Source organism: Delphinus delphis, chromosome 8 (assembly GCF_949987515.2).
Source record: "Delphinus delphis chromosome 8, mDelDel1.2, whole genome shotgun sequence".
In the NCBI taxonomy this organism is placed as follows: domain Eukaryota; kingdom Metazoa; phylum Chordata; class Mammalia; order Artiodactyla; family Delphinidae; genus Delphinus; species Delphinus delphis.
The window spans coordinates 50,489,977-50,634,155 of record NC_082690.1 but is presented as its reverse complement, the minus strand read 5'-3'; the positions used below and the strand labels follow the sequence as shown (position 1 = coordinate 50,634,155).

At 39.9% G+C, this 144,179-nt stretch overlaps 1 protein-coding gene across 7 annotated transcripts; it reads right to left on the bottom strand.

The window, feature by feature from the left end:
* Positions 1-70,507: 70,507 nt before the first annotated feature.
* PRCP (prolylcarboxypeptidase) lies at positions 70,508-143,836 on the bottom strand. Of its 7 annotated transcripts, none has more exons than XM_069540927.1 (11): positions 143,794-143,836; positions 142,108-142,290; positions 104,251-104,391; positions 101,036-101,137; positions 97,771-97,952; positions 97,378-97,535; positions 96,524-96,696; positions 81,138-81,302; positions 80,004-80,191; positions 71,161-71,382; positions 70,510-71,064 (listed from the first exon to the last, which is right to left on the bottom strand). In XM_069540927.1, the coding sequence occupies exons 2-10, from the start codon at positions 142,273-142,275 to the stop codon at positions 71,166-71,168; spliced, it is 1,494 nt and encodes a 497-aa protein (XP_069397028.1). In that variant the 5' UTR covers positions 142,276-142,290; positions 143,794-143,836; the 3' UTR covers positions 70,510-71,064; positions 71,161-71,165. The 7 variants fall into 7 exon arrangements, with proteins under 7 accessions (XP_059874181.1, XP_069397028.1, XP_069397027.1 ...); XM_069540926.1 differs by having other exon boundaries at positions 70,511-71,064; positions 71,166-71,382; XM_060018198.1 differs by lacking the exon at positions 143,794-143,836 and adding an exon at positions 135,560-135,603 and having other exon boundaries at positions 70,508-71,382; positions 142,108-142,450.
* Positions 143,837-144,179: the final 343 nt, after the last annotated feature.

The following is a 144,179-nucleotide window of genomic DNA, read 5'->3' as shown; positions in this document are numbered from 1 at the left end:
AGTAGTAAAAAACATTATAAATATATATAGTAAACAAGACAAATGAAAATATAAAATATACATGCTGGCATAAACACATCTGTAAGTAAAATAATTTGTATAAGCATGGCAAAAAAAGAAATTTGGAAACTAACTGATTTGAGCGACAGAACCCAGGAAAGCCTCAGTACTTGAGAAAGTAAGCGTGAGGAGAGGGAAAATAGAATTGGTTGAAAGCCTGTATAAGAAGCAATTAGAATTCAAGATCCCCTCCGCCATCCCATATAGCCCCTTGGTTGAAAACAAGAATTTTATTTTCTACGGGATTGAACCAGAATGGTTCTAGCGTAGGGGATTCCATGTACAATGTAGAGTGAGCAATGATACACCATACTGAAAACAAAGGGATTAAATGAAATTCTACATTATAAATAATGAATAATGACCCTCAGCCTCATTTTCCAGTCAGTTTCTAGAATGTTTGCAGCAGGTCACATACTCCCCAGTCAGGAAATTGGAGTAGTCTTCTCTGAAGGGTTACTAGCAGAAGAGAAAGACTGGGTGGATTTTCAATAAGATTTTTATAATAGCTATCCAATCTTAAATATAAATTCACATCCAGCGTTCATCAAATATTTTGGCAATGCCTCCAACATGGATAATAGAGAGCCCCCCCCCCCGAAAAATTAGGGGGAATAATCCCACAGGAAACTAACAATGCAAAGAGCAAAAGTTCCATATAAATTATAATTCAGAGATAAAATAAGATTAATGATTAAAGAGATAAGAGAAAATATTGCAACCATGAAACAAGAATTAGATGCTACAAAAAAAAAGGAAGGGAGTAAATCAAAAATAAGAAAGCACTCTTGGAAATTTGTGGTAATATATTTTTAAAAGTCAATAAAGGGATCGGAAGATAAAGTTAAGGAAATCTCCTAGGATGAATAAGAAGTCCAAGAAACGTTCAAAATTAAGCCTAGAGGAATTTCAGGGGGGAAAAAATAGATAAAATGGAGTAGAAAATATTATCAAAGAAATAAAACATGTAAATATTGTAGGACTGAAGGATATGTATTTCCAGATTAAAAGAATTTATTAAACGCCTAGTAAACAACGATAAGATCCACACCAAAGCACATTATTATACATTTTCAGAATATTAAAGGACTCTAAAGAGAGATAAATGTGATGTACAAAAAATAAAAATAAGATAATAACATCAGACCTCTGATTAACACCACCAGAACTTGAAAAAAAAATGGAGCAATGCCCTTAAAAATCTGAGAAGGAATTATTTCCTAGTTAGAATTCTATACCGAATCCAATGATTCATCAAGCATAAGGATAGGATAACATTTTCAGACATACAATATCTTATGAAATTGCCTTTCAAGAAACTTTTCTCAAGGGACCACTAAATAATGTGCTCCATGAAAAACACAGAAGAAAATGGTATCCAGAAAACAGGGGATGCATCACAGGATAGAGTCAAAGAGAATTACCTGGATAGTGACAGAGAGAAGTATTACCACAGCCATATAGCAGGCTGGATGGTGACGATCAGTTAAATTAGAACAGGAAAATGGAGAATTCCTGGAGAAGGAGGGGATGTTGCAAAGAAAAATCAATGGAAGTGATCAATTTTCTTATTTATTTGACAGTGATGATAGGAGATGACAGATACTCTTGCTACTTTTTTAAAATGTACTTATTTAATTTATTTATTTTTGGCTATGTTGGGTCTCTGTTGCTGTGCGCAGGCTTTCTCTAGTTGCGGTGAGCTGGGGCTACTCTTCTTTGCGGTGCGCGGGCTTCTCATGGCGGTGGCTTCTCTTGTTGCAGAGCATGGGCTCTAGGCACACGGGCTTCAGTAGTTGTGGCTCGCAGGCTCTAAAGCACAAGCTCAGTAGTTGTGGCGCACGGGCTTAGTTGCTCTGCGGCATGTGGGATCATCTTGGACCAGGGCTCGAACCCATGTCCCCTGCATTGGCAGGTGGATTCTTAACCACTGCACCACCAGGGAAGTCTCACTCTTGCTGCTTTGAATATCCTAACCTTATTCTTTTTTTTTTTTGCGGTACGCGGGCCTCTCACTGTTGTGGCCTCTCCCGTTGCGGAGCACAGGCTCCAGACGCGCAGGCTCAGCGGCCATGGCTCACGGGCCCAGCCGCTCCGCGGCATGTGGGATCTTCCCGGACCGGGGCACGAACCCGCGTCCCCTGCATCGGCAGGCGGACTCTCAACCACTGCGCCACCAGGGAAGCCCCCTTATTCTTATTCTTACCTGACAGAGCGCACCTCTCTCTGTGGAGGCTGAAAATGACAGACAGTTGCATCTCCCCTTTAACTACAGCAGGGACATGAGAGCCAATCTCAGCCAATGAGACATTAAGAGAAATCTACTCTTGGAATTCTAGGAAAGTCCCTCCTCATGTACATATTTTAAAAAGAGATAAAAGGAGAAAAAAGAAAGAGAGAGGAAGGAATGCCCTCCTTCCTGCCTTTGTTATATATGTGATACTTGGAGCTGCAGCAGCCATCTTACAACCATGAGGATTCAAGCCTCAAAATAAAAAAATCAACATGCTAAGGTTGGCAGAGCAGAAATATGAAAAGCACCTGAATCCTCAATGATATCATAATGTCACTGAGTTAACCAACCCCAGAACTCCCTAACTCCAGACTTCTTTAAGAGTAAGATAATAAACCTATTTTTTTAGGCTACTTTTAGTTGGGTATGGTGTTACTTTGCAATCAAAAGCATTCTAAATTCTATAAGAAGGTGTTCTCCTTCTGTTAATGTGTTTAGGGAAACACAAAGTGAAATATACATAGAAAAATAAATCCCCCCAAAAATAAGGCAATTATTAACTTCAGGCAAAACAAAAAGCTGTACAAGAAATTTTAGTAAAATGTAGAGGAACTGTGAACAATATTCACATAATAATAGAATAATCATTGAAAATTTAACCAAACTGTGTTATCACTGTACTGAGATGACTGGGAAAGGGAAGAGGGGGAGTACCACACGGGTGGAAAAGATGTAAGTGTTCTATAAGTAATAGAGTTTTCAGGGCAAGCAGTTTTTTGAGGGGTAACACTTATGAAAGGTAAGAGGGAAAGAAAGTGGAATTGGACAAGGAAAGCTTACAGACTGCAATGCAGATCTGAGATCTGTAAAAGGAAAGGAAAGAGGAAGCTGAATCCCGCTGGGAGGGCCTCAGACAGTTCCATGGACCTGACAAAATTCTCTGCAAGCCCGGAGGGGATGTTTGGAGTAAAGATGACTCAGTAAAGGAGTAATACACCAGTCAGAAATGGCTAGGCCTGTGCATCACCACTTTGCCCAGTCATCGGATGGAGTCACCTCCAGAAGAGCGTGGTGGCCTCAGCTTAGAAGAGCAAGAAGCCTGAACACGTTAACACCTGAAGGCTGTCAGCTCAGTGTACTTGCAGCAGCTGGGCAATGAATACTTTCTTGAAGAGGAATCTGAGCAGTGCATCTCCATGCCTGCCACATGAGATTATTTTGAAACGTGTAGGTAAAAATAGAAAGAAAAAAAAAAGTTGTAAAATATTTAAAGTAAGAGTCAGAAATAGGGATAATGTGGGAGAAAATTCTAATACTTTTCTTTCTAAACCATGCACATATTTATTTTAATAACAAATTAAAATTTTAAACTTAAAAAGTCATTCTATAGGAGCTTTTCCACAATTACTCTATTCCAAGTAGAAACAATTACACTATGATAACACTTAACAATTACACTATGATACTAATAAGGGCATTTGTAGCAATGTCAAGAGTATTTCTCAAGTGCCTTATCTTAGCAACATATTCAGTATCCTGAGTAGCCAGGACTAATCACGTTAGAGCTGAAATATCAAGACTGCTTTATGTTGAGGATAAGGTAACAGGATTTTTAGGAATAAAACTGTGGAGAAAGCAACTTGATTATCTAAGGATTGATTTTTTTTTTTCTTTTTAGGTGATGGTTTTCTTCACTTATCCAAGAAAGTAATTAAGGCACATTATTGAAAAATATTTCAAAATTATATCAACATAATCCAATGGAGCATAAAAAAGTACTTTCTAGAGCCATATGCAGCCAGTAGTGGAGTTGGAAGTCCATTCATCTCCACCTCCCAAATTAAAATGTTCAAGCATGTTATGCTTATTAAAAGTAACATCTCATGGGATGTTAAGTTAGAAATCTCTTTATAATTTCTTGGTCTTTATAATCGGACTGGTGTTCATAGAAACCAGATAGATAGATAAAGAATGAGATCTTTATCTATCTATCTAAAGAATGAGATACTAATGTGAGCAAATCCTGACATTGGTTCAGCTGCACATTGGTACCACCATGAGCCCAAACTCTTTTATCTGCTCTGTCTTCCTTAATGTGTTTGTTTTCATCCTTATGTGGGTGCCTCATGGTTGCAAAATGGCTGATCCACTTCCAGCCATCACACCCCTATTCCAAAAGGGCAAAGGGACTTTTCCTCAGGGCCTTTATGATTTTATACAGAAAGGGAATCCCTTCCCAGAAAAACATCTCATTACCCCAAACCGGATTACATGCTTACTCTTATACGACTCAGTGACCATGGGAAGAAAATTACGATTTGTTTAGGACAATCATAATTTACCCATGGATCATGTAGGCATCTACACTTACTGAGATGGAGGGCTCTTTGCCCAATACCTAAACAGATCACTGTTCTGCTAGCAGAAAAAGGAGGAAACATGGTTTTGGGTGTAGAATGAACAAGATGTCTCATTTGATCCAAATATCCAGAACTGTCTAAGAAAACCACCAAACATTTGCTGTCATTCCCAACAACCTACGATTGTGTGTGTAACCGAGAAGGACCCTAAGAGACCTTCCCAAAATAGACCCCACCCATGTCCTCCACCTGCCTTTTGTCTGTAGAAAAACTTTAGTCAAAGAATAAATTTGGGCTTCCCTGGTGGCGCAGTGTTTGAGAGTCCGCCTGCCGATGCAGGGGACATGGGTTCGTGCCGCGGTCCGAGAAGATCCCACATGCCGCGGAGCGCCTGGGTCCGTGAGCCATGGCCGCTGAGCCTGCGCGTCCGGAGCCTGGGCTCCGCAACGGGAGAGGCCACAAAAGTGAGAGGCCCGCGTACCGCAAAAAAAAAAAAAAGAATAAATTTAATCAGAGAAGTGAGAAAATGCAGAAAGAAAGGAAAACAGTCAAGCATGACAAAATAATAATACTTTAGCCATTAAACAAAGTCAAGGACCTTTAGTTCCTCCTCAAGGGCTAAAGATAATATTCTGAGCCACATCCTTTGAGCTGTTTCGCAGATACTGAAAGCCGCACCAGGTGGGAGAAGTTAACTGTATGCTGCCCACAAGCACGTAGACCCCAGACGGGTTGGAATCAGGAGGTTGATGATGCTGACTCCACATTACCTAACCACCAGCCAATCAGAATGTCCAGCTGTTGAGCTGATGTCGCCCTGCTCCTTGAACACTATAAGATTCCTCACTACCCCCTCCAGGATGGGACACATAGTCTTGAATGTATTAGCCCTCTGTGGCCCCCTTTGCCTGGCAAAACAATAAAAGCTACTCTTTTCTACTTCACCCAAAGCTCTGTCTCTGCACTTTTATTCACGGGTGAACAGAGGCTGAGTTTCAGCAACAGGAGTAAGAACTTCTAATTGGTATAAATAGGGAAAAAGAAATATTGTCTAGTTGTAAAATCTGACCTATAGCTGAAGCAATCTGTTACTGATCTAGACAGAGTCATCTTGCTGAAAAACTGCATATGATTTCACTCCTCTGACTGATACAAAATATTTTTATTTTTAAAGCTGTGTTCTCATGCTATAGTCCATAATTAATTTTTTAACATTTTATTTCATTTGTCTAAAATTAGTGATCTGTATTAATGGGAGTGAGGTTTCTCTCTGAGGTGATAAAATATTCTGGAATTAGATAGTGGTGATGGTTACACAACTTTGTGAATATACTAAAAACCACTGAACCTCACATTTTAAAGGGGTGAATTTTTATGGTATGTGAATTATATCTCAAAAACAAAAAATTAGTGGAATGCATGTGTGCTGAGTTCGCACTGAGAACTTCTCCGATATCAAAAGTTTGAGAAGGAGCCCCCCCAAAGTGATCTAGAGATGGGCACTAGCTCTCTGAAGCAATGGGGTCAGCAGTGAGGTAGTACACCTGCATTGCCTGATTTTCCAGCCAGTTTCACAGACTGTGAAGAGACCCTGATTCATGCAGGCTGTTAAAGCTATTCTGCATAACGCTGAACAACCGGATCCCTTACCCAACCAAGGAAGGTATCAATTTGCTCTCTGAAAATCCTCTCTTCTCAGAGCACAGCACTGTTCTGCCCCTAGGACTGCCAAGAAAATTTATGCACTATCTCACTCTCAAGGACCCCAATGTCCAGTCTGTAACTGTGGGATGTATAAGGGGTCATGGCCACACAGAGGTCAGAGGTGAGTGAAGGCTTCACACAGGCTTGAAGTCTGGGATGGAAACTGCCATGGGGGGAAGAGCAAAGAACATTTCAGGTGAGGACACAGCCAGGTCAGAATACACAGAGGTAGGAGACAGAATGTATTAGCAGAACTGTGAAATGTGTACATGGAATATGGTTTGCATGGGTGGAATTGGCCGGGGATGAGGCCATGGTCAGAGGAGAGAGACCTGAATGCCATCCTAAAAAGTTTGGGCATTATTACATAAGCAATGGGGGACTGATGAAGGACTCTAGGCACCAAGAATGGTCAGTTCTTTATTTTAGAAAAATTATTTTATACATATATAGCATAGTATATATGTTTTTATATATAATTATTTACATATAGTGTATATATTTTAATTATATATATATAGAGAGAGAGACTGAGACAGAGTATTCTGTTGAATATGGAGTATATATATATATATATATATATATATATATATATGCAATGGAATACTATTAAGTAATAAAATGGTATATAGTTCACAACACAGAATATAGCCAATATTTTATAATAACCATAAATGGAGTATAAACTTTAAAAATTCTGAATCACTATATTATATATCTGTAAGTTTTATAATATTGTACAGCACCTACACTTCAATAAAATAAATTTTTTAACTGTCTTATAGTTTTTTAGTGAAGTATAGTTAATTTACATTGTATTAGTTTCAAATGTACAGCAAAGTGATTCAGTTATACATATATATATTCTTTTTCAGATTCTTTTCCATTATAGGTTATTATAAGATACTGAGTGTAGTTTCCTATGCTATACAGTAGGTCTTTTTTGTTTATATATATATATATATATATATATATATATATATTTGTTTTGTTTTGTTTTGGTTTTTTTGTTTACATATTTTATATAAAGTAGTATGTATATGTTAATTCCAAACTCCTAATTTATCTCCCCCTATCCTCCACTATCCCCTTTGGTAACCATAAGTTTGTTTTCTATGTCTGTGAGTTTATTTCTGTTTTGTAAATAAGTTCATTTTTATCATTATTTTACATTCCACGTATAAGCGATAATCATATGATATTTGTATTTGTCTGACTTACTTCACTTAGTACAATAATCTCTAGGTCCATCCACATTGCTACAAATGGCATTATTTCATTCTTTTTTATAGCTGAGTAATATTCCATTTTGCATATATATACATATATATATATATATATATATATATATACACCACATCTTTATCCACTCATCTGTCGATGGACATTTAGGTTGTTTCCATGTCTCAGCTATTGTAAATAGTGCTGCTATGAATAAATAAAATTTTTTAACTAAAAAAATAAAAAATTACAAGCTACTGATGCAACAAGATGGATGAATCTCAAAAACATTATGTTGGACCCAATAAGCCAGCTGTAAAGGTGTGCATATGGTATGATTCCACTTATATGAAATTGTAAACAGAAAAACTAATTTATGGTGCTGGAAATCAGAACAGTGGCTGCCTGTGGGGGAAGGGATTGCCTGAAGGGGGGCACAAGGGATCTTTCTGTGGTGACAGAAACGTATATCTTCACTGAGGTGTTGTTTACATGGATGTGTGTGTCTGTCAAAACTCATGGAACTGTACACTTAAGATGTGTCAAGTCTGTGTCTGTAAATTATATATAAAAAAACAAAAAGAAATCTCACTTAGGTGTGAGAATGAAGGATGGATTGGCAGAGAACAAGGATGAAGAAGATGGACCTGCTTTTCCATCGCCTTCTCTGTCATTACAGTTCATTCAGCGCCTGCTCAGTCACCCAGCCAGTCTGCAGCAGGCCCATACAGAGGCGTACAGGATGGAGCTGAAGGGCTTGATTTCCAAAGAGCAATTGTGCCCCCTCCTTTCCCTGGAAATGAGGAAAATCACAACAGACCCTCCAGGCGGAATCTTCTTTTGTTCGGATTTCATTCAAATACCTGATATCTTACTCCTCTTGAATCAATGTGGACCAGTTCTATCAGAGCAGAGCAGAAGGCTGCTCTGAGCCCAAGAAAATGTTTACACCAAAATGTGACAAGTGCAGGCACCAGGGAGACCCAGGGCCTCAGGGAGGCTGGGTAACTTGAGCAGCCCCCAGTCCAATATCCGGTGTGCCAGACAGAAATGCTTAAAGACCTAGATCCTATTATATGAGGTTGAATTCATTCAATTAGACAGCTTAAGCAGCTCCGATCAGCCGCAGGAACACTTCTCTGAGGAGTGCTAAAACAATGGCCCGGGGGGCAGCTGAAGTTTGCTTTCTCTTGTGTGAGGCCAGCTGGAGTTGCCAAGCACATGGCCACGCTGGGGAGGGCCAATAGCACATAATTGCATTAAACCTGCCTGTTCTTTCCAGAAAGCACTTCCTGACCGCATGGAGTAGGAAATGAGTTAAGGGGGAGCTTTGGAGTCTTAGGACACCACACCTATCTTTCAATCCCCCTCCCCCAACCCTTCAAGATCACTTTTATAGAAAGAGAATCTAAATTTAGACTGCCCTGCCTAGGGCTAGTTTTGCTATATTATGTTTGGTCGTTCCTCATTACTACGAAAGTGGCTTTTGTTGGCCATAGCATTTGGGGCAGCAGAAAATAGATTAGAATAGATTTCTATAAGGTAGAACTGGGGTGTCACTAATTCCATTGCACTTTCTGAAGATCCTAGTCTGCCTGCAAAATCCACATTCAATGTTAACCTCTCTCTCAAAAAGCCCTTCCACGTCTCTGTTACCAACTCAGGCTGTCGTATCTCCCTCCCTCATGCTTCCCTGATACTTTACCTTTATCTCTTCTATGGGACTTCTTTATTCATCTGTCCATCCACTCATCAAGCATTTATTGAGCTCTCACCTTACACTGGAATCAGTCCTGGGCACGTTCACATAATATTCATTTAATCCTCACAGTAACCCTTTCAGCTAGTTAATATCGTCCCCCTTTCACTGAGGACGCCTAAACTCACAGAGCTTAGGCAGCTTGCTGAAGGTCTAACAGCTGGTGCTGACAGTGTTTAGCTTCAAATCTAAATTTCCTATCCCCAAACTCAGACTTCCATGAATCACCTATTTGTGTACTTGTCTGTCTCTGTCACTTGATAAATATCTAATGGGACCTACTATGTGCTAGGCACCATCCTAAGCACCAGGGATACATACATAAGTCCTGGTCCTGAGAAGACAGACATGTTCCCAAGGATCTCTTTGAGTCTGACAGTCATGTCATTTATTTATTCAATAGGCAGACATTTGAAGAGCATCTGCTGTATCCTAGAGACACCATGCTCTGGGCCTGGAGAAATGGCACAGACATGCTGCTGTCCTCAGGAGGCACAAGCAGATCATCACTGGAGCACACAAGAGGGTGTGATTTGCTGTGTATGGCAAGTTTGGAGAAGGTTTCATAGAGAAGCCATTGAGTTGGACCATACAGTTTAGGGAGAGTTTTGATAGATTTTTTTTTTTTTTTTTTTTTTTCAAAAACAGGGTAAGGCATCCTAGAGAGAAGTCTTCATGAGCCAGGGCATGGAGGTAGAAAACTGCAGGGTGGCGTCAGGGTAGTTTAAACAGTACTATGTGGCTGGAATGCGGGGTGTGAGGCAGGGATTAGAGGGACAAAAAATTGGAAAGGGTGCCTCGAAAGTTGTGTAAAGGAGCTTAGATTTGATCTCAGGAAAATGGAGAGAACCATTGGAGATTTCTGAGCAGAGGAGCTTATTTATCTTTGTGTTCCATGGCGTGTGGCAAACTGCCTTGTTCCTGGTAGCAGTTTCTAGCATTTGTCACTTTCCTGGCACCAGAGAAGATTCTGGCCCCCAACATGATGTCATGCTCTGTTTACACAGGAAAAATAATGCCGATGCTCTTGCGTATAGCAGTTTTCTCGCCAGCCCCTCTGCCAAGTCATCCCAGGTCTGAGAGCAGTCGTTCTCTTTTATCCCAGGCCAAATCGCTGCCTCCGTGTTGTTGTCACTGCTACTGACCCTGTTTTTTCTCCTTGGAGAACGGAATTTGGTCCAGTGGAAGTAGTACTAGCCAGGGAGGCTTAAGGAACTGGGGTCCTGATCCCTGCTCTACAAGTACCTAGAGTGTAGCCTTTGCCTGCTGCCCTTCTGTGAAATGGAATAGATGATTTCTACATTCCCCTCCAGACTTGAGTCTCTCATTTTAAATGTAGGGTCAACACACGTTCACCCAGGCCAGACAGTGGTTATATCTGCAAAATTCTGCTTTAACATTGGCAGAATAATTTTCTATGTTTGCAGCCTGTTTTATCTTCTCTGTACTTTGTCTCACATCTCCACACTCCACCTCCTCCTTGCCCATTCTAGGAAGGTTTCCAGGGGTGTTTGCACCTATGCCTCAAGAGAGATTTGTGTTGCTAAGCTAGAAGCAGAAGTTGCTAAAGAAAACTCTGTCTGCCAGTCTTCTTTGAAACCCTCAGTGCACTGAGGATACGAGGCCACTTGTCCCAAATGGAGCCCAGAGAGAGAAAGGAATACTTTTCAGAAGAGAGAGGCAAGAATAGCAAAATTGAGAAGAATCTCTTTCTTAGGATAACCATAAAACCAACCTTGTGGAGGAAGATGTTTGTGAGAATAAAAGGTAACATTTATTAATTATTAACCTGGAATGGGAATTCCCTAGCTGTCTAATGGTTAGGACTCAGCGCCTTTACTCCAGTGGGCCCGGGGTTCGTTCCCTGCTTGGGGAACTAAGATCCCATAAGCTGTGTGGTGTGGCCAGAAAAAAAAAAAAAAAAATTACCCTGGAAACATAAGCATAAACCAGGATGGTCCCAGCAAACTGTGTGTCGTAGTCAACCTACACCACCATTAAGTCCAAAAAGAAACACAGCATCACGCCCGCACTGTCCTACAGACATCACTAATCAATCCCACACTCTTCCCACTGAGCTCAGATGAGCCTAGAACCCTTCTGAACAAGTACTCCCGAGACTGCTAATCCATCAGTGTTGGCCCTTGAGTTGAAATCTCTTTATTACAGTTAATCTTGTAGTAGAAGCCAGACATAGTGGATACCGTGATGCTCTGCCCAGATCCTCTCTGGGGGGCTGAGGAACCCATCCCTCAGCTGCTGAATCTACTGTCTGCTGATGGCTGACAGATGGACCCCTCACCAAGCATTGCCCACAGCTGAAGGACACTGCCTTGCCCCAGGTCACGTCCTCTCCCAAGTGCACTGGAGACCAGTGACTGGTTGATGGAAGGATACAAAGGCCAGACCCCACCCCCCCACCCCACTTCCTTCAATTTGAGTCCAGTCTGAAAGGCAATCCCAGCTCCAGAACTTTCTGTAAGAGCAGCTGAGAGTGATGGCTTCCTTCTCCTTCCACTCAGTCTTGACTTCCTCACTTCCCTACAGATGTATCTCCCAGGAGTCCTCCTCAATCAACCTCTACCCACAACTCTCCATCTCAGGATCTGTTTGCAGGGATCCCACTCCAAGAAACCAAACTACCTCTGTGCCATTAGTAAGAAGTAAACCCAAGGTTAACTTCCTAATTTGTACCTCAGTAACATAGGTCAATTAGCATATATTTCTTATTCTCACATTTAACTGACCTTAATTTAAAACCTGTCCCAGAAAATACAATGCCCCTTCACTCTTTGCAATCAGAAGAGTGCAAGTTCTCTCCTTCTCTAGTCTTCAGTGGAGGAAACAGGATTGTTATGTGGTTCCACAGCAGTAAAGTGGAACAAACATTTTTAGGGAGATAGGAGACCTGGGTTTTAGTTCTGACTTTCCCACTGTCATGCGAGCAAATCATTTCCTTTCTCTAGGTGGGTTCAAATCTACTTGTCTATAAAATATAGGGATTTTCAGAAAAATTATCCACTTGGAAATAAGGCAGAAAGGTGGGTCCCACATTCTTTCAATGTTTTACGGGAACAAAGACCACTCAGAGATTGTCTGGAGGTATGAATCTCATTTCTCTCACAATTTGCTATTGATTGAATGTCCCTGATTTAGTGAAATCACTTATTACCTGGTAGGGTTTTGTCTCATGGATATGCAAATAATTTCTGCCCATGGAACAGATAACCACAATGATTTATAACCCAGTTTTTTATGTAACCCAGTAAATTTATCCTAATATTATATAATATATAACTGACTTTTCTAATGTTCTTTGAACCAATCATAACATCTTAGTGGTTCCCTCGCTAATTCATGAGTTCAATAGAATCTCTTACCTGTGGTTCATTTTATATTTGTAGTGATTTTATCTTTTTAAAAATTAAATGTCAACAGGCTTAATCTAAGCCATGGTACTGGAAGAAAACCAATCCACACACCCACCTTGAGAACTCAGGGATCATATGACGTCAATGTAACACAAAGCGTCAAGGACTCCTTTCTGCAGAAATCCTCTGGACCATATTACCCTTCAGAGAGTAGTTGGCAATACCAGAGTCTCCTGAGCCATCATCCCTTGATCACTGCGTGGCTGGGGTGGAGGCTGAGGAAAGAGCAGCACAGCCAAGGCTTAGTGACAGGGACTTCCCCAGTGTTTCCCAAGGTCTGAAGTTTATGAAAGTTATACATGGTCAGAGCTGGGATTCAAACCCAGGCCTGTCTAGCACAAAAAGCAGGCCTGTAACCACACTCCTCATACCTTCATGCCTTGACTCAACAGCCTGTATCCCCAATGTATATCACATATGCCTAGCACATAGGAGGTGCTCAACATATATCCCATGCAATTAAAAATTTTTACATACTCCTAGTGGCCAGAGCTTGGATATTTTCAAAGGACGAAATCTATTGGTAAGCCTCACTTCAGAGCACTGGAAAAGACGAACACCTGGGAGCCAGACAGGCCTATGGTCTAGCCCATCATTGCCATTTCATGGCCACTTAGTAGTGTAACCTTGAACCAGAAATGAAAGCATATGAGCCTCAGTTTCCTCCCCTGTCACAGGCAAGTAATGCTCATAGGCTTGTTATGAGGATTAAAGTAGAAAAAGGAATGTGAGCACACTTAGCACAGGACCTAGCAAAGGTGCCCCCACCCCCAGTCGTCTTTTGGTCTTTCCATCCACTCTCAGAAGACCCTGGAAGGCTATGAGACCTTGGCTGTGCTGCTGATTCTACCAGCCCCCGCTCCAGCCACACAGTGATCAAGGGATGGGAAAATGCTCTGTTCAAACAGGTGTCACTGTTCTCAACCTACAGTCTCATTTCCTGATCGTGTCTTAATCTGCTCGTCGGTGGTGAAAGTTGATTTCTTGCACATTCTTATATCAGTGGGAATTTCTGCCCTTGGCTGACAGGCATTATGGGCTGGCTTTGACATACAGCCCTACAGGGCCTGAACAGCCCCTATTCTTTCCCAGTCCTGAAAGGGAGCTTTGTGCCAAGGATTCATTAAACTGCACTGCACAGCCCCTTCATAAATGGGGCTCAATAATGAACAGTCGATTTAACTGGAAAAGCTGCTGGAGCTGTTAAATTAAAGGGAAATAAAGTGCACTTTAGACTCAGTCTGCCAGAAGAAATGGTGACCTAAAAGGAAAATCTTCATTTTTATTGAATTGAAGTTTTTAAAAAAGTGTAAAATGTCCAGGAAACTTCCTTGTGACAGGCAATGAGACATAAAAGCGGAGAATGCACGCTTAAGATAGTGATGCTTTTTATTCACTAGCATCGCCCCAAAGTGAGTCTTGGGTTCTCGGAGGAGACAAAGGATTGACCTAATTTTGGGAAGGAAATATGAAGGGACTCTGAAATATGCCCCAAGAAATGTTTTTTTGTTGTTTGTTTTTTAATTTTTTAAATTAAGGATTTCTCTTTCATTCTTGGGACATTTGAGGGACCAAGGGCCATTCTTTTCAGTTTTTCTGCTCTCTTTCAGGAATAAGGAATCTCTCCAGGAGGAGATCCAATTGTTTCTCCTCACACTACAGCTCAGAGTTATATTTGATTTGAGTATTGTGCTCTGACATCTAACTCAGCAGCCTCTCTCTTAGGTTTGAGATTTCAGCAGTATGCATAAGTGCACCAAAGAACTTTCTCTTCAACTTCTTCTTTTGAGTTATATCACTTCTAAGCATGGTGAGATAGAACTTCTACTAACATATGCTGGAATGTTATGGTTTCCAATAACTCTCATGTGCAAGAAGTAAAAGCCACTGTGTTTTGGCAGATAACATAACTATATGGTGGTCTTAGTTTTTCTCTGCTAAACTGCTGTGAGCTGGGAATTATTCTTTTCAAGATCCCCTTATCCTTCATGTTTTCAAATCTTTATACAGAATCGGCTCCTGGGTACATTAGAGGCTTCCCTAGTCAAGGCCTGGTTTTCATCTTTAAGCATCGTTTTACCATAAAAACGACAAAAGTCACTCATCACAGGGAATTTAAAGAGAAATCTGAAAGGCAATGTGAAATAAATAAAGGCCCACTTCCACCCTCATTGTTCAGGGTCACTGGAATCCAAACACAGATTTTCAGTTGCAAAGCTGTATAGAAAAGGCAGAACTTCCTTTCTAAGAAGTTTTATGCTCCCTTTCTGGAACCCACTTTATTTTTCATTTTGAATTCTAAGCCATCAATTTAATTTTTTTAGGATTCTGCTTTGAGCAATTCAAAGCCGCCTTGAAAATATCCTGAAGTTGAAAAAAATAAATCTCTATATGTGCTCATTTTTAATAGTAACTATGGTGACCCACTAAATAGTATTGTTTTATTCTTCGTCCATCTACCACCAATGAGTCACGGTTGACCAATGTAAAGCATGGGCTCTCTACACCATGAAATTCTGGGTTCATAAAAAACTGCTGCCTGTGACAACTTCTGGGGAACTTTGCTCAGTGTGAGCCCCGATGGTTATTAGGGTCTACACCTGCATCAGAGCAAACAACGTTTCATTCACTTTCCATAAAAGATTGCCAGAGTCCAAAATGGCTGTGCCATCCTGTGTGAGCCTGATTACATTTTGACATTTAGCAGTGCGGTAAATATTCATTAGAAAATACATATTAGAAGGGTCCAACTTTTACACATGGCACGAGTCACTCAAATGCACTTTTCCAGTCATGACTTGTCCTACATAAACAATCATCAACCTACTCAAAAGACATTTAGCCTTAAAATATGGGAAATAAGAGAACCTTCTGGATCTGACCACAGCCAGACCACAGGTTAAGGAAAATGTTAATATGTTACAATTTGTCTAAAGGAAAATGACCAGGAGAGTGATGCTGATCAAAATTAAAGCACAGGAGAAAGTACGCTTCTATAGGATTCAGAACATCCTTGAATTCTTCTATTTATTTTAAGAAATAAAATTTTATGTGCCTTTTTTCCTACCCGCGTGTAATCTTTCTGAGGAAAGGAAAAAGATATCCTCAGTGCCTGACGGAAAGTATGACAGATAGAGGTTTAAGAAATATTTGACTAGAGAGTAAAAAAAAAAAAAAAAAAAGGAGAAGAAAGAAAAGGGAAGAGAAAAAAGGGAATGTGAGACAATGAAAGGAAAATGTTAGCCCAGGGAATCTTAGAAATGACACAATAGCTTTCTTCACATATTTAAAGTATATCATTTAGAAAACAGATTAAAATTTATTCTTTTAGAAACCAAATAATTTAACTGGGAGCTATGTATAAAAGTTAAAATATTTCTGGGTCCTGGATGAAAGGACCCTAGAAGTTGCTACCTCATCCAAAAAAGTAAAAAGCTGAAGAAAAAAAAAACTGAAAAAAATCAACAATTCTTTCTAGCTCCATAAGAGAATTGAGGTCACAGGGCAAAACACTACCCTCCAAACTGGAGAGACAGACAGACGAATACAGAGAAACACAACTTACTAGAACAGAAGCATCTATGGGAACCAGTGTTGAGGTAAGATGACCAGAACTGTAATTGACAAATTGCTGGAGGCTCAGTGTGAAAAAGTCCGAGAGATAGAAACTCCAGGGGGACACTGTCATCTTGGAATCTCCAAAATTTTGTAAATTTTACTTGTTGGAGTTCTACCCATTCTCACAGTGAATAGTAGAGAAAAATCCTGTTGTGCTTTCAGCAGGGGGAGGGGAGAAGAAGCCGTCTTGAAATATGCCAGACCATTCTGTTCTGAACAAGGTCAGTTCTCAGAAGAAACTATTTAACCAGAGCCCAACCTACCTGGGGAAAGGAAAAAACCTGAGAAGGACTTACAGAGCTTACAGTCTAGAGGCATAGGCTCACTAAAAGACTGAGCCCTAATCGTAGGTCTATAGAATGTTTCCCCTCCTCTCACCACCACATTACTAAAGTCCTATGTACAGCAGTTCCGTTTACCCAGTACAACATGTCCAACTATCAAGAAAAATTATGAGGCATACTTAAAGGCAAAAAACACAGTTTGAAGAGACAGAGTAAGCCTCAGATCCAGACTCATATATGGCCAGACTCATATAACTCTGATATTGGAGTTATCAGACCAGGAATTTAAAACAACTATGATCATATGCCAAGGGCTATAATGGATAAAGTAGACAGCATGCAAGAACAGATGGACAATGTAAGCGAGAGATGGGACTTGTAAAGAAAAAAATAAAAAGAAATGCTAGAGGGCTTCCCTGGTGGCGCAGTGGTTGAGAGTCCGCCTGCCGATGCAGGGGACACGAGTTCGTGCCCCGGTCCGGGAAGATCCCACATGCCGTGGAGCGGCTGGGCCCGTGAGCCATGGCCACCGAGCCTGCGCATCTGGAGCCTGTGCTCCGCAACAGGAGAGGCCACAACAGTGAGAGGCCCGCGTACCGCAAAAAAAAAAAAAAAAAAAAAAAGAAATGCTAGAGATCCAAAACACTATAACAGAAATGAAGAATGCCTTTGATGGGCTTATTAGTAGACTGGACATGGCCTAGAAAAGAATCTCTAAGCTTGAGAATATCTCAGGAGAAACAATCAAAACTAAGAAACAAAGGAAAAAAACAGAACAGAACTGTGGAACAACTATAAACGGTATAAAGAGAAGAGAAAAAGGAACAGAAAAAATATTTGAAACAATAATTTCTGAGAATTTCTCCCAAATTATGTTAGACACCATATAAAAGATTCAGAAAGACCAGAGAAGAGCAAGCAGGATAAATGCCAAGAAAAAACAGAAACAAACAAAAAAAAGCTACACATAGGGATATAATTTTCAAACTACAGAAAATCAAAGATAAGGAAAAAATCCTGAAAGATGCCAGAGAGAAAAAAAAAACACCTCACCTATAGAGGAGCAAAGATAAAAATTACATCCAACTTCTCCTCAGAAATCATGAAAGCAAGAAGAGTAGAGGGAAATATTTAAAGTGTTGAGAGCAAAAAAACTCACCAACCTAAAATTCTGTACCCTGTAAAATTATCCTTCAAAAGTGAAGGAGAAATAAATACATACAAACATTTTTAAAATATCTTTATAGGAGTATAATTGCTTTACAATGTTGTGTTAGTTTCTGCTGTATAACAAAGTGTATCAGCTATACATGTACATACATCCCCATATCTCCTCCCTCTTTCATCTCCCTCCCACCTCCCCTATCCCACCCCTCTAGGTTGTCACAAGGCATCAAGCTGATCTCCCTGTACTATGCAGCTTCCCATTAGCCATCCATTTTATATTTGGTAGTGCATATATGTAAATGCTACTCTCTCACTTTGTCCCAGCTTCCCCTTCCCCCTCTGTGTCCTCAAGTCCATTGTCTATGTCTTCGTCTTTATTCCTGCCCTGCCACTAAGTTCATCAGTACCATTTTTTTATATTCCATATCTGTGTGTTAGCATATGGTATTTGTATTTCTCTTTCTGACTTACTTCACTCTGTATGACAGTGTCTAGATCCATCCACCTCATTACAAATAACTTAATTTCATTCCTTTTTATGGCTGAGTAATATCCCATTGTATATATGTGCCACATCTTCTTTATTCATTCATCTGTCGATGGACACTTAGGTTGATTCCATGTCCTGGCTATTGTAAATGGTGCTACAATGAACATTGTGGTACCTGTCTCTTTTTGAATTATGGTTTTCTCAGGGTATATGCCCAGAAATGGGATCGCTGAGTCATATGGTAGTTCTATTTTTAGTTTTTTAAGGAACCTCCATACTGTTCTCCATATGGCTGTATCAATTTACATTCCCACCAACAGTGCAGGAGGGTTCCCTTTTCTCCACACCCTCTTCAGCATTTATTGTTTGTAGATTTTTTGATAATGGCCCTTCTGACTGGTGTGAGATGATACCTCATTGTGGTTTTGACTTGTATTTCTCTAATGATTACTGATGTTGAGCATCGTTTCATGTGACAAACAAACATTGAAGGAATTTGTTGCCGGTAGACCTGCCTTGCAAGAAATGTTTAAAGAAAGTAATTTAGGGCTTCCCTGGTGGCGCAGTGGTTGGGAGTCCGCCTGCCGATGCAGGGGGCACGGGTTCATGCCCTGGTCCGGGAGGATCCCACATGCCGCGGAGCGGCTGGGCCCATGAGCCATGGCCGCTGGGCCTGCGTGTCCAGAGCATGTGCTCCACGATGGGAGAGGCCACAGTGGTGAGAGGCCCATGTACCACAAAAAAAAAAAAAAAAAGTAATTAGAAAGAAAGAAAATAATATAGGCCAGAAACTCGGATCTACAAAAAGAAAGAAAAAGCATTGAGGAAGGAATAAGTGAAGCTAAAATAAAACTTTAATTTTTCTTATTCTTAATTGATCTAACAAATGTTTGTTCAAAATAATAATAGCAATAATGTATTTGATTATATATGCTTATGTACACATACATATGTATGTGTATATCTATATGCTTATGTATAAATGAAATGAATGACAGCAATGACACAAGGGATAGGAAGAATTAGAATTATTTTGTTATTATGAGGCACTTGCACTACCTGTGAAGCAATATAGTGTTATTTGAAGATAGACTTGGATTAGTTGTTAATGTATGTTGCAAACTCAAGGGCAACCACTAAAAAAAGTAAAAAAAGAAGTATAACTGCTGTGCTAAGAAAGGAGAGAAAATGGAATCATATAAAGTGCTCAGTTAAGACAACAAAAGGCAGAAAAAGAGTGGAAAACAAACAAAAAAGAGCAGGGACAAAGGGCAACAAACAATAAGCTGTAATAAATATGGCAGATATTAATCCAACTATCAATAATTACTTTGAACATCAGTGGTCTAAAAGCATCAACTTAAAGACACAGATTGCCAAAAATTATGACATGTTATCCACAAAAAAAGCCCACTTCATTATTTTTTCTGGTGGATTTCTTTTTTTCTTTAGCTGCACTGTGCAGCTTGTGGGATCTTTAGTTTCCCAACCAGTGATTGGATACCAGGCCCAGCAAGGAAAGGGCCAAGTCCTAACCACTGGACCACCAGAAAATTCCCCAAAAGCCCACTTTAAATTAAAGCACATATAGATTAAAGGTAAATGGAGAAAAATATACCATGCTAACACTAATCAAAAAAAGTGGAAGTGGAAGTAGCTATATTAATTTTACACAGGTAAGATACCAGGGATAAATAGGGACACTACATAATACTAAAGGGCTTAATTCTCTAAGAGAATTACTCAGAGAACCTTCTCAGAAGAATCTGATAAGTTCTGTCTGGAACCCAGTACTGAATCAAAATAAGGAGGAACAGTTGTGCATAACAGGTCATTTTTCTATATTCACAACATACAACCTCGAAAGTGGGTTTTTTCCTTCCTGAACTGTGTGTCCCCACCCACCACCCACCACTGAATTATCTTCCTTTTATTATAAAGGATAGTTCAGCTTTCTCTAACTCCTACCTCCGAATTTGCCTCTCCAAATCCATCAAGGCCTCAGCTGAACTAAGGGCCTTCCATCCAGTAACCATACTCCTTAAAAGGAGGTTAAAATAAAAGTAGTATGAAAATAATGTGTATCTGCCATTACAATTCCTCATACATTCCAAAGAGAAAGTCAGAGAAATTGACATGTAGGAAGGGAATAAGACTTGTCTAAGACAATTTATCAATCCAAGCCAGGTGTAGCTGAACTTCAAACTCTCACCAAACTCAAGTTCTCTGTCTCCTAGGCCAGAGCTACTTTCACCAGAACGTTGTACCCCATGTGGTAGTTTTTCAATTATTCTCTCCATTCTTTGTCTGGATAACTCTTGCTTGTTCTTCTATGCTTGGATGAAATATTAATTCCTTAGAGAGATTTTCTTTTATTGCCCCTCTAGCTAGATTAGATTCCAGCATTATTCTCTGTCATAGTAACTGTTTTTACAACACTGGTACCAAAATAATGCAATTGTATATTTCCTTGTGCATTTATATTGACTGTCAGTGTCACTCAGTACAGAGTAAGTTTCATGATGATGGGAGGCATGATTTTTTTAAATCATTCTCAACCCCCTATGTATTATAGTAAATGAAACAAAGAAAATATTCAATAAACATTTGTGATAAAGAGTTCAATAAAGAGAAAGACAAAGGTTTTGGATGGCTTGTCCATGTAGACACTAATGTCACTAGGATAATGAAAGACATTGGCCTGGAGAGTGGCATGGAAGCCAGTGTCTGACACCATCAATGAATGAGGAGAATGACCATGAGACCAGGCAGCAGGAGATAAAGTGTTATGAAACAGAACTCGAAAGAGAGAGCTTTTATATGATCAAACTTTAAGTTGTGATCAAAATTTGTCATCTCCATTCATCCTCTGATTTGAATCAACCTCTCACTGTTCCCAATCCTTCCAACCCAAATTTTTCCTCAGGGCCTTCTAGAAAGCTATTCCATTGAAAACAACTCTCGTGATATCTTTCAACTCTTCCCTCAAATTCCATCTACCATCTTGCCTTAATGAAAACCTAAATTTACCCTAAGCATCCTACTTTGCCTTGCATTTCATTCAATTCCCAGGGCCAGTTCCAGCCTTTTCTCCTCTTCCAATCATGCAAATACTTCCTATAATTTAAGGTTTTGTCACAAGCCAGTCACTTCTCTCCATTTACTGAAGACTGAGTTGTAGTTTGCCTCTCCACTCTAATACCTGCCATTGCCTTCGTTTACTTTAATGTTCAAGTACATCTAACCCACTAGCATCTCAGTTCTATGCATGCCACATTTCCATTGTTAAATATTTATCCATGCACTTAACCAACAAATATTTATTGGGCAACTTTTGTAGGCCAGCACAACGCTAAACACTGAGAATACCATAACTGCTAAGATATAGTCTTTATATTTACGAGACTTGCACTCTGGTAAGTGGAGAAGGCTGTGCAACAGAAAAAGTCCTTGAGGGCTAGACCATATCTGACTTGTTCAACACAGTATCACTAGCACCTATCACTGTATGTGGCACCTAGGAGGAATTTAATACGTATTCCTCAAATGAATGAAACTGACAGATATAAAATGCAATGTATGCAGTAAGCACAGGATGCTATGAGAACAGAAAGGAGAGACAGATAATAGAAAGATGGGGAGAAAGACTCAAAGTATAATTTTCAAAATGTTAAAAATATAATTCTCATTAAAATACTTAAAAATTGGGTGCCATAATTTTAATTAACTCACAAGTAAGGGAAAGAGTAGGATAACAAAATCAGTTCAAAATCAGTGAAAAAAATAGAATCCTAAAATAAGACGGCTAAGTTAATGTTCTACAGGGCAATAAAACCATAACAAAGTTTTATCAGATGATTCTTAGACAAATTTATTGGATAATGTTTTTTAGTATGACACTGAAAAGGCATAGAATTACCTTTTTGCTGTATTTCCATGTTTTAGACACTTTCTCAACAAAGGCTTCTTTGAGATAATATTGCACCTGATACCTGAAGACTGAGCAGAAGTTGGCCAGTAGGAATGGCAAAGGGAAAGGTGACAAGTGTTCCATGGAATAGGGAAAGTACAGAGACCTGCTTCGCTTCAATCACCCACAACCCTTGTCAGACCCTGGGCTTGATCCAAATGTGAAAATGTTTCAGTTCTGAAATATGAAACCCTAATATCTCACTTTTTGATGACAACTTCCAATTTTTCCAACTTTTTAGTTTACCTCTTCTTCTTTTTTTTTTTTTTTTTACATAGGCTTTTCCACCTCATAGAGGCCTCTGGTTCCTTGATTCTTCCATGCTATCCCAGGCTACCAGCCTCAGCCCCATCTAAACTCCATGGCTTGACTCTACCCTACTCTTTTTCGATATTCTCAATTCTGTTACAGCCTGTTATACTGCTATTTTTCCATTGAAGAAATGAATTTACTTGCTTAAATCTATTGGCGGAATAAGTAAGCTAATATTTAAATGGAGGCTTGAATTATTTATGCTTAAATAATTAACTGTAATTTGAAAGGGAAATGGAGGTAGAGTCTTATGTTTTTCTAGACAAAAATGCCATCTGCTTCAAAAGCCCTGTTAGTCTAAATTGAGAAAATAAGCTTTTCTTAAAGTTATTTCTGGGAATTTCCAGTGGGTGAGATGTATACAGAGACACAAGTCTCCATAGATCTTTTACTACCTACTGCATGGGTCAGTCTATGAACAATATTTTCATAGTCATAAAAGGACTGAAAATTAATTTCACTAAGAAATTATACATAAAGTCCAAAAATAATATCTATAACTGCAAAAAAACTACAGCTAACATCATATACTTAGCAATAAAGGACTGGACGTTTTCCCCTCTAAGATGAGGAAAAAGGGAATAATATCCACTCTCACCTCTTCTATTCAGTATTGCACTGGAGAGTCCAGATAAAGTAATTAGGCAAGAAAACAAAATAAAAAGCATCCAGACTGGAAAGCCAGAAATATATCTATTTGCTAACGACATGATCCTATATATAGAAAATCCTAAGGAATCCACATAAAAACTATTAGAGCTAATAAACTAGTTCAGCAAGTTTGCATGATACAAAATCAACATAAAATATCAGTTGTATTTCTATACACTAGAAATGAACAATTCAAAAGTAAAATCAAGAGAACAATTCTGTTTACAATAGCATCAAAAAGAATAGAATACTTAGGAATAAATTTGACAAAAGTACAAAACCTATGCTCTGAACTACAAAGCATTGTTGAAAGAAATTTAAGAAGGTCTAAATAAATGGAAGATATGCTATGTTCACAGATCAGAAGACAGTATTGTTAAGATGACAATACTAACTAACTCATTCTACAGATGCAATACCATCACTATCAAAATTTCAGCTGACACCAAAGGGAGCTGAAAACAGGGAGGCAGTCCCTTCTCCTCTCTTCTCTCTTTGCAATTTCCCACCAGTGCCTCTCACTGGCACAACCTAACTGAGGGAAACCAGCTAGCAAGGAAATCTAGGAAAAGTAGTTTGCAGAGTCCCACCCCAGCATCACAGTACAGAATATAGAATAGTGCACTTAGATCTAGGAGACAATAGGTAAGTAAAAAGAATGCACAATATACCCCTTTACTCAGCATCCGATCAAAGCTCTCTATGCATATTTAAATTTTCATACAACAGAAGTAACGGCCTCAGGCTGCCTCCTAACAAGATGCAACTAACATTTATACAAAGGATGACATTCTCACCCAAAAAGGGGAGACAGAGTCCCAACAGCCACCATATCCATCTCTGGATGAAGTTAACTTCTGTTTTAGTTCAGTCAAAATTGCACGTGAATATTTTGTGGCCTAAATAGTAAATTGTAAAGTTAATCCCAACAAACAATTCCATAAAAAATAAGAGAAAAGGAGGGAGGCAAAATAGTTAACATATACTAAAATACACATAAAATCAAAAAGTGAAATAATATCTGCTATAATTCTCATTTCTATAAATGATCACAATGCTCTAGTTGAGGTTTACACTTTTTTTATTCCACTAACTTTCCATGTTCCTCTTTCCTTCATCCATTACCTCAGTTGATTAAGGTTCATAATCTTGTGGAACGACCCAAATCTTCATTCTTAAAGGGTCTGAAGCTTTAGCAGTCTTACCTTTATTGGGTCACTATAGTACACCTGGAGAATCCCCTAGTTTCCAGACATTGTTCTCTTTTCCCCACTGTGTAGCAGCAGCCCAATTTTCCCTTGGAAATTAGAATCAATCACCTCAGCCCCGGCAGTCACACCCTTCTTTGTATGTTAGATCAATAACATGAGGAGCCCAAAATAGCCAGGTGACAGTCTCAACTTCCAATTCAATGGAACCATTGCATGTTTCCTGATGAAAGCATACTTTCTTTGAGTATTAATACTTTTAAAATCAGCAGTAGCCAAATACATAAATATGCGAAGAAAAAATTCTGAAATTTTTGGGGTGATGAAAGGAGCAACTCCCACTTTAACTCCTTGATTTCCAGGCCTGTGTATTCTAGCTATGAGATGAACAGCATCATATATTGGCCACTAGATTAGCATATACTGCAAATTGTAGGATAGCATCCGACCTCTAAAAGTGTTGTTTCCCAGCTGATATTCTACTGTCCTATAACGCCAGCTTCCTCTGGATAATGAGATATGTGATTGCACAATAAAAACAATGATTCCCATGAGCCAGAGCCCTTAGCCTCACTCTTTTGCTGTAAATCATTATTTCCTTGGACAAAACGACGAAATGTGAGGTGCTATGGTGGAGAATAAGGCATTCTGTAAGTCCATAAATGATGGAGCTGGCAGAAGCATTTGGGAAGGAAAGCAAATCTATACCCAGAATGACTATTCTAGTGAGAAAATTTGTTTAAAAAAAAAAAGAAGAAAAGAAAATGTGTTCCCTCAGTGATGGAAGGGAAATTTTAATCAACCCCCTGGGTACAGTGTGAAGTAAGGGGCTCAGCATTCATGTTTGCTGTTGGTAAGTTGGGCTTTCAGCTGTAGTGATAGGTAGGTCAGCCTTACAGACGGGGAGGCCCATGTTGTTAAACCCATGCACAACTTTGTGCAAGCAGAGTGGCTGGGAAAAAAAGAGACTGACTTCTACAAAATTGCTCTTAAATGTGCTCCTAAAGCACACTTCTGGCTGGAGCCAGTAAAACATGTGGAACCACATGTAGACGAGGCTAGAATTTTTTTAATGGTAACAGAGAATTCCCCATGAAGCCATGGGTATGGGTCATTGTGAGCACACCACTAGTACACAGTGAAGCTAGCATTTAAATCTGGTCCTGATTGACACCTAAATCTATCCTCTTTCTACTATACCTCCATTGCTTTACAGCAAATTAATGACAACTACGTGAATCTTTCTCCCAAATTGCTTTGTTACAAACTGAGGTTTTTATTAGGTCTAGCTCTTTGATAAGCCCTAAACTGAGGAAAGATTTATGAAATCATATACATCTGTGCTTATGAACATCAGAACCAATTTCACTACAGAGTGTGGGCTTCCAAAAATTTCTCTGGAACAAGCTGTATCCTGATGAACCCCAGATGAAGCTCTTTTTTTTTTTTTTTTCCAGTACGCAGGCCTCTCACTGTTGCAGCCTCTTCCGTTGCAGAGCACAGGCTCCGGACGCGTAGGCTCAGCGGCCATGGCTCACGGGCCCAGCCGCTCCGCGGCATGTGGGATCTTCCCGGACCGGGGCACGAACCCGTGTCCCCTGCATCGGCAGGCGGACTCTCAACCACTGCGCCACCAGGGAAGCCCCAGATGAAGCTCTTCTATATCATGCGGGGAAGATTTGAAGGGTCAGTTTGGGAAGTGGATGACTTATCTGAACATTTGGGTCTTGTAAGCCCCTTTAAACTAGGCTCACTCACTTACTGACTTGAGACTTTTTTCCAAAGCCCCTATGTGTGATAACTCCCCCAAGTTGTGTCCCAGTAAGAAATTAAGCCTTGTTAATGGGAAAGGACTATCACCCACTTCTATTTTGATGCAAATTGTCCCGGCAGAATAAAAAAGGGGACAGTGAAAGTGATGACACTGATCTAATTATCTGCAGGCCAATATCACCAAGTTTTTGAAAGGAACACACAGAATGGCCTGACACAGACACACAAAACAGCCAGGAAACAATCAGGACCTTAGCAACAAGGCAAAAACTGGCTCCTCTCTGCATAAAGAGCTGTTTTATGAGCATTTCTTGTTACTTTGCATTAAGTCCCACAACCTCCCCCAAAGAAGGTTGCAGTCCATTTTTAATTGATGCCCCATTGCCCTATAATCATTGACATGCACCGTTTCACCAACTTCTGCTTTCCAGGCCTATTGTCCACAGACCAATTTCAAGCCCTGGTTTTATAGAAAATGTAACACATAAGAATAAGACTTCAGTGGATACAGAGCCCCAGCATCCAAACAGTGTGGTACTTCACAAACTGTTTCTCATATTATCCTATTAGTCACAAAGTGAAGCCAATGTTAAAATCTCCATGTTTAAATTGAGGAAAAAGAAATCCAAAGAGATGAAGCCACTTGACAAAATGTTCAAAGCCAGCAAGTAGAAAGAAGGAGGCCCAAGTCTAAGATTCTTCATACGACACCACACTGCAGCTGTGTTATTAAGATATTGGCAAAAAGAGGAAATGAGAGGTATACCCTAAAAATGACCTTCAATGAAATTTAGCAAATGGTTCCCTGCTTTGCACTTTAGTTTCCTGAATCCAGCCTACTTTACCTGGGTTCCAAGGCCCTACAAACCTTTGCTAAGAGGCTTCTTCTCTCAGCCCTGGCCCTGCCTGAGTCCAGATCCATCCACTGCTCCAAGACCTAACATTAGGGTTCCACACGCTCTAGCACAGGCAGTGTAGGATAGGCAATTATCATAGACTTTGGAGTCAGGCAAACAGACCTGGGTTTGAATCCCATTCTATGAGCTGGGCAAGTTATTTCAGCTCTATAAAATTCTATTTTCTTACTTGCCTATGGAGAACAATACTATGTATCTTGTGAGGAATCAGCACATGATGATTGTTCAACTAAGGGTAGGTGTATCCAAGGTCATACTCTCATTTATATTTAATCAAAATTCTTCCTACGGTTATTGAAGGATAACTGCATTCAAATTAAGTGGTGATAAATTGCCTTACTACCTAAAAATAGCTAATGCTATTTAAGGAGTGAATAAATAATTAAATGAATGACTATATAATTGAATGAATACATAATTGAATGACTCAATCAAGCCATTGGATATACCTGGTATAATTGAATCAATTTAATTAAACAAATACATATTAAATACTATTATGTCCCAGGTAGTGTGCTAAGTTCAAAATATATAACGGTGAATAAGATAGACAGGATCTTTGCTCTCATAGATCTTAACAGTCTAACAATTACTCTCTCCTTTGGTTTTTGTTATGAAATCTATTAAGACATTGAACAAAACTATTGGAACGATTTGCTTTGGAAGATACCCCCTCCACTGGCCTATGAGCACCATGAATATAAAAGCTGGGTCTTGATCACCTGTCTCAGGTCCTGGTAACATTTAACAACTTTATGTACTAGCTCAGTTTCCCATTCCTGACAGATTTTGCCATCTCCTCTGGACTTTCCTTAATTGTGCACATTCCTGTTGCTGTTCCCTGACAAAAATATTCAGACAGGAGGCTGCCCTAGGATTTATTCCTCAAGATAGGGTGGGAATGGGGGGCTTTGGCAGGGAAACACTTTTAGGCCCAGATATATATATATATATATATATATATATATATATATATATATATATATATATATATATATCTTAAAATAAAATGATGACCTTGTGATGGAAAATGAGTCCAAAATAGTATGTCAACTAAAGAGAGCCAAGGGATCAATGAGAGACAAACTGGGCACCAGGGAGCAAGGAACTGGGTTGGAGGAAGCTCGTGATAATGCCCAAATTACCTCTGGAGACCGGAAGCCAATCCTGCTGCTCCTTTTGTATCCTCCCACCATGAATTTGAGTAAGTAGCCCAGGATAGTTAAAGAAAGAGAACAACGTGGACACTGTTAATCTGTGGCACTTCAAACCTACCCCAGGGACCAAAGAAAATTTGGACCAAGCCTGAGAAAACTTGAGTGACCACCCTTTTCCTGACAGGAAAATTAGCTCTACCTTCAGAGACTTGGGGCTTGACTTAAAAAATGAATTCAATCAGCTGTCAGACACCTGTACAAACAGGATGCACCAGGGCTCCTTCACCTTCTTTCTAGTGTCACAGATCGGGGGAGGACCGATAACAAGGGCTAACAATGATTTGTACTTACTTATGCAATGGGTGGAGAACAGGAAGCCTGAATGCAACTGCCTCACCCCTGTCAGGGCTTGTAGCTGGAGATCGTGAACATCTGAGAGCGTGTAGTTTTCAACTGTTTCACAGAGGAACACTTCGGAGTACATTGTGCCCCGTAGGTCATTTCATAAAGCTCCTATGGGTAGAGTGAGGCTATGAGGTCTGGAAGGCCACCTGCTCAGCCCCCTCCTTATCCCATGCAGTTGGTAGGGGTGAGAGGAAGGGAGAGAGAGCTGGGGAAAGGATAAGGATGCTGTGGTTCCTAAAGAGAAACTCACAACGCAGCAGAGCACTGGGGATTTCATATTCTTTCAGGGTTTTATATGCCAAAACAATGGTGAATGAGAATGGTCAGGAATGAATAATAACTGGCTGCCAAGAGCCTTGTTAACCATGGTGATTATCTCCCAGCCAAAGTCAACAGGCAGCAGACTGATAAGAGACACATCAGTTCTTCTATTCACAATTCATTTAGAGCTTTTTTTTTTTTTTTTTTTAATGTGGAAGCCAAATAATTCAGACTTCCAATCTAGGTCTCTAGTCAGCAAGAAAGCATTTTCCCTTATCCCTCACCCTCTCTGATGCTTCAGAACCAGGGAGGAAAAGGCACCAAACCAGCTGGTCAGAAAGGTCTGCATACAGGCAGGAGCTTCCTTCAAAGGATCCGAAAGCAGAGCCCTGTGTAACTGTATCTGCCTGTGGCCAAGCATCTTCGGAAGCCCCCTCTCCCGCCTCACCCCAGCTTTGGGCAGCGGCTTCTCTGCTGCAGTGGTTACCAACCCTCAGACTACAGAAAGGGAAATAAATGGTTGCCATTTATCACCTGTCAGATATTCAGCCACCATTAGTCCTGAACAGCAAAGCCAGACACAAAAAGGCAACTACTAGTCTCTTGCGTGTATCTTGATGTCTTGGGGGTAAATGCTCAGGCTTTTGGCTTTCTCCTCCTACTTGTAATCCACCCCAGGAATGGTATTTGGATCTGTGAGGAGGGGGTTACACAGGTCCGGGGCAGCTGGGGAGGAAGTCCCTCATATCTCTTTAGGAAGTTCCTTATGCATCACCCTCACGTCTGGTCCCTAGACTGGTACACACAGAGGTGTTGTTGATGCCATCAGATCTTTGGGGATATCATATCAGTGTCTGCTGCTATTAAAGTTCAAACTATTAGTCATTTGCCTGTGGTTGCAAAATTTCTATTGCTATCTGCCCTATTGTTTAGTCCACCAAGCTTCTCAGCACATCTCAGCCCCATCACCAACCCAAGCAGAAACTTTTAAATTCCTTGTGTTCTTTACAAGCCAAGGGAACCAGCAGTGCTATCTTACACCATCTATCGAGACCAATTCTCAGGTACTGTTACACTGTACAGTTCCTGATTCTGGTCAGGTTTAGTACTAATCCAAATGCACAACTTCTCCTAGAGACTTGAAGCATCCCTAGGCCCTGCACCCAGGCCACTAGTTCCAACGCTTACCGTTCCCTCATACCTATCTGAAGACTTCTGTGGTACACGTACACATTCATACACATAAATGTGACATACACACACCTCAAGCTTGTACCCTACAGGAGGGTGGGCATGATGAGGACTCCAGTGTCTATCTTACTCTACCTCTTCCATGGTCTCTCTTCTTCCAACATTAACAATGCTAAGACAGGTGGAATTTCTTCAGTCTCATGAGTCAGAGCCTTTCCCTGTGTACTCTGACTGTTCCCTGGACTATGATTTATAGGAGCTATTTAAATTATGTTATAAATTATTAATTTGTTGCAAAATCAATTTAGTGGGTCAAGACAAGCATTTTTATAAATGAAATAAAATAGAATTGAACAGAATAGAAAATATTAGAGGGCATCCCCTGAAGTAAGAGTAATACTATTTTCTGAAATTTTTTTGAAGTATAATTATTTACAATATTATATTGGTTTCAGGTGTATAACACAGTGATTCAATATTTTCATACATTATGAAAAACTACAATTAATCTGTTTACCATCTGTCACCATACAAAGTACTGATTATACATATTCCCTATGTTGTACATTAAATTTCCATGACATGTTTATTTTATAACTGGAAGTTTGTACTTCTTAATCCCCTTCACCTATTTCGCCCATCCCCATACCTCCTCCCTTCTGGCAACCACCAGTTTGTTCTTTGTATCTATGAGCCTGTTTCTGTTCTGTTCTGTTTGTTCATTTGTTTTGTTTTTTAGATTCCACATATAAGTGAAATCATACAGTGTTTGCCTGATTTATTTCACTTCGTATAATACCCTCTAGGTCCATGCGTGTTGCCGCAAGACAAGATTTCGTTCTTCCTGAGTAATATTCCATTGTATATATACACCACATCTTCTTTATTCATTTATCTATTGATTGACACTTAGGTTGCTTTCATATATTGGCTACTGTAAATAATGCTGTAATGAACATAAGGGTGCATATATTTTTTCGGATTTGTGTCTTCATTCTCTTCAGATATATACCCAGGAGTGGAATTGCTGAATCATATGGTAGTTCTAGTTTTAAGTTTTTGAGGAACCTCCATACTGTTTTCCATAGTGGCTACACCAATTTACATTCCCACCAACAGTGCACAAGTGTTCCCTTTCCTCCATATCCTTGCTGATACTTGTTATTTCTTGTTTGTTGATAGTAGCCATTCTGATAGGTGTGAGGTGATATCTCATTGAGGTTTTGATTTGCATTTCCTTGATGATTAGTGATGCTGAGCATCTTTTCAGATGCCTGTTAATCATCTGTATGTCTTCTTTGGGAAAATGTCTATTCAGGTCCTCTGCTCATTTTTTAATTGTACTGTTTGTTTTTATTTCCTGAAATTTTTGTTTCAATTTTACATGAATATAGGCATGTGTGTGTATGTTGGATGATGATTTTAAAAATTCATTTCCTACAATGGGTTGTGGTCAAAAAGTCTGAAAACCACACTAAAATTAAATGTTCACATTAGGAAATCTAAGCTTCACCTTTGATATATAAAGGTAGCTCAAGACCTTTAGAAGTCAATCTTTTCTTTCAAAAATGCCTGATTCTCAAAAATATTCTCCTCCTAAGCATTCATGAATGAATTCAGGTCTGAAACTGAAAGCTGAATAATAGACAATTTGTTCTAGGTGGTATCTGCCGTCCCAGTGCTTTTGCCCTGGGTCCCGGAATATGTGAGACCTTGTGTGCACCCTCCAAGAGTGGAGTCTCTGTTTCCCCAGCCCTGTGGGGTTCTTGCAATCAAGCCCCACTGGCCTTCAAAGCCAAATGCTCTGGGGGCTCTACCTCCCGATGCCGGAGCCCTAGGCTGGGGAGCCTTACGTGGGACTCAGAGCTCTCCCTTCTGCGGGAGAACAACTGCAATACAATTTTTCTCCAGTTTGTGGGTCGCCCACCCAGTGGTATGGGACTGGATTATAGAATGAGTGTGTCCCTCCTACAGTTTCACTGTGGAGGGACAGTGAAACTGTCCTTTATGTCCTAAACCTCTTTATGTCTTTGGGTGTAGAATACCTTTTTTTGGTAGGTTCCAGTCTTTTTCATCGATGGTTGTTTAGCAGTTAGTTGTGATTTTGGTGTGCTTGTGAGAGGAGATGAGCCCAAGGTCCTTCTACTCTGCTATCTTGTCTCTCTGCCCTCCCAATGAAAGAGTCATTGAGTCATTGAGCAAGGAGCTACAAGGTAACAAGATTTATATTAAAATTCATCTGAATGTCCAAAAAGTATATTTTTAGAGAGGCATGTATACCACTAGCAGAGCTGGCCCAAGGAACATATTAAGATTCAATGAACTGTTACTCCCTAGTGTTTTGCCAGACATCTCAAAATCAAAGATATCCTGCCTCAGTTATATCCTATCACAAATGTTCTGTTTTAATCTAGTGATTCTCTTCAGCCAAACTGAGTTATTCATTATTCCTAGAGTCAAATTTAGGGGCAGGCCAACCAGGCCACTTTCCAAGACCCCAATTTATCCGGAGAGCTAAAGCAGGTCTATATTATATAATATCAACACAGATGGTTTTAAAAAGTGACAGCAACCCAGTTTCACCAGAAAAATCCACCAACAAAGTCAGAAGAAAGCCTCAGAGGGACTTCCCTGGCAGTCCAGTGGTTGCAACTTCACCTTCCAGTTCAGGGGGTGCAGGTTTGATCCCTGGTCAGGGAGATAGGATCCCACATGCCTCACAACCAAAAAACCAAAACATAAAACAAGCAATATTGTAACAAATTCAACAAAGACTTTAAAAATGGTCCGCATCAAAAAGAAAAAAAAGAAAAAGAAAGCCTCAGAGTACCTTGTGCTTTATAAATGAGAAGAGTGTTTTGGAGGCTGGGTTGAAACAGACAAGACCGCCTCTCTCCGAATTCTGTGCTTCTGATGGGACCCTGACCTCCCCCTCCTTCCCGTCTAACACTCACAGCCTCACACTATCTGCCTTGAGACCTTCAAGCTTAATCTCATACACACTTTATACCTGTTTAAGTCAGACACCCTGTAGTCAGGGCATCCTCATCCTCTGGGCTCTCATCCCTCACTTGGCTCTCTATATCCAAACTTCTGATGCCTTTGACTTCAGGAAATACCTGAGGAGACCCTTCCTCTGTATCCCTCTGGAAGTCAGAGCAGTCATCAGCAAATCCTATATACCCTCAATCTTGTACTGTCCCTTTGCCTTCTTATTCTAACAGAAATCTGACTCTCTTGGCAGGGCACTGCTTACCCATCAATGCTCTCAAGTGGTTTTTGTCTTATCTCCAAACCCCTTGTACCACAGACCCAGGCTAAGTAAATGTTCTCCTTTCCCATCCTAGTGTCTCTTGACCATGCTTACCCTTTCCTCCTAAAACTCCCAACTTTGAATAATGTTGCCAGACCATACTACCCTCTACCCTCTCATTGTTGCTGTCACCTCCTGACCTTTAAGTCATGCTCTTTCATTTCCTGGAGACTGTATCTCACTTTTATTCTCAGTTATAATTCAATAATTTCACTGAGACATAATTTCAATAATCATATAGCTGTTCTTCCCCATGTCCTGGCTTTTGTGTTCCTTGACCTCATCTCCTCCAGTGATATTGTCTTACACCCCAACGTAATCACTCATCCCCATAGTCATATCCTACACCTTATTATTACAAAGAGTTGCAACTTCTACCTCATCTCAGTTCCAAGCATGCCAATTCTGATCACCACCACCTCTTATCTTTCCAGTTTGGGTATTCCAATTCCAACAAGTCTTTGACCCCACAAAGACCTACAATCTATAGATCCTACTCTTTTTCACTATTCCCCACTATAGCACCTTGCTGTGGCTTCCCTCCCATCTCTATCCAGCTTAGCGTCTATAATTCAACATAATAATTTCTCCCTTACATGCTCCTTCGGCTCTCTTTTCCTTTCTCGCTTCATTGTACTCTTCTTGAAAAATTCCAACCTCAGCAAGATCCACCTCTTCACTTCTCCTAGCCGGCACCTAAGCAGCTGAACCTGGCTGGAAATAAACACACAACTATGCTGACTGGTCTGAATTAAGTTCATGACTCCTAAGCTTGAGCAGACCCTCAGAGCTCAGGAATTGTCTCCCTGATCCATTCACTCTCCCACTTTCTCAGATAAGTATTTCATATGTTTTCCTCTCTATAACCTCCACCCCTCTTCCATCATTGCTGCCTTTCACATAGAACTTCAGAAGCTGCATCACCACATTTGCCCTCACACATGTGTCTGTGCCCACGTTCTCCACCTTCCCTCTCATTACTGTGAATGGACAGTCTCCTCCTACCAAAGGCCAACCTGTCTACTCCTATAGTGATTCTTTCTCCTCTCCCTATAATCAAGGGCATCACTCCAGTCATTCTCTTCTCTCTTTTATGTCATTGATTACTATCTTTCTATAAAATCATCCCCATCTACATAAACAGCACCTGAAATTCTTCCATTTATTAAAAAATATTAATTTATTTATTTGCTGTAAAGCAAAATTCTTGAAAGGTTTGTCTCGTGTTCATTTTCTCCAGCTCCTCTCTTTGTGTTTTCTAGGGAATCCATCTCAAACAAGAATTCACTCCTACCATTTCATAGCTACTACTCTTATCAAGGTCTTTAGTAATCAACACTACCAAATCCAATGACTAATTCTTAATCATAGTTTACTTCGACAATCAGGAACATTTGATATATTTGGTTCCTCCCTCATTCAAACATCGTGTTTACTAGGAATCCAAGAAACTGAAAACCTCCTCATCTCACTGACTGCTCCTTCTCAGTGTCCTTTTCTGGTTCTTCCTTATCTTCCTGACCTCTAAACATTGGCATACCCTAGGGCTTAGCCCTTAGATCTGTTCTCTTTCCTTCATGTACTCATATCCTTGTGATCTCATCCAGTCTCATGATTTTAAGTACAACTGCCTGGCTGACAACTCTTAAATTTATAAATTCAGTCCAGACTTCTCACCTGACTTTCACACTTAAATATCCAACTGTTTAATCAAATAACTCTATTTAGAAGTCTAATAGACATCTGAAATTAACAGGTCTGAAGCCAAACTCTTGATCTTCCCTTAAAACCTCTACTTCCAAAATTTTCTCTATCTCAATTAATGAAAACTCCAAACTTCTGGCTTCTCACGTCAAAAACTTTGGAGTCAACATTGACACCTTTAATACCAGACATCGAATCCATCACCAAGTTCTGCTGTCTGTGTTTTCCAAATATCTACAATCCAACCTCTTCTCCACACCTACATTTTTAGCTCTTTGGTCCAAGACAACAAACCTGGTTTATTGCGATAAAACTACTAACCAGAGTCCTTATTTCCTCCCTTGCCTTGCCCTGTAAATCTATTCTCCAAACTTTTTAAAATGTGTAAGATTGTGTCACTTCTCTGCTCAAAACTTTTCAGCAGTTCCCATTGCACTCAGAGTAAGAGCCAAGGAGTTCCATGAGGAATAAACTAGTCTCTATTTCCTCTGAGTCCTGTATGTACCTGTAATAACACTTATCACACTGAATACTAATGAGCTTGTTTACCAGTCTGCCATTGCCTACTCTGTTAATTCCTTGAGGACATGGAATGTGGACACTTTTTTTACTTTCTCATTTCAGTATTCAGTATGCCTAGTACATAGAAGGAGACCAACACATAGCCATTGAATTCTAATTGCACATGACCACAGTCAGTCCTCCTAAATACCCAATTTTTCTTGAAGAAAAGGCCCAGGTACATTCCCAGATAGACTATAAGCTCCATGACGAGACAGACTGCATCTCCCTCTTTCACAGTTCTGTCCTCAGTACCTAGTGTGATGCCTACTACACAGTGGGTGCCAGGTAAATGGCTATTGAGTGAATAAGTGAATAAGTAATACAATAAATGTCCCACAGCTCAGGCTGACTACCCCTCCCCACAACTGTCATCTCCAGAACAGCTCCCTGTACTTTTCTGAAAGAAGGCTTCGAGCTCTTAGCTTCTTTCAGAAGTGCCCTGTTGGCAGAGAGAAACTGCTAGCCTCGTTTCCCTGGCTCAGCTGGCCGGGCTCCGAGCTGCATGGCTGGCCCTGGATTGGGGGAGAAAGGGAAGGGCAACTATAGATCACTGTTTCAGTGAAGTGAGCAACACTTGCTTCCGCAGGGAAAATATCTTCTTTATTCACCTTCACCTCGATGCCGAAGTGCTCCCGACCAGCCAGCTTTGTCCCCAGACACTTTCTCCTCCATCTCAGGAAGCCAGGAGCCAGGGCTCACTCTCTCTTTTCTGGTGTGTGGTCTGAGTTTCAATTCTGTCTGGCAGACAGTATGGAGGACTCCAGGTCAGCAGGGTCATCAGAATGCTAAGAGGAAATCTGATTGATGAGCAAGTGTCAGCAGGAATGAATGGGAGCCTTAATTAATGACTTCTGCCCTGTTTCAAAGAAAGGTTCCCTTACACCCAGTTCTCTCTTTTCTCTGAAAAAAAATTGGGGTGGGGTAAGGAACTGAGGAGGAAAAAGAGGAAAAAGCACCCCTATAATCCAAAGTTTTCAAAACGACATAAAGGAGACTTCAAAGACAGACATGGTCAGTTTTTTATGTGCGAGACTGGTTCAGTGATTCTCTCCTCTCTTTGTTTCCATGGACAGCTAGGCTCCATTCCAAAGCTAAAAAAGAAAAGGCCGCATTGTTCTGAGGGGAGCTCGCTTTTACAAGAAATTTCCTCCTCACCACTGGGGCAAATTAACTGCCTCGGCCCTGGGTGCTCCTGGAGCATTTCTTCCCAAGCTGGCCCAGCAGGCCAGCCTCCCAGCCCTGCCCGCTCAGACCAGAAGAGGAGCGTAATCCATCTACTCGACTCAACACACTTAAAAAACTGACCTGCCTAGTGGAAGATCACAAGTCAGAGTGATAAGGGTGGTAACAGAGGATTGATCAGGATTTATGTACAACAAAGAGGTAACATTAGGGTACAGAAGGGTACCTAGAACAGGTGGTATCTAAACAGGTTTACATTCAGGAACTTTAGCTTGTCACTCAGCAATGGACATCTGCCACATGCCTGGTCACTGAGTTGGATGAAACAACAGAATACAAAGAGGACATTTCCAAACCGCAGCTCAGCAAGTCACTTAAACTCTCTGTTCTGGGAGATCAGCCCGGTGCTTTGTGACCACCTAGAGGGGTGGGATAGGGAGGGTGGGAGGGAGACGCATGGGGGAGGGGATATGGGGATATATGTATAGGTATAACCGATTCACTTTGTTATAAAGCAGAAACTAACACAACACTGTAAAGCAATTATGCTCCAATAAAGATGTTAAATAAATAAATAAACTCTCTGTTCTTATAATTCTCACCTCTAACCTGGACTCATGATATCTATTTCCAGGGGTTGCTGAGGAAACAATAAAATGAGATAACATAGGTACAATTCTTAAATAGTACTTGGCACATAGAAGTTCATCAATAAATGATAGTTTAGAAAGGGGGAGGGGAGTTAATCCCTGTTTGAAGGATTTCCCAGCGTAGTGAGAACAATAAACATGAAAAACAAGTAATTACATTGTATCTTAGTTCTAGTTAACAAATTACCATAGACTGGGTGTCTTATAAACAACAGAAATTTATTTCTCACAGTTCTGGAGGCTGGAAGTCTAAGATTAGGGTGCCAGCAAGGTCAGGTTCTGTGAGAGTCCTTTTCTGTGTTGTAGTCTGCTGCCTTCTCACTGTGTTCCCATTCATGAGGGATCCACACTCGTGACCTAATTACTTCCCAAAGGCCCCATCTCCTATCTCATTGAGGCTGAGGATTTCAACATATAAATTTGGTGGGGGACACATTCAGTCCACTGCACATTGTGATATTATGAACGCTACAAGAGGTGTGTACAAAATATAAGTGAATATATATACAGATGGCCAACAGGCACATAAAAAGATGCTCAACATCACTAATTATTAGAGAAATGCAAATCAAAACTATAATGAGGTATTACCTCATACCAGTCAGAATGGCCCTCATTAAAAAGTCTACAAGTAACAAATGTGGGAGAGAGTGTGGAGAAAAAGGAACCCTCCTACACCATTGGTGGGAATGTAAGTTGTTGGTGGGAATGTAAGTTGGTGTGGTCACTATGGAACACAGTACGGAGCTTCCTTAAACAACAAAAAATAGAGTTACCATATGATCCAGCAATCCCACTCCTGGGCATATATCCAAGCAAAATTCTAATCCAAAAAAATACATGCACCCCTATGTTCATAGCAGCACTATTCACAATAGTCAAGACACGGAAACAACCTAATGTCCAGTGAAAGATGAATGTATAAAGAAGATGTGGTACATATATAGAATGGAATGCTACTCAGCTATAAAAAAGGACAAAATCATGCCATTTGCAGCAATATGGATGGAACAAGGGATCATCATACTAAGTGAAGTAAGTCAGAAATAGAAAGACAAATACCATATGATATCACTTATATGTGGAATCTAAAATATGACACAAATGAACTTATCTACAAAACAGAAACAGACTTACAGACATAGAGAACAGACTTGTGGTTGCCAAAGCGGGTGGGGGTGGGGAGTGATGGAGTGGGAGGCTGGAGTTAGCAGATGTAAGCTTTTATATATATAATGGATAAATGACAGGATCCTACTTTATAATACAGGGAACTATATTCAATAATATACTGTGATAAACCATAATGGAAAAGAATTTTTTAAGCCTTTTTTTTTTAAACTTATTTATTTTATTTATTTTTGGCTGTGCACGGGCTTTCTCTAGTTGCAGTGAGCAGGGGTTACTCTCCATTGCAACGCACAGGCTTCTCATTGCGGTGGCTTCTCTTGTTGTGGAGCACGGGCTCTAGGCGCACGGGCTTCAGTAGGCTCGCAGGCTCTAGAGCACAGGCTTGGTAGTTGTGGTGCATGGGCTTAGTTGCTCTGCAGTGTGTGGGATCTTCCCAGACCAGGGCTCAAACCCATGTCCCCTGCATTGGCAGATGGCTTCTTAACCACTGTACCACCAGGGAAGCCCGAAAAGAAGATTTTTTTTAATGTATATATATGTATAACTGAATCACTTTGCTGCACAACAGAAATTAACACAACATTGTAAATCAACTATACTTCAATTAAAAAAAATAAGTATAAAGCATAGTATACAGTATAGTAACCCTCAAGGGGAAGTTTCAGCACAGATTTAACAAACTGGCCAAATTTAATCTGAGTGTTAAAAATCAGGTAACACTTCACCAAATTAAGGAAGCTGGGAGGACAATTTGAGGAGCGGGCCCAGTGAAATCAGATCAAGCTGCTACTATGAGCTTTATGAGTGGAGATGAACAGATGAGACAGGTATTGGGATAACAGAAGAACCAACTTGGCAATGGGTTGGATGTGGGGTTCAGGCCAGAGAAAGAAGTCAAAGATGGCTGAGATTGGGCTTGATGGCGGGAAGCTGTTGATGCACCAAATTAGTCTCAAAAGGAACAAGGCACAGTCAGGACAAAAATGAAAAAGCAAATTGAATGGATCCAAAACCCAAACCAATGGGGTACTTTATATTCTCTTATGCTTCTGGAAGTGATGAGCTAGAGGGAGGACACTTGGCTAACTTTCGCTTAGCAGCCTCAAATGATAATATACCCCATTCTACAATTCCATTACACTTATGAATTACTGATTCAGCACTGCTCCCTTCTGTGGCAACCATCCCAGTGAGGAGAGAAGGGAAAACACACAATTAAAGGAAACAGAGCCAGCTTGGGCCAGACCCTCAGGGCTTCTGCTCCAGCAGTTGGGATTAGATCATACCGCCAGTGGAGTGGTGATAGCCAGAGCAGAGGGGATGTCTCACCTTACAAAGGGCTCCAGCTCTAGCACTTCCATCTCTAGCCCCACCCCCTACCAAGGTGATAGCTGCCAGCACAACTTGAGGAAAGACGTGACTTGGGTCCACATCAAATCCAGCTCTCTCACCAAAGGCATTGGGCACATGCAGTCTGTATATGAATGCTCCCACGTAAGAACACCACTTCAAGACCACAATAGGTAATTGTTTCACCTAAATTCATAGAAGCAGAGAAAGTTAGGCAAAATGAAAAGGCAGAGTAACTGCTGCTTTCAATTGAAAGAGCAAGAGGAGACCTTCAAGATGGTGGAGGAGTAAGACATGGAGATCACCTTCCTCCCCACAAATACATCAAAAATACATCTACATGTGGAACAACTCCTACAGAACACCTACTTAATGCTGGCAGAAGACCTCAGACTTCCCAAAAGGCAAGAATATCCCCACGTGGTAGGGCAAAAGAAAAAAAGGAAAAACAGAGACAAAAGAATAGGGACAGGACCCGCACCAGTGGGAGGGAGCTGTGAAGGAGGAAAGGTTTCCATACACTAGGAAGCCCCTTCACTGGCAGAGACGGGGGTTGGCAGGGAGAATCTTCAGAGCCATGGAGGAGAACTCAACAACAGGGGTACAGAGCGCAAAGCCGAGAGATTCCCGCATAGAGGATCGGTGCCAACCAGCACTCACCAGTCTGAGAGGCTTGTTTGCTCACCCTCCAGGACAGGTGGTGGCTGGGAGCTGAGGCTCTAGCTTAGGAGGTCAGATCCCAGGTAGAGGACTGGGGTTGGCTGCGTGAACACAGCTTGAAGGGGGCTAGTGCTCCACAGCTAGCCAGGAGGGAGTCCAGGTAAAAGTCTGGAACTGCCTAAGAGGCAAGAGACCATTGTTTCGGGGTACGCGAGGAGAGGGGATTCAGAGCACCGCCTAAACAAGCTCCAGAGACGTGCGGGAGCTGCTGTTATCAGCACGGACACCAGAGACCGTCATGAAATGTTAAGGCTGCTACTGCAGCCACCAAGAAGCCTGTGTGCAAGCACAGGTCACTATCCACATCTCTCTCCCGGGAGCCTCTGCAGCCCACCACTGCCAGGGTCCTGTGATCCAGGGACAACACACAGCGTGCCTCAGGTTATTGCAATTTCACGCTGGCCTCTGCAGCCACAGGCCCAACCCACATTCCATATCCCTCCCTTCCCCCAGCTTGAGTGAGCCAGAGCCCCCTAATCAGCTGCTACTTTAACCCCCTCCTGTCTGGGCAGGGAACAGACGCCCTCAGGCGACCTACACACAGAGGAGGGGCCAAATCCAAAGCTGAACCTCAGAAGCTGTGCAAACAAAGAAGAGAAAGGAAGTTTTCTCCCAGCAGACTCAGGAGCAGTGGATTAAATCTCCACAATCAACTTGATGTACCCTGCATCTCTGGAATACCTGAATAGACAATGAATTATCCCAAAATTGAGGTGGTGGAATTTGGAAGCAACTGTAGACTTGGGTTTTACTTTCTGCATCTAATTTGTTCTGGTTTTATGTTTATCTTACTTTAGTATTTAGAGCTTATTATCATTGGCAGATTTGTTTATTGATTGGGTTGCTCTCTTCCTTTATATATATATATATATATATTTCTTTCCTTTTTCTATTTTGTGACTGTGTATGTGTATGCTTCTTTGTGTGACATTGTCTGTATAGCTTTGCTTTTACCATTTGTCCTAGGGTTCTGTCTGTATTTTTTTTGTATTTTAGTATAGTTTTTAGCACTTCTTATCATTGGTGGATTTTTGTTTTTAGGTGAGGTTGCCCTCTTCTTTCTTTCTTTTTATTACTTTTTTATTTATTTTTTTTAAATAACATTAATTTATTATTTTTTCTTTCTTTCTTTCTTTTCCTTCTTCCTTTCTCTTCTGAGCCGTGTGGCTGACAGGGTCTTGGTGCTCCGTCCGGGTGTCAGACCTGAGCCTCTGAGGTAGGAGAGCTGAGTTCAGGACACTGGTACACCAGAGACCTCCTGGCCTCACATAATATCAAACAGCAAAAGCTCTCCCAGAGATCTCCATCCCAATGCTAAGACCCAGACCCACTCAACGACCTGCAAGCTACAGTGATGGACCCCTATGCCAAACAACTAGCAAGAGAGGAACACAGCCCCACCCATTAGCAGAGAGGCTGCCTAAAATCATAAGGTCACAGACACTCCAAAACACACCACGGGACATGGTCCTGCCCACCAGAAAGACAAGATCCAGCCTCATCTACCAGAACACAGGCACCAATCCCCTCCACCAGGAAGCCCACACAACCCACTGAATCAACCTTACCTGCTGGGGGCAGACACCAAATACAATGAGAACTACAAACCTGCAGCCTGCAAAAAGGAGACCCCAAACACAGTAAGTTAAGCAAAATGAGAAGACAGAAATACACAGCAGATGAAGGAGCAAGGTAAAAACCCACCAGACCAAACAAATGAACAGGGAATACACAGTCTACCTGAAAAAGAATTCAGAGAAATGATAGTAAAGAGGATCCAAATCTTGGAAATAGACCGGAGAAAATACAAGAAGCATTTAACAAGGACCTAGAAGAACTAAAGAGTAAACAAATAATGATGAACAACACAATAAATGAAACTAAAAATTCTCTAGAAGGAATCAATAGCAGAATAACTGTGGCAGAAGAAGGGATAAGTGACTTGGAAGATAAAATAGTGGAAATAACTACCACAGAGCAGAATAAAGAAAAGAAGAATAAAAACAATTGAGGACAGTCTCAGAGACATCTGGGACAACATTAAACTCACCAACATTCAAATTATAGGGATCCCAGAAGAAGAAGAGGGGGAAAAAAAGGGACTGAAAAAATATTTGAAGAGATTACAGTAGAAAACTTCCCAAATATGGGAGAGGAAATAGCCAATCAAGTACACGAAGAGCAGAGAGTCCCATACAGGATAAATCCAAGGAGAAAAACGCCAAGAGACATATTAATCAAACTATCAAAAATTAAATACAAAGTAAAAATATTAAAAGCAGCAAAGGAAAAGCAAGAAATAACATACAAGGGAATCCCCATAAGGTTAACAGCTGATCTTTCAGCAACTCTGCAAGCCAGAGGAGAGTGGAAGGACATATTTAAAGTGATGAAGGAGAAAAACCTACAACTAAGATTACTCTACCCAGCAAGGATCTCATTCAGATTCAATGAAGAAATGAAAACCTTTACAGACAAGCAAAAGCTAAGAGAATTCAACACCACAAAACCAGTTTTACAGCAAATGCTAAAAGAACTTCTCTAGGCAGGAAACACAAGAGAAGGAAAAGACCTACAATAACAAACCCAAAACAATTAAGAAAACAATAATAGGAACATACATATCTATAACTACCTTAAAAGTAAATGAAATAAATGCTCCAACCAAAAGGCATAGACTGGCTGAATGGATACAAAAACAAGACCTGTATATATGCTGTCTACAAGAGATCCACTTCAGACCTAGGGACACATACAGACAGAAAGTGAGAGGATAGGAAAAGGTATTCCATGTAAATGGAAGTCAAAAGAAAGCTGGAGTAGCAATTCTCATATCAGACAAAATAGACTTTAAAATAAAGACTATTACAAGAAACAAAGAAGGACACTACATAATGATAAAGGGATCAATCCAAGAAGAAGATATAACAATTGTAAATATTTACGCACCCAAAATAGGAGCACCTCAATACATAAGGCAAATGCGAACAATCATAAAAGGGGAAACCAACAGTAACACAATAATACTAGGAGACTTTAACACCCCACTTTCACCAATGGACACATCATCCAAAATGAAAATGAATAAGGAAACACAAGCTTTAAATGATACATTAAACAAGATGGACTTAATTGATATTTATAGGACATTCCAACCAAAAACAACAAAATACACTTTCTTCTCAAGTGCTCATGGAACGTTCTCCAGGATACCTCATATCTTGGGTCACAAATCAAGTCTTGGTAAATTTAAGAAAATTGGTATCATATCAAGTACCTTTTTCTGACCACAATGCTATGAGATTAGATATCAATTACAGGGGAAAAAACTATAAAAAATACAAACACATGGAGGCTAAACAATACACTACTAAATAACCAAGAGATCACTGAAGAACTCAAAGAGGATATCAAAAAATACCTGCAAACAAATGACAATTAAAACACAACAACCGAAAACTTATGGGATGCAGCAAAAACAGTTCTAAGAGGGAAGTTTATAGCAATACAATCCTACCTCAAGAAACAAGAAAAATCTCAAATAAACAACCTAACCTTACACTTAAAGCAATTAGAGAAAGAAGAAAAAAAAACCCACAGTTAGCAGAAGGAAAGAAATCATAAAGATTACATCAGAAATAAATGAAAAAGAAATGAAAGAAACAATAGCAAAGATCAATAAACGTAAAAGCTGGTTCTTTGAGAAGATAAACAAAATAGATAAACCAATAGCCAGACTCATCAAGAAAAAAAGGGAGAAGACTGAAATCAATAAAATTAGAAATGAAAGAGGAGAATTAACAACTGACACTGCAGAAATACAAAGGATCATGAGAGATTACTACAAGCAACTCTATGCCAATAAAATGCACAACCTGGAAGAAATGGACAAATTCTTAGAAATGCACAACCTGCCAAGACTGAACCAGAAAGTGAGCATAGAGGGAACCTACCTCAACATAATAAAGGCCATATACGACAAACCCACAGCAAACATCATTCTCAATGGTGAAAAACTAAAAGCATTTCCTCTAAGATTAGGAACGAGACAAGGATGTCCACTCTCACCACTATTATTCAACATAGTTTTGGAAGTCCTAGGCATGGCAATCAAAGAATAAAAAGAAATAAAAGGAATACAAATTGGAAAAGAAGAAGTAAAACTGTCACTGTTTGCAGATGACATGATACTACACATAGAGAATCCTAGAGATTCCACCAGAAAACTACTAGAGCTAATCAATGAATTTGGTAAAGTTTCAGGATACAAAATTAATACACAGACATCTCTTGCATTCCTATACACTAATGATGAAAAATCTGAAAGAGAAATTAAGGAAACACTCCCATTTACCACTGCAACAGAAAGAATAAAATACTTTGGAATAAACCTACCTAGGGAGACAAAAGACCTGTATGCAGAAAACTATAAGACACTGATGAAAGAAATTAAAGATGATACCAAAAGATGGAGAGATATACCATGTTCTTGGATTAGAAGAACCAATATTGTGAAAATGAATATACTACCCAAAGCAATCTACAGATTCAATGCAATCTCTGTCAAATAACCAATGGCATTTTTCACAGAACTAGAAAAAGAATTTCACAATTTGAATGGAAACACAAAAGACCCCAAAGAGCCAAAGCAATCTTGAGAAAGAAAAACGGAGCTGGAGGAATTAGGCTCCCTGACTTCAAACTATACTACAAAGCTACAGTAATCAAGACAGTATGGTACGGGCACAAAAATAGAAATATAGATCAATGGAACAGCATAGAAAGCCCAGAGATAAACCCACACATATATGGTCACCTTATCTTTGATAAAGGAGGCAAGAATATACAATGGAGAAAAGACAGCCTCTTCAATAAGTAGTGCTGGGAAAACTGGACAGCTACATGTAAAAGAATGAAATTAGAACACTCCCTAACACCATACACAAAAATAAGCTCAAAATGGATTAAAGACCTAAACATAAGGCCAGACACTATAAAACTCTTAGGGGAAAACATAGGCAGAACACTCTATGACATAAATCACAGCAAGATCCTTTTTGACCCACCTCCTAGAAAAATGGAAATAAAAACAAAAGTAAACAAATGGGACCTAATGAAACTTAAAAGCTTTTGCACAACAAAGGAAACAATAAACAAGACGAAAAGACAACCCCCAGAATGGGAGAAAAGATTTGCAGATGAAGCAACTGACAAAGCATTAATCTCCAAAATATACAAGTAGCTCATGTAGCTCAATATCAAAAAAACAACCCAATCCAAAAATGGGCAGAAAATCTAAATAGACATTTCTCCAAAGAAGATGTACAGATTGCCAACAAACTCATGAAAGGATGCTCAACATCACTAATCATTAGAGAAATGCAAATCAAAACTACAATGAGGTATCACTTCAAACTGGTTAGAATGGCCATCATCAAAAAATCTTCAAACAATAAATGCTGAAGAGGGTGTGGAGAAAAGGGAACCCTCTTGCACTGTTGGTGGGCAGGTAAATTGCTACAGCCACTATGGAGAACAGTATGGAGGTTCCTTAAAAAACTAAAAATAGAACTACCATATGACCCAGCAATCCCATTACTGGGCATATACCGTGAGAAAACAATAATTCAAAAAGAGTCATGTACTACAATGTTCATTGCAGCTCTATTTACAATAGCCAGGACATTGAAGCAACCTAAGTGTCCATCGACAAATGAATGCTTAAAGATGTGGCACATATATACAATGGAATATTACTCAGCCATAAAAAGACACGAAATTGAGTTATTTGTAGTGAGGTCTATGGACCTAGACACTGTCATACAGAGTGAAGGAAGTCAGAAAGAGAGAAACAAATACCATATGCTAACACATATATATGGAATCTAAAAAAAAAAGGTACTGATGAAACTAGGGGCAGGACAGGAATAAAGACGCAGATGAAGAGAATGGACTTGAGGACATGGGGAGGGGGAAGGGTAAGCTGAGAGAAAGTGAAAGAGTGGCATGGACATATATACACTGCCAAATGTAAAATAGACAGCTAGTGGGAAGCAGCTGCATAGCACAGGGAGATCGGCTCAGTGCTTTGTGTCCTTCTAGAGGGGTGGGATAGGGAGGGTGGGACGGAGATGCAAGAGGGAGGACATAGGGTGATGTATGTATATGTATAGCTGATTCACTTTGTTATATAGCAGAAACTAACACACCATTGTAAAGCAATTATACTCCAATAAAGATGTTAAAGAAAAGAAAAAAAGAGCAAGAGAAAACCCCTGAAAAATATGGAATAAAACAGAAATAAATAACTTACCATGTAAAGAATTCAAAGCATTTGTTATAAAAATGTTAACTGAATTAAGGAAAAGAGTAGATTTACACAATGATAATTCTAACAAGGGACTAGAAAATATAAAAAGACCCAATCAGAAGTGAAGAATTCAATAGCTAAAATTAAAAAAAAAAAAAAAAACACACTAGAAGGAATGGATAGCACACTTAGAGATGCAGAAGAATGCATAAGTAATCTGGAAGATAGAAAAATGGAAATCACCCAATCAGAACAGCAAAAAGAAAAACAAATTTTAAAAAATGTAAATAGTCTAAGAGATCTCTGAGGTAACATTAAGCACACCAACATTTATATTATATGTCTCCAAGAAGGAGAAGAGAGAGAGAAGAGGATTAATTATTTATTTGAGGAAATTATAGCTGAAAATTTCCCAAATGTGAAGAAGGAAACATATATCCAGGTACAGAAAGCACAGAGAGTCCCAAACAAGATGAACCCAAACAGACCCATACCAAGCTATATCATAATTAAAATGGCAAAAGTTACAGAGAGAATTCTAAAGGCATCAAGAGAAACACAAAGAGTTATACATAAGGGAATACCCTAAGGCTATCAGTTGATTTCTCTGCAGAAAATTTGCAGGCCAGAAGGGAGTGGCATGGTATATTTAAAGTGCTGAAAAGGAAAAACCTGCAATCTAGGATACTCTACCAAGTAATATTATTATTTAGAATAGAAGGAGAGATAAAGAACTTCTCAGACAAGCAAAAACTAAAAGTGCTCATCAATACTAAACCTACCCTAAAAGAAATGTTAAGGGGTCTTCTCTAAGAGGAAAAGAAGTAAGTATATATCAGAAAGGGAAAACCCCACAAGGAAAGGCAAATATAGAGTAAAGACCAAGGATCAACCACTTAAATAAGCCACTATGAAGATTAAAAGACAAAAAAAAACTGTAAAAGCAACTATAACTATAATAAACAGTTAAGAGATAAACATGAAGATGTAAAATATGACATCAAAAACACAACGTGGGGGAGGGTAATAAAAAATGTAGACCTTTTAAAATGTGTTTTAATTTAAATTCATATCAGTTTAAAACAAGTAGATATAGTTATAGTAGACATATATGAACCCATGGTAACCACAAATCAAAAACCTATAATATAGGGTTTCCCTGGTGGCACAGTGGCTAAGAATCCGCCTGCCAGTACAGGGGACATGGGTTTGAGCCCTTGTCTGGGAAGATCTCACATGCTATGGAGCAACTAAGCCCATGCGCCACAACTACTGAGCCTGTGTGCCACAACTACTGAAGCCCATGTGCCTAGAGCCCGTGCTCCACAACAAAGAGTAGCTCCCACTTGCCGCAACGTGTGAGAAAGCCCACGTGCAGCAACAAAGACCCAACTCATCCAAAAATAAATAAATAAATGAAATGTATTTTTAAAAACTGTAATGTATACACAAAAACTAAAAAGAAAGGGACACAAGCATACTACAAAAGAAAATCATCAAACCACAATGGAAGAAAGAAAAAGAAGAAACAAACTGAGAAGAACTACAAAAACAACTGGAAAACAAGTAATAAAATGACAATAAGTACATACCTACTGGGACTTCTCTGGTGGTGCAGTGGTTAAGAATCTGTCTACCAATGCAAGGGACACAGGTTTGAGCCCTTGTCCGGGAAGATCTCACATGCCGTGGAGCAACTAAGCCCGTGCACCACAACTATTTAGCCTGCCCTCTAGAGACCATGAGCCACAACTACTGAGCCCGCATGCCACAACTACTGAAGCCTGCATGCCTAGAGCCATGCTCTGCAATGAGAGAAGCTACCACAATGAGAAGCCTGCGCACCACAGCGAAGAGTAGCCCCTGCTCGCTGCAACTAAATAAATAAAAACAAATAAGTAAATTTATATAAAAAAATAAGTACATACCTATCAATAATTACTTTAAATGTCAATGGACTAAACACTCCAATCAAAAGACACAGGGTGGCTGATTGGATAAAAGAACAAGAGCCTTCTATGTACTGCCTACAAGAGAATGACTTCAGAGGTAAAGACACACACGGGGGGGGATGGAACATGAGGGGACGGAAAAAGATATTTCATGCAAATGGAAACAACAGGAAAGCGCAGGTAGCAATACTCATATCAGGCTAAATAGACTTTTTTAAAAGGTTATAACAAAAGACACCATATAACGATAAAGGGATCAATAAATGAAGAGGATATTACACTCGTTAACATATACACACCAAATATAGGAGCACCTAAATATATAAAGCAAATACTAGCAGACATAAAAGGAGAAATTGACAATAATACAATAATAGCGGGGGACTTTAACAACCCACTTACATCAGTGGAGCAATCATCCAGACAGAAAATCAAAAAGGCAATAATGGTCTTAAATGACACAATAGACCAGTTGAACGTAATAGATATCTACAGGACAATATATCCAAAAACAGCAGAATACACATTCTTTTCCAGTGCACAGGAACATTCTCCAGGATAGATCACATGCTGGGCCACAAAGCAAGCCTTGGTAAATTTAAGAAAATTAAAACCATATCAAGTATCTTTTCCGATCACAATGCTATGAGATTAGAAATCAACTACAAGAGGACTTCCTTGGTGGTCCAGTGGTTAAGACTCTGTGCTTCCAATATAGGGGGCATGGGTTCAGTCCCTGGTCAGGAAACTAAGATCCCACATACCACGTGGTGTGGACAATAAATAAATAAATATATACTAAAATAAATAAATAAATAAATATAATTTTTTAAAAACTCAAATACACGAGAAAACTGCAAAAAATACAAACAGCTGGAGGCCGAACAATATGCTACCAAACAATAATGGATCACTGAAGAAATCAAAGAGGAAATTTAAGAATACCTAGAGACAAATGACAATGAAAACATGATGATCCAAATCCTTTTGGATGCAGCAAAAGCGGCTTTAAGAGGGAAGTTTACAGCAATACAATCTTACCTTAGGAAACAAGCAAAATCTCAAATAAACAACCTAACATTACACCTAAAACAACTAGAGAAAGGAGAAGAGACAAAACCCAAAGTTAGTAGAAGCAAAGAAACAATAAAGATCACAGCAGAAATAAATACAACAGAGACTAAGAAAACCATAGAAAAGATCAATGAAACTAAAAGCTGGTTTTTTGAAAAGACACACAAAATTGATAAACCTTTAGCCAGACTCATCAAGAAAAAAAGGGAGAGGGCCCAAATCAATAAAATTAGACATGAAAAGAGAAGTTACAACTGACACCACAGAAATACAAAGGACCATAAGACACTACTACAAGCAATTATATGCCAATAAAATGGACAACTTCTAAGAAAGGTACAATCTCCTAACACTGAACCAGGAAGAAACAGAAAATACAAACACATCAACTACAAGTACTGAAATTGAATCTGTGATTTTAAAACTCCGAACAAACAAAAGTCCAGGACCAGATGTCCTCACAGGCAAGTTCTATCAAACATTTAGAGAAGAGTTAACCCTTAACCTTCTGAAACTATTCCAAAAAATTAGAGTAAGGAACACTTCTAGAGTCATTCTAAGAGGTCACCATCACCCTGATATCAAAATCTGACAAAGATACCACAAAAAATGAAAATTACAGGTCAATACCACTGATAAACATAGATGTAAAAATCCTCAACAAAATACTAGCATACTGAATCCAACAATACAATGAAAGGATCATACACCATGATCAAGTGGGATTTGTCCCAGGGATGCAGGGATTTTTCAATATCCGCAAGTCAATCAGTGTGATACCCCACATTAACAAACTGAGGAATAAAGATCATATGAACATCTCAATAGATGCAGAAAAAGCTTTGGACAAAATTCAACACCAATTCATGATAAAAACTCTCCAGAAAGTGGGCACAGAGGGAACCTACCTCAACATAATAAAGGCCATATATGACAAACCCACAGGTAACATCATACTCAACAGTGAAAAGCTGAAAGCATTTCTGCTAAGATCAAGAACAAGACAAGGATGTCCACTCTTGCCACTTTTATTCAAAATAATTTTGGAAGTCCTAGTCACAGCAATCAGAGAAGAAAAAGAAATAAAAGGAATACAAATTGGAAAAGAAGAAGTAAAACTGTCACTGTTTGCAGATGACATGATACTTTACATAGAAAATCCTAAAGACACCACCAGAAAACTACTAGAGCTCATCAATGAATTTGGTAAAGTTCAGGATACAAAATTAATGTACAGAAATCTGTTGTATTTCTATACACTAGCAATGAAAGATCAGAAAGAGGAATTAAGGAAACAACCCCATTGCAACAAAAAGAATAAAATACCTAGGAATAAACCTACCTAAGGAGGCAAAAGTTATAAGACACTGATGAAAGAAATTGAAGATGACACAAACAAATGGAAAGATATACCATGTTCTTGGATTGGAAGAATCAATATTGTCAAAATGACTATACTATCCAAGGCAATCTGTTTCAATGCAGTACCTATCAAATTATCAATGGCTTTTCATCAAACTAGAACAAATTTTTTTTTAATTTGTATGGAAAGACACTAAATAGCCAAAGCAACCTTGAGAAAGAAAAATGGAGCTGGAGGAATCAGGCTCCCTGACTTTAGACTATACTACAAAGCTACAGTCATCAAGACAGTACGGTACTGGCACAAAAACAGAAATATAGATCAATGGAACAGGATAGAAAGCCCAGAAATAAACCCACACACCTATGGTCAATTAATCTACAACAAAGGAGGCAAGAATACACAATGGAGAAAAGACAGTCTCTTCAATAAGTGGTGATGTGAAAACTGGACAGCTACATGTAAAAGAATGAAATTAGAAACTTCTCTAACACCATACACAAAAATAAACTCAAACTGGTTTAAAGACCTAAATGTAAGACCAGATACTATAATTCTCCTAAAGGAAAACATTGGCAGGACAGACTTTGACATAAATCACAGCAATATCTTTTTGGATTCGTCTTTCATCTCCTAGAGTAATGGAAATAAGAAAAAAGTAAACAAATGGGACCTAATTAAACTTAAAAGCTTTTGCACAGCAAAGGAAACCATAAACAAGACAAAAAGACATGGGCTTCCCTGGTGGCGCAGTGGTTGAGAGTCCGCCTGCCAATGCAGGGGACACAGGTTTGTGCCCCTGTCCGGGAAGATCCCACATGCCGCGGAGTGGCTAGGCCCGTGAGCCATGGCCGCTGAGCCTGCGCGTCCGGAGCCTGTGCTCCGCAACGGGAGAGGCCACAGCAGTGAGAGGCCCGCGTGCCAAAAAAAAAAAAAAGAAAGAAAAGCCCGCAGGTGGCAATGAAGACTCAACACAGCCAAAAATAAAATAAAATTCTAAAAAGTAAATAAATAAAATAAAAGCCACCGGGGTGTGTGTGCATAACAGAAAAACCATGTGAGGACACAGCAAGAAGGCAGCCATCTGCAAGCCAAGGAGAGGCCTCAGAAGAAACAAAACCTGCCGACATCTTGATCTTGGACTTTTAGCCTCCAGAACCGTGAGAAAATTAATTTCTGTCATTTAAGGTACCCAGTCTGTGGTATTTTGTTATGGCAGCCCTAACAAACCAAAGCAGATGCAATCCATTTCAAACATGTTCTCAAGCAAAACAAGAGCTAGTCCTCAGGTAAGAGGACTTGTCACATATAGTTTATCCTATATTCACCTGGTAACTGAGGGGGCCATCTATGTCTGCTAATTGGTTTTATCCAAAAGAAAAATAAACTTCTCATATCTTTATGAAAGGAGGAAGTTTTACAACTTGAAGCAGGTCACCCACTGAGGTTAGGCTCCTACCTTCTCCCAGAAACTGGGATATAGGTGTTCTGTCTCCCTTAATGGTTACTTTTCAAAGAGAAGTCTCCCAGGATGGATGGTGATGCAATTGTACAACAATGAGAATGTATCTAATGCCACTGAACCAACCACTTTAAAAGGGCTAACATGCGGGCTTCCCTGGTGGCGCAGTGGTTGAGAGTCCGCCTGCCGATGCAGGGGACACGGGTTCGTGCCCCGGCCCGGGAAGATCCCACATGCTGTGGAGCGGCTGTGCATCCGGAGCCTGTGCTCCTCAAAGGGAGAGGCCACAACAGTGAGAGGCCCGTGTACCGCAAAAAAAAAGAAAAAGAAAAAAAGGCTAACATGAAAAAAATAATAGTATAGAAATAAAATGGCTAACATGGTAAGTTTTATGATATATATATTTCGCCACAATTTTAAAAAGAGAGATGGTTCCCAAGTCCTTGAAAGGCATTCCTGGGTTGTAAAACTGGCAAGATGCTTTTTAAAAGATTTATATACATCTCAAAGGGGTAGAGAAAGAATTTGTAAGTTTTCTTTTTAAAATGCTCTAAGGAAAAGGAGGGGAGAAGTCTCTTTTCTTATTCTCAACAGTGCCCTTACAACTTAAATTCTATTCCTTAATTTCATACTTAAGGAAACTGAGGTCCAGAATGATAAAAAGAACTTGCCTGAGGTCACACTTGGTGAATTGCAAAGCCTGAACTTGAATTCAGATGTCCTGATACCTGGGCTAGTCCTCACTTCTGAGATACCTCCAGAGAGAGTAAAGCCCCTATACCTATACCTGGACAAACAGCATCTTATCCTGAAGCTCACTGCCTGGCTGCTGTGCATATTAAGGAGTCAATGTCCTTTGGCAATGTCTGTGTGGCTAGAGACAACACAACAAGTCATCTCAGTTTAGGCCAAATACAAACCACCAAGCAGGGCCCTCACTCCCTGCTGCAAGGGAGTACCTGCTCACAGTGCTTAGGGAAGTGTCCCTGCCTTCCTTTCTAATCTGTCTTGACTTGGATAGATGGTATAAATTCTATACTCCCCCTCTGCTTCTAGGCCAAGGAGAACCCCTTTGAAGGCAGGGCTTTGAAGAAGCAAAGCCTTGAAGGGGTTAGGAGAGAAAATCCTGGTGCTTGGCCCAACGTGGTGCCATCTCCAAGAGGCTGGCTTATATTGTTCCAGGCACTAACGATAACAGCGACTACATTTCTACAGCACTTAACTTTCTAAAATCCTGTAAAACCTCCTTTATCATCACAATAACCTTCTGAGTAAAAACGGAAGGCTTTACGCACATCCACTACCTACCTTCCCCTTCCCCTAATACATACACACACACACACACACACACACACACACACACACCACCACTACCACCACCACCACCACAACCACCACCACCACCACCACCACCACACATACCACTTCACCCTCCTGTCAAAATATACACATACATCTTTTCCCTCCACACCCAACCTATTATTTTTTAGTTAAAAACCTTAAGGACATTCAGGAGTTTGACCAAGTTGCTGACACAGGAGGCTGCTGAACTCCCGTGCTCCCATGCACACTCCAAACATATAGCTATAGACAGAGCAGTTCCCTCTGAAATAAATACAGAAACTAGCTGAGAAACTCTTACACATCAGGCAAATGAGAAAACACCCATATCAAAACAGGTAGGAAAAACTGAGACACACTTACCATAGACTCTACTACCAGCACAGCACCATGTAGTTGGGAAGGAATTCCCAACATCCAGCTTCTCCCTGAAATGCAACGGGTTTGGACCCACATTTTGTGATCTAACTTTTAACCTGAGGGATAGGCCCCCAGAACACCAGGCTCTGAAGGCCAGTGGGGCTTGCATCCACAAGTCCCACAGGACTGTAGCAAACAAAGACACAGTTCTTAATGGTTTCAGGAATACACCGCCCGGGTTACACACCTCAGGCCAAGCACAGAGGGAGCAGGCAAAAATGCTCATCTACCAGTTTCTTCCTGAAAGGGACTTAAATACATACTTTCCCAGCTGCTGCCTGAGGGGCCAGCTTCCAATCAGCCTGCATGTAGGTACTGAATGCATTCCTCCCCTTTGGCACACTGACAGGTCTTGACACGCCTACTACTAAATAGTCATTAAGAACAAAGAAGGCACTTTGGATAATCACAAAGGTTTGTGAGACAATTAAGAGCTAGGGCTGGGCTGAGCAATAAGGTTCATCTCCTACCTGAGGCCACTCCATCAAGACTGGGAGAGTTGGCTCTTTTATCTAATTTACATAAACCAACACAAAGAGTCAAAGAAAATGAAGAAACAGAGATATATGTTCCAAACAAAGTTAAAAGATAAAACTCTAGAAACAGACCTTAATGAAACAGAGATAAGGGATTTACCTGATAAAGCATTCAAAATAATGGTCATAGTCTCTTCAGCAAGTGGTGTTGGGAAAGTTGGATGCTGCATGTAAATCAATGAAGTTAGAACATTCCCTCATACCCTACACAAAAATAAACTCAAAATGGCTTAAAGACTTAAATATAAGACATGACACAATAAAACTCCCAGAAGAGAACATAGGCAAAACACTCTCTGACACAAATCAAAGCAATGTTTTCTTAGGTCAGTCTCCCAAGGCAATAGAAATAAAAACAAAAATAAATAAATGGGACCTAATCAAACTTATAAACTTTTGCATAGCAAAGAAAACCATTAAAAAAAACACACACAACCTATGGACTGGGAGAAAATATTTGCAAATGATGTAACTAACAAGGGCTTAATTTTCAAAATATACAAACAGCTCATACAACTCAATAACAAAAAAAAAAACCAACCAATCAAAAAATGGGCAGAAGACCTTATTAGACATTTCTCCAAAGAAGACATACAGATGGCCAATAGGCACATGAAAAGATGCTCAACATTGCTTATTATTAGAGAAATGCAAATCAAAACTACAATGAGGTATCACTTCACACCAGTCAGCATGGCCATCATCAAAAAGTCTACAAACAATAAATGCTGGAGAGGGTGTGGAGAAAAGGGAACCCTCTTGCACTGTTGGTGGGAATGTAAACTGATACAGCCACTATGAAGAACAGTATGGAGGTTCCTTAAAAAAATAAAAATAGAGCTACCATACGACCCAGCAATCCCACTACTGGGCATATACCCTGAGAAAACCATAATTCAAAAAGAGTCATGTACCACAATGTTCATTGCAGCTCTATTTACAATAGCCAGGACATCAAAGCAACCTAAGTGTCCATCGACAGATGAATGGATAAAGAAGATGTGGCACATATATACAATGGAATCTTACCCATAAAAAGACACGAAATTGAGTTATTTGTAGTGAGGTGAATGGACCTAGAGACTGTCATACAGAGTGAAGTAAGTCAGAAAGAGAAAAACAAATACTGTATGCTAATACATATATATGGAATCTAAAAAAAAAAAAAAAATGGTACTGATGAACCTAGGGGCAGGACAGGAATAAAGACGCAGACATAGAGAATGGACTTGAGAGGGCTTCCCTGGTGGCGCAGTGGTTGAGAGTCCGCCTGCCAATGCAGGGGACACGGGTTTGTGCCCTGGTCTGGGTAGATCCCACGTGCTGCAGAACGGCTAGGCCCGTGAGCCATGGCCACTGAGCCTGTGCATCCGGAGTCTGTGCTCCGCAACGGGAGAGGCCACAACAGTGAGAGGCCTGTGTACCGCAAAAAAAAAAAAAAAAGAAACAAATCAACAAAATGAAAAAGCAACCTATGAAATGGGAGAAAATATTTACAAGCCATACATCTGATAAGGGGTTAATATTCAAAATATGCAGGAAACTTTTACAAATCAATAGCAAAAATACAAATAACCTGACTTCAAGATGGGCAAAAGACCTGGATAGACATTTCTCCAAAGAAAAAAATATTTGAAGATCATAATAATGAGTTCAACTAAAACACAAGCCATAGGTACGTGATGCATGGCAACCTTTTCAACAACGGTCCCCCGATAAAATTAAATCTTACAGAAAATATTTCGAATGACTTTTTTTTTTTTTAATTCTCTTAAGGATGGTGCCATTTCTAGATGCAATGGAGAAAAGTTAATTCATTACACACAATAGATACTTTAAGCATTGGGGCATAATTCCTTCATTGAATACACAAAAAAGACTTGAATTGAGAGTCTGAGAAACAGAGAAGGGTCAAGAAGGAAGCCTGGGCTTCAGGCTTGGCACCTGAGAAGCTGGGAGTTCTATTTACTGAAACTAGAAACACAGCACTCCACCCCCACCACTCTGGTTGTAGAGAGTTCTGCTGCAGCTACGGTGATATTTCTTGTCCTTTCTGTGCAATCTTCTTGGATGTCCCACAAGCAGAATCACTCCTCATGTCCTGAAACCAAGTTCTCATTTTTCATTCCCCTACATTCCTTCTCTACCCTCAGTTGGTTGGACTTTACCCTGGAGATGACAGAAAGTCCGTGTTTTGCAATCATCAGTTCAAGGGCAGGCCCTATGCAGATGTATCTGTGCAATCTCACAGTGCCTGCCACAGGGCAGGTGCTCCCTATATATTGAGTGAATAACTAGTTATGCATTTATGATGACTAAACCCTTTGGAACTTCCTAAGCAAGAAAGTGACTTAAGATTTGTCTTTAATTGGATTACTCTGGCTGCAGTGTGTAGAATCTCCTAGAGCAGGTCTTCTCAACCTCGGCACTACTGATATTTGAACTGATTAATTCTCTGCTGTGAGGGGCTGTCCTGTGCATGGTAGGATGTTTAGCATCCTACATCCCTGGCCTCTACCCACTAATTACCATTAACTCTCCTGTCCCCAGTTATGAAAGCAAAAATGTCTCTTCAGACATTGGCAATGTTCTCTAGGAAGCAAAATTGTCCCGGAATGAGAACCACTGCCCTGAAGGGAAAAGAAAATGAAAGATCAGTCAGGAGGCCATTCACCACATAATATCATAGGAGGAAGAAGAGGGAGTACAGTCACATTGATTGAAAATGTCTACTATGTGCTGGGCACTTTGCATATATTATCATATTTTAAAGAGGGATATGGGATAAGAGAGCTCTACTCCCATACCAACTGCCCCCTAAAATCCCTTCAGGGTTACCTGAGGTCAAGCCCCCAAATGATTAAACCCTAAAACAGACACCATCACTTTCCCTGGCCCCATATAAACGCGGTGGAGTCTAATTCCCACGCCATGTCAAAGAGAAGTGTTTGACATTGCTCCATGGATATTAATTTAAGTTATTCTGGGGAGGCCTCAAAGTCACTTTCCAGTCAGATCCAAGGGGGGACAGGACAGAGGTTCTTTGCACAAGGTGGTCAGACTCCAGACCTTGGGTATCTTATTCCTTTGTCCAAGCCCTCAGCCACCCTTGGGGAGCCTCTCCCTGGGGACCGCACAGCAGCTGGGCAAAGAGCTGAATGTTGGAGCCGACCGGTTTTCCTGGTGAGGTCCAGCTCAGAGGGCCCTGGAAGGTGCCTGTGCATTCACTCAGCAGCCTGGGGACTCGGTTTGCTCCCACCAACGCCCGCTGATTGCTGCTGGTATTAATAACATAAGCAGCAGGAGGCTTTGCACCAGAATCAGGGCTGTCTGGATAATTATCTAGTGGCCTAGGACCAGTCAGTAAATTACTCTGTGACCTGAGAATTCAGCAGGTTACCACCATCACTCAGGCCTGCTCACTTTATTGCTCTCCCCTCCTGCTGCACTGACATTTATTTGTCTCGTTTACATTCAGAGCATTGATTTCATGCCTTTTGTTTTCTGTCTTAGAGGTGAGAAGTAGTTTCTTTAGGAAGGCTGGTTCTCAGGTCAGTGGGATAGCTGTAGTGACACAGGGAGGGGGGAATACTGGAGTTTTTGTTTTCTGCAATCATTTAGTGTGCTCCTAGCACGTCAACACCTGCTCTCTGTGGTACTCCCAAACACATTTCTATCTTTTTTGTCAGAGTTGTGACACTCTCTAGTAAACCGCCTGTATATGTAAACTTGCATATTGGGGAAGGGGAGGTCAGAGAAGAAAACTCATATCACTCCCTCCTCACACACTACACTTCAGCTATACCAAATGGGAATGGTACATTCAAGTTAACTTTCCCAAATTACTTGGGGTATTTGCCTAAACTGTTCCCTTTATCTAGAGCACTCTTTGCCCTCTCCTGCATTGCACTCTTACTCATCTTTCAGGTCTTACCTTAGATGTCACTACCTGCACCCCGCACCCCCACCCCGACCCAAGGAAGCTTTTCCTTGCCCATCCAGAACACAGTTACTCATGCCCCTTCTGGGCTGCCATAGCATCCTATACCTTATTTTTATTACTAAATTCAGTTGGTTGCAATTACCTGTTTTCTTGTCTGTCCCATCTTTCAGACTGTGAGCTCAATGAGAACAAGAACCAGCTCACATCTGTTCCAGGTCCCCATTTAAAGTGGCCAAAAAAATGTAATAAGTAGACGTAGGAAGATATACCTTAACTCTGTTTTCCGGCAAACTCGTTTCCCAGCTTCAGCTCAGCCAAGACACTCACTTACATATCCAACACCACTCTTCAAAGAGAGCTGTCATGAAGTTTGCCAGTGGGGAACCTACAGCTTCAGCTAAGGACTTTATTCCCATTCCCTGCAATTATCTACTTTATCTATCCCTCTTTTCAATTCACCAATTTCTATAAATGCACCTGAAGATAATCCTGTAACTATCATTTATTGTTCACTTTAACTCCATAATCCATCTGAAAAACACAGATATTCCTGGCTCAGCTGATTAAACTGCTCTATAACCTTGATTAAGACATTTACACACATTCAACCTTGATTTCCTCTTGCATAGAATGAGTCCACGATCTCTTAAGTGCCTTCCATCATGAAAGTTTTCTGATTCTAAAATTTGAAGTATATTTTGTGATTCTGCACCATAAAAGTGGCTACCCTTCCCACTTTCTGCAAAACTCTTCTAAAAACTATTTATTATTATTTTTTTTTTTTGGCTGCATTGCATGTGGGATCTTTCGTTGCGGCATGTGGGCTCAGTAGTTGCAGCATGAAGCCTCTCTAGTTGTGGCACTCAGGCTCCAGACCATATGGGCTCTATAGTTGTGGCACACAGGCTCCCCAGATGTGGCACGCAGGGTCAGTAGTTGCAGCACACAGGCTTATTTGCCCTGCGGCATGTGGGATCTTAGCTTCCTGACCAGGGATCGAACCAGCGTCCCCTGCATTGCAAGATGGATTCCTAACCACTGGACCACCAGGCAAGTCCTGTAAAACCCTTTTTGATAAACAAAATATGAATCAAGTAATTAATTAAAGTAAATAATTTACATACTTTTTCCACAAAGGTGCAGTGTGAAAGATCATAATCTGGCCCCAACTTACTCATCCAACCTGCCCACTCCATTATCATCACAAACTGCTTCTAACTCCTCTCTGCACAAATGCTTTTCTAGCCAATGTGCTCTCTTACCTATGATATTCCATCTGCCTTTCTCCTCTATACACCTGGAAAACTTCTAATTCTGTTTTGAAACCCAGCCGTGGTTAACTCCTCAGGGAAGTCTTCCTTGATTTGAGATGCAGCATGGCACAATGAATAAGCGTTTAAACTGTAAAGTCAGACAGATTTGGGACTCTAATTTGGCCCACCACCTATGGTGGTGGAAATCTGACTTAATTGATCTGACCAAGCCTCAGCCTCCTCATCTGTGCAATGGGCATAATAGTTCCTACCTCATAGGGCTACAAGGATTGAATGAGGTAACCTAAGGAAGACATTTGACTCAGCTCCTGGCAAATAATAAGTATTGTATAACATTTAGCTATTATTATTGACTCCAGGTTAAAATTAATCACTTCTGATGCATACTTATCAAGCTGAATTTTACAGGCCTGTCTTCCCTACAAGATTATGACTTCCTTAAAGTTCAGAGACTTATTCATATCTGTATTCCCAGAACTGTGCCCAGCACATAGTAAGTAACGAATAAATGTTTTAAGATAAACTGAATTATACATTTAGAAAAGAAAGGTATTCTTAAAAGAACAAGAATTTAAAATAATACTTTAAATAAAGGTAAAATAAAAGTGTACAACATGTTATCTGATCATGCTCTAGACTGGCTGTGACACTTTCACATTCACGTTCAGGTTTTCACTTTGGTTTTCACAGTGAATTTATGTGGCAGGTATTATTATCCTGAGTTCACAAATGAGAGAAAGGACCTTGATTTTGCTTCAAATTCACAGAGCAATTTGCAGAACCCAAACCTGTATCACTTTTCTCCCCTCTTATGCTTCTCTTGCCCACCCCCACCCCCCAAAAAGGAGCAGCTCAACCACTCTTAAAACTCAGGTGTAAGATTTTAAGCTTCCACAAGTGATCCCTCACCCAGCACCCAATGAAAGCAGGCACAAAGACAGGGCCCTTCTCCGAGATGCCATTCCCGCTGGTTACTGCGGCCCCTACTTCTTCGCACGCTGGAGGAGAAAGCATGCATGGGCTGTACATTTTGCCCTCAGCATTTAGGAGACACTTGGTTTCTGCCAGTGCTTTGAGCTCCTCCAGGCTTTTCCTGTACTTTTGTGCAGCTGAGAAGGTGAAGCATAAGGGTATCAAAAGCTGCAAACAGTCCCTACCTCTGGAGACAGGCATTTACTAGAAGAAAGAACGGACCAATGGCTCCCCAGAGCATTGTTCAGCCACATTAGAGAAAGGATTAAGCAGATACATTCAGCTATTCTAACAGATTTTCTTTAAGCTTTGAATACGCCTCTCACCCTCACTCAGATAATCACATTAGTTTTGTCATTAAAAGCTCCCTTTTGTAGAAAGTACCTAAACCGCTTAAACCACCCAGAGAGGTCGCATACATTATCAAACACCAAGACAAACAAAAGGGATTTTCTGTTCCACATCTCAGTTTTCCTTATTCCTCAAAAAATCTGGGAAATCAAGGTAGAAATTATTTTGCAAATGGATAGTGGCAGGACAGCAATTCTCACTCCTTCCTTCCCCGGGAAGTCCCTTAGCAATCAGAACTGGGAAGACTGAAAAACTTCTGCGCTGGGGCCAGAAAAAAACAAAAGTTTAGCCAGGGATGAAGACAGCAGAGAAAGGAGTGGGGTAGAAAGAGTGTGCTTGCCTCTCTGCCACAGGAAATTGCATTTGGAACCAAGGAATGGTAGAAAAGCACAGGATTTGGGATCAGAACATGCCATTTACTAGATCTGTGGTTAGTGGTTGGGGGTGGAAGAGTTTCTTCATTTTTCTTGGCCTTATGGTCCTCCTTTATAACATGGAGGTAGGTAATATCTGCCTTGCTTCCTGCACAGGGATGTTAAGGGGCTCAAAATGAGAAAAAGCAGGCAGCAGAGTTCATGTAAACTATGATACAAGCACTACAGGGGAGGTATCTTTTGGCTTTCTTTTTATAACCCCCATGATGATAGGAGCTATGTCTATCTTTTTCACAATAACATGATGGGTGCCTAACCCTTGGTACATGATGAGTGCTGAAGATTTTTTTTTAAATAGTGCTTTTATTGCCTTTCTCACCAAGCTCCATCCTCCCTGCAAACTTCCATCCTTCAAGTCTCAGTTCAAATGTTACTTCTCCTTTAGAGCCTTCCTCAAACTTTCAGGATGAATTCATCACTTCAGCTTTCATGCTCCCACAGCATTCTGAATGCAACCCAAATTCTTAGCCCAAAGTATTTAATCATCTGACATTGTGACCGTCTCTCCCCTTTAATAGTGAGCTTCTTGAAAACAATAGGGCTTTGCCTTTGAATTCTTACTACCTAACACTGTACGGCATAGAGTAGCCATTCAATAAACGTTTGAATGAACAAATGATAAATGAACAAACAATCCAAAGAATTGCAGTTATTTGGCCCAGTGAAGAGAAATTCAAGGAGTAACTTAAGAATCAGACTTCAAAATAAAGGTTATTAAATTTTAGAGAAGATAATGTGTCTGTACTGCACACTGTGTTATTGTTATTTTTAGAGTTTAAGACTATTGGATGAGCTGAATAAACCATCAGTTTTTCATCTCCTTTGCTGGGTAAAACTTGAGGAAAGGGCCTTAAATTATAATGGAGAAGATTTAGGTTAGACTAGAGTTTCTCAACACCAACATTATTGCCATTTGGGGCCAGACAATTCTTTGTTGTGAGAGGCTGTCCTTTGCACTGCAGGATGTCCACTAAATTAGATGCCAGTACAACCCACCCCCTTACCCCACACACACATACACATCGACTTGTGATGACCAATAACATCTCCAGACATTGTCAAATGTCCCTGGGTGGTAAAATTGACACCAGTTGAAAACCACTGGCTTAGACCTAAAGAATAAACTCCTGCAGGTGAGGGTTTTGTGGCATCAGAAAAGAAGACAAAACAGGTAGTGTAACTGACCATGAGTTCCTTAGAGATAAAGCAGAAAATTTACTTTACTGCTTTATATTGTACCTTCCATTCTGAAGGTAGATGATTAACTAAATGAATTGACATCATGATAACACATGAAATGTCCCCTGTCGACCGTGAGATTTCTGAAACAAGAATAATCTGATAGCCTGTGTCAATGAAAAAGGAGGCCATTTATCAAATCATCTGGCTATTTCCACTGTACTGCACTTATTCAAGGGCATTTACTATACATCCTCAGTGTCATAGCACCTTACATATCACCTGAGCAAAAAGTTTCACTTGGAGTTTAATATCTTGGAGTTACTGATGGATGGTTTTCTGCACGCCTTTCTTTGGCTCTTTGCATCTAGATTTCAGGGGCTACAAAACAAAGAAAAGCAGTTAAAACCACTCTCCCAAAGCTAAGGAGGAAGTTTGTTAACAGATGCAAACATCACTGCATAGAATCACCTGATTCCCTATCTCTGCTCTGCCTCCACATGGCTGGTGAGCTGCTACTGGTCCCATAGTTCATCTGTGAGCCAAGTAGTGTAATAGTAGATACAAATGTCTGAGTAGATTCAGAAGCAGTTTTTCAAACTACTTCATTTGTTACAAAACATCATTCTTCCCCTTATTCAACTACCTACAATGACATTTAAACTGGCCAACGAACATCTATTCAGAAAAATTTTGACTGAGAGTGTTCCTCCAGACACTGTAAAATCCATATATTTCTAGATTAAGTCAGATCAGCAAATACACACACACACCCCAAGTATATATACATACCAGTAGTATATTTCATTAGTTCATTACAGTTTAATCATTATACTTTGGTGTTATGACTTTCCTTTATACTGAAAGGTCATATAAGAATGAATACAGTGAAATTTAGCAATATGTATAGAGAAATTGAAAATCTTATTCATTACATTACATTTTTCCACTTTCTGAGGCTCTTTCAGGAAGTTCCTGCCTGGGACTCTCCAGGCTGACTGATCTTAAGTACAGTGTGAACTGTTTGACTTTGTTTTCCTCTTTGTAGATGGCTGATAAAAAGCTTAGAGCCAAATTTTCTCGGCCTCTATCATCAGAAAACATCTAGAATTCCATGGCAGCGTTTCCCAGTGTGTGTTTGGCAGAGCATTAGTTCTTAAATGTTGTTGAAAAAGGGGTTCGAGATCAGTTTGGGAAATGTCACATTCTTGTTGATTTCACAATGAACGTGGCATATCAAAGTTTTGAGAGATTCTGTAGTAAAGATAATCTGTTTAAATTTATTTTAACCATATTCAAACAGTTTGATCATGTACCTCTTTTTTATATAACACCCACTCACATCTGGCCTTACTAGCATTCTGTGGAAACTGTTTTATAAATGCTGCTTTATGATTTGCATTCCTAGATAAATTTTACATCCCTATCCCTTTTAAATCTCTTCTGTCCCACTTATGCTGTGCTTACTGTATATCTTTAGATCACCCGAAATCCTTTCAGAACCAGGTGTGACAAAAATCTTAAAATAAATAATAAATAAACACGTGAGCTGTATGACCTTGGGCAAGTAACTTTCACATTCCAGGCCTGGGTTTCTTATTTATTTATTTATTTATTTTTTAAGAAGATGTTGGGGATAGGAATTTATTAATTTTATTTATTTATTTTTGCTGTGTTGGGTCTTCATTTCTGTGCGAGGGCTTTCTCTAGTTGTGGCAAGCAGGGGCCACTCTTCATCGCGGTGCGCGGGGCCTCTCACTATCGCGGCCTCTCTTGTTGCGGAGCACAGGCTCCAGACGCGCAGGCTCAGCAGTTGTGGATCACAGGCCCAGCCGCTCCACGGCATGTGGGATCCTCCCAGACCAGGACTCGAACCCGTGTCCCCTGCATTAGCAGGCAGATTCTCAACCACTGCGCCACCAGGGAAGCCCGTGGGTTTCTTATTAAAGACGTTAGCCATGTTAAACACACATGTGTTTGATCCCAAGACTGCTTTTCAGCTCTGCAATTTTATGTGTCTCCACTATTAGGCAGCAATATCTGTTAGAACCAGCCCTTTCCTTCACCCCCTTGCATTGAAAAGTGGCTCCAGAGAATCTATCCACTTGAATGGCTATTTCTAGTCAGTGTTCTATTCCCACCTAACATCAAGGCAGAGTTATATTCAGCTCCCTTGATAAAAAGTGCCAGGCTGATGGAGTAGGAGAGGGAGGCTGGGGCATGAGCAGTTGAAGTGAGGGAAAATCAGTGGGTCCAAGTTTTAGAGGTATTGAGTACTTGGAGACCTAGGGAAGCCCAGGGTAGGAAGTACTTTCCAAAATCCAGGGGAGCCCAGGACAGGAGGTCATGTGAGCACATCAGAGCTGTGAAAGATGCTTGGCTATAGAGATGAACAGAAAGCTTGGCCTTTCCACCCTGGAAAGTATCCATTCGTATAAATTTACCGAGGGCCTACTGAGACCAGCTGCCCAGCGTCACGCCATTACTAGATGCTGATTACTAGAAGAAGTAAGGCATAGTCCCTGCTCTCAGATAGGTAATCAAGTTGATCTGAGCTTTGAAGTATGCAAAGAAGTTTGCCAGTGAAAACACATTGGAGGGTAGTGATAAGAAGGGAATCAGACAGAGAAGCAGTATTTTATTTTATTTATTTTTTAAAATAAATACATTAATTTTTTATTTTATTTATTTTTGGCTGTGCTGGGTCTTCACTGCTGCGCACAGGCTTTCTCTAGTTGTGGCGAGCGGGGGCTACTCTTCGTTGCGGTGCGTGGGTTTCTCATTGCAAGTGGCTTCTCTTTTTGTGGAGCACGGGCTCTAGGCCTGCGGGCTTCAGCAGCTGTGGCACGTGGGCTTCAGTAGTTGTGGATTGCAGGCTCCAGAGTGCAAGCTCAGTAGTTGTGGCGCACAGGCTTAGTTGCTTTGCAGCATGTGCGATCTTCCCGGACCAGGGCTTGAACCTGTGTCCTCTGCATTGGCAGGCGGATTCTTAACTACTGCGCCACCAGGGAAGCCCAGGAACAGTATTTTAGAATAACAGAAATTTTTGTGTTTGAAGTGCAGGTTGTTAGGAAAGTCAAAGGCAGCAGTAAGAACGGGAAATGAGTGCAGAGAGGTAGATCCCAATTTTAGCAAAGGCTGTACCAGGGATCAAGTGATGGGTTGGCTCAGTGGAGTCAAATGTACTACAGTTGTAGGAGAATTAGGATGTTTGGGGTCTTCTTAAGAATGTATTGTGGTAAGTACAGTATAGTAGCAGCTCCTGAAGTATATTTCCTGAACACTATTTCCTTGAGCTCACATCCCATGCTTTGATTACCATCTATTGACCATGGCTCTCCAGCCCAGACCGGGTTACAGATCTTTACATCCAACAGTCCTACTTGACAGCTAGCTCCACTTGGTTATTTCAAAAGTATATAAAACTCAGCATGACAAAACTGAACTCATAATCTTCCTGCCAAACCTGGTCACCCAGTGGGGCTTTCTTTCCAGTTTATGACACCACCATCTATCCAAGCGCACAAGTCAGAAATCATCAACCTTGACATCTCCTGCCCAACTCATATCTCATATAAAACTCATCACCAAATCCCACTGGCATTCCTTACCAAATCTCTCTCAAATTCATCCACTTCTCATTTCCACCTCTACCACCCTAGTCAAAGCTCTCTTTCTCTTACTTGGACAACTGCAGCTGTGGCCTCCTATATTACATGCTTACCCCCTCCAGTACACTCTACAATTTATAGCCAGAGTGATCTTTTTAATGAAAATCTGTTCATGTCACTCCCCTGAATAAGGACAGTCGACGGTTTTTCATTCCTTATAAAGACTCCTTATCATGGTCTACTTGAATGAGCTTCCTCCCTGCCCAGGTCTCCAGATTCATCTTATGTCACTTTCTCTGTGGTCATGTGGTCATCTGCTGTCCCATACAGAGGCCTTCTTTCAGTTCCTTGAGTATACTACACTCGGGGCTTTTGCGCATGCCGTTTTCTCCACTCCTCTTCTAGCATAGCCCCCATTTACCGTTTAGATAACCTAAAACATCACCTCTCAGAACAGCATTCTCTTGCTCCCACAGACCAGCTCAGACTATTCCCTGCTAAATTTCCTAATAACACCACTCTTCATAACACTTATAATTGTACCCTCTGTCTGTATAATTTGACATTTCGTGCCTTCCTCCCACTGGAATGTAAACCTTATTAGTAGAGACACTGTGTTTGCTTTTTCACCATTGTATCCTCCAGGTTCCAGAACAACATCTTATGCCTTGTAAATGCTCTGTAAGTAAGAGCATTTCTGTAAGCAAAAGTTGTATTCTTTTTTTTTTTGCGGTAACGCAGGCCTCTCACTGTTGTGGCCTCTCCCATTGCGGAGCACAGGCTCCGGACGCGCAGGCTCAGCGGCCATGGCTCACGGGCCCAGCCGCTCCGCGGCATGTGGGATCTTCCCGGACCGGGGCACGAACCCGTATCCCCTGCATCGGCAGGCGGACTCCCAACCACTGCGCCACCAGGGAAGCCCAAAAGTTGTATTCTTGATCACCATTTCAGAAAGTCACACTGCATATTTACAGTTTTAAAAAAAAACTACTTAACTTTAACCCATCATTTTCCAACCTTGCTTAACTATGGATCTTTCTATTACGTAAGTCATTGGCATTTTGTGACACCTATGTTCCAAGAAACACTGTTTGATAGATATACACTGAATTGCTTGAGATGCTCTTCCTCCACCCTCATCCTAAATAGTGTGTCTCTGAAGCCATGCGTTTATGATTTTATCCCTCCCTAACCATCTGAGAGTTGTGGGCTTGCGAGATGGTGCAGCCTCAGGAGCCTGAGGACACCATTCTGGGAAGTCGTCACAGGCCTTTTGTGAGCAGAGAAGAGGAAACTGATCTGCAGAGATGAAGCAGCCATGGGAAAGGAAGCGTTCGGCAGGGCTCCCCTACTCAAATGGGATCAGGTAGGACAACAGGAGTGAGGAGAACTGAAGGCACATGCCTTGTCTGAGGAAATTCAAATTCAGAATTCTCTTAACTAGTGGTGCTCAAGGTGTGATTCCCCAGCGTCATCTGGAAACTTGTTAAAAATGCAACTTCTCAGGATCCACCCCAAGACATATTATTACAATTTCTGGGATGGGGCTCAACAATCAATGTTTTAACAAGCCCCTCGGGTAATTCTGATGCACATGCACACTTTAGACTGCTAACCAAACTACAAATAAGAGAAGCAAATCGTATGCACTGGTTGACAACTGGTGACCTCTGCTGTAAGCGAGAGAAAGTAGCAGTCTTGACTTTTAATGACTTTCCAGACCCTAATTCCATTCTTTCACAATTCCTCATTACACAAGTCCTGTAGCTATTACTACATAGCTTCAATAAATTCCCTCTTTTGCTTAAGCTGGTTTAATGAGGTTTTGTTGCTTGAATTCAAACAAAGATTTAAGCTACACCAATAAAGTGAAAGCAACAAAACAACAACAACAAACAAACTTGGATGCAAAGCTGGGTTCTGCTAAAAGTGAGCTGTGAGGCCTTAGACAAGTCCCTTCTCTGTGGGCCACAATGCCATCACCTACGAATGATGTGGTTGGACTGGATGACATCAGAGTTGCCTTCAGAACTCTCTAATATACTAGACTAGACATTGGCTCCTCTGGATAATCTCTTGACTCTACAGATCCCTTAAGAAAGATCTCTAAATTTCTTTAGTTCTGCCCATTGACTCTAGGTAGTTAGAGTAACAAAGACACAGAATAAAAAACACTCCAACTCTCTGTGTCTCTCTTTCCTGGTCTTCAAAAGCATCATCTAATAATTAGATGGATGCTTTAAATAAGGCTTATTTGATGCTTCAATTATTTTTCAATTTAAAATTAAATTTTAGCATATTATAATTAGGCCAACTTTAGTTAAGGTTGCTATCTGTCATGAAATGTACATAGAAAAAACATGTACATAAAAAACAATCATTTTTTGACAACTTTTCTCTTCACAAAAATGCAACTCATCCAAACAATCAATATTAAATGAAGTGGCAAAGTATTTTAAAGATTTTAAGTAAAAAAGGTTTCAATGAAAATATCCTAAAATCAATATAGCCTAAAATAAATAGTAAGAATATTCTCCATTAAGCCCATAAACCCTGCATTATATAACTTCTTAGTTGACAAAGAATAAAAACTAGTATTGTCTTGACCCTTAAATTCCCACCCCAGCAGACTTTTCTCTGATGCTGAAATGAAAATAGTGACCAAATGCTTTGATGGACAACTTATCACAATGAGAACTGAAGGCTTCCGAAACCAGACAAAGATTTTTCTGTATCTCCCAGATGCCAGGGAAAGTAAGGGGAATATTTCAGTCTCCCACCCGAGAATGAACATTATATCTGCATTTTATAAAAAAAAATAAGTGCTTTAGAAATACTCAAGCTCAAGATACAGTTTTTAAAAAGCAGAAAATGTTCCCAAGGCAGAGTGAAGAAAAAAAAAAACTGAGAGAAAATAAAAGGAAACAAGGGAAAAGAAATCTTTCAACAGAGTAGAAACTGTTAGTCTCTCTCTCTGTCCCTGAAAGGTTTTGATCCAACCCTATTTGTTATCCTAGAAAAGCCCTTCTGAAGAAAGGTCTCAGTGTAAGAACTGCTTGAAAGAAGCCAACCCCTTGGAAATAGGAATGGCTCAGCCATTTATTAATGTCAAATATGCTGCCTGCATGAATTAGTCAGCTTGTCTTTTGGAAGCCACACAGAAAAATTCTTGTGCACCTGCCTCTTAGTGTCCTGACACTTCTGGCTTTAATGACAGCATAACAATCACCAGAAAATAAAATTAAAAAACCAAAATGCTGAACATAATTATATTTTGCCTTCTGAATAGCTGATTCATCAGTTTTTAAAGGCTTCTTACTGAAGTATCATCAGTAACCACAGAATATAACCTGCTCAGATGTAAAAAGAAAAGGAAAACAGAGTCATTTTCCTAAACTGGCAAAACCTGACCAAACTACCACAAAACTGACCTCAGAAACAAAGAGAAATGGAGCAGAAAAAGGCCAGATTTCTTACTGGCAGTACCATGGTGGCAAATATCCCAGAACTAAGAAAAGCTGCCAAATAGAAGAGAGAAAATTAAAGGACTTTACAAAAACAGCCAAGCCCAGCGCACACAGCATTCCCAACAGCTGGAGTGAGCTTCAGAAGCAACACACAGGTATAAGGTCCAGCCCTATTCTTTATTTACAGCACAGTTCAAAGTCATTAAATCAAGCACAAAAGAAATGGTTCCCATTTCCTGGTTTGGCACTGGATATCCTTCCTACCAGCTGCAATTACATCATTTTTATCCATCTTCTGCTTTTCCTTTTGGGAAAGTAGAAGAGGGGCTAGTGACAAATGGGCCAAAGAGACTTCAACTTCGAAACCAATAAATCCCTGCTTTCAGAGAAACCAAGGAAGTGACTCCCCCCTCTTGTGAAAGGCAGTCAATACTCTGCTCTAGTTATCAAGGCCACTGATGGTGTGGGAAAGCTGTCATGAAGAAATTCTTCCTGGAGGTGGCACAAAGATGGCAAGGACTCAGGTCATTGGATGGCTGCTATCACCACCATCACGTTCTCTTCTGTCTCAACCTTCACCACACCAAATCTAATAAACAAGGGAAAGTAATTATGTACAGAAAACCAAAGTGAATGGAAGTGTGGGTGGAATGAACTTAAAAGAAGAAACTGAAAATGATCTAACGTTACTCAGTGCATCTTTCCCAGACTTGCATAGAAATCTTTGATCCACTGCTTCATGTGTCTCACTTCCAAGGAGCGGGCTAATAGCACAGTGACGGGATCAAAGGCATTGTTGGCTCGGAGATCTAGATGATGCGCTCCCTCTGGGATGACGATCGCAAGTAAGGTGTCTGTAATATCCTTAGTTACTCCACCTCCTGACCACGGGTCTATTTCACCATTGCTAAGTGAGGGAAAGAAAAAAAAAACAGATTATTAGTTTTTTATATCTACACAAATATAAGATAGGAGAAACCTACTATAGGCATAACACCTAAAATTATAAGCTTATAACCTGGGGGATTTGATCTGAGGATTTAATCTGTCATATAGAAAGGTGCTTTATCCTGGAGTTTGACAATATTTCTGCAAGCAGGTACAGAAATAGGACCAGAGAAGACTGAAGGTGATGCCCCATGAATCAACCTAGATTGTACTGGGACTTGGAATTTAAAAGACTGAATTCCAATCCTGGCTTCATCACTCAAAAGCTGTATGACCTTACACAAGTTACCTGACTCAGTCTCCTTATCTGTAAAGTAGAGTTAACAAGGCCTACCTCATAAGGTTGCTTCAAGGGTTAAATCAGATGCTACATGTGGATATGTTTAATAAGTGTCAGGCACATAGGAGTCTTTCAATTAAAGCCAGTCTCCTTCTTTCCTAAGACCCAAATACCAAAGTGATAAAGAAAAATTTCCATATTTAAAAATGTTAATTATCTCTTGGCTCTTTAAGAAAACAAACCATTTTTTTTAAAAAAAATGTCCCTCTTAGTATAGTACTTTGGGAAATAGGGCGGTAGGACTGAAAAAACTGCTCTGAATCTAGAATCAGAACTTTTGGGCATTACTCAAGATACTCATTTTACATTAGCTTTAAAATTAAGGAAATGCTATTAGGTTATTAGTCCTGGCTGGTTCACACAACACATTTCAGAATGATGTAAACAGGATCAGTTATTGAAACAGGATATTTAGTTTAGCTGAAAAAAAAGCCAATACAAACACAGACAGCATCCCTAATAATATTTGTTAACAGCTTTGTTGAGCTATAATTCATCTCCCACAAAAGGGACACTTATATCGTACAAATTCAATGTTTTTTAGTGTATTCAGAGATGTGCAACCATCATCACGATCAATTTTAGAACATTTTCATCACCCCCAAGAGAAACCTATACTCACTGGCAGTCAAATCCCCATTCCCCTCTACTACTTCCCCTCACTCTCAGCCCCAGGCAACCACTAATCTACTTTCTATCTCTATAGATTTGCCTATTTTGGACATCTCATATAAATGGAATTATATAATGGGTGTTTTCTGTGATTGGCTTCTTTCACTTTGACATATATTCGTTTCATCCATGTTGTAGCACGTATCAGTACATTTTTCCTTTTTATTGCCAAAAATATTCTATTGTATATGGATATGCCACATTTATTTATCCATTCATCAGATGCACATTTGTGGTGTTTCCACTTTTTGGCTATTATGAATATTACTCCTATGAACATTTGTGTACAAGTTTTCACATGGATGAATATTTTCATTTCTTTTGGGTATATAACTAGGAACGGAATTTCTGGGATATATAATGACTTAACCTTTTGATGAACTGCCAAACTGTTTCCCAAAGTGACTGCACTATTTTATACTCCCACAAACTACATCTGAGGGTTCTAAATTCTCTGTATCCTCACCAACATTTATTATGTGTCTTTTTGATTATAGTCATCCTATGTGGGTGTGAAATGGAATCTCATTGTGGTCTTGATTTGCATTTCCCAAATGACTGATGGTATTGAGAATTTTTTTCATGTGCTGACTGGCCTTTTGTATATCTTTTTTGAAAAAAATGTCTACTCAGATCCTTGCTCAGTTTTAAATTGAATTATCAATTAAATCATTTGATCCATCTTGAGTTAATTTTTTTGTATAGTATGAAATAGGGATCAAGCTTTATTCTTTTGCCTGTGAATATCCAGTTTTCCCAGCATCATTTCTTAAAAAAAACTATTCTTTCCTCAATGAATTGTCTTAGCATTCTTGTCAAAAATCAATTAACCACACAGATAAGGGCTGACTTCTAGACTGTCAATTCTCTTCCACTGATCTATATGTCTATGTTTATGCCAGTATCACACTGTATTGATTACGGTAGCTTTATACAAAGTTTGAAATCCGGAAGTATGAGTTCTTCAAATTTGTTCTTCCTTTTCAAGATTGATTTAGCTATTCTGGGTCCCTTGCATTTTTAGATGAATTTTAAGATCAGTTTGTCAATTTCTGACTGGTTTAAAGTTTACAAAGCCTTTCATATTTGACCTCACATTATATCAACCATGTGAGGTAGGTTTAATTACAACTCTTAGAGATGAGAAAACTAATGCCTAGTGAAGTTAGATGGCTTACTCAAATCAAGCCTCTGAGATACAAACTCAGATCTTGTAAGCCTATTCCAATGCTCATTTTATACTACACATTGCATTTCATGGACACATGATTGCTGTTGGAAATCAACAGCACATACCATCTTGGCTTGTGTGGTGCAGAGTAAGAAGAGCACAAACTTCGGGATCAGACACACCTGGGTTCCAGTCCCAGGTCTGCCTCTCATCTTACTAATCTCATGGAAGCTTAGATTCCTCAGGATATAACAGGGGCTGAAACAGCTGGATTTAAGTACCTGGCCCATGGTAGGTATTAGGTCACTTTTCCCTGTACAGCACCTCTTGGTATGTCTATCTATAAATCACTTGAAATCACTTACAGAACATTTTAATGTGTGTTCTGACATTTGTTTAATGCACATTCTATTTTGCTGATATTGTTACAAAGCCTGAAATAACAAATCTTCAAGGTCATATTATCAGACATATGAAATTATTTCCATAATTTGCATAATCATTTAAGAAAAACCCTATCATCTATAAGTACGATCTATACACAAATGACTATCAAATAATATCTTTAGCCAGGACCTTTCCCCTAAACTTCAGGACCAATATTCAATTATATACTTGACATTTTTACATGGCAGTCTAACGAGACATCTCAAGCTTTCAGGTCCAAAACAGAGCTCTTTATACTCTCCAACTCCCAACCAGCCCTGCCACTATCTTCCCAATCTCTGTCAATGGCAACCTTATCTTTCCAGTTGCTGGGCCAAAAACTTGTTACTTTTTAATCTCTCTTTCATATCTAATCTGTCGACAAATCTTGTCAGCTATAAATTCAAACATACCCAGAATTTGAACTCTTCTCACCACCCCACTGCCACTGCTCTGGTCTAAGTCACCGTTATCTCTAGCCTGAAGAGCTTTTTTTTTTTTTTTTTTTTTTTTTCAGTACGCGGACCTCTCACTGTTGTGGCCTCTCCCTTTGCGGAGCACAGGCTCCGGATGCGCAGGCTCAGCAGCCATGGCTCACAGGCCTAGTCGCTCCGTGGCATGTGGGATCTTCCCAGACCGGGGCACAAACCCGTGTCCCCTGCATCAGCAGGCGGACTCTCAACCACTGCGCCACCAGGGAAACCCAGCTGAAGAGCCTTTTAACTGATCTTCCTGCTTCTACTCTTGTCTCCCTGCGATCTAATATCAATACACCAGCCAATTTGATGCTGTTAAAATCTGAATCAGATTCTGTCACTCCCCTGCTTAAAACACTCCAAGTTTTCCCATTTCCTTCAGAGTAAAAACCAAACATGCAGGACCTACAAGTCTCTAAATGATCTGGGCCCTTCCTGCCTCTCTGATTTCATCTCCTGCTACTCTCTCCCTCCTTAACTCCACTCCAGCCACACTGACCTTCTCACACTGACCTTCTCCTCCTACCTGGAGGAGAACATGCTGTGGGACATTTACCTCTCAAGGCCTTTGCCTCTGCTTACCTCTCTGCTTGGAGTATTCTTAGCCCACCGAACTCGTGGCTAGCTAGCTCCTTCCTCCACATCACTATTCAAAAGTCACCCCTGGGCTTCCCTGGTGGCGCAGTGGTTGGGAGTCCGCCTGCCGATGCAGGGGACACGGGTTCATGCCCCAGTCCGGGAGGATCCCACATGCCGCGGAGCTGCTGGGCCCATGAGCCATGGTTGCTGGGCCTGCGCGTCCGGAGCCTGTGCTCCGCAACGGGAGAGGCCACGGCAGTGAGAGGCCCGCATACCACAAAAAAAACACAAAAAACAAAAAAACAAAAACAAAAGTCACCCCTTGGTGAGGTCTTCCTTAGTCACCTCATCTAAAACTTCAAACTTCTCCCCACCCTCACCAAGATTTCATAACCCTCTTCCCCTTATTTTTTTTTCCCTTAGCACTTATCTCCTTCTAACATGCTTATAAGTGCTATCTTGTTCATTATCCATCTCTCAAACTAGAACTCCCCAAGGGCAGGGCTTTTTGTCTGTTTTATTACTGTATCTTCAGCACCTGGCACACAGTAGGAGCCATACAAATATTTATCGAATGAATGAAAAAAGAATGTATGTAGTTATTTGTGGCCTTACATCAGATGCCCTACACAAAAGAGATCTATAAATACACGCATGCAAGTTTAGGAACATGTAAATCACTTCAGTACTTTTTACATGGGAAAGCAGAGTTCACCTAAGTGATTCATATAAATATAGAGAGACTGACCTTCAGTTATGTGTAATACTGGCAAGAAACAATGAACTAAGTCAGCAGACCTAAGTTTTATACCCTATTAAGCCACATGACTTTGGGTAAGTCACCTGACCCCTCTGAACCTCAATTCTCATGTGTATTACCAAAAAAAATTTTTTGAAAGATAATGCCCCTCACTCACAGAGATATTGTGAGGCCCAAGTTGAATAATATATGTGGAAATCAGGTATAAACTATAAAACACATGAATGTGCAGCATTATTAGAGTTATTATCATATTCTGTAAGCATAAGAAGTGTTAATACTTCTGAGAGGTAAATGAATAATGAAAAGGGATGCAATAGCATTTCTCACAGAAATTTGGTCAGAAAACTAATGCAATCAATTTTCTAGGTAAATGTACAAATTAAAAAAGAAATATGCATTTAGGTACGTTAAATACATGTGTATTTGAAATACAAGTTTAAAACCCCTGTTCTACCCTCACCACACTTTTAACCACATTTTTCTTCTTAAAAAAATTAATTCAATTGCAACTTAACAACATCATTCTTGGGGGAAAAAATCACTCCAAAAATGTACTTTTTTTGGCGGGTTTTGTTAAAAACAAGAGGAAAAACTCACATGCAAAATAGGAGCCTTAGTTTTCAACTATGAGATAAATTTTTAAAGTAAACTACACAAGGGGTTGGATTCTCTTAAGTGAACAACTGGCCTTTATCATTATTGCAATTTGACAGGACCAACCCAGATAGGAAACTCTCCATTATTTGCAAAACAAAAAAGCTATCCCAACAGCCACATAATAAGCAAACTGCATTTGATTTAAAAGGTCATTTGAATCAGCCTAGTGGCTTAGCAACAGTGTTTGGAGTTGCTGAGAGACCTAAGATGCACATGGACTTGAATTTCTTGGTTCTAGACATGTGAAAGCTAAACCAGTCACTGGGAAATTTACAGGAAAAAAAAATACTGGCTTTCATGAGAGAATCTAGATGCCTGGATAAAATTCCCAACAGTGAGCCTCACTTAATTGCTGGCAACAATTAATTTGCCTGAGAAATGATGTTAAAGTAACCAGTTTCTCAGAGACTCCTTTTTGAATTTATATTTAAATAACTGAAAATGACCATTTGTAAGATAATTTCTTACCAACTGGAGTTGGGGAAAAAAATAAATCCTTCCAACAAAACCACTGTGGAATAAGAAAATTGCTGAAATGGAACTATTAATAGCTACTATTAAATCCTCATTCATTCAACACATTTACTGAGTGCCTACTATGTGTCAGGTACTGACTGGGTACAGGTGACTTAACCATGAACAGACAAAACCTCTGCCCTCACAGTGCTCACTTCTATGATAATCTATCTACTCCTCAAAGTAACTCTGGCAGGTAGTCATTATTTCTAACTCATAACTCATAAAAATTGGCAATTTGCCTGAGGCCACGCAGCTAATTCAGGGTAGAAGCAGAATGGCACCCAGGTCTCCCTGACTTCAAAGCCCAAGCTCTTAACTGGCAAATCTCTAATCCAACCATTAAAAACAGACTGAATTTTCTAACCAGAAAAGCAGTCACAGTTGGATTTGTGTGAGGTGACTTGAGAGAAGCATGAACATAAAATACACTTTCCACATGGTTCCTTAGACATTTTCTTACTCATCAACCAGTAATGTTTTCTAGCTGATGGCCACTAAGTAGACAGAACAGACACACCTAAAGCTGCTCTTTTACTTTCAGAATATGCTTTCTTCAGAAAAGCAGTAGAATTTTGAATTTTTAAATAACTTAAGTTTTACATTGAATTCTTCACACCTAGCAGCATATGGGAAAAGATTTCTTTTTAAAAGTAGTCTTGCCACTGCACAAAGGTAAACCAGCATTTTCATATAGTTCTGCCTTTAAACTTTCACATGCCTCTGAAGCCTTTCTGAGCTTTATATCATTCCTCATCCTTATCAAACATATTAGGCATTCACTCTGTGCCAGTCACTGTAGCAGGTGCTAAAGGCACAGAGATGATTAAGACAAAGTCTCTGTCTTTGAGAAGTTTACAGTCTCATGGGGCAGATAGAAACACGAACAGATAATTTCCACAAAGGGTGCTAAGGGATAGTCACAGGCCTTAGCGGAGCTAAGTGTGTGGGGGAAACCTAACCTCCCTGGAGGTGTCAGGGAAGGTTTCTTGGAGGATGCCCGAGCCTTAGGAAAAAGAAAAAAGGGGAAGGAAAGGACATTCAGGGACAGATAAGTCCCCTGTTGGCTAGAAGGTAAAGTACAGGCTGAGAGTATACTTCCATTTATTCATTCAACGTACATTTTTTGAGCATATATATTTGCTAGGTCTGGGCCAAGTACTTCACTAGGTTAAATTTTTTAAGCATCACAACAACTCTGTGGGTGATTTTACAGAAGAGAAAACTGAGGGTCAAAGAGCTTAAGTAATTTAAGACAGCTCATTCTGCCTTTGCACAACTCTGTTAGGAAGTCCTTTCTTACACTGAGCTAGAAGTTTTTAACACTGAGCCATAATTTCCACCTACTGGCTTCAGTTCTACTCCTCAACCTTTTTTCACAAAATCTATCCTTTCCACCGATGATGATGATGATGATGATGATGACGATTGTTATTTTGATACCCTGAGGAAAACAGTATAAAAGGACAAATGGATCACTAAAATACTCATCTGTAATGGATGAATCCAATAAAAAAGGATAATGTATTTGACGAAAACTCAGATATTAAAACCTTTATATAAGGATTTAAAGACTCCACTTTACAATTCAACTTGAACTTCAGATTTGAGCTTACAGCATCAGCACGCTAGAGAAATCCATACAAATACTACTTGGAGGTAAGGTCCTAAAGAAAAACAAGAACATGACAAAGTACTTCCTCCTCTGAGGCAACAAAGATGACCTTGGACACCCAAGGCTTATACGTAAGCCTTTTTCAGTCCTCTCAGTCCTTTCATGTTTTCCTGATTTCAAACATCCTAACTTGGCAGTTTCCTTAAATACCTTAAATATACTTATTTGCTCAACTGTCACTTCATAAGGTTGAGATGAAAAGTATAGTTTTGCAGACTCCTATTGAGGACAAGGAAAACAATTTCAGGAAATTAAAAAGAATCTTTAAGTTTTCCATACAGTGGGGGCAGGTACCCTACTGAGTGAGAAAATAGCATGAACCCAATAAGACAGAGGCTCTTTTGCAAAATGGGCAGTGCCACTGGCCTAAACCCAGAGAGTGATCCTTCAGTCAAAACAGCATTCCTCACTCCTAAAAGCTATTGGCCATGTCTAGAAGGTCAAATGTAACTCTGTTTAGAAGAGTTTGTAAAAGAATGACATTTACAATTTAAACAATAGGTCCCGTTTAAGGGATATGTACAGGTATCTCTCTACTATCTCCATATAGATTTGGGGAAATTTTTAATTAAATGGTTGCTATTTTAATAACTAACAACCTAATATTCAAGCCAAAACATGGAAATTTTGAAGTTGCAATCAGACACATAGAGTCTACTCAATTAACTCCAACGTGAACCAATACCAAATATGACACTACTAGTGCAGCAGTGTAACAGAAGAACAAACACGGGTTTTGTAGTCAGACACACCAAGGTTGCAAACTGACTTTATCACTTGGTAACTAAAACAAAGCTGGATGAGTTTTGGCAAGTGACTGCTCACAGTGACCTTCACTTTTCTCCTCAGTAAAAAAGGGACTATAAAAACTGCTTCCAAGGGTTGTTGTGAGAATTGAATTAAGTAATTTATTTAAAGTGCCTCATACAGTGCCTGGGACAGAACAGAGTGGGCACTTCAAAAGTGTTTGTTAAATATATATTAAAATTTTTTATTATCATTGATAACAATAGTAACACAAATTGAGAACAACAGATGATGCTTCACTTTGTGTTGGAGAGTATTTTTTTAATATTTTAACTTTGCTGCTGTTGTTTTTAAGCCTTTAAGCATACTGGTAATAGAGCAAAAATTCATATCACCTCTCAGCATCCTCTGTCTTTCAAGAAGTAGAAAAACATGATGGATACCACTGCTGTATTCTATATTGTTCTAACTGTGCAGCATTTTCCTGGTTCTCTTTTCTCAGCTATTCTAAAAATGTCTCCATCAACCAAAGTTTTCTTTGGATCAGCAAAAATTCACCTGAAAATGATGTTCGTGTGTGAACTGATGTTTTTGCCTCCATACATAGTAGGGATCCAAGAGGGCCTTGGTTTCACACCCCACTGTTTAAAACAGTCATCAGAAAATTCCTTAAAGTTCCACGAGTGAGGTTCGAACATGTCATCAATACCATTAGAACAGAAGGGCATGACCATTTCTGTGCAGGTCTGAAAAAGCAAACCAGGAGAGATTCCAGTGAGAAGATGAGGCATAAAATGTTAAAGAAATTGACCAAGATCATACAGCCTGTAAGCAGTAAAGCCAGGGTTTGAACTCAGGGAGTCTGGCTTCAGAGCCCCTGTTCTTTATGCCATACCACCTCTCATTATTCCTGGAAAGGCTCAGCTGAGAAGTCACAGAAGTTGGGGCTATACATTCCTTCTTTGCAAACTGCTTCATTTCACATCTATTATCACATTTAATCCTCAAAACAACTCTGGAGGAAAGTATTACTATTATTATTACTAGTCTCATTGTACAGATGAAGGAATGAATGGAGGCTCAGACAGAATCAAGTTAGACTCCCCCTTCTTTTCTATGTCCATAAAATGCTACCTTTATGGGACTTACCAAGATCTATTGTAACCATTAGTTTAGTTACCTATCATTTCCACCAAGCTATATTTGATGATTAGATCGTATCTCATTTACCTTTGTGTCTCTGGAGCCTAGAAAAGTGCCTGACTTGTGGTAAGTACTCAGAATATATTCTGTGATGATTAAATACCAAACTGAACTAGTATATATAGTATATATAAGACAGATAAACAACGAGGTCCTACTCTATAGCACAGGGAACTATATTCAATATCCTGTGACAAACCATAATGGGAAAGAATATGAAAAAGAATATATATATGTATAACTGAGTCAATTTGCTGTACAGCAGAAATTAACACAACATTGTAAATCAACTTTACTTCAGTAAAATAAAAAAAAAAATGGAATTGGTATTTAATGAATGTATGAATGAGGAAACTTATCCATAGTCTCAAAGTATAAGGTAATAGAACTCAGATTTGGATCCAGGTGATAAAATCTTGCAAATTCTCTGTTATAGCACAACCATATCAGTGAAAAGTAAGTTCCGCTTGGGGAAATATACACACTTACCTGATAGCTCCAACCCAGGGCTCCCAGACTGCTGGTTGCTGTCTCTGATATATTCAGGCATCTCGCCTGGCCCGAATAATTGTAATATACATTCAGAGCTTGGAAAATATTCTGCAGCAGCCATGTATCAGATACATTGGGATTTTTCAAATACTGGCACACTACCTGTCATTTTAGAGAGATAAAAGGGAGAAGAGTCGAATAAAAATATAAAATTACAGTTTAATAAAACAAAGAAGAAATATGAGTTTGATTTGATCATAAAACAATCTTAAGCATCTAACGGCATTGCCTGACAATTTCTATCTATTGCATATAACCACCTTCATAAATGAATAAACCTTTCAAATTACTCCCCAAACTACAGAAATAAACCAAAGTCATTTGCATGGTATGCAAAGTCCTCCCCACTTACCACTCTAGGTTTATCTTCTGCAGCCTTTGCTCCAGCCTAGCAAAACCATTCCCACCACACCAACTTCTTTCCCTCCTCACTGCCTTCGCTCACACTGAAATGCCCTTTTCCCACTCCACTATTGCCTGGCAAACACCAACTCATCTTCTTCAACGCAGCTCAAGTGTCACCTCCTCTATGAGGCCATTGTTGCCTATGCCCTCAAGTCAGGGAGAACTAAATCACTCCCTTCTTTGTGCCTCCTCATCCTGTGCTTATTTCTATCAGAGCTGGTACCGCACTCATTTGATTCCAGAATGTCTCCCATGGTACTTAGCAAGGCATCTGGCAGCTAGTTTGCTGAATGAATGACTATATTTTTATGAAAATGCAAAATTTATGAAATTTCTTTTGGAAAAACTACACCAAGCTCCTACATCTGTAACATTATAAGAAGCATATCAGGCAGCTCCCCAGTTCAAAATACTCCTAACACTCGACTATAATCAGAGCTAAAAGTCACAGGTAATACTTGGGGTTGGGAGCAAAGGCAGGACTGACTAGTCAGGGACATGGGGAAATTTCAAGGTTATGAAAATATTTCTTATCTTCATAGGGGTCTGGACTATACAACAAACAACACACAATTTGTATGTAAATTTTACCTCAAAAAATTTATAAACAAATATTGAACTCTAGATAGTGATGTTAAAGCTGAAGTATACAGTCTATATTTCATTTATTTCTGCTCTAATCTTTATTTCTTTCCTTCTACTGACTTGGAGCTTCACTTGTTCTTTTTCTAGTTCCTTGAGGTGTACATTTAGATTGTTTATTAGAGACTTTTCTTGAGGTAGGCATTTATCACTATGAACTTCCCTCCCAGAAGTGTTTTTGCTGCATCCCATAAATTTTGGTATGTTACATTTCCATTTTCATTTGTCTCAAGGTAGTTTTTAAATTTCTCTTTTAATTTCTTCTTTGACCCATTGGTTGTTCAATAGCATGTTGCTTTATCTCCAAATATTTGTGAATTTTCCAGTTTCCTTTGTGTAATTTATTTCTAGATTCATATCACTGTGGTTGGAAATGATGCTTCATATGATTTCAATCCTCTTAAATTTACTAAGACTTGTTTGTGGCCTAACATTTCATCTATCTTAGAAAATGTTCTATGTGTACTTGAGAAGAATGTATATTCTGTTGCTCTGAGATAGAATGTTCTATAAATATCTGTTAAGTCCATCTAGTCTAACGTGCTGTTTAAAATCAATGTTTCCTTATTGATTTTCTGCCTGGATAATCTATCTATTGATGTTAGTGGGGTATTAAGGTCCCCTACTGTTCATGTACTGCTGTCTATTTCTCCCTTTAGGTCTGTTAATATCTGCTTTACATATTTAGGTTCTCCTATGTTGGGCACAAAAATATTTACAAATGTTATATATTCTTGTTGAATTGACTCCCTTATCATTATGTAACACACTGTTTTGTATATCATTATAGTCTTTATTTTAAAGTCTATTTTGTCTAATATAAGTATAGCTACCCCAGCTTTCTTTTGGTTTCCATTTGCATGGAATATCATTTTCCATCCCTTCACTTTCAGTCTGTTCGTGTCCTTACATCTAAAGTGAGTCTCTTATAGGCAACATATTGATGGGTCTTGGTTTTTTATTCATTCAACCACTCTATGTCTGTTGATTAGAGAATTCGGTCCATTTACATTTAAAGTAATTATTAATATATATGTGCTTATTTGCCATTTTGTTCATTGTTTTCTGGCTGTTTATGTAGCTCCTCTAGCTCCTTTCTTTCTTTGTCTCTTGCTCTCTTCCTCTGTGGCTTGATGACTTTCTTTAGTGGTATGTTTATATTCCTCTCTATCTTTTGTATATTTACTATAAGTTTTTGTTTTGTGGTTACCATGAGGCTTACATATAACAATTTATATCAATAAAAGTCTATTTTAAGTTGATAACAACTTAAGTTTGATCTCACTGAAAAGCTCAACATTATTACTCCCCCATTTTATAATTCTGAAGTCACATTCTACATCTTTTTCTTTTGTATATCCTTAACAAGTTATTGTAATCGTAGTTATTTTTACTACCTTTGATTTTTTTGGCCTTCATACTAGTTTTGTAAGTAATTAATCCACTACCTTTACTATATATTTGCCTTTCCAGTGAGATTTATTCTTTCATATGAGTTCTTGTTACTACTTAGTGCCCTTTCTTTTCAGTTTAAAGAAGTACCTTTTAACATTTCTTATAAGGCTGGTTTAATGGTGATGAACTCCTTTAGCTTTTGCTTGTCTGGTAAACTCTATCTCTCCTTCACTTCTGAATGATAACTGCCAGGTAGAGTATTCTTAGTTGAAAGGTTTTTTCTTTCAGCACCTTATATAGTGTGTCTTTCCCTTCTGGCCTGCAAAGTTTCTGCTAAAAAATCTGCTCATAGTCTTATGGGAGCTCCCTTGCCTGTAACAAATTGCTTTTTCTTGTTGTTTTTTAATATTTTCTCCTTGTATTTAACTTTTGACATTTTAAATATAATGTGTCTTGGTATGGGTCTGTTTGGATTCCTCTTATTTGGAACACTCTGGGATTCCTGGATCTGGAAGATTAGGGAAGCTTTCACCTATTATTTCTTCAAATAAGATTTCTGCCCCTTTCTCTCTCTCTTCTCCTTCTGGGAACCCTATGATGTGAACGTTAGACCACCTGATGTAAATGTTAGTCTATAAGTCCCTTAAGCTATTTTCACTTTTTTTCATTCTGCTGCTCTCACTGGGTAAGTCCTACTGCCCTGTCTTTGTGTTGACTGATCCTGTCTTCTGTTTCATCTAATCTGCTGTTGAACCCCTCCAGTGTAATTTTTTTCAGTTATTGTATTCTTCAGCTTTGTGACTTCTATGCGGTACTTTTTTTATATATTCCATCTCTTTGCTGAAATTCTGTGTTCATCCATTCTTGCTCCCCAGTTCAGTGAGCATCTTTATGACCATTACTTTGAACTCTTTATCAGGTAAATTAATATCTCTCTCATTAAGATTTTTTTCTGAGGTTTTATCTTGTTCTTTCATTTGGAACATATTCCTCTATTTCTTCATTTTGTTTGACTCTCTGTGTTAGTTTCTATATAATAGAAAAAACCACCTCTCCCAGTCATGAAGGAGTGGCCTCGTGTAGGAGATGAACCTTGTTGTTCAACCCTGCCTTAGCTCTTGGGTGTCTTTCAAACCTTTGTGCTTATCCAAGCAGCCTATTATATTTTTAATAACTCCAAGTAGTTGAGGACATGCCAAAACCTGTCAGCATCCCAAAAGGGAGGATCTTAGCCCTTTCATTCAGGATGACTAGAAGCCAGACCCTCAAGCACTAGCTTTTAAAAGTATGCAAATATATACAGTGCTGTGGGACTGCAAGCATAAGCCCTGTTGGCCACCAGAGTCAGGTGATCTGGAAGTGTCCACTGGGCAGTCACAAAAAACAGGGCTCCAGATGAGTGTATAAGCTCTTTTCTAGGTGATATCAGCAAGCTGAAGCAAGGCAGAGGGAAAGCACCAAGATGGCATCCATGGCCTACATCCCTTAAGAGCAGCTTTGCAGGCCACTAAATATGTGTTAAACCTGAAGCCTGCCCCTCAGGCAGAAGCTCCAAACAAGCAAAGAAGTCTCCTTCACAAAAAGACTAGGGGGTGTACCTCAGTCTGCTGTCTATGCAGTGCCCTGAGGGTGGCAGCCTGACAAGAACCAGAGCTCCAATAGCACAGTCCCATGGGACTCAGGAATGTAAGACCCAACCCCCCAGCCACCAGAGCCAGGTGATCAAGGGGTGTCCCCTGGGTGGGAGCCACAAAAACTGGGGTGCCAGACATAAAAGCCAGGGCACCAGACACATGTAAAGCTCCCCTCCAGGAAACACTGCAGTCCGGAGAATGGCAATAGAAAAAAAATTAATAAAACTAAGACCTGGATTTTGAAAAATAAAATTAGCAAATCTTTAGCCAGAGTGACCAAGAAAAAGAGAGAGAACTCAAATAAATAAAATCAGAAATGAAAGAGGAGATACTACAGATACTACAGATCCTATGTATTTCTGATACCACAGAAATACAAAGGATCATAACAGAGTACTATAAACAATTATATGTCATCAAATTCAACAACCTAGAAGAAATGCATAAATTCCTAGAAACATGCAGCCTATCATGACTGAATCATGGGGGACTTCCTTGACAGTCCAGGGGTTAAGACTCCACACTTCCACTGCAGAGGATACAGGTTCAATCCCTGGTTGGGGAATTAAGATCTCACATGCTGTGCAGTACAGCCAAAAAAAAAGACTGAATCATGATGAAACAGAAAATCCAAACAGGCTGAATACTAGTAAGGAGATTGAATCAGTAAACAAAAACCTTCAAAAAAACAAGAGTCTAGGACCTGATGGTTTCACAGGTGAATTCTACCAACATTCAAGGAAGAATTAATATCAATCCTTCCTAAACTCTTCCAAAAAAATAGAAAAGGAGGGAACACTTCCAAGTTCATTTTACAAGGCCAGAATTACCCTGATACCAAAACTACATAAGAATGCCACAAGAAAAGAAAATTACAGGCCAATATCCCCGATGACCATAGATGCAAAAATCCTCAACAAAATATTAGCAAACCGAATTCAATGATACACTAAAAGGATCATATACCGTGATCAAGTAGGATTTATCCAGGGAAGCAAGGATGGTTCAACATCAATAAATCAGTCAATGTGAACCACCATATTAACAAAATAAAGGATAAAAATTAAATGATCATCTTAATAGATGCAAAAGAAGTATTTGACAAAATTCAACATCTATTTATGATTAAAAATAAAAACTCTCAACAAACTGGGTATAGAGGGGACATACTTCAACATAATAAAGGTTGTATATGACAAGCCCAGAGCAAACATCATACTCACAGTGAAAAGCTGAAAGCTTTTACTCTAAGATCAGGAACAAGACAAGGATGCCCACTCTCACCACTTTTATTCAACATACTATTGGAAGTCCTAGCCAGAGCAATTAGGTAAGAAAAAGAAATAAAAGGCATCTAAATCTGAAAGGAGTAAGTAAAACTACCTCTATTTGCAGATGACATGATATTATATATAAAAAACCATAAAGGCTCCATCAAAAAACTGTTAGAGGAAATTCCCTGGCAGTCCAGTGGTTAGGACTCCACACTTGCACTGCAGGAGGCATGGGTTCGATCCCTGGTCAGGGAAGTAAGATCCCACAAGCCGTGTGGTGTGGCCAAAAAAAAAACTGTTGGAAAAATTAATGAATTTATTAAGAAAAATCAATGAATTCAGTAAACTTGCAAGAAACAAAACCAACATACAAAAATCTTCTGTGTTTCTATATACTAATAATGAACTATCAGAAAGAGAAATTAAGAAAACAATCCCATTTACAATTACATCAAAAAGAATAAAATAGGGCTTCCCTGGTGGCGCAGTGGTTGGGAGTCCGCCTGCCGATGCAGGGGACAGGGGTTCGTGCCCCGGTCCAGGAGGATCCCACGTGCCGTGAAGCGGCTGGGCCTGTGAGCCATGGCCGCTGAGCCTGCGCGTCCAGAGCCTGTGCTCCACAGCGGGAGAGGCCACAGCAGTGAGAAGCCCGCGTACCACCAAAAAAACAAAAAAACAAAAAACAAACAAACAAAAAAGAATAAAATACCTGGGAGGAGGTATTTTAGACATGAAAGACCTATATATTAAAAAATACAAGACATTGGGCTTCCCTGGTGGCGCAGTGGTTGAGAGTCTGCCTGCCGATGCAGGGGACACGGGTTCGTGCCCTGGTCCAGGAAGATCCCACATGCCGCGGAGTGGCTGGGCCCGTGAGCCACGGCTGCTGAGCCTGTGCGTCCGGAGCCTGTGCTCCGCAACGGGAGAGGCCACAACAGTGAGAGGCCTGCGTACCGCAAAAAAAAAAAAAAAAACAAGACATTAATGAAAAAATTGAAGAAGACACAAATAAATGAAAATATATTTCATGCTCATGGATTGGAAGAATTAATATTGTTAAAATATCCATACACAAAGCAATATACAGATTCAATGCTATCCTTATCAAAATTCCAATGATATTTTTCACAGAAATAAAATTAAAAATTCTAAAATTTGTGTGGAACCATAAAAGACCCCAAATGGCCAAAGCAATCTTGAGAAAGAACAATAGTAAAGGCATCACACTCTCTGATTTCAAACTATATTACAAACCTGTATTAATTAAAACAATATGCGGCTTCCCTGGCGGTGCAGTGGTTGAGAGTCCGCCTGCTGATGCAGGGGACACGGGTTCGTGCCCCAGTCTGGAAAGATCCCACATGCCACGGAGCGGCTGGGCCCATGAGCCTGGCTGCGGAGCCTGCGCGTCCGGAGCCTGTGCTCCGCTACAGGAGAGGCCACAACAGTAAGAGCCCAGCGTACCGCAAAAAAAAAAAACAAAACGAAAAAAAACCAATATGGTACTGGCATAAAAACAGACACGTAGATCAATGAAACAGAATAGAGAGACCAGAAATAAACCCATGCATATATGGTCAATTAACTTATGACAAATCAAGAATATACAATGGGGGGCTTCCCTGGTGGCACAGTGGTTAAGAATCCGCCTGCCAATGCAGGGGACACAGGTTCGAGCCCTGGTCTGGGAAGACCCCACATGCCGCGGACCAACTAAGCCTGTGTGCCACAACTACTGAGCCTGCGCTCCAGAGCCTGTGAGCCACAACTCCTGAAGCAACAAAAGCAAAAATAAACAAGTGGGATTTCATCAAACTAAAAGCGTCCTGCATAGCAGAGGAAACCATCAACAAACGAAAAGGCCACCCACTGAATGGGAGAAAATATCTGCAAATCATATATCTGATAAAGGGCTAACATCCGAAATATATAAAGAACTCATACAACTCAACAACAACAACAACAAATCCTATTAAAAATGGGCAGAAGATCTGAATAGACAGTTTTCCAAAGAAGACATACAGATGGCCCACAGGTATATGAAAAGATGCTCTACATCATTAATCAAAAGGAAAATGCAAATCAAGAGTACAATGAGATATCACCTCACATCTGTTAGAATGGCTATTATGAAAATGACAAGTGTTGGCAAGGATGTGGAGAAAAGGGAACCCTATGCACTGTTGGTAGGAATGTAAATTGGTACACCACTTTGAAAACAGTATGGAGGCTTCCTCAAAAACCTAAAACTAGAAATGCCATAAAATCCAGCAATTCCACTTCTGGGTATTTACCCAAGGAAAACAAAAACACTAATCCGAAAAGATATATGCATCTCCATGTTCATTGCAGCATTATTTACAATGGCCAAGATATGGAAACAACCTAAATGTTCATCAACGGATGAATGAATAAAGGAGATATGGTACATGTATATGATGGAATATTATTAAGCCATAAAAAAGAATGAAATCTTGCCATTTGTGACAACATGGGTAGAATTTAAGGGCATTATGCTAAGTGAAATCAGTCAGAGAGAGAAAGGCAAATACTATATGATCTATCTCTCTTATATGTAGAATCCAAAAAAAAAAATTTTTTTTTTTTAAATTTAAAAAACCATGCTGGGACTTCCCTGGTGGTGCAGTGCTTAAGAATCTGCCTGCCAATGCCTTCCCTGGTCTGGGAAGATCCCACATGCCGCAGAGCAACTAAGCCTGTGCGTGAAAACTACCGAAGCCCATGCACCTAGAGCCCGTGCTCCGCAGCAAGAGATGCCATCGCAATGAGAAACTCACGCACCACAACAAAGAGTAGCCCCCGCTCGCCGCAACCAGAGAAAGCCCCCGTGCAACAACGAAGACCCAACACAGCTAAAAATAAATTAATTTATATGTAAAAAAAAGAAAGAAACAGAACTGAACTAAACTGAAAGCTGCAAAAACCTATCAAGCCTAAAGCAATAAGGAAATGCATATTGAAGAGAAAAGGCAAAAGATTGTTTTGCTATTCTGACAACTCTCAATTATTCATGGTAAGTCAAAAATACCTAATTGCATAGCCCTTTTCTCAGAAAATGTTCCTGAGAAATATGCCAATTAGAAATACTCAAGAATATATGGAAATCAAGAACCAATCATAGAATTTATTAAACTATCTAATGCCAACAGTTGATCAGCATTCTTTCCTGCATGTGGACACCCCACTGGACTTAGCTCTTTCAAAATGCAGCACAAAACTACGGAGTAGACCCATGCAATGCAGAGAAGAGCATTAGGTTCAAGCACAGCATGGTAGATGAGGCCGGGTGACAGTGCAAGCTGGGCAGGGGGAGAAGGGAGTGCTGATATGCAGCAGCAAGTGGCCTAATACTCTCGAAGAGAACAGTAACAAGTGAGTGTGACTCACATGCTGGCATCAGATCCCCTCTCAGAGCTAGAACACTGGGCCTCTGTCAGGCAAAGAAAAGGAGTCCCTATGAATAGCCATCTCTGCAAACAGCAGTTACTGTCACTCCCTAAGAGACACAAGCATGGCTGGGGACTGGCACCAGCTGACAATACTTGGGTTTTGGCAGCCCCACTTACACAGAGAGAACATCCTGGTCAGAAACTTGGCCTCTGCTGATAGAAATTCCATGTCCAGATTAAGGGCAATCCTGGGCCCACTGTCCTCTGTGAGGTCAGAGCACCCTTGGAGTACTGTGTCCAATTCTGAGCACCACACTCTAATAAGGACACTGACCAACATGAGGAAATTCACAGGGGAGCAATCAGGATGGGGAGTTGAGGAATAGTTGAAGAAACTCTATAATTGGTCATTTGAATCATCCCCAATCTTTTACTATTGCAAGTAAGGCTACAATAAATATCCTTGGGGCTAAATTTATCTATCTATCTATCTATCTACCTATCTACCCTTGTTTTCCTGAGATAAATTCTTAGAGGAATTATTGGTTTGAAGGAAATAAACATTTTTTAGGCCTTTGCTACATCATGTCAAACTGCCTTATAGGAAGGAAGTACCAGCTGATAATTCTACCAGTAAGATAGACAGTAGGCCTGAAAAATATCACTTAAAATTTGTTTACAAATATTTAAAATAAGAGAATTTTGTTGTTTTAGGTGTTTCTAAATTTCCTCTCTAACTCAAAGGTTCTGTGAGTCTAAGCATCATCCTCTAGATAAAAGACACACTCTCTACATTTCTCTATGTACAGTTGACCCTTGAAAAACACAGGTTTGAACTGAGTGGGTCCATTTATACACGGATTTTTTTCAATAAATATATAGTCAGCCCTCCATATCCACAAGTTTGGCATCCATGCATGGACATTTCCACCTGAGGTTGATTAAATTCACGGATGGGAAACCCATGAATACAGAGGCCCACTGACTATACTACACCATTTTACATAAGGGACTTGAGCTTCCATGGATTCTGGTATACACAGGGGCTCCTGGAACCAATCCCCTGAGGATACCATGGATACTGAGGGAATTCCATTAAGAATTTTAGTAGCCAAGAGTAAATAAAGTTTTCCCCAAAATACTTAAATTATACTAGCAAAACCTCAGCACTATTCCCATGTTTATTTAAAGACTAGTAATTCAACAGGATATAGTCATATACTTTTATTAAAGATCTATAGGATACACAAAATATGTAAATGTTAAGCCGAACCATATGAAATTGCCATGTTTATAAGTCAAACACAAATATTGGCATTTTTGGTTCAACCTCATATAACACTTCAGCTTACGCCTGATAATTTGCAGGTATTACCCATCTGATGAGGGCAAGCACTTGGTTTGTTGATTATTTACTTAGGGACTGTCATCTAATCAGACAAGGAAAGCTTCTCTGCCAACCACTGCCATCCGAAATACTCAGCACTGAGGTAGCCCCTGTACTACACTTTCCATTTATTTTGTAGACACTAGCAAACAGTAACTTCTAAACAATTTCTACAAAAGGCACAGCATTACTACTTAGACTATAAATCTACTGATAAGGGGGCAGCTGGGGCTGAGTCTGCTAGTAAAACTATTGACTATTCCTTGAGGTCAGGTGCTTTCCCTACAATGACCCGGGGAGAAACATATAATAACCATCTGCATTTCACAGGAAAGGAAATAAGCTCAGAGAGGTCTGCTACAGACACACAAATTTAAAACTGTGAATATAAGTTCTGAACCCAAACTTTGGCTACAAAGTCCTGGTATACGAATATCTCTTTGATATCATATAATAATAATTATATGCATATAACTAGCATCAACTTAGTGCTTACTATACACCAGGTCCTATTAAATCCTCATAATGACCCTAAGAAGCACTATAATTATTATTATCCCCATTTTGCAGTTGAGGAAATTAAAGCACAGAGAGGTTAAGAAACTTCTCCAAAGTCAAACAGCTAGGAAGTAGCAGAACGGGGATTCAAATGCAGACCCACTCTGAAGTTTCCATTTGTAACCACTACACTACACACACTCAACCTAGAAGTTATAATATAAGAGAAAAATAACAACACGTACAGTACCTAAACATACCTGTAGCCTCATGCTTAATTTTTTAAACAAATATTTTTTTATTCTTAGATTATATTTTTCTAAGTTTATTTGTTTTAGGTAGAAACTTAGATAGAAGGGATTCTGTGGCAATATAAAATTATAAAACTTCTTATTATGCAATAGTGAAAAGGAAACTGTAAAAGAGTAGAGCAAAATGAGGTTCAGGAAATGGACAGACTTAATTCACTTTCTACTTCCTAGAACAAATGTGAACATTCAGGAAAAATGTAAAAAGAGCATAAGAGGTCCATTTTAATAATTCTGTGTTAAAGAGTGTAGAAATTATGGAGATAGTAGAACATTGTAATCTTAGTACCAAACTAATCAACTCTGTACCCAAATATTTAGGTTCTGCTTTTTGACCCATGTACACCAGAGAAAGTGAAGATAATGAATTGTTTAAAAGCTTTAAGTGTCCCTGTACCTATGAGGATAAGTATTTGAATAAGAGAGAAAAAGAAGGCAAAGAAAATGTTTTTAAAGGAGAAGGAAAGAAGATAGGTTTAAAAAAAAAAAACAACCCATCTCTTCTCAGAGAGTATGGTCCATCCACATTAGAGAAAGGATTAAGCAGATACATTCAGCTTTTCTAACAGATTTTCTTTCTCTAAGGCTTCAATACGCCTCTCACCCTCACTCAGATAATCACATTAGTTTTGTCATTAAAAGCTCCCTTTTCATAGAATGCACCTAAACCGCTTAAACCACCCAGAGAGGTCGCATACATTATCAAACACCAAGACAAACGGAAGAGATTTTCCATCTTATATCTTATTATTTCACTGTATCTATCTGCATGCTCAGGAGGCTAAGCCAAAAGATTTGGTGAGTTATCAGCTGAAAAATGATTCCAAAATAGACAAACTCTACAGTATCCTTTAAAACTGGTCATTAAGCTGAGAACTGAGAACTAGCAGTTTTTATGCTGACAGAGCAGTCAAATGACACAGAGGTTTTCTATTTCCCTTTTCTCTTCTTCCTTGTGTTCTATCAGCCAAGTCCATGATTATTTCTGCATGAATGTTGCAGCTTCTGTTAACAGTAAACAAAAGCAAATGGAGTCTGAGTGTGCATGGCTCAAAGATAAATTAGAAAGAATGATATTTGAGTTGACATGGAAAATGGCATTCAGTTGCTGCATGTGGATACTTCAGAACTGTACAAGGTCCAGGCAGAATTGGAAATCATCTGCTTTTTTCATAACCCAACTATTACATATTATCTCACCATCCTAAGCCTGAGTTACAGGCTCAGAAAAGGACGACTGTTTGTCAGCCCTTTAAAAAGGAGGAAGTGTATCAGAGGGAGGAGGAGTCCTGGTTAAATGGAACTATCCAAGTGAAAGAGCAGTCCCCAACTGGGTAGTGTTCCAGGGATTAGGGGGTTGGGAGAACAGAGAGGGGGTCAAGAAAGGAGAAACAGAATGAACAGTGAAAGAAATTGATCTGAAGCTAAGAGTTGGGAAGAGAGGCATGTAGTGGAAAAATTCTGAAATCAGATAGGATAAAATTAGAGATAGTTGTAGGCAATGGAAGTTTCTCAAGCAAAAGTCAAAGAGAGATTACTTTCGGTGGGGTGCAGGCAGGAAACAGAATTATAAATATATCATAAGCAATAAAGAATTCCTTAGTATGTCAAAAGAAAGGATAAAGTTGGTAAAAAAAATATTAACTGGAGGAAATGACAAAAACAAGTCCTGGATAAAAGAAGAGAAAGGTGGGCTTCCCTGGTAGCGCAGTGGGTGAGAGTCCGCCTGCCGATGCAGGGGACACGGGTTCGTGCCCCAGTTTGGGAAGATCCCACATGCCGCGGAGTGGCTGGGCCCATGAGCCATGGCCGCTGAGCCTGCGCGTCCGCAGCCTGTGCTCCGCAACGGAAGAGGCCACAACAGCGAGAGGCCCGCGTACCACAAAAAAAAAAAAAAAAAAAAGAAGTGAAAGGTGATTGTGAGGCAAAGACACAAAGTTATCTTGCCTTAAAAATAAACTTTTGGGCTTCCCTGGTGGCGCAGTGGTTGAAAGTCCGCCTGTGGATGCAGGGGACACGGGTTTGTGCCCCAGTCTGGGAAAATCCCACATGCCGCGGAGCGGCTGGGCCCGTGAGCCATGGCCGCTGAGCCTGCGCATCCGCAGCCTGTGCTCCACAACGGGGTGACACCACAGCGTTGAGAGGCCCGCGTACCGCAAAAAAATAAAAATAAAAAAAAATAAAATAAACTTTTAAAATACATATGTACACAAAAGATAAAAGAAAGACTGTGCTAAATCAAAAACAGATGACAAAATATTTGAGATATACTCCACTAATTTTGAGTGATTATTTAGGAGAGAGAGAGGATAGAATATATATTTACGTTTAAGACTCAACAGCAAAATATCTCAAAAGGAACATTAAAGAAGCGGAGATAAAACCAGTTAGACTGTTCACTGTTCCAAATCATAAACAAATGAATATTAAAAAGCTGTATTCCTCTGGCATTTTTTCTAAGTCAGGGCGGTAAACTACAGGCCCCAGGCCAAAGCCAGCCCACTGCCTGTTTTATAAATAAAGTATTGTTGGAACATAGTCTTCCTCATTCATTTAAATATCGTCTATGGTTACTTTCTGCTAGAACTACAGAGTTGAGTAGCTGTGACAGAAACTACATGGCCCACAAAGCCTAAAATACTTACTATATAGTTCTTTACACATAAAGTTTGCCAACCCCTATTCTAAGTAATGAGGGAATTGCCCATATGTTTTTATCATCTGACAACTCAGTTGTTCTCCAAGTGGGCATAAAGATGCAAATGTAATTCTCACTTTGTACACAGAGTTCAAAGTTAAATCTGATAGTTGTCACACTGTGGCCAGCAATCTACCCAAATCTTCAGTCAAATCTTCTAGTTCAGTGCAATGTGGGAGAAGATCATAGCCTCTGAACAATGGTAGACTTGAGTTCAAATCCCACTTCCACTACCTCTTAGTTGAGCTTAAATATCCTCTACCACTACCTCTTAGTTGAGCTTAAATATCCTCTCCATAAAACTGGAATTATAACTCTTTTTTCCCACAGTATTTTTGTGGGGATTAAATGAGATAGTATATATGAAAGTGCTTTGTAAATAGTAAAATAATACAGAAAGATAAGACATTATTAGCACATAGACATTTATGGAGACTCATCGGTTCAGATTTAGTTTTTTCTCATTATTTTGATCTAGGTTTTCTTACCATGAGAGAGATCTGTTCTTTAAAATAACTTTGTATTGTCAAAATTCAATTTAATTCAATATGCATTTACCTCTGGCTTGCTATGTGCAATATACTCACTGGTCATTCTACTTTTTAGATGAAGAAAAATATCTCTAATAGCAAATGATCTTGTTCCATTTAGGCTACAAAGTTTTAAACAAGGTGTGCATTTAATAATTCAAAGGGACAGTTAAATTAAAAGTGCTTTTGAAACCTGGTTCTTGTATTACCAATTCTACCTACATTCACAGCATTCATTCTAGCTGTAGAGTCTGCTGTATTCTCTAAATTTAATAACCATCAAGTTGGCCAGCTTTTGTTTTTAAAACTAAGAGGAATGCTCTTTACAAAGGAATGCTTAAAAAGAACACATACAATAAAGAATTCTGGCATGAAAAGAACCTTAAAATTTATTGTGTCAAGTGTCTTTAAATTTTCCAGAGTGTTTTCACATCCAATATTTTATTTGATCCTCAGCACATCCCTATTGAGAACATAGGTATTGTTATCCCATTGTGCAGAGGAAGACACGGAGGCCCAAGAAGAGAACAGACTTGCCCAAGATCACGCAGCTGGTAAATGGTAGTTCTGAACAAGGAACCAGAGTCAGTGCTCTTTCCACTCTACCTTGCTGTGTGGGGATCATGCCTTTATGATATATGTAGCACTTAGAATGTGTTAGCAGTTGACTGAATCATAGCACTTTGATAGCAGCTGCGATTTATTAAGCACAGACCATGTATTATATAGCTCTATGTGTCTCACATATATAAACTGTGTATATGAAGTGCAGAGCACAGAATTTGGTACACAGTAATTATTCCATTAACAGCAACTATTGGTCTTATTTCTAAGAGTTGGTTCTTAGTTCTAAGAGTTGTAATTCATACAACTCTGTAATCTCTGCATTTTATCTCCATTATTCAAATGAGAAAACTGAGGTCCACAAGAGCTAGGTAACATGTCCAAGTTTGAGGAACCAGAAAGTGACAAAAGCCAGGATTTGCCTAGGTTTGAGGTTTGACTAACTTCAGAGCCCCTTTGTCACTAGGACTTCCTCTGATGTTGAAAGTCAGAGAATGCACCAAAAAAAAAAAAAAAAGAAAAGGAGAGAGAGAGAGAAGTATGTGATTAAAAGTGATGAAAGGACATTTTCCTATTACCTTGATAGGCCAAGCAGGCAAAGGCTGTAAAAAGTTGGACTCATAAGGGTAGTCCACCATTGCCAGATTCACCCAGGTTTCAGAGATCCAGTCTTTCAAATGCTGAACATCCTGAGATTCTGTTAATGGAGTGCATAAGTGAAGGGCTTCAGAAAGCCAGTGCAAGCCAGTACCTGAGAATAGAATCAAATTGTTGGAATCTAATAAGCACTGCTCAACAGAAGGGCTTTACAGATCATTCATTCTTCACTTGGTATTTTAGAAAACTCAGTCTTCTATACAGTTTCTCCAAGAATGCTTTTTCAACATTGAACAAAATATTTTTAGAACTGGTTAATCTCGTGATAGATAAGTTGCCTATCTTCATGAAGCTTACCAGAATTAGTATTCTGAATCATTCCCTTTTGTAAATAAATAAATGGAACATATAGAGCAATGAGAATGCATAAACTACAACTAAATAATACAAATGGATTTATCTGACAGTGCCGAGCAAAAGACAGCAGAGACAAAAAATACATACTATGCAATTCTGATTACTAAAAAATTCAAGAGCAAGCAAAATTAATCTATGGTTCTAGAATGCAGGATAGTGTAGCCTGATAAATGCAGAGGTAGTATCTGAAAAGGGCTTGAGGGGATTTCTTGATCTGCATACTCATTACACTATATATTCACCTTGCAAAAATTCACCAAGCTGTGTATTTTGATTTGTGTACTTTTCTATATGTTATATTTAAATACATATGTTATAATTAAATATATAAAAAGTTTACTTAGAAAGTGGGAAGTGTTAAATTTTATACTTAAAAGGTAAAAAATCCCAAGATTCCATTCTCTTAATTAAAGCTTACCCTTTTCTGTGAGTCGACTAATGGCATCCCAGGACCTGCGGATACTCTCTGAACAATTTGGGCCACTTTTCCTAAAATCTGTAGTTACAATCTTCATAAATACACCACAAGGTACCATATTCTCAAACTGCCAGATGGGGGCAGAGGATGCAAGAGCTCTAAATGGTAAGAAGTCCAAGGAAGGAGAAAAGAAAAAAATGTAACTCATCGAATTCAAGTTTTAAAATTGAAACTTATATTGAACAAAAATGGTGAGAAAATAACAGCTGTTAATGAAATAGAAATGAAAAATCTCAGTACAACAGAATAGAACATGTTTTACCCAAAACAAATCCCTATGGTTGCCTTGACAATTATTAAGAAAGTGCTCACATCCAACGTAAGTGCATTTACCCAACCACCAAATGAGGATACTTCATCCTGAACCAGGCTGCAAGCATGCCACCGTAAGAGCCCCCTAGGGCAATGACAGGTTGATTTCTAGCTCCTGGGATTGTTCTTTTCAAGTATTTGATTAACGTTGCAAAATCAGCCAGAGCTTGCTCTGTTGTCAGAAAATTCAAGTGTCTGGAATCCTAAAGAAAAATAACAAAGAACATGGGTATAAATGTGCACATAATAGCAGCTTAGGCATAGCATAGATCCAGAAAAAAGCCAGATAAGCTTTTCTCCAAATAGAATTTCTAGGCAACTGAGTTAAAACGCCCAGTCAAAGCAACAGCAATGCTGATTTAAACTCATGAAAAAGTGACTTTAAGTTTGTGGGAAGAAGATAAGGTATTTTGCATTCAATGTAATTTCTATTAAATGCTATTTACCAAAGACCTTGTTGAGGTAGTAGAAACAGCAGAGACAAACTGTAAGTAACAGTTAACAACAAATGTGATAGAATACAATACTAATCTTAACAGACAACTACTCTATTCTAATTTTATTTCAAATCTTGAAACATTTACAATGGCTACCATATAGGCAAAGGTAAACTAAACCCTGTGGAAAACTGAAGTAAGAATCATCAGTAAAAATAAAACTCATCCTTCCTCATCAGAAAGATGATTATTACGTCTGATATACCAACAACTGGAACAAATCAGCCTGCCTGATGTACAAGTATAAAATTGGAGTTAAAAAAAAAAAGAAAAACAGCAACCTATGGAACAACTATTTTCAGACATTGGGAAACAAGCAACACAAGACTTTGAGTCCTGAGAGAAGGATACTCCGCAAGTAAGTTCCATGATCATCTAGTTCTCTACCTAGGGAGAATTTCCTCATTGCAGTATAGGGAGGTGGAACTGAGAGTCCTGCTTAGCTGAGAAGGCTAATGAAGTGTCTCCTTTGAAAAGGTGAAAACTAATTCTTCTCCTTTTGAACTTGGGCTGGACTTAGTGACTTGGCTCTAACACGAATAGAATGTGGCAGAAGTGATATGTGACTTCCAATGTCAGGTCATAAAAAGCACTGCAGTTTCTACCTTGCTCTCTTGGATTGTCAACTTTGAGGGAAGGTAGCTGCCATGTCAAAAGGTCACTCAAGCAGGCCTTTGGAAAAACCCAAGAGGGAATACCCTGAAGCCTCTTACTAATACCCAGAATCAGTTTGTCACTCATGTGGATCTTCCATATGAGCAGAGAGGGTCCTCCAGCCTCACTCAAGTCTTCAGATGACTGAAGCACTAACTGACATCTTAAGCTCATGAGATCCCCTGAAACAGAACCACCTAGCTGAGCCACTCCTAATTCCTTACCCACAGGAACTGTAAGATAATAAATGTTTTAAGCCACTAAGGTTTAAGGTAAACTGTTATGTAGCAATAGATGACTAACACACCTACATACCCATATCAGACTATCCTATTTGACCTTCATACTTTAGTCTCACCACTCTGACTACTCCCATCACCTGGTATATTTTGGAAACAGAGTTCCATCTTTCCTCTTTCCTACTCCTTTAACCTTCCCTCTTATCCAAGATGTACGCTTTCTGGCTTCTTACCTTCTCTCTCATTGTCTGTCACTATTCTTTACTTACAGTTTTCATGGCACTATGTATAGCTGAGTGCAGTTTTTTCCCAATTCTCACAGTATATCTGTAATACTCCCCTACGCTACTGACAAATTCTGTGAGTACCTGAAGGGAAGGAAGCATATCAAAGACAGCCCTTACCGCCATTTTGCTAGCAACATATGAACCACAGGGACCTAGGAGAGGAGGTTATGTTTCTACCTGCAACAAGCTGACTACCTCCCAATGGTTTCAGGACCTGTCAACTCCCCTAATCAGATAATTATGCAAAATAATAAGCTAAAGGATAGAGTTTCCCATGTAGCCTAACAAATATCAGCAAATTGCTCTGCTTTTCATTTATAAAACAAGGACTATTTATTATTTATTTATTTATAACATGAGATAATAAAACCTCTGAAAATAAAAATAAAAAGTCCTTGAAAAACAGGAAGCCTAGAAAATGATTAACCCCAATCATTCCTAACTCATATTTCTCCAAAAGCATGGTATGTGTATAACGGTGGTATGCATGATGATCTTAGGTAGTGAGCAAACATTTTTAATGTAATACTTGTTTTATTTCAATGTAATTTAGAGAAAAATAGTACATAAAGCCTTACTAAGATAACACTAAGTTTGAAAAGTGAGTTGTGGGACTTTCCTGGCAGTCCAGTGGTGAAGACTTCACCTTCCAATGCAGGGGGTGCAGGTTTGATCCCTGGTGGGGAGCTAAGATCCCACGTGCCTCGGGGCCACAAAACCAAAACATAAAACAGAAGCAATATTGTAACAAGTTCAATAAAGATTTTAAAAATGGTCCACATCAAAAAAAAAAAAAAAAAAAAAAAAAAAAAGGGGCTTCCCTGGTGGCGCAGTAGTTGAGAGTCTGCCTGCCGATGCAGGGGACACGGGTTCGTGCCCCGGTCCGGGAAGATTCCACGTGCCGCAGACCAGCTGGGCCCATGAGCCATGGCAGCTGAGCCTGCGCATCCGGGAGCCTGTGCTCCGCAACGGGAGAGGCCACAGGAGTGAGGGGCCCGCGTACCGCAAAAAAAAAAAAAAAAAAAAAAGTGAGTTATTTAAAGAAAAATAGTCAATGAATAATAATACAGATGGCAAATTCATATAGCCAGAATCACAAGGGTAGTACATGAGTGACTCAGTTGAGGAAAAGGTGTCCTGGCTTATTAAGTGTAGATTTGTAGCTTTGGCTGAGGCCAAAGCTCCTTGTGAGAACAGAAAGGCCAGAAGGGAATCCAAGTGGCCAGTTGGCCTCACTGAATCACAGTGATGATTTGTCCTTATTGTATTGAAAAACACCTTACTAAGCAAACATTTGCGCACTCATTACATTTTTTTCCAGTGGTAGACCCAATAATTTAAGTGTATAATTTATAAAGCAGATTATTTACTGACATTTTTTAAACACTGAAAAGTTCCCTCCAATCTCTGCAGCCATAGATTAAGATTTGCCTGGTGAAGGCTAGCCTCATCACACTGAGTTAAAGGCTGATCATTATACATAAAAAGTAAAGATTAAATACAAATTACTGAAATTTCAGGCAGTTCAACTTAAAGCTATCATTTCTTTCTTACAGTGGGACATGTAATTAGAAAATGTTCTAAACTTAAAAGTAGAAAATACACTTACCTTGAAGGAGTTGGCACCAAAGGGTAGGGACTCTCCATAATATCGATGTTCAGCAAACACCAACATAGCTTTCAGTTCCTCAGCCACATCCCACATGAACCCCTAGGAGGAATTTACAAATTCACAGGATAAAATCAGGTCGTGAAAAAAAGTCTGAATCTCTTTGCAACTCATGAAATGGACCAAAAAGAGTTCTCTGAGAAGCTGCACAATTCATATTTGTTCCACAGGTAAACAATATAATTGCTGTTTCACTGTTGCACATCAATCTCACACTGTATTAGAGTGAAACAATTAAAAATAAGCCCAAGTTGCTCAACTATCAGTCATTCCAACTCTCCTTATTCTGACACTCTAGCCTCAGAATCAACATTATGTCTAAAATAGCCTTCAAATTGCACTGTGTGCCAAAAAATCTAGGAAAGACCTGTGGATAACTAAGTTATCTGTCTACTCACAGATAACTTTTATTTATAACATGAAAGAGAACAATACAAATAAACATATTGGACTCCCTTGGGTTTTAGGTTAATCTTATTTACATGAAGATAAATAGTAGCTAACCATAGCTAATATTAATTGAGTGCTTACAACTTGTCAGATACTCTTCTAAACACTTTATATGTATTCACTTAATTATCACAACAATCTAAGAGATAGGCATTTTGATTATACCCATTTTACAGACAAGGACACTGAAGCACAAGAGTTTAAATAACCTGTGACAGTCACACAGCTAGAAAGTGGCAGAGCTAAGATTCAAGCACAGGCCATCTGGCTCCAGAACACAACCACATCAAGTGCAGTAAGACCTCCTTATTTCCACACATAATGCTGGTCATTAATCAACCATTGCATTTTTTCACTTACCTCAAATTGTGCCTTCAGAATCCTTCTTAACAAAGCATTCTAGGTGCCCAACTTCAATCGACTAGATTTAGCGCACTCGATCTAGACAAATCGACTAGATTTGTCATTCCCTGTGTACATTATTGCTTTTTAATGAGCTGTTGCTCCCTAACAAAGACTAAGAACCTCTAAGGTTTTTTTGTTTGTCTTGACCAATAAATGAACAATTAAAAGGGCTGTATGCATGTGAGGACAGAGAATTTAACCTGATATCTGTGATGGTTTCAATAACCCCCATTTTCTCTCTTAACACCTTGCTCATTCCCTGCCATGAATCTACAGATTCTGTAACACCAGCTCAAGATGCCCTCCTCTGCCTGTCCCCACTATGGCTTACTGATCACACCCTCCGCTCAACACCACTGTGCTAGGTATAGATCTCTATTACTCTGCTGCAATATTTGCTTACATGTGTGTCTGACCCTACCAGACTATGAACTTCTTAAGGGTAAGGATCATCCATCAAAATAGCCAGAGGAGTTGACCTCAGGGTTTGAGAGGAAGCAACTGTATTGATTATTTACCTGCACCTATTTCAGGGTGTTTTATTTTTCAAAAGAGGTCCATGTAACATATTAATATTAAATAACATTATGTGTCAGCATTGTTCTAAGTTCCTAATTCTTATTTGCCCTCATAACAACTCAATTAACTAGACATTATTATAACCGTTTAATATATAAAAACTAAGGCACAGAATAAGAAACTTACTCAAAGTCATAAAGCATAGTGGTAAAACCAGAATTCAAATCTTATCACTGGCTGACATCTTCACTCTTGACCACTATGCTATACTACCTCTCAATAAATAAATGTCCAGAATATGTAAATATGCAACCCAAACATTTTAGTATGTAAAGGAAGGTGTGTCTAGGGCTGGGAAAGGGTCAAGATCTGTCCTTCTAGGATCTGCCTCTATCAGGTACCTGGAACTCTTCCTACCCTGAGTAGCTCTTCCTTTCTACCACTTCAGAGGTCAGAGATTCCCAGCAAGTCTTATTAAATTATGCTGCAGTGCCTGTCAGAGCAGTGGGGTCTGTGGAGGCAGGAACAGTTGCCTACCTATGATAAAGAACAGGAGCTGGGAAAATAACTGGATAGGAGAAGCTGCCCCGTGGCCTTGGCATAAAAGAGAAATCACATTAGAAAGAGAAAGGGAGACAAGGCAGCCTCAGTTGTTTCACAGAATAACAGAGCAGGAATCTGATGGAAAGTAAGTCCTGATTTCATCTGTCACTCATCTAAGAGAGACAGATATCTAGGATCTCAGCTCTTAGGGAATTATTTTATTTTCAACTAACATATTTAGACTATTAGCATTCCTAAGGAAATAATCAGAAATGTGGAATGTGATAACACAGTATAATTGGGTTCATATCTTTGCTTTCAGTGCAGTTCAGTTCAACATTTACTAAGACCTCCTGAATACCAGGCACCATGCCAGACATTGGCAGTGGAGAAAATACGATTCAGTCCTCACTTTAAGGTAGTTCACAGACTAGCTTTTTGGTAGAAAGTTGCCATTTTCTAGTCTTAGCTCTGGAACATTAAAAAGGAAAATTTCTTCCTTCCATGTGTCCTCCTAAATTAAGTTTTGTTAACAGATTCAAGCATTACTATAAAAGATGACAGAATATATAGTCAGGGAAGCAAGATAACAGCTACACTTTTTTACCCTCACAAATATAAGAAAAATGGTAGAACAGGGAAGCTAAAATACAGCTACAGTTTTACCTTTGTCCATTCCTATTTGACAATCAAACTTGTATTATTTTTTCTTATTTGCACTGGCTTTGTTTAGATTTTATTAATTCATTCATTTAACAAATATTTATTGAGTACCTACTATATGCCTAGCACAGTCCTGGATCTGAGCATACAACACTGAACAAACAAAAATTCCTGCCCTTGTGTTCACATTCTAGAGACCATAATAATAATAATAAACTATATGCCATAACATTCCCACTCCCATTTCCCTCATATCCTTGTTCAATCGTTAAATAAGCTGGGATATTTTTTTTAAATCTTTTAAAATTCAATTGTCCAAAAACAGTATTTCATTCTTTTCATGTGTAATTCTTTAAGGCTGAACAGGCTTGTTGGATATCTGTATTTATTCTTTTGTGAACTGCCTATTCATGTACTTTTTCTGTTTTTCTATTATTCGTGAGTTTATCTTTTTGTTATTTTTTAAAAAACTTCACAATACAGAAATACTCAGTCATATATACTGCAAAAGATTTTTTCCAGTTGATGATAATAAAAAGGAAATTGAGCCCAGAGTTTCACAAATCTGCACATACCGTATTATTGCAAAACCAGATAATGTCCCCTTCATTACCAGTGTAGAAAAGTATAGATCCACCATCTTCCTTCCAATGTTTATCAGCTATTAGGTACCGTTGTTTGAAAGTTTTATCAGTATGAAATCCAAAATGATCAACCTATGACAAAAAAGAAACAGACAAGACATATTTCAAAGGAAAGTAATTAAATATCAAACAAGTATTTATATTTATTCTTCCATTAAAATCAATCTATGCTACAAAAATCACAAAAAAATTTAAACTTCACTTGGTTTCATTAGTAGTAGTAATATTGATATTGTTATTTTGAAATTATTTTCTTTATATTTTAAGATAAAGCAATGTTATTGGTGGTCAAGATTTTCAGTGTAACACAAAAGATACAATTATAAAATCAAGTAGCTACTTAAAAACAATAATGTTAAAATTGAATGAAACAGTAGAACCTATTAATTGGAACCTATTCATTTTTAAAATACAGACATTCCTTACTACCTGAATTTTCATTATTGAAACTTTTAATATCAAAATTCAAGGACTAAACAGACCACTGAAAAGGTCTATAAACATTGTCACCCCAATAACAATTAACATTCCAAGGGCCAGGATTTTGGTATCTAATACTATTCCCCACTAAAACGAATAGGGCTTGTTAGTGAAATGGCTGCCTGACATTTGGGACAAGAAAGCTACGAGATAAACCAATGCATCTTCCTGTGCAAGGAAGCACTCAAAAATTAATGGAGTTATATCTAACAAATATAGGAGACAACTATAAAGGACTATCATTGGCTAAAGTTTTAATAAATTGAACATAAAACAAATTGAACATAAGAATAATGATTGTAGTTGATTGAAACGTTCAATTCATGAAAATCCATTACTCCATAAGGATATCAAAAAAGAAAAAGCAAGAAAAATATTCGTTCGCCACCACTTAAGTTATTAAACCAACTCCTCACTTAGAAGTTGTAAATAAAAAAGTAAAGAACTCAACATTTAACCTGCCTTTCCAATAGAATTATATTTCAGGGTACCAAATAGTCCCAGTTGATGAAAAAGAGCTCTGTTTTACCAAATGTCAGCTAATGCAGAAGGAATGACAGAATTAGAAAAATGATATTTGGCAAACCCTAGTGAAGTTACTGATTCAGGCAAGAATTACCAAATAGTGTTAAAAGCATTAGGAGAATGGATGACAGGAAAATGAACATTCATATTATTTCCAAAGTAATACCATAGAGAATACTGTCACAAGATCAGGCTGTCATCACCTTAACCTAGTAATCAAAGTTAGCATCACTAATAGTGGTGTGAGCAGGAATTATGTATCTCCTCACATGGTACAACACAAAGCACATTTCACCTATGATGAATTCTTGCCAAAAATGTTCGACTTCTAGCTTAGTCCAGTCTTTAGATCTAATTTCCAGTTTCTGGGAAATACAAAGGGTAGAAAAACAAACTGAAGATACTCTGAAGAGGCAATCAGACAAATCCAAAGGTAAGACATTTTACAAGAAAAAGGCAAGGCAATATCCTGATAAAAGGACTGTTTTAGATTAAATAAATTTTAAGGAACATAATAATCAAATGCAATGCATGATTCCAGATGGTATCTTGGTTTGAACAAACAAGATATAAATGACAATTTAGGGACAACTGGGTTAATTTAAATATGGACTAGGTATTAGGTGAGACTAAGGACTTGTTAATTTTGTTAAGAGTGATCATATTGTTTTGGCTACATAAAAAAATGTTTTTCTTTTTCTACAGCTGTACATTGAAGGATTTAGAGAGAAAACGTCATGCAGTTTATAATTTACTTGAAAATACTTCAGCATAAAAAAGTAAAATGAATTTAAAGGAAAAAATATAATCTACACTGAGAGAAAAAAACACACTGGATACTGAGACTTTGTGAGATACAATATAAAACATGTCAGAATGACACAATTTTAAGCTTACATTGCACTTTAAATATATTTTTTGAGCTTTTTCACCCTTCTCTTAATAAACTCACCATTTAAAAAATACAATTATTAAACCCTATAATATGGTAAAGTTCATATACAACTATCTGAATTTAAAGAGTTACCCAACAGTACAGAGCCCACTGAGCCTTTAGGGTCATAGTGTTTGAATTCTTCAGTGCTTTGGAGGGACAGGAGTGAGAATGCAGGGTGCTCTGGGGCACACATAGGCTGATCCAGTACTGCTCCAGCCTTCCTGGGGCAGGAGCTGGTTCTGACCTAATCCAGATCTTGTAAGATTTCCCTTGGCTGTTCTAAAACAGATGGAACTTCCTGCATCCACTCCATCTACACACACACACACACACACACACACACACACACACACACACACACACACACACACACACACACACACACATGCATACTTCACATTTATACCAGAGGTCCCAAAATGCAAGTTTCTCAAAACTGCACCTAATGCACACATCCCAATGTCCACAATCATCACCATATATAGTCCTAAAATACAAGCTATTCTAATATAAAGACTATCTACCTTTCAGTAAAATAAGCAGTCTGTATGGAACAGGTATATAATAATGATGTCCATGTGCTAAAAAACCCCTCCCATGACATATGTTAACTCTCTCAGTCACTTATTCAACAAGCATCTATTGAATGGGCCAAGTACTTGTTCTAGGCCAAGTAGTAAACTAAGCAACAGGATAAAGCATTAGCTGAGCCACAGCTCCTTGATTTAACTTAAACTAATTCAATTATACCCACTAAGGCTAAAAGTAAAAAAGAGCAAGAGAAACAGGCAAACAGTGAAGGGAAGATAGACAAGTGATTCCACTTGCTTCCATTCAAATTAGTAGTGTTTCTCCACATGAGGTCCCTAGATATCAGTATCAGCTTCATCTGGGACTTGTTAAAAATGCAAATTCTCTGGCTGAATCCCAGGCCTACTGAATTAGAAACTGTGGGGAGTAGAACTCAGTAACTTGTGTTTTAACAAGCCCTCCAAGTAATTCTGATGTACAGCTAACATTTTGAGAACAATGAGTTAGCATAAGCCCCCAAATAAGACAAGAATCTGCTATTCCTTCTCTTGATCTAGGTTTCAGAATACTTCTAATATGTAAGCATCTCAGTATGCTGAATGAAACTCTGATGTTTAAAGATGTGAATTACCACCCAACATGGCCCCTAAATACAAGCCAACTGCATCATTTGAAGCTCAACAGGAAAAACCATCATCTGTTTCAACAAAGGAGGAAGGACTAGCTGTGTTGGACTTAAAGGAAGGAAGTACACAGCTCTCTAACAAGACGCCTTCTCCTGGTATTCTCAAAGATAATTCTGCCATAGTGATTTTCAACTTACCCACTGACTTTAGAGCCTAGCCTTGTAAAATGAGATATCACTGTTCCCTTTAAAAGCAGCCCACCAAGAAACCTATTTCAATAATACAGTCTAAAGGTTTCAAATTTGAAAACATGGGTATGTGTTTGTATATATCATGTTAAATGTATATGGTGAAAAAATTCTCGCCAGAGGAAGAGCCTGTATCTAGAATTACAAGAGCCACAAGAACTTTAGACAGAGAAAGCCAAACCTCCTTCTGTGGCTGCTCTCAGGGCACTCCTGCTCCTAGCAATCCCTAACTGTTTAGCTTGGGGAAAAGCGGGTGGAACTCTGGTATGACAGAAAGAAAGCAGGTTAGAAGTCAACAGATCTAAACTTGAATTCCTACTGTGGGGCCTCAGGCAAGTCACTTAACCTCTGTGAGCCCCACTGTTGTCCTATATAAAATAAGGATAATAACACATAACTCAAAGGATTGCTGTGAAGATTAGAGAAAACATATCCAAAGTATTAGGTATAGTCCCTGGTATATAATACATGCTCAGTGAATGTTAGCTCTCCACTCCATCCCATCTGCACACCAATCCTAAGCATGGAGTACTTAGATGGGGTAAATAAGGCAGAGAGTGATGAAGCTCTTCACAGAATTATAGGACATACCCTTAGAATGTCAAAATCTCCTATCTCTTGAGTGCTTCATCTAAATATTAAACAGCTAGAAAGAGGCAGTGAAATATCATTTACAAAACATTAATTTGCAGAATTTTCTTGACTCTTCCTAATTATCAACGATATCAACTTCGGGCTACACAGCTATAGATATTTTCCAATACCTAATGACCCAGCATACTAGGTGCAGCATGCCCTCTGCTGTTGAGAACTGAGGCCTGCACGCCACTTACAGTCCTGTGCTCCTGAACAGAGATTTTATAAATCACAACATAAAAGGAGACAGGGGCGTAGAAGCCATTTGATCTGCGTTGTTCAACTGAAGAAACCAGACTCAAAGAGGTCAAGTGCCTTGGTCAAGGTTACAAGTCAGAGGCAAACCTGGAATTTTTAATTGTTTTTTCAATTTAGTGTATTGAGATAACTAAAATAATTAATAGCACTGTAAAAGCCACACAGGCATGACCTCAAAAAGTGAAAACACCTCTAGTCACACACAGCAGTCCTTTCTAGAATGTGGTCCTAGAAATTCCAAGAGATGCTCCCCTTCTTCACCTTGTAGAGGATAAAGAGATCCATGAGAATGGGTAGGCAAGAAGGAATAAAGAGAACAACATCCTTTAAATAGTTTATTGTGGCAAAAATAACTATTTGGACTTTAAAACTGCTCAAAAATAAAATTTACACCCAGAAAAGCCTGTAAGAACATCACATCTATTAGAAACAGTTTTGGTGGCAACTTGGAGTGAGGGTTAACACAGAGCACCTGCTCTGTGTCTGGTACTGTGCTGGTGCTTTACACAAATCACCTCACCATCTTCCCCATTACCCTCTGGGGGCACGTTCATTATACCAGTCTTACATAATAAGGACACTGAAGCTCAGAGAGGTCAGATAACTTGTCCAAGGTAATATAACTAATAAATAAAAGTCAAATACAATTGTTTTTCATGTGCTTTATCCACTACCCAATCCTACTTCTGACAAAATCCAGCCTGCTTTTTTTCACTGTAACACACTATGGCAGATAGGGCTGGCTACAAACTGCAACCTTCAGCAGGGGACACTAGAGTATCTTCATTTGCAAAATGAAGTACATATCCCCAAATACATACTAACAGTTATACTGAAGCATATGGTCTTTTCACTGACCTGACTCAAGAATTGTTACTATATTGTTTTTAACTCATTTAATCAGGCTGCTGATAAAAAAAAAAAAATCACGTTGACTCTTAGTAGCTTTTAGTTTTAAGAAACTCAGTATACAGTTGGTTTCATTTACATACCCAGATATACGATAATAGTTAATTGAAATTTTACTAAACATATGAAAAGTATACTCAGAGATATACAAGACAAAAAAATAGACTCACACCTCCAATACATTAAAGCACCTTGAAAGAGGGCTCTCTGGTCTCCAATTCTAATCCAGAGATGTTAAAATGAAATAAGATGTTCTTTCTTCCATTTGATGTATGTACCCTGTATTAATTATGGAATTATGGCATTACATTCTATTAGAGTTCCTAAATGGAGACCGACATTGTTTCTGGGCAAGCTTGATCTCCCCTGAAGGGGTAGACACCTTCATGTTAGAAGGACACAATTTGTCAAAGAAGGAACCAAAACCTGAAAGGAAGGTGGGGTTTAGGCAGGATCTGGGTCTATAGTTGGAGAAAAGTCCTATGAGTGGGGTCCTACTAAGTTGTCCCTCACCCCGGAGTAGCCACAGAACTGGGTCAAGACGGGAGAGCAAGCCATATCTTATGAGTCAGATCATGGGTGACTAGGTTTATTTCTACTTTATTATGTCAGAACCTTTCAAGAATCTTTTGAACGTTCTACCTTTGTTCATCTGTACTACAAAGATACCAGGAAAGATTGGAGAGTAAATCTGACTTAAAAGAATTAAAAGGGAAACAGTATCCCTTGATGAGAGTGGTGGTGGTGATAAGGAAAAGAATCACAAGTCTCTCCAAGAGGAAGGTGAATCCAAGAAACAGGAATGTCATTCCCTTCCCACAGGGATGCTCCCTTTATAGCCAACCTTAGCAGGTCTAGTTTCCATTTTAACAAGGAAGGTGGAAGTTTCCTCAGAGATAACCTTCAAGTGAAATCATCCTTCTATGTAATAAGATGCTGCATATCTTCACACATCTTTCTGTCCATATTAATATAAGAGAGAAAACTGTATTCCTTCCTTCTGTATATTATTTGTAACCTGCTCCTAGTCTCAAAAAAGAAACTCTTAGATATAAATTATTTACTTAAAGATAAAACAAACTGGGAAGGGAATAAAAGGATATGAGAGAGTCCACTGTGGAAAAAGTTTGGCTATCCAGCTTCCTACACCTACAAATGAATTGTTAGAAAGGCAAGAACACAATAGCTACCACAGTGCCCCTGTACAAGACAGATACTTTATAAATAATTATTAAATGAATGCAGTCCAAATCTTCCTAATGTGGTCCCCCACATTTCTGTGTAAAAGGTCCTCTTGTTAATGTTAAAATTCTCATAGACACTTTATATCGTGTTATATCAAGCCAGTGCTTGAGAAAATATAAGAGAAGCTATTATAAATTCAATAGTGGTATAAATAAATACCACAACAGCATCTAAAAACAGTATATACTATTCTCAATAGTATATACTTGGTAGGAAAATGGATTCAACACAATTCTACAGTGTTCAGGAAGCCTCCTTTCCCCTGACCAAAGACTTGGACCCCAAAAGGAGAATCCCATTCTAAATTACCAAAATTCTATGACATCAAAATATTCTCTGCTCTACTAAAACAAAGGTGAAGATATCCTGCCCTTAAGAACACCTAAAACATTCCAGTAAATCAAGAAATAACATGTTTTGTCCAACAATAGTCAGGTGTTTCAGCAGAGGAAAATTCTGGCATCATCTACTGGCTAAACAGCTCTGTGAGAGCACCACACGATCAATAACTTCCTGTGGCTTCAGGAAGCTCTGTACCACTAGAATTACCTGAGCACATTTTAAGCTCGCAAATTAGAGATAAAGTGTCACTGCAATTATTAAATATCTAAATTTTAGTAAATGTTACATCGTCAGAGGGCGCTGTTGTATAAATATTGGATTGGCCAAAAAGTCCGTTCGGGTTTTTCCGTGTTATGGGAAAAACCCGAACGACTTTTTGGCCAATCCAATAGTAAAGCAGGAGAACCGTTAGGTTTTCTTCTTTTTTGAACCGTTAGATTTTAAATATTAGATACATAAAATTTTAGGACAGTAAGGGAACTTAAATCTCAAGTCCAAACTCTTAAATGAAAAAAACCTGAGATACAAAAATGTCAATTATTTTACATCTTTCTTTTTAAATAAAGATATATTCACATAGTTTAAAGTCAGGGTTCAAAATGCATGTTGTTAGAAGTCAGACTAGTGGTTACCCTTGCGGGGGAAAGTCACTCTAAAAGAGAATGAGAGGATTCTGGATTTAGGATGGTGCATTTTTCTATACCTATAAGATAATTAGCAAATAGATTTGTAAACACTTAAGATTTCCTTTAAGATACACGTATTATGTACATATGATGTTTATATTTCTATTTCACTATAGTCATATGTAAATTATATTATACTAAATCACATTTATATTAAATTTTTCTCCAGACTATTCTACAAAGCTACAGTAATCAAGACAGTATGGTACTGGCACAAAAACAGAAATATAGACCAATGGAACAGCATAGAAAGCGCAGAGATAAACCCAGACACATATGGTCACCTTATTTTTGATAAAGGAGGCAAGAATATATAACGGGGAAAAGACAGCCTCTTCAATAAGTGGTGCTGAGAAAAATGGACAGCTACATGTAAAAGAATGAAATTAGAACACTCCCTAACACCATACACAAAAATAAGCTCAAAATGGATTAAAGACCTAAATGTAAGGCCAGACACTATCAAACTCTTAGAGGAAAACATAGGCAGAACACTCTGTGACATAAATCACAGCAAGATCCTTTTTGACCCACCTCCTAGAGAAATGGAAATAAAAACAAAAATAAACAAATGGGACCTAATGAAACTTAAAAGCTTTTGCGCAGCAAAGGAAAACATAAGCAAGATGAAAAGACAACCCTCAGAATGGGAGAAAATATTTGCAAATGAAGCAACGGACAAAGGATTGATCTCCAAAATGTACAAGCAGCTCAATATCAAAAAAAACAACCCAATCCCAAAATGGGCAGAAGACCTAAATAGACATTTCTCCAAAGAAGATATACAGATTGCCCACAAACACATGACAGAATGCTCAACATCACGAATCATTAGAGAAATGCAAATCAAAACTACAATGAGGTATCACCTCACACCAGTCAGAATGGCCATCATCAAAAAATCTACAAACAGGGGCTTCCCTGGTGGCGCAGTGGTTGAGAATCTGTCTGCTAATGCAAGGGACACAGGTTCGAGCCCTGGTCCGAGAAGACCCCACATGCCGCGAAGCAACTGGGCCCGTGAGCCACAATTACTGAGCCTGCGCGTCTGGAGCCTGTGCTCCACAACAAGAGAGGCCGCGACAGTGAGAGGCCCGCGCACGGCGATGAAGAGTGGCCCCCGCTTGCCGCAACCAGAGAAAGCCCTCGCACAGAAACGAAGACCCAACACAGCAAAAATAAATAAGTAAATAAACTCCTACCCCCAACATCTTCTTAAAAAAAAAAAAAATCTACAAACAATAAATGCTGGAGAGGGTGTGAAGAAAAGGGAACCCTCTTGAACTGTTGGTGGGAATGTAAATTGATACAGCCACTATGGAGAACAGTATGGAGGTTCCTTAAAAAGCTAAAAATAGAGCTACCATATGACCCAGCAATCCCACTACTGGGCATATACCCTGAGAAAACCATAATTCAAAAAGAGTCATGTACCACAATGTTCATTGCAGCTCTATTGACAATAGCCAGGACATGGAAGCAACCTAAGTGTCCATCGACAGATGAATGGATAAAGAAGATGTGGCACATATATGCAATGGAATACTACTCAGAAACGAAATTGAGTTATTTGTAGTGAGATGGATGGACCTAAGAGTCTGTCATACAGAGTGAAGTAAGTCAGAAAGAGAAAAATAAATACTGTATGCTAACACATATATGGAATCTTAAAAAAAAATGGTTCTGAAGAACATAGGGGCAGGACAGGAATAAAGATACAGACATAGAGAGTGGACTTGAGGATACAGGAAGGGGGAAGGGTAAGCTGAGACAAAGTGAGAAAGTGGCATGGACATATATACACTACCAAATGTAAAATAGATAGCTAGTGGGAAGCAGCCACATAGCACAGGGATATCAGCTCGGCGCTTTGTGACCACCTAGAGGGGTGGGATAGGGAGGGTGGGAGGGAGACCCAAGAGGAAGGAGATATGGGGATGTATGTATATGTATAGCTGATTCACTTTGTTATAAAGCAGAAACTAACACACCACTGTAAAGCAACTACACTCCAATAAATATGTTTAAAAAAATTTTTTTTTCTTTCACTTAAAAATGTGTATTGAGTATTCATTAGTGACAGGCATTAGGAAGGAGAACGGAGTAAGATACAATTCAATCTCTCAAGTTTTGAATGTAAAAAAAGTGATGAGCATACTAATAAACAATCACAAGATGGTATGGTTTAAGTTCTATATACAAAGTGCTGTGGGAGCTTAGAAGTTACGTTCCGACCTGCAGGAATCATGCAAGGCTTCACCAAAGAAGTGATATCTGAGGTGAACTCAGAAGAGTAACAAGAATTTTTCCAAGTACAGAAAAGCATGTCAAGCAAAGGGAGCATGAGGAACTCTGCAGAACAAGCATATTCAGGAACTGTTGTTGTTTGTGGCAGAAGATATATAATTCATGAGGAGAAGAGATGGGAGATGAGATTAGATTCACCAGGCTGCCACCTGATGTACATAGGAAAATCTCCCTATAAAGAGAAACCTAACTGAAATCTGAGATTGCCTCTCTAAACCAACAGTGAATGAAATAGGTACGCTAGAAATAGAGCCTTAATGAGGCAGAGACTTTCATCTGTTGTGTCCACTGCTAAGTCCCCAGTGACTAGAATAATGTCTGGCACATGGTAGAAGATCAGTGACCATACACAGAATAAATGCACGCATGCATACATCCTAGCTCTGCAGATGGTATTAAAATAAACCCAACACAGCTTCAGAGAACAGCATGACTCAAAGCAATGAGAATAGAAATCAAAGTTCCCACGATCAAGTTTGTGAGGATTCATTTATTGCATGGGTCTGTTACTGGCTTTGGAAGAGTTGCAGAATGCTGTAGTCAGATGTGCCTTTTGCCCAGTGACAAATCACGTGCCTGAGGAAGAACCCAAGCATAAAACCTAAACCCGACTCACAAGAGTTTAGCGTTATCCAGGCTGCTGAGGAACCAGGAACTGCATGCCCTCTGCTGGGAGGAGAAACAGGAAGATTTAATATAGACAAAAGGCCAGCATCTAGGTGGAGGAGCAGGGGAAGGACTAATCAGCATTTTACTGAAGTATATAACCTAAAAGGTCAGGTATGACCTTGTGACAGGGTTATAGTCACAGTTTTTAGGGCTGTAAAGGACTTAAACCTGTGGCTCTCTGGCAGTGCACAGTTATTTAACCTGAATGACAGCTTCTTGTAAAATGTATATTATACTGGATCATTCAGCAGCATACTAGTGTTCAGTACACCCAAATGTGCTGCAAAATGTCGATTTGAGCAATGTGTAAGATACGTTTTTCCACAAAGAGTTTTATGAAGAAGAAAGAAACATGGTAGAGGTATAATGCCCAAAGGCAAAAAGTGATTAGAGGGAATAGTTGAGACTATAGGTGAGAGGGGGATTAGTGATGCTGGGAGATTCTGAGGAGACAGGAGAAAATGAGGTCAAGACACATATGGAGGGATTTGATTTGGACAGGAGGAACCCCTCCTCCTTTGGGAAACAGATGGGTACAGAAGGAACTACATCTCTAGGTGGAAAAGGAGAACACTGACGGGGTTCTGGCTAAAACGCCTCTCGTACAACAACTAAGTTTTTTAATCACTGAAGTAGGGGGCAAGGCTATCTACTAAAAGAGAGTAAAAGGGCATAGTGTGGCAATGATTTGAAGATAGAGGTGAAAGTGCAGCATGGAAGAAGGAACTGATGCTCAGGCCTTCCATAGGATCCCTGAGTTTAGAGACTAAATTTGCAGGCACAACAATCTACCTAGTTGTGGGTTTGCTTCAACAGACATCCACCACCCAGGACAGGAGTAGAGAAGTTTAATGGCTAGATAAAACTAGGATAGGAATTTCATAAAGAGGCTGTGACAGAGAACAGGAGGCAAGGGAGCTGAGGTCATCCCTGATGTCCATGCATCCCCAAAGCCATGAATACCCAAAGCCATGAATACCCAAAGCCATGAGGTCCTCTCCATCACAGGCAAATGCTGCTGAAATCTGCTTGCTGAATTGCAAGGGAATCTAAACTATGTTATATTTATTCCATTTTAAAAAGTGAAAAATCTTGCCAGAACTCATATACAGTAATCCCCCCCACATCCATGGTGGGTACATTCCAAGACCCCCAGCAAATGCCAGAAACTGTTGGTAGTGCTGAACCCTATACAGTCAGCAAACCCAATATAGTCAGCCCTCCATATTCTTACCCATATATTTGGCTGCAGAACCTACAGATACAGAGAGCCAACTGTATTATGCCATTGTATGGTACGATATATAAGGGCCTTAAGCATCCGTGGATTTTGGTATCCGCAGAGGGGTCCTGGAACCAATTCCCTGTGGGTACAAAGGGAATATATTCTATGTTTTTTCCTATACTAACAGATGGGTAGCATATACAGCGTGGATACGCTAGACATAGGGATGATTCAGGTCCTGGCAGGACAGAGCAGAAGGCGTGAGATTTCATCACACTACTCAGAACAGCATACAATTTAAAACTTATGAATTGTTTATTTCTGTAATTTTCCACTTAATATATTTGGACCAAGGTTGACTGCAGGTAACTGAAACTGTGGAAAGGAAAACCGCAGATGAGGGGGACAAACTAATGTTTTTCTTCCTTTATGATGGAAGAGATGGAGGCTGGTATCTGGTAAAAGGTAAAACGATAAAGACCCCCACCCCCACCCCCAAAAAGGCAAAACCATACTTCTCAAGTACAGGATACAGACCTGTGTATGTATGTAATTTACAATCCAATCGTCCGTATTCCCCCTCCTCTGAAGGGATGGTCCTCCTGCAGAGGGCTGTGATGACTTCCCAAATCTACTCTTCTCCAACTGAGCAAAACCCCAGTTCTTACCCATATAACATGATTTCTAAAATCTTCACAACCCCATTCACATCCTAGTTCAATTATCTTCCCTTTCATGGATGGTGTGCCCAGAATTGAGCACAATGCATGAAATGTGGTCTAATGAAGTGCCTTGCTCACCAATGGCTAGAAATAAATAACTTGTGAGTATGTTTATAGATATAGATCCACTAATGCAGCCTACTTTAAATTGAGAGTCAGGGAAAGTGTACTGCGTTGAATAATGTCTCCCCCAACATTCATGTTCTTCCCGGAACCTCAGCAAGTGACTTTATCTGGAAATAGGGTCATTACAAATATGATTAATTAAGATGAGGTCATGTTGGAATAGGGTTAGCCCTTAGTCCAATATAACCGGTGTCCTTATAAGAAGAGAAGAAACACAGAGACAGATACAAAGAGAAGGCCATGTGAAGACACAGTTATACAAAAGAAAGACAGCCACGTGATGACAGAAGACGACACTGGAATTATGCAACTGCAAGCCACTAAGGATTGCCAGCAACTACCAGAAGCTAGGAGAGAGATGGAACAGATTCTCCCTAGGAGGAACCAATCACACCGACACCTTGATTTTGAACTTCTGGCCTCTAAAACTGTTAGAAAATAAATTTCTGTTGTTTTAAGCCTCCCAGTTTGTGGTACTTTGTTACAACAGCCCTAAGAAACTAACATAGATGGCCTCTCTGTGGAGGTGGCACTGGGGGTAAAGCCTGAAGAAGCCAGCCAGGGGAAGAACTCTAGAAAGAAGGAACAGAAAATACAAAGGCTCAGAGACTTGGCATGTTGTAAAAACAGAAAGGAGACCACAGTGTCTGGAACATGGTGAACAAGGGGAAGCATTGTGGTATGGGATGAGGCTCAGGGCCAGGTGGGCCACAGTAGGGAGTTTAACACAAAGAGCAATGAGAAAGCCTTAAAGAGCTGTAGGAGTTATTCTGATCTATGTTTTACAGAGATCGCTCTGGCTGCTCTGTGGAGACTGGCCTGGAGAATGAGATGATAAAGAAAGGGAGAAGAGTAAACAAAAGGCTACTGAAAGGTCCAGGTAAGAGATCATGGTAAGACTGAAAAATAAGCCAGGTTTCTTCAGTCACTATATATGTAATATATATAACATCATACACCACTTTCTAAAATCATAATACACCCAGGAAAGATCACAATGAAAAAAGACCCAATGTATGACATCAGTAGTATTTGCATAACAGCAATCAACAAAAGGAAGTCTTTTGAATAGCTATAACCACCACTATTGTCCTTTAATAACTGATTCTGCACTGACCCTGACTCTGGGCATTCTAAATAGCAAGAGCCCTGCTAAAATGGTGAAAGAGTTCCAAGGCCATCAGGCTCCCAGTAGCATTTAATGGATGTGAACAAAGCAGATTTTACTTCTACCCTTTTCATCCAGAAACTAAAGAAATTATACAACGTGAGAATGTAATTGTTCTCAAAGCTGATGGTCTCTGTTCCTCTCTGGTGTGACAAAAGACATCAGGGACCACAATCTTTACCTGGTTACCTCTGTCAAATCAATAAACTACATTTTTAAAAAGTAGTGTATACAAAGAAGATACTACTACACAATGCTAAAATGCACCTCTTCCTCCCCCACAAAGGACCTTCTGTGAATCATACCGTGAGAACTGCTGAAACAGAAAACTTACAGCATTCTCTCTTTAGAGATTGCTTTAAAGAAATAATTTTTTATTACACTAATACATGACTTTAAAGGCTTTTAGCATTCCAAAAAATTAAACTTTACAAAATGCCCACATGAAGATCAAACACAAAAGGAAGCATTGAAGAAAGTAGCAGCCTGAGCTTTTTCCTTCTGGGGAACTCCAACATCCAATTTTCAGTCCTGGTTTCACTATAAAATGGCCTCTAGAGACTCTTAATCATCATCTTAAAAATACACTCTATAGACTGCTCATTGTTTTCAGCATTCATCCGGTCTGAATGATAAGGGCGCTGTAAGAAAGATAAAGGAAGGGAAAAGGATATCCTCAGCTGAAACCAAAAAGCTCAGAACAATGGCAGCAAGTTCAAACAGGACCAAGTTGCTCCTTGATTACTTTCAGGTGCTTTTGTCATTAGGCCACAGTCCTGCATAGCAACTGCCCAAAGCTAATACGATATATAGATAAATGACAGTCATTGTTTACAGTCATTCATTCATTTCACAAGTATTTCTTGAGTGCCTACCAGGGGTTAGTGCTAGAGATACAACAGTGAACAAGGTAGATATGGTCACTGCCCTCACACTGCTTATAGTCTAATGAAAGAAGCAGATAATAAACAAGCAAATACACAAATAAAGAAACACTTAGAGGGACTTCCCTGGTGGCTCAGTGGTTAAGAATCCACCTGCCAATGCAAGGGACTCGGGTTCAATCCCTGGTCCAGGAAGGTCCCACATGCCACGGAGCAACTAAGCCCAGGCGCCACAACTACTGAGCCTGTGCTCCAGAGCCCACGAGCCACAACTAGTGAGCCTGCAAGCCACAACTACTGAAGCCCACACGCCACAACTACTGAAGCCTGTGCGTTCTAGGGCCCACGTGCCGCAACCACTGAAGCCTGCACGCCTAGAGCCCGTGCTCTGCAACAAGAGAAGCCACTGCAATGAGAAGCCCGTGCACCACAACGAAGAGTAGCCCCTGCTTACCACAACTAGAGACAGCCTGTGTGCAGCAATGAAGACCCAACGCAGACAAAATAAGTAAATAAAATAAAATAAATTTCAAAAAGAAGAAACACTTAGAAACTGTAATTGTGCAGGTTTGACTCTGACAGAGAATAACAGAGATAGACCTAATTTTAATAGGGTGATCAGAGAAGGGGTCTCAGAACAGGCAATAGTTGATTAAGCCTTTAATCTCCACAGCCTTCTAGTTAGGTATGTCAACTGTGTGAAAAGGGGATTCTATTCAATGCCACTTCCTCCACAAAGCATTCCTTGGTCTTCCTGCCTTCTTTGTGCTTCCATGGTAATTTCAGCTCTATTATAGTGCTTTTCAAATGTAGCCTTTGCACTGTATTTACCTATTTACACATGTCATACACCTGCTATTCTATTATAAACCCTAAAGTAACCCTATATAATAAGATGCTAGAATCTATTGATCAAAACCATGTGTATTATTCCCACCTGCCCTGTGAATAATGTAAGGCCTGCACTAAGGGCTAAATGTACATTCTCTCATTTGTCACAGGAACCCTATGAAGTGAAGAGGCTGCACCGTGCCATACTGCCTCCCCTTTCTTGTTCATGTCTGAATCCTCATAGCACAAAGTACAATGGGCACAGGACTTGCTCCATCAATGACTGCTGAGTTGAACTGAGCAGAAAAAGTGAGAAGTGTGATGTGACACCAGGAGACCAAGTAACCCAGGCTGGACTTAGGCTATACCAGTTAACTCTACTCCGGGCCCTTGGGGCCACCAGTAAGGCTCTGTTAGCTTTCTTGGCTCACGAGCCCAGCCGCTCTGCAGCACGCGGGATCCTCCCGGACCGGGGCACGAACCCGCGTCCCCTGCATCGGCAGGCAGACTCTCAAACACTGCGCCACCAGGGAAAGCCCCTCTGTTAGCTTTCTATCAGGTGTGTTAGCCTCAGGAAATGTGAAGAGATCCTAAAATTACCAAGTTAAAATCCTACTCAACTGTGAAAGAGTAGAAGAGTGGCAAACAGAGGTGACCATGATTAATATTGATTCTCCTTAGCAAGGACAAGGCCCTTTCATACACCATCACTTCCTGAGTGCCTACTGCATGTGTCTGGCTATACTAGATACGATAAAAAGCACAGTCTTTGCTCTCAAAGAGGACACAGACTAGTGGAAACAAGTGAGTAAAGAAACTATTTCTACACAAGGGATGCACATTATGCACAGGATGCTTGTTACGGCAGCCAAGAGGAGACAAAACCCAACTAACTGCCGGTAGAGGAGGCTACAGAAGAGGCAAACTCAGAGAAGCTGACAATGCCTGTGCTGGGACCATGCCCACCTCTTTTCCAACCTCATCTTCTGCCACTTGCCCCTCTCATAATTCAGAAATCATTGGATATAATATGCTTTCTCAATTCTTCAAAATTCAGAAATCATCTGGATATAACATGCTTTTTTATATCATCTGGATATAATATGCTGCACACAGATTTACCCCTGCCTGGAATGTCCTCCTCCCTCACGTCATTACAGAAAACTCCTACTTCACCCTCCATGCATCCAGGTGTTCACTCAAGCACTGTCCCCTCTGTAAATCCTTCCAAGACAACCCTAGGCCCAGAGGAAAATGCTCCTTATCCAGTGGAAAAAGCCCTGCTTTGTAGTCTGGCAATCCTGAGTTGAAATGCTGATTGTACCACTTTCCAGTGAGGTAGATTCCAGCAAATATTTTCACATCTATGAACCTCAGTTGCCTCATTTCTAAAAGGGGCTACTAATATCTTCCTGACAAGGTTGCCAGGATTCAAGTATGTATACAAATCCCTGACCACAGTAAAGGCTCAAAATTTATTGAATTATAGCAAATAACCCCTGAGGATTGATGGCCATCAATAATTTTATTTTTTGTATTTAAAAAAACACACAAAAGTACATTACAACCATATGGATATTTTTACAACATTTAACATGTGACCCTGGGGAACCTAAAAAGCAATTTGACAATGCATTTTCCCCAGGTATAATTCTGTCTTTACTAAGGCAGTAAAAATCATGCAAGATAGGGGCTTCCCTGGTGGCGCAGTGGTTGAGAGTCTGCTTGCCGATGCAAGGGACACAGGTTCATGCCCCGGTCTGGGAAGATTCCACATGCCGCGGAGCGGCTTGGCCTGTGCGCCATGGCCACTGAGCCTGTGCGTCCGGAGCCTGTGCTCCGCAACGGGAGAGGCCAAAACAGTGAGAGGCCCGTGAATCGCAAAAAAAAAAAAAAAAAAAAAAAAAAAATCATGCAAGATAGCCTTTACATAAAGGATCTTCTACAAGAGAAAAGAGCTGCCAGAAGTATATAACCAAGAAAAGCTTCGCCTCAAAGGCTTATTTCATTTAAAAAAGAAAGGAAGGAAGGGAGGAAAGAAAGGAAGGGAAGGAAAAAATCAGTGGAAAAGAAACAGCACATTCTTAGGAAAATTATTCAGGGGTAAGAATTACAGTCTGTCAACACTACTTACTATAGGATATCCCCTCCCTTGGGACTTCCCTGGAGGTCGAGTGGTTAAGACTCCACACTCCCAATGCAGGGGGCCCAGGTTTGATCCCTGGTCAGGGAACTAGATCCCACATGCTGCAACTAAGACCTAGCGCAGCCAAATAAATAAATGTTAAAAAAAAAAAAAAAGAATATCCTCTTCCTTTAAAACTATAATTCAAGGGCTTCCCTGGTGGCGCAGTGGTTGTGAGTTCGCCTGCCGATGCAGGGGACATGGGTTCGTGCCCCGGTCCGGGAAGATCTCACATTGCTGCGGAGCTGCTAGGCCCGTGAGCCATGGCCGCTGAGCCTGCGCGTCCGGAGCCTGTGCTCCGCAAAAAAAAAAAAAAAAAAAAAACTATAATTCAAGAAGGCTACAATGAAAAGGTAATTACCACCATTTGTAAGTGATGGTGTTTTCATCTCATAGCATAGTACCTCTTAAAGTTCCCCATTTTAAAAAGTCTTTTTTGTTCATTCTCAAAATGGATGAGTATTAAACAAGAAATAAATCTTCTCCCTTACAGTATCCTGCTTTTGCTCCTTAGTATTTAGAAATACAATCCAAGTCAGGAAATCTCTATTACAAGCCCTGCTATTATGCAAGCACATAAACACTAAGGAAGAAAACAAGTAAAGAGGAAATGAATGTGTGTTATTCCCACCTGCCCCTGTGAAAGGAAAAATCCCTGAAAGGAATGATTTAACTACCAAAGGAAAAATCTGTAAGACTACTAAGGGATACCCAAGTCCCCAAGTCCCTTCTTCCCCAAACAGAATCATCTCCCTACAGTAGGAATAGTTTTCACCGTGCAGGTCTCTCTCCTTTGAACTCTCATGCTATATACCTCTCCTGCAATACTTTACACTCACCCTTAGTAAAGATTTTTGCTTCCAGGACTTAATCTCTCCATTACAGGAGAAAGATTCATCTTTGTAAGGTCCATCTAGTCTAGATTAGTGTTTTATAAAATGGAGGTTGTGATCCATTAGTGGGTTATAAACTCCATTTAGTGGGTCACAGCCACTAAATGCTTTGTTGAAGCATTTCTCTTTAACAAAATTGCACATTATTCAGCAAGCTAGCTACAGAATCTATGCCTACCAAGAAATTCTTAAAATCTAATAGCCTGAATCATTATGCTCCTATGGGTGTATTAATTCTAAGGCTTTCTACTTGAGGGATAGCTATCTATTAAATCACATTCCAAGATGTAATTATAATTCAGGCAACAAGAGCCATTTCACAAAGTAGAGCACAGTTAACAGTCAAATGAATGCTACAGACATCAAGTACTAGGGAAGCCCAGGGAAGGATAGCTCATGCTAGGCTAGGTCAGTTGGGGAAGGTTTCCCTGAGAAGTGAGGCTTAAGCAGGGCCCAGTAAGATGTGGATTGGAAAAGAGGAGAAGAGAAAAAAACACAGTGCCAGCTAGCCTGGACAGAGGCCTAAAGAACAGAGGAACTCAAGAGGCTACTGTAGTAGTTTACTTTGGGCCTACACAAGGTAATAATTCTGGGAATGTAAAGGAAGGGGCAAAAACTAGGAAGGAATCATGGACAGTCTTCATGACTGATTGGATTTTTGGCATGAAGGTGAAGGTGAGGGAATCAAATGATTCTAAAGTTTCCTATTCTGGGTGACCAAGAAGAGAGTAGTGCCATTAACAGTAATGTGAAAAAAATCAAAGGCGTTTTAGACGGGAGTCTCATGCAAAATGTAATAAAACATTAATATTTGTTATAAAAGTTTATCTTATTCTGAATGCTTATACCTCTGAGTTGTACCTAGGTAGCCATATGAGGGATACTAAGCAATGTAAGTAGCATCCTATTCTTAAGGCACTCATTACCTGGAAGAACCAAGGCTTGACACTCAGCCAGTTCTTAAAATATTAAAACACTTCCATACCTGTTGGCAAATAATTACCTTAGCACCTTGAGTGACACCATCCCCTTCTCTGTGCCTAACTTCCCAGCTGCCCCAGTCCCTTCTCCACACCTACAGACCTAAAGAACTAACCTACAGCACTCTAAGAGGCCTCAGCTCTATGACCAGTTTCTGCTTTGATTGGGCAGTGTCTATGTCACGCTGGTAGCACTAGGCAAAATATAATAAAAGCAAGTGTTAACAGCGTTCAGAAGACGGAGTAACCACTTCAGCTTGGGCCAGTTATTCATTCAAACAGCTGTTGAGCGCATACACTGAAGATACACTGATGGATGTGGTCCCAGGACTCAGGCTGCTCACAGGCTAATGGGAACACAAACATATAAACAAATCATTGCAATCCAGAGTAGTAGCACAGAAGTACCTGTAGAGTGCAATGGGAGACACAAAGGGGATGAAGTCAATTACCCAGCCCATCAGAAAGAAGAAAAGCAGTCCCATAAAGTTTCACAGAGAAGGTGGTGCAAGACATGAGCAGCAAAGGATGAACAGGAGCGTGCCAAGCAGAGAAAGGAGAAAGACAAACCATTCCAAGCAGAGAGATACCAGCACTGTATAAACCACATCCCAGCATAGTGTGTACAAAACAATGAGATGACCAATGTGTAATGCATGGCACAAAGTGTCAATAATAAATAACAAGTGTTAGAGATTTTTTTCCTAGCACATTTATGTTTGTAAAGGTTGATCCTAAAATGTATTTCCATTGCCTAAGCCTACACTAGCTAAGCCAGGAATGGGGCAGTCAAGATATCCTGAGAGGCATGGATTCAGTCAGTTTGGAATTAAATGAAGTACATGGAATCTGCACGTCAACTAAAGTTGCCTGCACTTGTTAGATATGTGTAATCAAAGGTGAAGGAGGGACAGTAAATGAATTGGAGTATGAATTAGGAGCAAAAGACCAACAGAAGACCTCACTACTTTTCCAATTAACAAAAAAGGGCTTCCTAGAGGGAGACATTTTTTAACAGAAGGGAACATGCGAGTGTTAAAACAAGCCAGACACCTCGAAAATTGAAGTATTTAAAGAATAAAGCTTTGCAGGAAGACCAACAGGAAAAAGCGTACATATATATTTGCCTTGAGTGTGGAGTAGAGAAAGGTCACATGAAGAATAGACACTACAGACAAATGACTATAAATTCAAATTAATAAAAGGATTTGGCAATGTTATAGAATTTGACTGCAAAAAGCCTTTCTGGAAATCTTTAAAAACCATGATCCATATTTTTTGGAAAGTAACTCCCCTAGCATCTCAGCCAACATCCATTTCACCATGGTAACACTCACATTCTTCAGAGATGGACCAAAGCACTGGGGGTATATAAGTAACAGCAATAGGCTCTTCTATACCTTGCCTAAGGTCAGATATTTGCATTTAATGTCTGCAATAAAACAGGACATAATACGCAGTGTCATTCCATCAGCTCAGTTCCACATATACAGAGCTTGGTGCTGTGGTCTCCCAGAACCACAGATGAGTGAAACCCAAGATTGTTGCCTTTGAGGAGATCATGGAGAGATGCTCGGTAAATATGAATTCCCTTCTCTTTTAAAGTGTGGTCATTTTCTAGATATTTATATAGTCTAGACTATATAAAAAGGCAAACAAAAAGCCTGTTTTGGTCTGCACTGGCTGCACCAGTCATGGTCATTTAAAGCCAATTGTTCAAGAGAAAGGAAGCATCCGACGCCAAGGAGAAGGAAGTCATCATCACTGCTTTCCAAAATTGTTGTATGAGCGGCTCCCTCAAAGGAAGAGGCCATCAGTGCTCAGGAAGTGACAGAGGTTTCCGACAGTTTTAAAGCACAGTGTCTGCAGTGTGACCCATGGTTCAAACTGCATAAAAATAAAAATTAACTGACAAATGATAACAAGTACTTCCTCACTTTCCTATCTGATGAATCAGCCATTGTTTGGGTTGCAGTTCCTTGTTTAAATTAGGTTATTAAATCACAATGATGCTGGCCAAACATGCTAGTCATATGCTATCAGCAAAACTTATCAAAAATGCCAAAGTGTGTCAAGGCTTAAATACACACACACACACAAAACACACACGTGCTTTTACACTAATAAAATCTAACCAGTACCAAGGGCATCTTTCAAACACTTTGTTTTTTGTTTTCCTCCTGAAAACCACAAATGTTCTGTGATGTAGTGGAAAGAGATGGGAATTTGAAGACAGATTTGAGTTTGAGTGCCAAATCTGCTATCTATTAGAGCTATCTGAACTTGAACAAGGTACTTCATGTCTTTGGGTTTGTTTTCTTATCCGTAAAATAAAAAAAAATAATAATAATGATACCTATCCCAGATGTGTCTTGTGATGATTAACTTGGATAATACATTCATGCAAGTGCCCAGCAAGGGCTGGCAGGAAGTGAGAGCTTGGTGTATTATTAATATATTTTGCAGTGTATTATTAGCATGCACCTCCCAAGTCTGAAACCACTTCCAAAAACACACACGAACATACACAATTTATATTATGTATTTAATATTGCCACTTAGAAGGAAGAAATTAATATATGAAACCTCAGCAATTTGTTCTGAGTGTTCACTTAAAAAGCCATAACCTTGCAAAGTAAAATTTTAAATAAATTTTTTTTCAGCTCTCTTAGGTAATGACTTGGTGACAGTGAGAGCATCTCACACACCAAATATGTTGTGGTCTAGTATGGGATATGCTTTTGCTTTTGACTTTCTGCCCACTTACCAGTGCTAGGACAGTGCAATATATTTTTGGTACACATTCATTGCTGTATAAACTACGTAGCTCTGAGGAAAGGTACATACTGCAGCAATGAAACATGGTGGCTTTGGATATCTTATTTATAAAGAAATTTAAAATAATCTGTGATATCCCCTTCATCACTTCATATGCTGAAGATTATAAATCCACATCTCAAGGAACTACTTATTTCCTCTTAGGTGGCAAAACAATGGTTCAAATAGCCGGCCTTCTCATAAAACTGGTTAAAGAGATTAGCTTAAATTTTCAGTCTAATATCCTTTAAAACAATAACACTTTCTTAAATAAACAGGAGCCTAGTACTATTATTCTAAACAGTGTGTTTAAAGATGAGACCAATATCCAGACTTCTAAAGAAAACAAAATACATGGGTAGAGTTAACTGGACTTGACTCCCTAACCCAGAGACTGGGAGACTTTCAAAAACAGAGTGCCAAACAGTGACCTCTGTCCTTTGGAGTTACTGGGTAGGAGGGGGAACATGCAAAGCCCTCTGCAAGTGGAGTGGAAGATGAAGATATGGCAGGGACTAGTCCATGCAGCATAGATTAGGGACCTTTATATGAATTCTTATTAACTTATTCCAAGCCAAATTTTGTACATGGACTGCTGGGAAAGCTTAAAATGGAGGATTCGCTAATGTATTTATGGTAAACTGTATTAAGCACCAAGCTTAAGGGGACAAAGTTCCACAGTAGTGACCTCATTACTTTATTCCCCATGGAGAATGCCTTTTTGTGATCATCAATGGAGGTCTCTTAACATCCTTTACTCTAGAATGTACAGAGCCACCCAAAAATATTTCATAGTACATTTTGTCTCAGGTGTCATAGTCCCCTTCTGCTACTAACGTAGTTCCCATTCATTTTTTTAAATTAACTTTTATTGGAGTAGAGTTGACTTACAACGTTGTGTTAGTTTCTGCTGTACAGCAAAGTAAATCAGTTATACATACACATATATCCACTCCTTTTAAAATTCTTTTCCCATGTAGGTCATTACAGAGTATTGAGAAGAGTTCCCTGTGTTATACAGTAGGTCCTTATTAGTTATCTATTTTATATATAGTAGTTATATATGTCGATCCCAATCTTCCAATTTATCCCTGCCCCCTCCTCCCCCCGGTAACCATAAGTTTTTTTTCTACATCTGTGACTCTATTTCTGTTTTGTAAATAGGTTCATTTGTAACATTTTTTTTAGATTCCACATATAAGCAATATCATATGGTATTTGTTTTTCTCTCTCTGACTTACTTCACTCAGTATGACAATCTCTAGGTCCATCCATCTTGCTGCAAATGACATTATTTCATTCTTTTTTATGGTTGAGTAATATTCCATTGTATATATATACCACATATTTAACCATTCCTCTGTCGATGGACATTTAGGGTGCTTCCATATCTGGCCATTGTAAATAGTGCTGCAATGAACACTGGGGTGTATGTATCTTTTTGAATTATGGTTTTCTTTGTGTATACGCCTAGGAATGGGAATGCAGGATCATATGGTAGTTAGAGCTACCATATAATCCTATAATCCCATTCATTTAAATTCTTCTTTCCATAACAGAAAACCAAAGCCAGAAGAAAGCTCTGTATTGTTAAAAACTCTGTTATGTTTCTTTTTACTCTCCAAAATCACCCAACTTGCTGTTAAAAAGAGAATTGAAACTCCTCTTATTCCTCAACTTTATTAATGTGTAATCTGGATTTCCTTAATATAATATGACTTCCACAACTATCTCTAAATCAGACCATAAATTACGAAATCTTCTATCTATTCCAGAAATACAGCTATTACAGAGGCAACATGGAGTATGGGTTCTGATGACACAAAAGCTCAGTTTAAATCCTGGTGTTATCATTTATCAGCTATGTGATCATGAATAAAATTACTTCATCTCTGAGTCCTCTATTCCTCTGTAAAAGAGATGTAGTACCTTCATGCAGGGTTTAAGATAATTATATGAAGAGCACATATGCAGTACCTGTCACAAGGTGAACATGTCGTACTATGGTGAACAGAGCAGTGCTCTGTCCCAGCACCAACTCAACACCAAGTTATGTTCTTAAAGTCAATGAAAGCTTCAAAGAAGGAATACCCACATCATGAGTGTGTAAGTGGAAACAGTGACAACACTGACTTCACAGTGTTGATCGCCCACCTCCTGCCTCATCATCTCTGCCCCCTGTCCCAGTCTTACTGACCTCCTTTCAATTCCTCCTACTCTTTCCTAAATTAGTATGTTGTACATGATACATCCTCTACCTGGACAGAAATCTCCATCACCTCCCTTCTCCTTGCCAACTCCTACTCAGCTTCTTGTCTCTGCTTTAACACCATTACTGACCAGAGGAAGCCCTAATACGCAAGACTTAGGACCGTACCGTAGATTCCGCAGCAAACTACTTCCTTAAAACACACATCACACTTGTAATTACTTGTCACTATCTTCTTTCCCACTAAACTGTAAGCTTCATGATGTACATTTTTGTTTTCCCCTTATCCCTAGCTATTGACACAGTATATGGCACATAGGGAGAGTTCAATAAATATTTGTTGAATGAATATATAACTGTGCTGCTTTACTCTATAAATGTTAGCTATCATAACTTCTGTAATAGTTATACTTTCACACATATAAATTGTATCATATAACCAAACTGCAGGGCTGCTCTGGGAAAAGTTCCTAAAGAAATCTGACTTTAATAAATCTGCCTTATCTTAACCCCACGTGGGCAGTCCTCACAATACAAGCAGCAAGAAAGAGATCATGAGCCTGACAGAGACAGGTCAGCTGCTTCTCTCCAGTCACAGCACTGAAGGGCAACTTGGAACTAACTGATTCATACACAATAGACAGCAAGGATTTACAAATACACATAGTTAATTAGCCTCTGTTTACAAATGAAAAGCCAAAACCATAAAAAGTACTCCCTTTACTTTAGCTCTCTAATAAACAAAGGCAGTACACAGCCACCACAGAAGCAGCTTTTAAGGAGATATTGTTCCTGATACATTCATTCTTCACCCTTCCCCTAGCCCACATCCTCACACAAAGCAGAAAAAACAGGGGCTGCGGCACTCCCTCCCACGACTCCTTCTATGTAGATACTTTGGGAGAAGGGTCAGTACAGACAACCAGCTTCCAGATCATCCAAATAAGAGGATGAGAACAAGTAAGCCTGTTTTTATTTGCCTGGCTTCCTACCTTCTTCCCCCAAAGCCTTTTAGACAGTTGAGAATCAAGTTTCCACACTCTTTCCTTCCCTATACATACACACCCCTTCCTTACTGCAATGTGCAGAGAAGCAGAAAAAGGGAAGGGGGAAGATATAGATTCAAAAAACGTTTGTGTAAAAAAAAAAAAAAAAAAAAAACGTTTGTGCAGATGACACTCTAAGTAAAAGAGCGTGCTGTATGCTGTGGAGGGGTATGGATCCTTCAAGACAGGCTTCCTGCTTTAAAAAGGGAACAAAAGGTTTTAACACAAGGCTAGAGTAAGACACATGCCATGAGAGAAGTACAAAGAAAGATCTGACCAATCACACACTTTCTGGGCGATTGAGAAATGGCTCCTGGAGGAGGCAGTGTCTGAGATGGGGCTTAAAAAATGCAAGGGGTTGATAAAGGAGGGAAGGGCCAGAGAAGAGGCATTCCAGGCAAAGGGACAATGTGGATTAAAGCATAGAAACAGGAAAGAAATGGGCATGTGTGGAGAACAGATTAGCAAACTGGAAAGGTGGGTTGCAGCCAAAGGGTGGAAGGCCTCAAACATACAGGATTTTGTTCTTAATAAAGCAAACAATCAGGAATCATTGCAGGTCCTGAGCGGAAGAGTGGTTTGACTGGAGGGGAGGTGATTAATGTGGCCCAGTGGGACTGCAGTGGAGGGGGAACTGTAGGTTGCAAGGAAGGCCAGTTAAGAGACTCTTCCAGTCCAAGAAGGCAGTAATAGAAGCTGCAACAAAGCATGACGGCCATACAAGTGAAAATAACAGATATACTCTGAGAATAGAATCAACGTAACTTGTTGTTACAAAGAATATGGGAGAAAGAAGAGCCAAAAATACCTGACGTTTCAAGCTTTAGGGACTTTATACTTTCTGCTCCCTCTCTGATCCAGTGTCCCTTCCTCAGGGAAACCTTCCTGAGATAAGCCTTTCCCATCCGCTGTACCCCATATTTACACATACATATCACCTTGCTTATTTCCTTCAAGGCAATCATTACAATCTATAATCATCTTATTTATTTAATGTTTATTTGCTTACTATCTACTTCCTAACCAGAAAATAAGCTCCACACGAGCAGTCCAACTATTGTCTCAAGAACCATGCCTGGCATATATGTAGCCCTCAATAATTTTTTTAAAATGATAATAGCGCCACCAGGAGAAAGTCACCACTTAACCAGATAAGTCTGGTTTTGAGTTAGAACTACAGATCCAAGTAGAAATATAAGGAGGCAGATGAGGTAGTAATTAAAATGCAGTTGGTGCTTCAGTTTCTCCATCTATAAATTGGGGATAGCAGTACCGAGACCTTGTGAGGTCACTGTGAGAATTAATTAGCTAATATATGTAAAGTGTTTAGAACACTGCCTTGTACATAGTAAGAGCCCAATAAATATTTTCGATTATTACTATTATGATTATTCTTAGAGAAATATGCCAAAAGTGAGACAGAGACAGATCGATCTACAATTATGGATTTGGGAATGATCTGCAAAGCAGCCATGAGAGGAACCATGGGCTCCTATCTGTGAAAAGCACAGATAGGAGGGGTTGGAGACTTAGGGAAAATATATGCCTTGGTTCTACTTAGGTGGCCTGAATTCCCCCCCGTCTGTTTGAAACATGTACAATTCCTCTGGAAACCTTTCTTCTTTCCTGTCACCCTCTTCTCCCCTTCCTTTCAGTAAAACCTTAGGTTGAAATGGGGTTATAAAGGGCCATTGTTCTTTTCTTCCTCTATCTCCACTCAAATGAGTTCTTCATCCTTGTTTCAGCTGTGTATGGAAGATAAGGATGTAAAATATTCAAGGAAAAAATGGCAAAGCAGCCATAGCCAGGCAACGAAAGAGAAACAAGAGTAGTCTGAGCGTTTACCCAGAGATGTGGTGCTGGGTAGTGCAGTCTGGAGTCCTGAGGCCCAGGTTCTGACACTGCCACATACTGCCTGTGTGAGCCAGGACAGGGCAACTGCTTTTTTTTTTTTAATAATACTCTTTTTAAATGGATTATAAAACAATGCAGATTCATCACAGATAATGTGAAAAATACAGAAAAGTATAAAGAATAAAATGAAACATCACACATCTTTCCACCATTGTTACTATTTTAGTATATTTTCTTCTACTCTTTCTCTGTGCAGCTATAAACATATTGTTAAACATATCTGACCCTCTCAATTGGTAGTTGATTTTTCTCTCAAACCTCTCCCACCACTGGGTCTGGAGGTGGAATAGGTATTTCCATTGTTCCTAATTCTTCCTCCATCTTCCCCAATTCGCTACCTTTAAATATTATGTCATCAAACTATAACACCCCACTACCCTTCTCACTACAATCATCTACTGACCCCTGGTTCACTTCCCTTCATGCCTTGAAGATTTTAGCTCCTTGTTCACTGTCGCTCCAACATAACTCCTTTCAAAACTCTTAGTGATGGGATTCCCTGGTGGTACAGTGGTTGAGAATCTGCCTGCCAATGCAGGAGACACGGGTTCGAGCCCTGGTCTGGGAAGATCCCACATGCCGCGGAGCAACTGGGCCCGTGAGCCACAACTACTGAGCCTGCGTGTCTGGAGCCTGTGCTCCGCAATGAGAGAGGCAGTGATAGTGAGAGGCCCGCGCACTGTGATGAAGAGTAGCCCCTGCTTGCCGCAACTAGAGAAGACCCTCGCACAGAAATGAAGACCCAACACAGCCAAAAATAAATAAATAAATAAATAAATACTTACTAAAAAAAAAAAAAAAAACTCTTAGTGACTTCAGTATCTTGGCCCTTTAGTTCCTTTTGCTCCTCTCCTCCAAGGACCTTGTCCTTCACCTACCTTGGTCACTAACCCATGGTCAAACCCTAGACCTTGTCACTCCCAGTAACTGTAATCCTGCCACACCCTCAATTTTAAGCATTCTACTTCCTCTATCTTTCCAGCTCATTCCCTCTTCTACTATGATTCTCCAAATCCTTCAACCTCACATTATCCACCTTTTCACTGTCCCTCACCCCATCCTCACTCACCTCCCTACTTGGCTTAAATCCTTTGCATACACCCCTCAGCTTCCATGTCTCTCTCTCATTTTGTTTTACTCATTTGGCAAAAGGGCAAAATCCTAGTTGAAAAGAATTCTCCACCAACCCCACACCCATACCCAAGAAACTGAATGTAGCTATAGAAACATACAGCCATGTCATGTGGTCTTACTAACTTGCATAAGACTTCACAACGGCCCTGCAGTCAAACTCTATTTCCCTAGTTCATTTGCCTTCCTTCTCTACTAGAGGAGTATGTACATTCTCTCTCCTCCTCACTGTCCTCATCCCCTACTACTCTCTCCCTTGGGCACATCCCTCCAGCCATACTGGCCTCCTTGCAGTTTTTCCCATCAGGCACACACCTACCTCATGGTTTTTGTACCTGCTCTTCCCAATGCTTTTAATGCTCTTTCCCCACTGCCTAGAATAGTGCCTGGCACATAGTAGGCACTTAAAAAAAATTGAGTAAATGAATCTGGAAATACATTGTACATTCAGTTTTCCATTTTGTTTTTTTCACATCATTAATTCATGACTATTTTTCCACATCATCAGATATACTTCAAGACCATCATTTTTAACAGGTAATAATATTCCATTTAATGGATACACCACAAATCACTTACAATGATATATTTACAGTCAAAAACCAGTAGATTTACAAGTAGGATATTTTGGATGTTTCCTTCTTTGATCTTTTTGAACCTTGGTAGTTTCACATCTAAAAATGAGGATGATATCTACCTCACAGGATTGTTGTAAAGACTGAATGTGGAATATAAATAGATACAGAGATGTGAGTTTTGTTACTACTGCTTACAACATAGAGGCATCATGGTGTGAACTGAATGAAAGGTCATAGATCTTGGAAGCAAGAGATTAAAATATAACTCACAATTTTCTCCCTTAATAGCTTGATCGAGACATTTAGCCTATATGAACCTCAATGAAGCCATCTATTTTTAAAAGTGATTGTAATAATTAACCAGCATGTAAAAGATTTTAGCATAATATCTGGCCCAGATTAGATAATCAATAAATTTCATTGTTCGCTGCTCATAAACAATAACTAGGACTTTTCTTAAATTGTGAACTAGAAGAAAAAAAGATTTTTATATATTCCCCAATAAAATATATATTATCAATGCAGAATTTTCCTGTTTTGATGGACAATTATATAATACCTACAAAGCACAAGTAAGATTTTTTGTATAAATCTATATATTGTTTCTTTTATTAAAAAAAAAAAAGCAAAACAATTATTATTATTTTTTTTTTGTGGTACGCGGGCCTCTCACTGCTGTGGCCTCTCCCGTTGCAGAGCACAGGCTCCGGACGCACAGGCTCAGCTACCATGGCTCACGGGCCCAGCTGCTCCATGGCATGTGGGATCTTCCCGGACCGGGGCACGAACCCGTGTCCCCTGAATCGGCAGGCGGACTCTCAACTACTGCGCCACCAGGGAAGCCCCAAAACAATTATTTTTAATTACTGAATGACAATATGAATAAATTAATTCCCTTTTTTATTATGTGCTTCAATGTGTACATATATGTGTATATGTACATATATATGATGATGGTAAGCTGAGCAAGAAAATACTAAGTAGACCAGCCTCACTTTAGGGCTATTTTTTGAAGCAATCTGTGAGCTGCAGCCATATATTGGGTTGGCCAAAATGTTCGTTCGGGTTTTTCCGTAACATCAAATAAATGCTAAGACATTACAAATTTATTAGTGCTTTTCCATATTTTTCAGATACAACTTAAGTATGTGCTATTGGAATGGTCAAAAAATGTAATGTGAAGTCCTCCAGGATGTAATCATCTCTGCCTCCCCAGGACCTAGCCTGGTGCTTGAAATACAAAAGGAATTAGATAAACATTGAGTAAGTGGATGGGTAGGTGAGTAAGTGACTGATTAAGTATGGCAGTCTTTAGTGCCTTCTCTCCTTCTAGGCACTCCAGAGTCAATACTTTTTGTCTCCCCACCCTGTGGTTAGAGAAAGCAATGTAACCTGTTCTGGCCAATGACTTATGAAAGGAAGTGACCTATCATTTCCAGGCTGGAGCATTTACATGCTAGCAGAAGCCTTCTATGTTCTTTCTCCACTGCTACATTGATCGTGAAAGCATAAATTGAGAGGAAGCCTCTATCAGACCCTCAGTCTCTAAGTGAATGTAATGAGCAGAACCCTCTGCTCACCTGAATGGAAATACACTGTGAGCCACAAATTTCTATTGGGTTAAATCACTGAAATTTTGGAGTTTTGTTACTGCAGCACAACCTAGCCTATCCTGCTTACTACAACAAGCAGGGTAATGACATTCATTTTAGAACTCATGAGTTTATTTTTAGAAAAACAAAATGGTACAGATAAGTGGTTTACCTTGAACATGTAACTTAACCTCTCTGTATGATAGTTCTCTCACCTATAAAGCTGGACAATAATAGCATCTACCTTGTAGGATGGCTATAGGGATTAAATAAGTGAATGTCTATTAAGTATTTAGCACAGTATCTAGAGCATATAAATATTTCAATAAATGGTAGCAGATTATTATTATTATTAATGCATTAGACACTTATGCACTGCATATTTCAATTTACTCTCCCCCCTTACTCCATATTCATTTTAATTTATAGCCAATTTTTTTCTATTCAAAAAATCTTTATTAAGAAATACTATGTAGAGGGTACCATGCAAGGCACTGGGAAGGAAAACAAATAACACATATCATCAGTTATTCTTCTTACCTCTGATTCTTCTTTCTTCTCCAATCCACCTTCAACCAAGCAAACTTTAAAATCATAAACATAAATACCATGTTCTATGTTATAAATATGGTATCAGTGGGAGAGCTAATTTTTTTTTTTTTTTTTTTTTTTTGCGGTACGCGGGCCTCTCACTGTTGTGGCCTCTCCCATTGCGGAGCACAGGCTCCAGACGCGCAGGCTCAGCGGCCATGGCTCACGGGCCCAGACGCTCCGCAGCATGTGGGATCTTCCCGGACCGGGGCACGAACCCGTGTCTCCTGCATCGGCAGGCAGACTCTCAACCACTGTGCCACCAGGGAAGCCCAGGAGAGCTAATTTTTAATTTAAAAAACATTTTACATGATTTGAGTCTGTATCTTATTCAAAGTTGACATGGAAAAATTGTTTAGGTCTGATTTACCAAAGGCAATTAATGGGTAGGGCAAAAAATAGAACTTGTGCTTACATCTCCACAGCTCCTGATATAATGCCCTATAGACAGGAGGCAGTTGTGAACAGAATTACAGATGCATCAGAGATCAGCAGATCTAATCTTCTTATCTTACATATTAGTACACTGAGATCTAGAGCGAAGCAATTTTCCCAAGGTATCAATATTAACACAAGTTAGTGGCAGGGCTGATACTAGCACTCAAATTTTGAAAATGTGTTTTATGTGGCTAAAGCACAAAGTCCCTGTATGCTGATGGATACAAACATAACAGTACAAAATCTAAAATTTTTGCTGAAATTACATTTTAGCATTAACTGATAAAATATTCAAAACTCTTCTATCAGAAAGACAGGTTAGATTTAGTATTATTATCAAGAAGAGATGGTATTTGCAAAAACCTAAAAGGATACATTTATTATCATATATTTTCCCCTCCACAATTTACCAAAACTCAAAATAGCATAGAAAAAAAATAGAAATAGCTTCAGATGACTTTCTTTATATATCAGTCTTATGTGAAAGAAAATGATTTCAAGTGAGGAAAACAATTAATTTCTATGCCTTATTTACAAGTGTACTATATTATATCCCACTGGTAAAAAGACACATATGTACTACTTATGTAACAGAAAAGAATTCACAAAGATTTTCATATTTTCAAGAATAATTATTTTAGGTATGACAAGGAATGACTTAAATATTTTATTCTGAGTGGAGAGGAGGTAAGTTAAAAGCCATATTAAGAAACTGCAAGATAAAATAAAAATAACATTTACCATTTATTGAGTGTTTACCAAGTGATCTAAACTGTGCCTGATAAGCACTTTACACATATCAGCTCATTTCACAAGAAGTCTGTGAGATGAGTAGTATAATTATCCCTATTTGGCTGATTATAAAAATGGAGGCTCAGAGCAACTTGTCTGAAGTTACTCAGGTAGTGTTAGAAACAGAATTCATTCTCAAACCTGTATGGTATTCAAGTTCTATCAAGTTCTTAACCCTCCATAATTTTGATCACAGTCAATTCATCATATCTAAGGGGTGGACTACAATGACCCCTTCTGACAATGATTCTGTGAGCAAAAACAGAAATCAGTTCAGAATTCACATAATATTTGTGACGGTATGCTCCAGGCCTCAGGGGAAGGCCATCAACAGATGAACCAATAAGAAAAAGAGAAGAAGGGAAAAATGAAAAGAGGACAAGGAGAAGAAAAAGCAATAGGCCCTTCCAAGAGGCCTGACACAGCTCCATTTTACTAGACATCAGGGCCACCATGACAAGAAAGGGAAACCCAGAAAAGGAATTGAAAGTAGAACTGTAAGGGACATACATAAATCAAAATAGCTTAGTCCACTGTGATGGTCTCACAGTAGATAAGGAAGGAGCTGTGGGAAGGCCCTGCAGGAGTCAGCAGCCATGAGTTCAATGCTGGGCCAAGATGCAGAGCTCTCACATAAACACTGTTCAGTAGTTAAATAAGAATAGTTGAGTGTAGATGACTGACCACTAGGTTTCTAGAACAGACATTACCACAACTGTCAGCATCTGGATCAACCTGAAAGGTATAGCACTACGGAGAGTGTGGTTTTAAGAGAGAGCAGGGGAGGAACCAGCATTTACTCTATTAAGTTCCTTAATTTCCTAATGTTCCAGGCACCATGCATGTGCTTTCCTGAATTACCATATTTAACCCTCACAACAACCTTGGTAGATGTAATGGTGAATTTTACATGTCAACTCAGCTGAGCCATGGTGCCCAAAAGAGTCAAACATTCTAGATGTTTCTGTGAAGATGTTTTTTGGATGGGATTAACATTTAAATCAGTGGACTTCGAGTATAGCAGCTTCACCCTTCATAACGTGGGTGGGTCTCATCCAGTCAGGTGAAGGCCCAAATAGTAAAAAAGACTGGGGCTTCCCTGGTGGCGCAGTGGTTGAGAGTCTGCCTGCCGATGCAGGGGACACGGGTTCGTGTCCCGGTCCGGGAAGATCCCACATGCCACGGAGCGGCTGGGCCCATGAGCCATGGCCGCTGAGCCTGCGTGTCCAGAGCCTGCGCGTCCGGAGCCTGTGCTCTGCAACGGGAGAGGCCACAACAGTGAGAGGCCCGCGTACCGCCAAAAAAAAAAAAAAAAAAGACTGACCTCTCCTGAGCAAGGAATTATGCAAACTGACTGCCTTTGGATTCAAACTGCAACTCTTCCCTGGGTCTCCAGCCCACTGGCCAACCCTGCAGATTTTGGACTTACAAGGCTCACCAATCATATGAACCAAGTTCTTAAAATTAATCAATCTCCCTCTGTGGAGAAAGATATACATAAACACACACACACACACACACACACACACACACACACACACACACACACACACACACACACACACACACACACACACACACCCTATTGATTCTGTTTCTCTAGAGAACCCTGACTAATTCAGTAAACACTGATTTCTACTTTCACCAGTGAGGAAAATGACAGCCTGAAAGGACCCATTCTCCTTCCTCACTACATCACATAGTAAAATGCCCTCAGGATTCACATTCCAGTCAGAGGGGCTCGGGTGGGAGTAGGAGGGTAATGAAGAGCAGGGAAACCTCATAACCACAAGCCATGCATCCCAAGGAGCCTTTTACAACACTGGCATCACACATGTACCCAGAGCCTTGATGTGCCCGAGTGATGTGCTTATCCTTTGTCTGGTCTCCTGATTCAATTATTTTGGATAAAAGATATCAAATATTCCTACTAAATCAACAACATTTGAAGACGCTGAGAGAAGAGGAAATATAATTGGTAAAGAACAGAATTAAAAGATAAAAAGAAAAATAAACAAAAAATGATTTGTGTCAATTAAATAATGGTAGACTTTGCTTTGTTTGGGTTTTCATTGGATAGTCATCCATTCACTCCCTCAACAAATATTTATTTTGTACTTTATATTTTTATGGGCTCTTCTGGGTACTGGACAGTGCTATCTAGCTGAGGAGACACATACAAAATAGTACATGTGAAAAAAGACCAACTAAAGTCAAGAAAGTTGACATTTCAACTGGGATAGAGGTATGAGTTTAACTAGCGGAGAAGACGGATGGTATTCCAGACAGAAGAGGTGACATTTCAGCTGGGATACAGGTATGAGTTTAACTAGCGGAGAAGAGGGATGGTATTCCAGACACAATTTCTGACACAGTCAACTTCAATTCTATGTTCTATGTTGCTAAAAGTATACGTGTACAGGGAAGGCGCGGGGAGGCGGGGGCCTATGGCAGGATATGAAGCTGAAAGACCAGCTGGGGTTATGAAATGAGGAACAATACCAAGGACTTGGCCCTTCATTCTGCAAGTAATCAGAGTTATGAAGGAGGGCTCAGCTTTTTTACCAAGACCATTCATGGAGCTTATGTGCATATAAGGACAGCTGGGAATCGCTTGGTCAGCTGGACAGATATAACCACAGATAAATAAAATTATTATAATGTTTGATGAAAATTAAACCTTGAATAAAAACTACACCTTAGGGGCTTCCCTGGTGGCGCAGGGGTTGAGAGTCCGCCTGCCAATGCAGGGGACACGGGTTCATGCCCCGGTCCGGGAAGTTCCCACATGCTGCAGAGCGGCTGGGCCCGTGAGCCATGGCCGCTGAGCCTGCGCGTCCGGAGCCTGTGCTCCACAACGGGAGAGGCCACAACAGTGAGAGGCCTGCATACCGCAAAAAAAAAATAAAAATAAAAAAACTAAACCTTAGTTATAATAATAATTGTTTATTATTAAAAGGCATAAAAGTATTTCATGTGCTCTAACTAAAAAAATTAAAGTTGAGTTTACACATACTTTTCAGTCCCAACTTAAAATCTATGGTCCAGAAAAGTTGGCAATTACTATAAAACCATTATTATGCAACAAATATATATGTGAAAGTTTTTCTCAAAAAAATGAAATAAAACTCAATTGGAGTTGATGTAAAGAAAATTATCATGGTAATAAAACATTTGTAGAATCTGTGTCCTAAAATATGAACTAAATATAAGCCAGAGGGCAAAACATGGCTAAGGCCAGATCTTATAAATCACCAAAAATGGAAAAAGAACTGGCCTCAACTTATATATCTAAAGAGTGAAGTGGTCAAGAAAGGAATCCACAGTGAAGGAATATAAATTAGGACCTAAGAGATCATTCAGTCTCTTCTACCCTTTCATTCCCTACCCCGCTTTTCTGCTGATAGTTCTCTCTCATCATTCCTAAAAGGATTGTAGAGATCTTCATTCCAATAGTTCCCCTTCAATTTCACTTTAATTATGGGACTCTGCAATATCCCAGTATATAAAACAGATAAAAACATAAAGTTCAGGCTGAAAGAGGTCAGGGAGAGAGGGAGTTCTGGGGTACCCTAACTTGGGATTCCACTTGGGCCTTCCCCATCCCTTTGAGACAGCTCCATAAAGAGCCCTTAATTTTCCTCAGTAAAATGTGAAACACACTGGTCCTTGTCCAGATCTCTCAATTTACAAATGAGGAAACTGTAGCCTAGAGAGTTGCCTAAGAAAAAGACCCCTGTTTCCTCGTACTCCTGCTAAAACTAGAATGCTTTCTTTTCCTCATAATCTCTAAATTTCTGGGTTAAAAACAATTTCTTACAAATTATTCTATAAGTTCACACCATCCCTCTATCTCAAATTCCTATTCAGAATTCATAGGTCAGTAACCATGAGTTTAATAAGTGCCTACTTGAGGCCAGATACTCTGCTAGGGACATGTGATCTGCTCTCATTTAACCATCACCAAATCCTCTGGAGATCTAGAAATTGCGCACAGAGAAGTACTTGAAACTTCCCAAGGTCACAGAGGTAGTAGATTGGAATCCTGGTCTATTTGACTCCTAAAGCCAAACCTCAGACTCTTGCACTTCTAATCCCAACCTTTCCCAAATCTTTGCCTATCTTTTCACAGGCTCCCAGAAATACAGAACTGTAAGGGATCCTGTCATTTCACACAGGATGTACTTCTTCATCCAGGCTTCTCAGGGAATACCTACCTCATGCTTCAGCCAAGCACAAAGGCATTATGCCTACCTTAAACCCCTAAACTCAGGCTTCAGAACTATAGAGATGCTCACCTTCACCCCCCTCCCCAAATCTTGAGAAAATCCTACAACTTCTTTTACAAGTGTGAGCTACATATATGTTCAGTTTCACGGAGAATAGGGAAGGTTAAAAACTCTTAATAAAAGGGCTACACGGGGCTTCCCTGGTGGCGCAGTGGTTGAGAATCCGCCTGCCAACACAGGGGACACGGGTTCGAGCCCTGGTCCGGGAAGATCCCACATGCCGCAAAGCAACTAAGCCCGTGTGCCACAGCTACTGAGCCTGCGCTCCAGAGCCCGCGAGCCACAACTACTGAGCCCACGTGCCACAACTACTGAAGCCCGCGCACCTAGAGCCCATGCTCCACAACAAGATAAGCCACCGAAATGAGACGCCCGCGCACCACAACAAAGAGTAGCCCCCGCTCGCCATCACTAGAGAGAGCCCGCATGCAGCAACGAAGACTCAACACAGCCAAAAATAAAATAATTAATTATTTTTAAAAAATAAAAAAATTTAAAAAGGTCTACAAAATCAACTCTGAGCTGAACATGAGACAACAGGCTGGTAATTTAGGTTGAATAAATACTAGATATTATCTAATAAGATATTGGAAGTTTGAATTTAGGGGCTGCTTTGGGACAAAGGATGACTGTCACCTTGAAGTAGGTGCCAGAGTTGGGATTAAATAATTTGAATTTGGCGGGAGGCCAAAGGAGTTTTCATTAGGGCAGCCTCTGGAAGCAGAAGGCGTTGGAGTCACTGCTGTGGCCAATCACAGAAGAGAGTGTAGAGCCAGAACTGATAATAAATCATTGGTAATGGGAGGACAGAATTTAAACAGACTGGGGACCTGGGGCCACCATCTGTAAAGTGTAAGCCAAAGTTCAGACAAGTCCTAGGCATTAGGGGTCCGAAATTTCAGGTGAGCTCTGGTGCCTGGGAACCACGAAGCCAGTCCTCGCCACCCGCTCCGCCACCCCAAACCCCTTCCCCCTTACCTTCTGTTGGATGTAGTGAATCGAGTACTTCATGGCAACAGCGGGACGGGATCTGAAGCTGGTTGACAAGTGCAGGCTGCTGAGGGCCCTCAGGGCCGGCGGGACGGGTGTGGCGGCCCCAGGAGTCAGGAAAGCCAGGAGCAGGAGCAGGAGGGAGCGACGCCCCATGGCTCAGGCTGGCTGCTGCAGAGAGGGTAAAAGGGAGACTGGCAGATGCGCGCAGCCCGAGCCGGGCCCGCCCGCAGCTCCGCCCGCGGCAGACAAGCTCCTCCTCCCCGGGGGAAACCCAAAGCCACACCCCGCCCCTCAGCAACTCCGCACAAACCCGGGTCGCCCAAGCCATACAGACCCCGTCCCCGTCCCCGTCCCAGAAGGTGCCACCAGATTTTACTTCTCTCTTGTACCATCCCCTCTTTAGAGTCCACCTTTATTCCGGTCGCACTCTAATTCCATTGCCACAGCCTTGTCCTCCACAAATTCCATATAATAGTAATAATATCGATAATAGTATAGCCAACTAAAAATTGGTACTTGCCATCAGCCTCTACAAGGATTAAGTCACTAGCCACTGCAGCCTTGACCTTCAACACACCCTAAAAGGAGTTCAGGGTGATCAGGAATGAGGCACTCTGTGCTCTGGGAAAAACTGGCAGGTCAGGCCTTTCAGATATAGTTTCAGGAGGTTTTATGAGCCCAAATTCTTGCATCTTCTCATATCTAGAAAAGCACTAAGATCATCAATGGTGACATCTGCTCCTTGTGACTAGCAGCTAGCCTCTGCCAAAATGTGTGCTTGACTGTGCATACCCCCTTTCACTAAAATCATATGTAACACTGACCTTCCCCCCTACCTCTTTGGAGCAGCTCCACAGAGCTATCTGAGATGCTGTCTCTCGGGCTCTAATCCTCATTTTGTCCCCAATAAAAGTTAACTCACAACTCTCACTGTGTGCTTTTTCTTTTTTTCCCAGTGGGCAGTACCATGACAATATATTGATGGTTCACTACAGCACTAGGCTTAGTGGCACACCATCTCATCTAACTCAACCATCCCACCTATTTTGTGGGTCCTGTATGATTGTTATTCCCATTTATAGCTGAGGAAACTGAGGAAACTCGAGAGGTGCTGGGACTTGCACTAGGGGTCACTCAGGAGGCGGTGGAGCACTGGCTTCGCAGACCGCTGAGTGTGGCTCCTTTGCACCCCACCTCCATGATGTCAGCCTAACCACCTCCTATGGTACTCTGTTGGTGGGTCACCCCAAACCTCCGTGTAGCCCACACAGGCCATCCCTCACCGACAACGGAGGTCGCCCGGGAATCCCACTAGATCCAGGGCCCTTCTTCCACGTTACGCCTCCTTTCTTCTTCCGGCAACCCGCAACCGCTTCAAGCCCCGCCTTCCCCTCCCCCCGCACCCCGGCAGTGCCATCCCTAGCCGGCAGAGGCCCCTTTTGTCTTCGCGGCTCCCCCAGCACCCACGTCCGCTTCTCCTTCCAGTCAGCCCGCTGAACCCCGGTCCAAGGGGCGCTCCCGCCCACCCCCACCCCTTCCTGGGGTCCCTACGCCCAGCTGGCTCAACGCTACCCGAAAACCAACTTTACAGACTGTACTAGTGCTCCCCCAGTCGGTAAAGAACCTTCGTCAAACCCTGTCTGACAAAAACGGTCATCCGCAAAAGCTCACAGGCTGCTGTGCTAAATCTCCACCATCGGCGGCTCCTTCTTCTGATTGGCTCTGAGGAAGGACGGCTATAGCGTCACTTCCGGCGGAAGGAAGCGCGGGAGATTCGATTGGAGGGCGCTCGTTTTCCGCTGAGTCTTGTGGATCTGTGTCACTGTGCTTCGCCCGGGCAAGGATCCCCGTCCTGTGCCTCAGGTGAGGAGCTGGGAGAGGAGGTTCTCGGGGAGCAAGGGCCGGAGACTCCTAACGAGACCCTTAACGTCGTTCTGAGTGAGACTCAGTGCATTCTATGTTGTTTTTTCAGGAGTCAGTCTCTTCTAGAAAAGGGCGGTTATGAGCGTAAAAGAGTAAGAAGGTCAATTATTTTAATTTGAGACGGTGCTGCTGCA

What these genes read in the sequence shown, in the direction of transcription:
- PRCP (XM_060018198.1), bottom strand. Translation starts at nt 142,450, where the DNA reads ATGGCTTGGGCGACCCGGGTTTGTGCGGAGTTGCTGAGGGGCGGGGTG. An exon ending in AGAAGAAAGAAGAATCAGAG is followed by an intron (nt 104,392 to 135,559) that starts GTAAGAAGAATA and finishes TTTTTGTCATAG; the next exon opens with GTTGATCATTTTGGATTTCA. An exon ending in TTGGTGCCAACTCCTTCAAG is followed by an intron (nt 97,953 to 101,035) that starts GTAAGTGTATTT and finishes ATTTTTCTTTAG; the next exon opens with GATTCCAGACACTTGAATTT.